The 132970-nt window shown below is 53.9% G+C and overlaps 38 protein-coding genes across 38 annotated transcripts in view; 24 read left to right on the forward strand and 14 right to left on the reverse strand.

The window, feature by feature from the left end:
- Positions 1-770: 770 nt before the first annotated feature.
- NECHADRAFT_64091 (uncharacterized protein) lies at positions 771-3669 on the forward strand (the record flags this gene model as incomplete). The annotated part of the gene is made up of 7 exons (XM_003047488.1): positions 771-863; positions 913-1043; positions 1101-1395; positions 1447-1923; positions 1981-3075; positions 3126-3325; positions 3385-3669. 7 exons carry the CDS (start codon positions 771-773, stop codon positions 3407-3409), a joined length of 2316 nt encoding a protein of 771 aa, XP_003047534.1. The 3' UTR covers positions 3410-3669.
- Positions 3670-4008: 339 nt separating this feature from the next.
- Positions 4009-4685, forward strand: NECHADRAFT_96808 (60S ribosomal protein L12; the record flags this gene model as incomplete). Its single annotated transcript, XM_003047489.1, has 5 exons — positions 4009-4012; positions 4069-4102; positions 4162-4282; positions 4336-4636; positions 4666-4685. 5 exons carry the CDS (start codon positions 4009-4011, stop codon positions 4683-4685), a joined length of 480 nt encoding a protein of 159 aa, XP_003047535.1.
- Positions 4686-6240: 1555 nt separating this feature from the next.
- Positions 6241-11443, forward strand: NECHADRAFT_105493 (uncharacterized protein; the record flags this gene model as incomplete). The annotated part of the gene is made up of 6 exons (XM_003047490.1): positions 6241-6280; positions 6311-7796; positions 7858-8056; positions 8171-9816; positions 9879-10488; positions 10539-11443. 6 exons carry the CDS (start codon positions 6241-6243, stop codon positions 11172-11174), a joined length of 4617 nt encoding a protein of 1538 aa, XP_003047536.1. The 3' UTR covers positions 11175-11443.
- Positions 11444-15926: 4483 nt separating this feature from the next.
- On the forward strand, positions 15927-16751 carry NECHADRAFT_50578 (uncharacterized protein; the record flags this gene model as incomplete). Its single annotated transcript, XM_003047491.1, has 1 exon — positions 15927-16751. One exon carries the CDS (start codon positions 15927-15929, stop codon positions 16749-16751), a length of 825 nt encoding a protein of 274 aa, XP_003047537.1.
- Positions 16752-24653: 7902 nt separating this feature from the next.
- Positions 24654-26146, reverse strand: NECHADRAFT_85810 (uncharacterized protein; the record flags this gene model as incomplete). The annotated part of the gene is made up of 3 exons (XM_003047675.1): positions 24654-25246; positions 25309-25383; positions 25444-26146. The coding sequence occupies 3 exons, from the start codon at positions 26144-26146 to the stop codon at positions 24654-24656; spliced, it is 1371 nt and encodes a 456-aa protein (XP_003047721.1).
- A 467-nt stretch (positions 26147-26613) lies between these two features.
- NECHADRAFT_51108 (uncharacterized protein) lies at positions 26614-28185 on the reverse strand (the record flags this gene model as incomplete). The annotated part of the gene is made up of 3 exons (XM_003047676.1): positions 26614-27493; positions 27545-28025; positions 28092-28185. 3 exons carry the CDS (start codon positions 28183-28185, stop codon positions 26614-26616), a joined length of 1455 nt encoding a protein of 484 aa, XP_003047722.1.
- A 649-nt stretch (positions 28186-28834) lies between these two features.
- Positions 28835-29399, reverse strand: NECHADRAFT_72370 (uncharacterized protein; the record flags this gene model as incomplete). Its single annotated transcript, XM_003047677.1, has 3 exons — positions 28835-29089; positions 29159-29298; positions 29372-29399. 3 exons carry the CDS (start codon positions 29397-29399, stop codon positions 28943-28945), a joined length of 315 nt encoding a protein of 104 aa, XP_003047723.1. The 3' UTR covers positions 28835-28942.
- A 525-nt stretch (positions 29400-29924) lies between these two features.
- Positions 29925-32798, forward strand: NECHADRAFT_50879 (uncharacterized protein; the record flags this gene model as incomplete). The annotated part of the gene is made up of 3 exons (XM_003047492.1): positions 29925-31437; positions 31491-31647; positions 31691-32798. The coding sequence occupies 3 exons, from the start codon at positions 29925-29927 to the stop codon at positions 32796-32798; spliced, it is 2778 nt and encodes a 925-aa protein (XP_003047538.1).
- Positions 32799-34632: 1834 nt separating this feature from the next.
- On the reverse strand, positions 34633-36012 carry NECHADRAFT_72372 (uncharacterized protein; the record flags this gene model as incomplete). Its single annotated transcript, XM_003047678.1, has 4 exons — positions 35868-36012; positions 35591-35699; positions 35180-35526; positions 34633-35126 (listed from the first exon to the last, which is right to left on the reverse strand). The coding sequence occupies exons 1-4, from the start codon at positions 35917-35919 to the stop codon at positions 34633-34635; spliced, it is 1002 nt and encodes a 333-aa protein (XP_003047724.1). The 5' UTR covers positions 35920-36012.
- A 1403-nt stretch (positions 36013-37415) lies between these two features.
- On the forward strand, positions 37416-38224 carry NECHADRAFT_50752 (uncharacterized protein; the record flags this gene model as incomplete). Its single annotated transcript, XM_003047493.1, has 2 exons — positions 37416-37848; positions 37914-38224. Coding segments are annotated over 2 exons (744 nt in total), but the record flags the coding sequence as incomplete, so codon positions are not given.
- Positions 38225-38355: 131 nt separating this feature from the next.
- NECHADRAFT_106426 (uncharacterized protein) lies at positions 38356-38985 on the reverse strand (the record flags this gene model as incomplete). Its single annotated transcript, XM_003047679.1, has 2 exons — positions 38356-38759; positions 38817-38985. The coding sequence occupies 2 exons, from the start codon at positions 38983-38985 to the stop codon at positions 38356-38358; spliced, it is 573 nt and encodes a 190-aa protein (XP_003047725.1).
- Positions 38986-39909: 924 nt separating this feature from the next.
- NECHADRAFT_51031 (uncharacterized protein) lies at positions 39910-41101 on the forward strand (the record flags this gene model as incomplete). Its single annotated transcript, XM_003047494.1, has 2 exons — positions 39910-40538; positions 40597-41101. 2 exons carry the CDS (start codon positions 39910-39912, stop codon positions 41099-41101), a joined length of 1134 nt encoding a protein of 377 aa, XP_003047540.1.
- A 3010-nt stretch (positions 41102-44111) lies between these two features.
- On the forward strand, positions 44112-45988 carry NECHADRAFT_50794 (uncharacterized protein; the record flags this gene model as incomplete). Its single annotated transcript, XM_003047495.1, has 3 exons — positions 44112-44383; positions 44436-44563; positions 44619-45988. 3 exons carry the CDS (start codon positions 44112-44114, stop codon positions 45986-45988), a joined length of 1770 nt encoding a protein of 589 aa, XP_003047541.1.
- Positions 45989-46755: 767 nt separating this feature from the next.
- Positions 46756-49126, reverse strand: NECHADRAFT_64104 (uncharacterized protein). Its single transcript, XM_003047680.1, has 2 exons — positions 48877-49126; positions 46756-48794 (listed from the first exon to the last, which is right to left on the reverse strand). The coding sequence occupies exon 2, from the start codon at positions 48717-48719 to the stop codon at positions 47004-47006; it is 1716 nt and encodes a 571-aa protein (XP_003047726.1). The 5' UTR covers positions 48720-48794; positions 48877-49126; the 3' UTR covers positions 46756-47003.
- Positions 49127-50607: 1481 nt separating this feature from the next.
- Positions 50608-54578, forward strand: CPC2101 (condensin complex component SMC1; the record flags this gene model as incomplete). Its single annotated transcript, XM_003047496.2, has 5 exons — positions 50608-50638; positions 50709-50802; positions 50854-53791; positions 53842-54489; positions 54525-54578. The coding sequence occupies 5 exons, from the start codon at positions 50608-50610 to the stop codon at positions 54576-54578; spliced, it is 3765 nt and encodes a 1254-aa protein (XP_003047542.1).
- A 790-nt stretch (positions 54579-55368) lies between these two features.
- NECHADRAFT_72382 (uncharacterized protein) lies at positions 55369-57027 on the forward strand (the record flags this gene model as incomplete). Its single annotated transcript, XM_003047497.1, has 4 exons — positions 55369-55463; positions 55520-55615; positions 55668-56529; positions 56623-57027. 4 exons carry the CDS (start codon positions 55369-55371, stop codon positions 56722-56724), a joined length of 1155 nt encoding a protein of 384 aa, XP_003047543.1. The 3' UTR covers positions 56725-57027.
- Positions 57028-61199: 4172 nt separating this feature from the next.
- NECHADRAFT_50658 (uncharacterized protein) lies at positions 61200-63067 on the forward strand (the record flags this gene model as incomplete). Its single annotated transcript, XM_003047498.1, has 3 exons — positions 61200-62037; positions 62086-62265; positions 62322-63067. 3 exons carry the CDS (start codon positions 61200-61202, stop codon positions 63065-63067), a joined length of 1764 nt encoding a protein of 587 aa, XP_003047544.1.
- A 971-nt stretch (positions 63068-64038) lies between these two features.
- Positions 64039-64603, forward strand: NECHADRAFT_50561 (uncharacterized protein; the record flags this gene model as incomplete). The annotated part of the gene is made up of 3 exons (XM_003047499.1): positions 64039-64073; positions 64131-64288; positions 64347-64603. 3 exons carry the CDS (start codon positions 64039-64041, stop codon positions 64601-64603), a joined length of 450 nt encoding a protein of 149 aa, XP_003047545.1.
- Positions 64604-64617: 14 nt separating this feature from the next.
- NECHADRAFT_105500 (uncharacterized protein) lies at positions 64618-66523 on the reverse strand (the record flags this gene model as incomplete). The annotated part of the gene is made up of 1 exon (XM_003047681.1): positions 64618-66523. One exon carries the CDS (start codon positions 66521-66523, stop codon positions 64868-64870), a length of 1656 nt encoding a protein of 551 aa, XP_003047727.1. The 3' UTR covers positions 64618-64867.
- A 1218-nt stretch (positions 66524-67741) lies between these two features.
- NECHADRAFT_180 (uncharacterized protein) lies at positions 67742-71842 on the forward strand (the record flags this gene model as incomplete). The annotated part of the gene is made up of 3 exons (XM_003047500.1): positions 67742-68096; positions 68154-68367; positions 68497-71842. Coding segments are annotated over 3 exons (3915 nt in total), but the record flags the coding sequence as incomplete, so codon positions are not given.
- A 630-nt stretch (positions 71843-72472) lies between these two features.
- On the reverse strand, positions 72473-74494 carry NECHADRAFT_64117 (uncharacterized protein; the record flags this gene model as incomplete). The annotated part of the gene is made up of 2 exons (XM_003047682.1): positions 72473-73698; positions 73755-74494. 2 exons carry the CDS (start codon positions 74492-74494, stop codon positions 72513-72515), a joined length of 1926 nt encoding a protein of 641 aa, XP_003047728.1. The 3' UTR covers positions 72473-72512.
- A 3843-nt stretch (positions 74495-78337) lies between these two features.
- On the forward strand, positions 78338-80028 carry NECHADRAFT_72392 (uncharacterized protein; the record flags this gene model as incomplete). Its single annotated transcript, XM_003047501.1, has 1 exon — positions 78338-80028. One exon carries the CDS (start codon positions 78338-78340, stop codon positions 79640-79642), a length of 1305 nt encoding a protein of 434 aa, XP_003047547.1. The 3' UTR covers positions 79643-80028.
- Positions 80029-81412: 1384 nt separating this feature from the next.
- On the forward strand, positions 81413-83031 carry NECHADRAFT_101878 (uncharacterized protein). Its single transcript, XM_003047502.1, has 2 exons — positions 81413-81649; positions 81707-83031. The coding sequence occupies exons 1-2, from the start codon at positions 81566-81568 to the stop codon at positions 82853-82855; spliced, it is 1233 nt and encodes a 410-aa protein (XP_003047548.1). The 5' UTR covers positions 81413-81565; the 3' UTR covers positions 82856-83031.
- Positions 83032-83135: 104 nt separating this feature from the next.
- On the reverse strand, positions 83136-84062 carry NECHADRAFT_96827 (uncharacterized protein; the record flags this gene model as incomplete). Its single annotated transcript, XM_003047683.1, has 3 exons — positions 83136-83816; positions 83871-83957; positions 84006-84062. 3 exons carry the CDS (start codon positions 84060-84062, stop codon positions 83136-83138), a joined length of 825 nt encoding a protein of 274 aa, XP_003047729.1.
- Positions 84063-84338: 276 nt separating this feature from the next.
- NECHADRAFT_123234 (uncharacterized protein) lies at positions 84339-90003 on the reverse strand. Its single transcript, XM_003047684.1, has 6 exons — positions 89124-90003; positions 87936-89072; positions 87072-87332; positions 86805-86993; positions 84666-86748; positions 84339-84610 (listed from the first exon to the last, which is right to left on the reverse strand). Exons 1-6 carry the CDS (start codon positions 89813-89815, stop codon positions 84524-84526), a joined length of 4449 nt encoding a protein of 1482 aa, XP_003047730.1. The 5' UTR covers positions 89816-90003; the 3' UTR covers positions 84339-84523.
- Positions 90004-91093: 1090 nt separating this feature from the next.
- Positions 91094-92554, reverse strand: NECHADRAFT_72399 (uncharacterized protein). Its single transcript, XM_003047685.1, has 7 exons — positions 92428-92554; positions 92184-92240; positions 92093-92108; positions 91815-91940; positions 91688-91758; positions 91495-91636; positions 91094-91426 (listed from the first exon to the last, which is right to left on the reverse strand). Exons 1-7 carry the CDS (start codon positions 92428-92430, stop codon positions 91392-91394), a joined length of 450 nt encoding a protein of 149 aa, XP_003047731.1. The 5' UTR covers positions 92431-92554; the 3' UTR covers positions 91094-91391.
- Positions 92555-93091: 537 nt separating this feature from the next.
- NECHADRAFT_64130 (uncharacterized protein) lies at positions 93092-94577 on the forward strand. The gene is made up of 3 exons (XM_003047503.1): positions 93092-93233; positions 93305-93852; positions 93903-94577. The coding sequence occupies exons 1-3, from the start codon at positions 93211-93213 to the stop codon at positions 94367-94369; spliced, it is 1038 nt and encodes a 345-aa protein (XP_003047549.1). The 5' UTR covers positions 93092-93210; the 3' UTR covers positions 94370-94577.
- A 40-nt stretch (positions 94578-94617) lies between these two features.
- NECHADRAFT_51040 (uncharacterized protein) lies at positions 94618-97209 on the reverse strand (the record flags this gene model as incomplete). Its single annotated transcript, XM_003047686.1, has 1 exon — positions 94618-97209. One exon carries the CDS (start codon positions 97207-97209, stop codon positions 94618-94620), a length of 2592 nt encoding a protein of 863 aa, XP_003047732.1.
- A 328-nt stretch (positions 97210-97537) lies between these two features.
- NECHADRAFT_73914 (uncharacterized protein) lies at positions 97538-98158 on the forward strand. Its single transcript, XM_003047504.1, has 4 exons — positions 97538-97594; positions 97727-97811; positions 97871-97931; positions 98000-98158. The coding sequence occupies exons 1-4, from the start codon at positions 97590-97592 to the stop codon at positions 98050-98052; spliced, it is 204 nt and encodes a 67-aa protein (XP_003047550.1). The 5' UTR covers positions 97538-97589; the 3' UTR covers positions 98053-98158.
- Positions 98159-98373: 215 nt separating this feature from the next.
- On the reverse strand, positions 98374-99202 carry NECHADRAFT_85832 (uncharacterized protein; the record flags this gene model as incomplete). Its single annotated transcript, XM_003047687.1, has 3 exons — positions 98374-98832; positions 98892-99103; positions 99160-99202. 3 exons carry the CDS (start codon positions 99200-99202, stop codon positions 98374-98376), a joined length of 714 nt encoding a protein of 237 aa, XP_003047733.1.
- A 667-nt stretch (positions 99203-99869) lies between these two features.
- NECHADRAFT_50865 (uncharacterized protein) lies at positions 99870-101215 on the forward strand (the record flags this gene model as incomplete). Its single annotated transcript, XM_003047505.1, has 4 exons — positions 99870-99967; positions 100026-100117; positions 100176-100376; positions 100428-101215. The coding sequence occupies 4 exons, from the start codon at positions 99870-99872 to the stop codon at positions 101213-101215; spliced, it is 1179 nt and encodes a 392-aa protein (XP_003047551.1).
- A 747-nt stretch (positions 101216-101962) lies between these two features.
- NECHADRAFT_72407 (uncharacterized protein) lies at positions 101963-104529 on the forward strand (the record flags this gene model as incomplete). Its single annotated transcript, XM_003047506.1, has 1 exon — positions 101963-104529. One exon carries the CDS (start codon positions 101963-101965, stop codon positions 104378-104380), a length of 2418 nt encoding a protein of 805 aa, XP_003047552.1. The 3' UTR covers positions 104381-104529.
- A 634-nt stretch (positions 104530-105163) lies between these two features.
- Positions 105164-106121, forward strand: NECHADRAFT_50788 (uncharacterized protein; the record flags this gene model as incomplete). Its single annotated transcript, XM_003047507.1, has 2 exons — positions 105164-105229; positions 105291-106121. 2 exons carry the CDS (start codon positions 105164-105166, stop codon positions 106119-106121), a joined length of 897 nt encoding a protein of 298 aa, XP_003047553.1.
- A 1452-nt stretch (positions 106122-107573) lies between these two features.
- NECHADRAFT_50754 (uncharacterized protein) lies at positions 107574-108938 on the forward strand (the record flags this gene model as incomplete). Its single annotated transcript, XM_003047508.1, has 1 exon — positions 107574-108938. The coding sequence occupies one exon, from the start codon at positions 107574-107576 to the stop codon at positions 108936-108938; it is 1365 nt and encodes a 454-aa protein (XP_003047554.1).
- A 1944-nt stretch (positions 108939-110882) lies between these two features.
- On the forward strand, positions 110883-114543 carry NECHADRAFT_123235 (uncharacterized protein; the record flags this gene model as incomplete). Its single annotated transcript, XM_003047509.1, has 10 exons — positions 110883-110924; positions 111004-111031; positions 111094-111200; positions 111261-111845; positions 111940-112042; positions 112169-112325; positions 112381-112627; positions 112671-112806; positions 112863-113335; positions 113411-114543. 10 exons carry the CDS (start codon positions 110883-110885, stop codon positions 113819-113821), a joined length of 2289 nt encoding a protein of 762 aa, XP_003047555.1. The 3' UTR covers positions 113822-114543.
- Positions 114544-114993: 450 nt separating this feature from the next.
- Positions 114994-117782, reverse strand: NECHADRAFT_21215 (uncharacterized protein; the record flags this gene model as incomplete). Its single annotated transcript, XM_003047688.1, has 4 exons — positions 114994-116738; positions 116786-117479; positions 117560-117664; positions 117759-117782. Coding segments are annotated over 4 exons (2568 nt in total), but the record flags the coding sequence as incomplete, so codon positions are not given.
- A 568-nt stretch (positions 117783-118350) lies between these two features.
- Positions 118351-119234, forward strand: NECHADRAFT_96839 (uncharacterized protein; the record flags this gene model as incomplete). The annotated part of the gene is made up of 3 exons (XM_003047510.1): positions 118351-118614; positions 118670-118987; positions 119058-119234. The coding sequence occupies 3 exons, from the start codon at positions 118351-118353 to the stop codon at positions 119232-119234; spliced, it is 759 nt and encodes a 252-aa protein (XP_003047556.1).
- Positions 119235-132901: 13667 nt separating this feature from the next.
- NECHADRAFT_96840 (uncharacterized protein) overlaps positions 132902-132970 on the forward strand; it is a gene marked incomplete at both ends in the record, with an annotated part of 2616 nt that continues 2547 nt past the window's right edge. Inside the window, one exon of the mRNA XM_003047511.1 lies at positions 132902-132970. This exon is cut by the window's right edge and continues 433 nt beyond it. Within this exon, the coding sequence (XP_003047557.1) occupies positions 132902-132970 (69 nt within the window).

The raw sequence follows: 132970 nt of genomic DNA on the forward strand, positions 1-132970 counted from the left end.
TTTAGGTAATATAAATTTAGTATATAATATTAATTATATAATTATAATACTATGCCTAATATATAGATAGAAAGCTAATATGCTATATATAGGTTTTCTTCCCTAAAGGGTTTTTTTTATATAAAGTAAGTAATAAAAGTACTATAGGTTTAGATTAAATAGATAAGAATAATAGAATAATAATATAATATAATATAAATAATTTATAGTATTTTTATTATAATTTTTATTTTAAGAATTAGGATTTTTAAAATACTTATTTATTTAAGATACTTACTTATTAAATATATTATATAAATAAATAATAATAATAGTCTTAATAATAGTTTTAATAATAACTAATTAAATATATAAATAATAATAATTTTAATAATAATTTTAATAATAATTTTAATAAAAATTAAATATCTTTTTCTTTTCCCTATTTTATAAGGTTCTTAGAGCGAGGATAAAATCTTTATTAATCGCCTTTATCTGCGTAGGGAGTGGGGCTTAAGCGTCGGTTGTGGCGTTGGAAAAGATACGTATGTAATGCGCATGCTTCCATATCTCTATAACGGGGCGGCCACCTTGTCAACAAACACCTACCCACTATCAACTGCGCCGAAGATCGCCCAGCTGGATTGGCAGCTCAGACAGCTCCAAGAGCTATCATACTCTAACTTTCCCTTGTTCTCCCCTCACGAATCTCTTCCGGTCCGCAACACAAGCCATCGTATACCCGTCTTTTCTACAAATCTTTTGTCTCCTCATCGTGTACAGCCGTCGCGATGGACTACGAGACGGCAAAGGAGCAATGGGGCGAGGTGGAAGATCGCGATGGTGTCCGTTTGAGTTGGAACACCTTTCCCAGCTCTCGAATGGTAGCGTTCAATGAGTTCCTCATCTTTTATCAACTAACTCTCTTCGCAGGAAGCCTCAAGGCTAGTTGTTCCGATCGGCGCACTCTACACCCCCTTGAAGGAGAAGCCCGATACTCCTCTCCTCCACTTTGAGCCTGTCACCTGCAAACAGCCTTGTCGCTCGGTGTTGAACCCCTTCTGGTGAGTCTTGTGAAGTACCATACTCTCTTCCTTCCTCTCGCTGACAGCCTCTCACAGCCAAGTCGATGTTCGCGCCAGAGTTTGGATCTGTCCTTTTTGTCTATCGCGAAACCAACTTCCTCCCCACTACAAAGACATCACCGCCAACGCTATCCCTCCCGAACTACACCCCGCGAACACCACCATCGAATACCGCCTCTCGCGGCCTGCCCCAGCGCCTCCAATCTTCCTTTATGTGGTGGACATGTGCCAGGAGGCAGACAGCCTCGCCTCCCTGAAAGAGTCTCTAGTCATGAGCTTGAGCTTGTTGCCTGAGAACTCGCTAGTCGGCCTTATCACGTACGGCACCATGGTACGTAATGCTCTTTCCCATCTTTGAGCCAGAACTTTAACAGTGGTGTAGGCTCATGTGCACGAAATTGGCTATGAAGAATGCGCCAAGTCTTACGTGTTTCGAGGCAGCAAGGAATACACCGCAAAGCAGGTGCAAGAGATGCTTGGACTCTCAACGTCTGGTCTCCGGCCCGGCATGCAGCCCCAACCTGGCCGGCCATTCCCTGCTGGGCCGGCATCTCGATTCCTCTTGCCTGTCCAACAGGCGGAATTTCAACTTACCAAGGCGCTGGAGTCTCTCCAGAAAGACCCCTGGCCTGTTGCCAACGATCGACGCAGCCTTCGATGCACCGGTGTTGCCCTCAGTGTCGCTGTGGGCCTCATGGAGTCGTCATTCCAAAATGCTGGTGGTCGCATCATGCTTTTTGCCGGCGGACCTGCGACTGAAGGTCCTGGTATGGTTGTCGGACCCGAACTAAGAGAGCCCATCCGATCGCACCACGATATTGACCGAGACAACGTCAAGTACTACAAGAAAGCCTTGAAGGTAAGGCCAAAGGACCCAGTTGCCTTTTTTAGTCCATAACTCACCACAATGCGATAGTTCTATGACAACTTGGCCAAACGAACGGCTCACAACGGGCATATCATTGACATTTTTGCGGGTTGCCTTGATCAGGTCGGCCTGCTGGAAATGAAGGGGCTGTGCAACTCAACAGGTGGCCATATGATTCTTACTGACAGCTTCACTTCTTCCATGTTCAAGCAATCCTTCGTGAGGATCTTTGAAAAGGATGGCGATGACAACCTGTTGATGGGATTCAACGCTGTGCTGGAAGTTCTGACCACCAAGGAACTGAAGGTCACTGGCCTGATCGGACATGCTGTTTCGCTCAACAAGAAGTCCATATCCGTCGGCGAAACAGAATGCGGAATCGGCAACACCTGCTCCTGGAAGATGTGTGGCATTGACCCAAAGTCGAGTTACGGAATCTACTTTGAAATCGCTGGCCAAGGTCCTACAACACACCAACAAGCACCACAGAACGGCATGATGCAATTCCTAACGTACTACCAACACTCCTCTGGCCAGTTCCACCTTCGTGTCACGACGATTTCAAGGCCCCTGAGCAGTCCCGCCGGCGATCCCGCCATTGCTCAGTCATTCGACCAAGAAGCTGCCGCAGTCCTCATGTCGCGGATCGCTGTCTTCAAAGCTGAAGTTGATGATGGCCCAGACGTACTGCGCTGGGTTGACAGAATGTTGATTCGGCTCTGCTCGAGGTTCGCCGACTACCGCAAAGATGACCCATCCTCCTTCCGACTGGAGAAGAACTTCACTCTGTACCCACAGTTCATGTTCCACCTCCGTCGAAGCCAGTTCCTCCAGGTGTTCAACAACTCGCCAGACGAAACAGCCTTCTACCGTCATGTACTGAACCATGAGGATGTTAGCAACTCTCTCGTCATGATTCAGCCTACTCTGGACTCGTACACATTTGATCAGGATGGTGGCCAACCTGTGCTGCTGGACTCAGCCTCTATTCAGCCAACCCACATCCTTCTTCTTGACACCTTCTTCCACATTCTGATCTTCCATGGAGAGACAATTGCAGAGTGGAGGAAAGCCGGATACCAGGAGCAGGAAGGCTACGAGAACTTTGCTGGTCTCCTCGAACAGCCCAAGGAAGACGCTCGTGTAAGCCAAACCCTCACATGAACAGTGAACATGCTGCTTACTCCTTGAAGGATCTCATCACAGACCGATTTCCCCTCCCTCGATTCATCGTCTGCGATGCTGGGGGATCTCAGGCTCGTTTCCTCCTATCCAAGCTCAACCCATCCACTACCCACACAACCGGTCCCTACGGCGGTGTCGGGGCTACAACTGCACAAACCATCTTCACAGATGACGTATCTTTGCAGACCTTTATGGACCACCTAATGAAGTACGTCGTTCAACTGGCTACCGTCTCAATTATTCACTTTTTGCTGACAATACATTTAGGCTTGCTGTTAGCGGAACCAACTAAGATGGTCCAAATACTCAAATATGAGAATTATACATCCGTGCATGAGCATGACGGCTCACATTGTACCATCGGGAGAACTTAATAAATACCATCACTGGCGCTGAGAACAAAGATGATCCGCCCTATAGACTGGCGCGGTGATAGTGGTGGACGCGATAGTTGAGAAAGAGTGTATCCACCCGTGAGACGCGGGCTTTAGATTAGTATGAACGGAGTACAAGTCTCAGAACCAAAAGCAGCAAGTCAATGCAAGAAGTCGCAAAAGCGGGGAGAATGTGAATGCCTTTTAATACCTATCCCGACGGTCTCTAGATCCCCTCAACCCAACAAATTCAGTCATGATAAATCCCTTGATGGGTGGTAGGGGTGGTAATTATCCCGAGAGGTTGGGTGGGGTGAGGTCCTTCGATGACTAAGCCACCTCGTCGGCTCCTGTTCAGTTAGGGCACGCTTGTGGGGCACACAGCTTCGCTTCCTTTTTTTTTTTTTCCTCTTCCCATTTTTCAGTTCAACAACTTCTTCAACCACTTCCCAACCTTCTTTCACTCTCCTTCCCGGCACGCAAACCACGAGCCTCTGCCGACCTTAACGACGCCGCAATGCGTTGGTTCTCCCTCCTTTCTGGTCAAGATGTCCAGGCCTGCTAACACTGAGAAAAGCTCCCAAGTTCGATCCCAACGAGGTCAAGGTCATGTACGTTTGGCACCATTGTCCAAATATCTCGAAGATTTATTTTTACTAACGTACCTCAGCCACCTCCGCGCCACTGGCGGTGAGGTCGGTGCCTCCTCTGCTCTTGCTCCCAAGATTGGTCCTCTGGGTCTCTCTCCCAAGAAGGTCGGAGAAGACATTGCCAAGGCCACCGGTGACTGGGTACGTTCCTCGATTGCCTGCCAAAAAAGACCTGGACTAACATTTCACCCCAGAAAGGCTTGCGCGTGACTGTCAAGCTCACCATCCAGAACCGTCAGGCTGCGGTGTCCGTCGTTCCCACTGCTTCTTCCCTCATCATCAAGGCTCTGAAGGAGCCTCCCCGTGATCGCAAGAAGGAGAAGAACATCAAGCACAACAAGTCCGTCAGCCTCGACGAGATCGTCGAGATTGCCCGTACGATGCGCTACAAATCCTTCGCCAAGGAGCTCAAGGGCACTGTCAAGGAGATCCTGGGTACTGCCTACTCTGTTGGCTGCCAGGTTGACGGCAAGCCTCCTCAGACTATCATTGAGGGTATCGACAGTGGTGACATTGAGAGTAAGTCAACAAGGCATCATGCTAGTGCACACGCTAACAAATACACAGTCCCTGAGGAGTAAATGTTGGTCATTTGACCAAAAAAAAGAATCGAATGCCTCCCCCCAAAAAAGAATTGAAGACAATCACGATACCCAGCCACGCTCCCGTGAAGTGACCATGCGACCGATACGAACCAGATCCTTGACTCACTCTGAAATCTACCAATATGCACTATGGTTTATTTCTATTTTTGTGCAAGGAAGAACAAGCGATGTAATCGACAGCCCCTTACTCACCGCGACATCCAGATCCATGGATGCAGCGGTCCATCATCAAGGCCACACTCCCGTATCCCATGTAAACTGCTTTGGATAGTTGTCCCCTGAGCCAAGCGAATGTTTTGCACCATCATGGTGCAGGTCTGCCACTCCGTGCCGGAGACTGCCCTTGCGCCGACCTGTTGTCAGGTTTCTCCTGCTTCTCAATAAGCAAGACCCAAGATAGGATCAATTCACCATAGTTCACGAAACACGCTACAGATATCGAACGCCGTGCACGTTCCGTTTTATGCCTTGACAGTGTTTCAGCCGTGCGTTGCCGACAAACCTGCCATCGATCAGAGCATGCCTCTCTCACGTGTACATGGTGCTGGCGGGATTGTACCTATGCATTTCGTGATCGCCCCAACGTCCCAGTTGCTCATGTCCAATGACTTGAGCATGCTGTACCTCTGAACGACGGATAGTGCGGGTTGCCAATCAAAGAGGTGCTTTGCCGACCTGCATCATCTTTAAGGTGCCAAGGATCGATACGCACATACTGTTCAAAGAAAGAAGACCCTCAGTGAAGCCAATCCAGGAAAACTGCCATCAGCGGCCGAACCCTTTGCCCGCATATCATGTAATCTGGCGTCGTCAGTTGGTGGCCACAAGCTGGGATTTCTGGCTGGCACGGGGTAAGCAGAGACCTGGCCGTTCCTTGTTGGCATCACCCTAGCCCACTCCAGCTCAGCACCCCATTGGGGGAGGGCCGTGGGCGGTGCACTCTTGTGTGGCATTAAGGCCGGGTATGTGCTCCTCAAGCTAAGTACCTCTGGTAGGCACTTTAGCCCAGCCGCCCTCCCGCCCCATTGTGGAGCGTCTGGGCCGTTCCAAAGGTTCCTCCTACCTTCAACCTCCGCCGGCCACCTAACGACTGTCTCAATACCTACCTATATACCCCAACCAACGATTACCTTGTATCTACTGACTTCGTGCCTCCTTCTCTTTTCCTTGATCGCCCAACTCGCCTCTGACCGACCACGCGGCACACCGGAACACGCATACGACCCTGTCACCCAACCCCCACGAATCGATACCCATCATTGAGGCCATGGAAGCGAGCGCCCGATTCAACTGTGCGACCTGATTTCCCTCCGCTCGCGATCGCGGTACTGCCTGTCATAGTCGCTGGCCCAAACACCTGACGCCGTCCCTGTTCCGCTGCAGGCGGAGGCCCTGGGGGCGCGCTGCTCGGCTCAAAGCACGACAGTCTTCGCGACATCATCTGGAGCTGGTGGTCCGGCGCTGGCGTCGTCCTCGCCCTTCAAGCCCGCCCAGATGCCCATCAGCAACCGGCTCAACGCTTCGATACCCAGCGGTTCAGCTAGCCATGCTCTTTGACCTGCAGGCCATGAATCAGCGCCGTCTACCAGTGTCTTTCGTACTGCTTTTCCAGCCCGTTTTGCTTGTTCGCCAATATACCCCGTTGTCATGTTGCCTCTTCTTCAAATGCCCCCTCATGCGGTGACGCCGCCGCCGTCGAATCTCGATGCCTTCGCCGCGTTTTCGAACAACAATGCCGCCTCGCTCAGCGACCACTACCCTCGAAACGTTACCTCCCCATACCAGCGAACATTCCCGATTCGCACATCCCAATCGCAGCGGCGTGCAACGGCATCTGCCGCTCCCCTCTACCCGTTACGGCCAGAGCACCACCTTCGCCGAAAGACTCCAAACGGTACCATCGATGCCGGCTATGACGGGTCGCCCTCCTTGTTCTCGCATGGCCCACCTCCCTCGAAACATTTGGTCCTACCCCGATCTGCGACTGCCACGGCATTCCCGCCGACAGGGCCTCTCATACATCAGCCCCATTATGCCGCCAGCATTGACCACCATCATCCCTCCTCCGGTGGACATATGGGGCTCGGCGATGATATCCGACAAACTCGCTTGGGCTCTTCGCCCTGGCCCTTTCCAAACGATACATCAGTGCATGATGGGCCCTTTCTTGGAGGTCACCAAGTATTCCCCTCGGCCGAGGGACACTATATACCACATGGCCAGGCTGACGCGCTTGGGATGTTTCCCAACGCATATCAACCCTTAATGAGGGCTCATGAATACAACGTCCGGGCTTTTTGTCCGCCCCCAGTGGTGATGAACGATTCATTACCATTTGGCCAAGTGCCCATACACACTCCATGGAGTTATCAAAACCACGCGCGAGCTGGCGTCCTTCCGCCAAGGCATGTCCAGCAGCATGACTTTGGAGCTGTTCCACAGCACCCCATGTCTTTGGCTCATCCACCTTCTTTCACTCCAACCGCCGGCCTTGACCCCCAGTACAATCCCGCTTTCAACCCAAGCCTAGCGATGCAGGCCTATCCTCGGCCTGCAAGCTTCAACAGCCCGCAAGGTTTCCGCGAGAAGGTGCTTTCACAGGCTCACAAGGCTTATGTTGATCTCTTGTCTTACCTCCAAACTATCCGGAGACCTCATCCCACCAAGGGAACCTCGGGTCACAACACATCACCGAAACTTCTTGTATACCCGAAGCCCCCAAAGCCCTCCTTGAAATTCTCTGATATCCCGGATGGAAAGGAAATCACGGGGATGAGGCTTGCGCCGGAAGGTGATCGCAGACAGGATTACCACCCTGGGAGGAACTCGGCGCCACAGCTTCAGGGGACATTCGGCAACTATCCGTCCATGGGCAAAACGACGCCCTTCGCAGGAGCAAAATCTTCGTTGGATATGCTGAGCAGTCTTTGTGAACAAAGTAGTTGGAACTGGATTGATGGGATCATGCTCGGAGGATGCCTGCACTATGGGCTCGAGCAATACGAGGAGGCATTAGAATGGTTCTCGAGGATTACGACCCTTGACTCGAGGTAAAACACTTCCCCGGGTGAACTGTCAAGTGGCTGTTCCTGGTGTCTGACGCATTCGCAGTCACGTCGAGGCAATTACAAACAAAGCCGCTACTCTATACTGCCTCAATCGACAAGATGAGGCTGAACAGCATTGGATCCGAGCTGTCAAGGTGCAACCCAGTTATCTGGAAGCCGTCGAGCACTTAGTCGGGCTTCTTTACAAGAAGCGCAGCAAGGAAGCTGTGGACATTATCGACTATGTCCAGCATGCTTTAAGAGTACCGTCATCTTCACATTTACCGCACGCCAACGGCAGTGGGCTAGCAGCTACTCGTGACGGCTATCCTCGAACTGCCACGACTCGAGATTTCCAGATTACTGACTTGGAGCAGGCGCAACATCAGAAAGTTGGGCCTCACAGTGAAGTGATGAAGACCCACGGGTTTGGATCAAGCGGTTACGCCATACCAGGCAAGGAAAATGGCCGGATCCTGGCTCTGATCCATGCCAAAGGAACCATGCTGTACAGTCTCAAAGAAGTCAACAGGGCATCAGCTGCCTTTGAGGAGGCAGTTTTGATCAGCCTCGGTCGCCGGATGAGCGGCATTCAAGACCTTGTCCGTCAAATCCAGACAGTTTTGTCACCGGCAGATATCCGTTTGCTTCCAAATGGACAACCTCGCCACGCTTCACGGCCTCTGCTATTGCCCCCGGAACGAGCTCGGCATACCGCTCATCTTGTATTCGGTGGTACTGGCGAACTGCCAGGACTGCGATATGTTGCTGAGGGCTCAACAAAGAGAGCAGCTGTGCAAACCACCAGCAACTCGCTCCTGTCCCTAGCCAAGATCTTCCAAGATGCCCTTTCCAGCGGACACGCTGCCCCGGACATCCTGCGGCGTCCTTCTGGCGTCGAGGACATTTTGGCCCTCTACTATCTTTCGCTGTCGCTTCAAGAAAGCCCCTCTACTGCGAACAATGTCGGTATTCTCCTAGCAGGTGTGCAGCAGGTCACATCTCATCCTCCCGACGCAAGCATCGAAATGTTCCCCCAGCCAAACATTCCCGGCATCGTCCCAGGCAGTGGTCTGTCTCTAGCTCTGGCGTATTACCACTACGGCCTGCGTCTGGACCCAAAGCACGTTCATCTTCACACCAACCTCGGAAGCTTGTTGAAAGATATTGGTCAACTGGATCTGGCCATTCAAATGTACGAGCAGGCAGTCTCATGCGATGGGACCTTTGATATCGCTCTGACAAATTTGGCCAACGCCGTCAAGGACAGGGGACGTATTAATGATGCAATCGCATACTACAAGCGCGCTGTGAGCTCCAACCCAGACTTTGCTGAAGCTGTCTGTGGTCTGTCCACTGCCTTGAACTCTGTTTGCGATTGGAGAGGCCGGGGCGGAGTTATGCTTCAGTCTGGAAAATATGATCGATGGCATGTCGACGACAAAGGTCTCCTCATTGATGCACGTTCTGCGGGACATGAGAGTGGCCTTACGGACCGCGTCGTCCGCATCATCGGTCGCCAACTCAGCGAGGCATCATATTGGGGGCGCGGTGTTCTCGGCGATAATATCATCACCACCATTGCAAAACAATTACGGGATCTTGGCCTGACAGGGTCATTCCCACTCGAAGAAGCATTGAGAGAATGGAGCAAGAAACCATGGGAGGGTTCGCACATCGTTCGCCTTGTGGAGCGCGCGACTCGAGCAACGCAATGGAAATGGTACCGAGACCGCTATATATCTGGCGCCGAAACAGCTTCCCGATACACACGGTTACGTCTGCCTAACAGCCTCACAGTACCGTCGGCACCGACCGTTCTACCATTCCACACTTTTACTTGCCCTCTCTCAGCGAAGGACATTCGAGCTATATCCCAGCGAAATGGAATTCGAATATCCTGCTCGACGCTGCGGTTGCCATGGCTACCATCGACAGTTTATCCCCCTCCTCCTCCACCCAGCCCTTACTTGAATGTGGGTTATGTGTCGTCTGACTTCAACAATCATCCTTTGGCTCACCTGTAAGTAACTCATCCTGAGGAAGCCAAAACGGTACAAGCTGCTAACAGAATCAAACTAACAGAATGCAATCTGTATTCGGGTTCCACAATCCTCGACGCGCGCGTGCGTTCTGTTATGCCACAACAGCGAGTGATCGGTCTGTCCATCGGCAGCAGATTGAGCGTGAGGCCCCTGTTTTCCGCGATGTCAGCAGCTGGCCAGCGGACAAGCTGGTAGAACAAATCATCCGAGATGAGATTCACATTCTTGTCAACCTCAACGGCTATACCAGGGGGGCGCGCAACGAGATATTCGCTGCTCGACCTGCCCCTGTGCAGATGTCCTTCATGGGCTTCGCCGGTACACTAGGAGCGGAATGGTGCGACTACATTCTAGCAGACAGCACCGCCATCCCACCCGAGACGCTACGCCCCTGGCGCAACAACGTTGGAGTTGAGGACGTGTTCCACGATGAGACAGAGGGTGACAGGGAAGGCTGGATGTACTCGGAGAACATCATCTTCTGTCGTGACACGTTTTTCTGCTGTGACCATGCTCAGTCCTGTGATGCGGGCGAACGCGAAGTCACATGGGAACAAGAACAGAGACGTCGTTGGAAGATGCGGAGAGAGCTTTTTCCCACCCTAGCTGATGATGCCATTATCATGGGGAATTTCAATCAGCTATACAAGGTACGTGGAGAGTTGGCATTAGGAGGTTCCCGTCGACTAACCCTCATCAGATTGAACCCACAACCTTCAGGTCATGGCTACGAATCTTGGCACAAGTGCCAAAGGCGGTCCTATGGCTACTCCGATTTCCCGAACTTGGGGAGGCAAACCTACGACGTACGGCCAAGGCTTGGGCTGGCACAGAGGTCGCCAGTCGACTAATTTTCACTGATGTTGCACCCAAGAGCCAACACATATCACGAGCGCGTGTTTGCGACCTATTCCTTGACACGCCAGAATGCAATGCCCATACGACAGCCGCAGACGTTCTCTGGTCAAGCACACCTCTCCTCACACTCCCAAGGTATCCGTACAAGATGTGCTCTCGGATGGCGGCATCTATTCTGAAAGGGGCTCTACCTAAATCAGAGGATGGGCGAAAGGCTGCAGCAGAGTTGATTGCTAGCAGCGAAGAGGAGTATGAACAGCGGGCGGTACAGCTTGCTGGCGGTCTCAGCTACACCATGTCGAGGAGCGGATATGGCCATGGCCATGGACGTTTAGCTGATATGCGCAAGTTGCTCTGGGATAGCAAGTGGCACTGCGGGCTCTTCGATACGCGGCGATGGGTTGATGATGTTGAGACCGCGTATGAGCAGGCATGGCAACGATGGGTCGCTGGCGAAGGCGGTGACATTCATCTGTGAGCGAGGAGCAAACAGAGTGGATCATGTCAACCCGCCAAAGCGAGAAACAGAACCGGTTTGGGATTCAATGATTGAATGACGAGACAGGACGTCCAACGTGTAGACGAGATGGATCGGTAAGCCACCATCGGTGGAGAAGGCTGGTTTGGACTGGAGTCTGGCGTGTGTCTATTCACTATTTTTAAGATTTATTGGTGATCTTGAGAGAGGGGCAAGTTCCTGATCGGATCAGGAGTGGTTTCTTTTTCTTTTCTTCTAGAGGTGGACGGGAAGCATGAGAGATGTGTTGACATGTCAATGGATGAGCCATGCGCTTGCTTGGCTTCACTGCCATCTAATCCGGTGCTATACAGGATTATCATGGTCGAATCTGGACAATTGAGAGACAGAGGTCTTGGTGGATAACAGCACACTCGCCTTTTCAACCTATCTATTTCTTGTTCCCAAAGCGTCAATCGGCCACTTCCATCCCGTTGTTCCTTACGCATACAAACAGGCATGGATACTGAGCGGACGGCGCAGAGCAGGTATGTATGGGGGGAGAAAGGCATCAATCAGTTATGATTTCATGGCACCGGTAAAGCGACTTGGTTGGCGGGCTTCGAATACCTTGGACGCCAAGGCCTCCCTCCCTCAGCCATGCATCAAACGGCGCCTGCAGTCAGTAGGTCATAAGCGAACAGTCAAAGGGTCGTCAGCCGGCCCGTCAGTCTGGTCATGGTTGGTTTGACAAGTACAGACGATCAGCTGGGTCCAGCTGTCAAAACCTGACATTCACTCATCCATCTCCAGGGGGGGGAGGGGCGTCTATCCGACACGTCAAGGAGTGAGTGTGAGTGGCCTCTGCTGATGATGTATTCGGCAGACGCGTTGCACTAATGTACGAGAAGGTCGGCACAGGCGCTCATGGTTCCGAAAAGCAACCCGTCATGTCTTGGACAGATGCCAGAGGCGGCCAGGCCGCAGCTGAAAGAAGGGCATGGAGCAAGGAAGCGCGGAACAAACAGGGAAGAAGGCGACATGATTGGTCAAGGTGAGCACAACCAGAAGCAGAAGCCAGCTGAGCTGAGCTGAAAAACCGTTGCTCGGCTCGCTTGGCGTGGCCCGGAAGGGTTTAGAACAGCGAGGGAGGCCTGACGCCACAACGGTTTTTGCTTTTAGTGGCCGAGGGCGACTAAGAAGGACTAGGGGCTCCATTACCGTCGGGGCGGAGATGCAGACTATTGGCAGCAGCGTCATCTGGTCGCCCGGGCCTCTCTGCTGCTTTGGTCCTAGTCGGTGTTCCCTGGGGGTCGTTCGCTGTCGCTGGCCGAGGTGCTGGGTGCTGGGCGCATACTGACTGGGAGCATCGACACCACCGGCTATTCCTGCTAGCCAGCTGACAGACCACATGCTCCAGGTACCAATGGCCTATCTCGTCAAGCACACACTGATACAGGGCAGCGAGCTGGAGGCTGCCGCTCAAAGCGTTATCCATCCAGGGACCAAGTCCACGTTTGGCGGAGGTTGCGCCGGTCACCGCCTACCGTGCCAATGCCAATGTCACCTAGCGAGGGCAAGCGAGTCAGATGTCATTAACCCTTGACTGCTCCCAGGCCGGTGAAAGGTCACCGAGAAGATGGGCAGCCGGCTGTAAAAATATGACTTGTTGATTATTCTGTGCCTGTGCGTTATGCGTTGTTACCAAGAAAGCGTGGGCTGATGTCCGAGCGAGACAGGCTCCCTGGTCAATCTTTGCCCTTAAACGAGAGCGTTTTTGTTTCGTTTCGTTTCTACCGTCCATCGTCATTTCTCAACGGGCCCGGCCCTGTCACCATCCCAGACGAGGCCAGGCCAGGCCCAAGACGGCCCTCTCCGCAAACCTGGGCGAACAGGCAGTGACGTAGCAGAGACAGAGATGCGACAATGGTGCAGCGCTGCGCAGCACTGCTCTGCGCGGGGCCAGGGTCCGTCCCAGCTGTGCGTGCATCAATGAATGCTCCGGCGTACAGAACAGGACGGGGCAGTACGCAATGCGCTGGGTCCGAGGATTGATTGTCTGCTGGCTGCACCTTGGCAATCTCGAGTCCATCCTGTTTCGTCCGTCGGGCGTAGCATCGTGTCCTCCTGGCTGATCCAAAGCGTGCCTCGCTGATAGGCTTGTTGGTGTAACAACAGGTGAGCAGGCGAGTCAGGTCGAAATGGTCGCTGTTGGCCTGAGGCCTGCAGAAAAAAAGAGGGCAAGAGAGGGTCCGCCAGATGTCGGCTGACGGTGGAAGCTACAGCAGGGGCCCGGCAATTCTGCCCATCAATATTATCCGTCAATCATTCCAGCCAACTCCCACGGATGGATGCCATCGTCGCAAAACTCAATCAAGAGCGCCATGGGAAAGACGAGGCAGCCGAACGAATTCGGAGAGCCCTACACAGCAGCGGACTTGCCTTGCGCAGCTCCTGCCGTTGCCCATGCCCATGCACGCGGGCGCAATGCCAGAAGGACCGACGTGGAAGCGGAAGCACCTCCACCGATCAGCCGGCATCTCCTCCTTGCTGACTACGCATCCGTCGTTCACTCCGACGATCCCAACCAGATGGCTCAGGCCAGCAGCCACCCGTTGACGATGATCGCCCTGCCTCAGACCCTGGTCCCGGCCACAACCCCCCGCTCGCCGTCCCTGCACAGGCCCACGGCGCTGACGCTGACAGCGCTGGTGACGGTGAAAGTGACGAGCTGCCCTGCAACCCAAGGGCGTTGCTGGCTGCCCAGAGCTACTCTACAGTGCCTGCTGTAACTCCAAGGGCGGCACCATCAATCGCCTGTTTGTGATATCGTGGGTGTAGCACCCACCTAGAGCTACAGCTTGTCTTTCAATCTCTCTCCCTCTCTAAGCTTAACACTCGAGAACTGATGTACGGCCGAGCAATGCCCGCCACCTCGTCTACTGGACCAATTCGATTGACAGGGGTTAGATGACAATTACTCAGTGGGGGGACGGGCTCACGGGCAGATGGATGGACGGATCGAGAGCCAGCGGCGTCGTTGACGATATCGTATCAAACCTTACTTTGCGAGCTCGTTACCCAATGCAACTCGGGGTCGTCGAGAGCAGCCAGAGGCTGGAATTGGGGGCAGACTCTGGTGGCTTGTGTTGGCGGCAAGGTCCGGCCACGATGGACCGATGATGCATCTGTTTTCCTTTGATGGAGATGGGTAGTGTAGAGGCCGGATTTAGACGACGCGCGAGGCTCGTTGACAAGCCTGGAGGCACAAGGCTCGGGGACCAAAAGACCCACCGCCGTCTGCAGCTCGACATCAGTTCAAGACAGGCAAACAAAGAGAGCGAGCGGCAAGAGTCCAAGGGTGATGTCGCGAGGGAGGCGTCTGCAAGAGGGCAACGCAACTTCACTACCTGAGACATCTGACAGGTGGGAGGACCTCCGGCTTCTGGGTTTCTGGGAACACCCGCGTTGCTGTTTCGCTTCTCGGATGAGCATCCTCCTAGAAAGTCAGGCACCTTGTCACACCGAAGAGCTTGCCAGTGCTGCGGCTACGAATACCGTGAAAAGACAGACAGTGTGCATGTCAAGTCAATCGTCTACCTGCGTGGCTCCTCGTGTCCTCGTGTATGTGACCAGCAGTGTAGATGTCGCAAAGCGGCTCCAGATCGCCCAAGTGCTATTGTGAAGTTCCCACCCCGTTCCGTCTTCTTCAGGGGCCCGCACCGCAGGCAGGCTGAGGGCATGTTCCTCGTCTGCGACAGCAACGACGGCCCGCGTTCATCAGGGCAAGGGACTCTGTCAGTTCCTGGAGGCGTCGACTACCAGTAGGTGGCTCCAAAAAGGTGACCCCGACGGATTGGATCCTGGGATTCGGACGATGCACTGGTCGATGGTTGAGGCGAGCTGGGTCCTGGACGATGCCACTACGATAGCTGTCGGAGCTCATCGCATCCGGTCAAGGTGCCTGCTGAGAAGCTTGGTACAGTAGAACTAAGGTAGCTGGAGGAAGAGCCAACCACCCAAGCTGGGCTCCAGAATCAACACGCCCATCCCCCTCTCGAGAGTCCCGTCAAGTCAGTGAGTGTTGCTTTGACGGCGGCGGGTCGAGACGCCCATCCAATCCTGTTGCCCTGTGACCCCTGTCCCTGTGGTTCTGTCCTGGGCTTCTTGACACCCCTACCCCACCCCCCTGCCAATAGCCTTTGACACCCCCGGGTTAGGGTTAGCCTCCACCTGCACGCCCCCTCCCAAGGCGCTACCTGCCCCAAACATCCATGGGCTGCACATCTATCTCGACAGCGGCATCCCGGTGGCAGATCGAGAAAGTTTGTTATTGGGGGGTGCAGGTAATTGGCCTCCCCATCGCACCCCCTCCCGGTGTCACGACTTTTTTGCTTTCCCCATACTACTTTGTACTTCATGCCATAGTTACGTTGGGCCCAGCCGCGCCCCATCCAGGTCTCCCACGGATATTTCATCACCTCACAACCCTCCTTCTGAGTCAAGATCTCTTTTCCAGAGCCTCAAATACTCCCCCCTCACCCACCCATCATCTACATCTATAATCTCAGATCAAAGCACACTTCTTCAACGCTTGATCAAACATTCTCAACTGTCTTCAACACACTTTTACTACACTTTTTAATCTTCCGACACCTCTCCTCGCTTACGACTTCACATCCTTCCACTTGCCCACTGGGTCGCTGTTCAACTGGGCATCCCAACTCGTAATCTTTCCATCTACTACAGCCTACCAGTCTCGCAATCATGTCGATGGGTCACCGGAGAGGTCCTTGGTCGAACGCCGAGGATGCGTACTTGATGGAACTTGTCAACACTCATGGCCCTCTCAACTGGGTACGCATTGCCCAGACCCTTGGATCCAGGACACCCAAGCAGTGCCGCGAGCGCTACCACCAAAACCTGAAGCCGAGTCTTAACCACGAGCCCATCACCCCTCAGGAGGGCGCCCAGATCGATCAGCTGGTGCGGGAGATTGGAAAGCGTTGGGCCGAGATCGCTCGCCGCCTTAATGGTCGAAGTGACAATGCTGTCAAGAACTGGTGGAATGGCAGCCAGAACCGCCGCAAGAGGATGGATCGTCGACGTAACCCTCAGCCTTACGATGAGCAGTACGCCCATTCCCGGCACTCGCTCTCCATCTCGACACCAAGCCTGTCCATGCCATCACACCTATCGCCTCTGACTGCCACCAACCACCGTCACCCCGTGCCTTGGGTCGAGGCACCTCTTCCCTCGCCCTGCACTTCCGAGTCCGCCGAGTCGGATGCAGGCTCTAACTATACCACCTCGCCCGGACGTCACCACATCCCCCTCCACATGCCACTCGAGTTGCCGCCGATCAGGGACGCTCACCACCTCCACGCCCCAGCTGGTTCTAAGCTTCCCAGCCTGAGCGAGTTCACCGCTCCCTCTTATGCAGACCGAATGGATTGCCAGCCTCGACAGCATCAATTTGTTCCTCAAGGGCAGTTGCCTACCGCACCCAACTCGCCTGTGCAGCAGCAAGCACAGACCCGACAGCAGCCATCGGATCAGGACTCCCGCATGAAGCTGACTTCTCTCCTGCTAAACTAAATCAGTCGGTGCACACGCAGCACATGGCTCTGGTGTAACTACGGCACACAAACCATCACAATCACCGATCTGGGGGAGTGCACGCAACGGAGCACAGAAAATCGGTTTTCCTACGGACAGCTATATATTGGGTGGCCTCATTTATTTCGGCGTTGGGTTTCCTCCACGGCGGTTCGCCAAACTGGCGGTATGACCTGGAGCACAAGGAAGAAGCACTTGGGAATGGCATAAGGGAGATACCAGGCGTTCAGGCAAGGAGCTGGTGACTTGAAGGGCTAGGCCAAGTCTCCATGGTGGAGCAATTGTACAACCGGGGCGAATATGGCGTTTTAGGAGTGTTTATTTTATGCTAGATGAGTGTTCAAGACGAGTTAAACGAGTTGAATCAATACCCCCACATGGAGATGTTTCCCCAACCTTCAAGACTCAATGAATCCGTTGCCGGCCGTGAAGCAAAAACCACTGTGCATTCACCCAGATGAGACTTTTTCCAGCCGTTGAGAGCGGCATGTGGCTCCACGAGGACTTGAGCCAACCAGGCGGCCTTGGCGGCTCCAGTTTGGCGTCTGTCGGTTCCAACCGTACAGGGAAGAATTTGTGATTTGTCGTTGTTTGTCATGACTTGTCTCGCGGGCAATCCGATCGATTAACTGAGTAACTAGCTGGGATAAGTGAGACTGGAATGTGGCAGCCGATAGGTAGCAAGGACACCAGCTGCGTAAGTGGGGAGGATGGCGCTCGATGGGGACGCGGGAGCGAGGAGCATGCCCGGATGCCTGGGATTATGCCCGGTGGAAGAAATCCACAGGACTGGATTACGAGACTAACTAGCTAGCTAATAACTGCATCTTTCTTTGTGTAGGAGGAGGTACGGCAGTTGAGACCAACGAGAGTTGTGCTCGTCATGTTGTTTGCGTGCCAATCTCTGCAGGCAAGGCCTTCATCACATCTGGACAGATCTCTGGCGTCCACCTACCACCAACCAATGCATCGTCGGAAGCGGGGGACAGGGGAAGAGCAGCAGCAACCTAATACGGGTAGAGACAGGATGGAAACATTTGGTGGTGAATGGCTGTTGAGACGCATGCACCGTCAGTTGCAGACGCGGACGAGACGCAGACGTAGACTCGGGCTCAGACAGAGAAACCGAGACACGCACGCACACAGGATCGACGTCGATCTGCAGAGGGTCGAGGACTGCATTGTCATGAGCCAGATCCAGATGTAAAATCTCGATTTCGCACCCCTGGTCCGCCATCAAAAAGATGGCTGAATCTGGGATCCAATCCATGCGATGCGTCCACAGCCAAGGCCCCCAGCAGCCCAGGCCAGCCCAGCTCCATCAATCCATCGCGCGCCAACGCCAGCTGCGACCGACCCGACGGTGGAGGAGGGGCGTCAGCTACGTCCGGGCTTGGGCCTCCAAGCAGCGTCGACGACGATGTTTTTTTTTTCCTTTGCTTTGCTTTTCAGCAGGGTCTGGCTTCCCAGACAGCGGCCCTAGCGGTAAGGAGAACGGCGGACTGGCGCCCGGAGCGGCTCGGACCCAATAGGGACCCCTTCCACCGGGGATGGCGCTTTGATTTGCTGCTTAGGGTGCTGGTGTGGCATATTTACGCTTTGCTGCTAGCGGGAGGGATTCCTGATTCCCGGGCCAGGCTTGTTTGTCTCGGTGATGTTGGGTGGATGGGTCCCCATGCGTGCGTCTCGTCTGCTTGCTGTCTATTGCATGTCAGGCTTACTCGACTGGCTAAAGAGTGTGAGGGGATGATTTAGTGATGACTGATCGATGATTGATGGATGCATCTACCGGCTCGACAGCGTCCCGAACGAGGGGCTCTATTGCTCTAGGCGCTGATGCTAGTCCAGAGTTGGCAGACGACAAGGCCCAACAGGGAAGTGCAAGCAAAACGAGGTGACATCGCGGGCTTCTGACGATGATCCCATCCGTCAACGCAAACCGTTCTTGGGTGCCCAAGGGCGCGGATATGGAGGGGAGGGGGCATTCGCTGTCTCGTGGTGGAGAGATCGGGGAACCGTTACCAGCCCCGATGTCTACTCTGTATTGGATCTCTTGTGTCTCCCTTCTATTGGGGGCAATAGAGGTCTTCCCTTGTTTATTGTTCTCCTCTTGTCTCTTCAGTCCGCCCTGTTGCACCCGCCCCCTGTGCCTGCTCAGTTACTTGCTTTTCTTTTTTTTCTTTCCAGCTCGGTTTATTTGATTAGATTGGCTATTCTTGATCATCATTGCTTTTTCATGCTGAAAAACACCCCGACCCAGGTCTAAGGGTCTCCCAGCCTGGCCCCGGTGAGATGCAGCGCGGAACCGTCGACCGCCACCGATGCGAGCTGCAGGTGCGCATCATGACCGTTCAGAGACAGTAAAAAAAGCAGCCCAAGGCCGGCCAGCAAATGAGGTCTCTGACTAGTGGTGTTTCCTTTGTTTGGTTACAGTCGATGAGTAGGGCGATTAATCTCACGATTCGGCACTCAACACACCTGGCGGGCGCGGCGCGGGAGTCAACGGGCCCTTGGGTTGGGGTCTTGGTCTTGCTTTGACCTGCCTCACCCGCAACGTTGCGGCCTCCTTGGCCCGATCCGACAGATGGACCAGGGTAATCTGGATGTCGAATCTTCCGAGAGCTCAGGATCCAATCACGCTGCGGAATTTCGGTCCCGGCGACCGCACGATCCATGTCTTGTCAAAAATGGCGGATCTGGTTTGATGGGGGATCTACATGTTCTCCTCCCTTCTTGTCGATGGCACCTTTGTAGCTGTAGAACGGCCCTTTGTTATGACGTCCCCGTGCGAGAATGAGAATGACTGTCCGAACAACTTCGGAAAGCCTTTGTCGATGAGCTTGACGCAGGTCAGCGCGCATGGTGGTTTCGAGGTCTTGGCTAGGCGTTGCACCATGCAAACACATGCGCACGGCGTGTGAAACTCGTCGCTGTGCTGTGCTGCTGTGTTCCCCTCCCACCGAGTCAGGCTGCACACAGCTACTATTTTCTGCGTCCTCAGTTACGTACGTATTGCGACGGCGATTCCGCCGTGGGTTCGATGCCTGTTCGGGCGGTGCATGCATGTAACGCTCGAGATCCAATGCCAGCCAACGCCGACGTAGCCTCGCACATCCTCAACGGCTGCCAGGGAGGGAGGGAGGGGCTGCGGGAGATGGAACCCTGACGACCTGAACGACGGGGATGTCCTGCACTCAGGGAGGCGTGGATGGGCAGCTGCTTGGGTATTTCACAGAGGACCCTTGCCAGGATACGAAGTCGCATTGATTGGACAATAGGTCCGGTTTGGGGTGCCAGAGGCAAATGAGCGACATGAGTTAACTGGGGCTAGCAATGAAATAAGATGATACAGCAGCGAAGAGCGCAACCAAAAGGAAAGATGGATAGGCATTGCAATCAAAGAAGACGCCAGCCTCAAATGAAGACCTGCTGCTAATCACATCACGAGGACTCCCTCGGCCGGCAAAAGATGGGCGAAACCAAGGGGACCTGGAAATTTGGTGCGCATACAGGGTAGTATCACCGATGAGGCTGGCTTGCGAACTGAAGCTGAACAGGCCTAGACAGGGATGTTGGTGTGCAGTCGATGACATTCGGGGGGGTCTCACATGAAACCAAGACGTTTGCCGATGACGACCACGAAACACGGGAGGGCGAAACACCAAGAAGAACCGAGCCAGTGTTTCTACGCACCAGATCGACATAGGGGAGAAAAAAAAAGGTGGTGAGCAGAACAAAAAAATGGTGTCGCAAACGTGCAACCACAAGGATAAATCTGCAGATACGTTTTGTTTCTCGTAACATGTTGGCAGAGCATTTCCATCAAATTGTCATCCAGTCAGGCCAGGACCCAGTGGGAGAGATGCTGGTGTTGCTGTCGTCGCAGCATCATCACCAACAGAGGCAATTGCAGCCTCGATGACGACAATCCCTGACAGCATCTGTAAATCGCATGCACAAGCGACATGCGATTTTTGGGAAACATCGGCCCCTTTCGCACTTTCCCTTGTTCAATTGCGATCTTCAACTAAACGAGTTTATTCTCTGTCACCCAAGCTCTGCAAGCAAGCAGCTTCTGTTTTCGTTCATGCCCTTGCCCTTGCCCTGCACACCCCCATCCTCCTCCTGGTCGGTCTGTCGTCGGTCGCTCCCAAGATCGATCCCCATGACGATGGCGCGCCGACGAACATCGCTGAGAGTGCGTGCCCGAAATTCCACGACAGGGGATATGACAAGGGGGCTGCTGGCACTTGCATGGGGAGAAGAAGGAGGCCAGTCTCAACGGTTTCTTTATTTTCACGATTACTGATCGCCAGGGGCCTTCCTGGTTGCAAGTGTCACGTCACGATGGCAGCCCGTGTCTGGGGCTGTTGCCAGTGCCCGAAGAATTTCGGGCGCCCGTTGCGTTTCGGCCTCGGGGGCTGCCCCTTGTCTCCTTGAGTCCTTGTCGCCTTGTGTCGCCCTTGGCCTCCCGCCCGTTGGAACCTCTGATTTGCCGACGGGCCAGGGCAATGGTGCCCTGTTCCCTGTCGGGCTGGTCGTTCCTTGTCTCTGATTGCTCGCTGTCGCACCCTGGACCCTGTCGTCCCCTGTCAAACCTGCGCTTCCCTGGTTCTTCCACCGTTCTGGCGCCTGTGCTGGAGACGCACGCTCTGGCTTGGGTTTGCTGTCGATGGGCGATGGCCGTTGTTGATCGGATCCATTCTGATGGATGGATCGGTCCTGTCGTGGGTATGCAGGTGGTGTATTGGACGTTTTGAGAGAAGGCTCGCCTTCCTGCCGGGCTCATTGACTGGCTGGCCGACGGGCTAGTCCCTCGCTACTGGAAACCTTGAAGCTGTGCGCGACTCAGAGACCCTTGATCAGTCATTAAACCAACGTCGCCGTCCCCTCGAGGCCCTGGGCTGAAGGCGAACGGTTGAAACTATTTGAAAAACTGCCTACAACTGCTCGACTGCTTGCGGCTTAGAACATGCCGCTATTTGCTCCATCGGGGCCAGCCACACACGGGTTATTTTGTCTCTGGGCGGATGGGATGTCCATCCATGCCAATGTCTTGGATCAAGAGCATGGATCATGGATCCGGCTACGAGGTCTAGGAGGTCCACTGCCGCTCCCGCTCACGCTCACGCACCTCTCACCGTTGGCTAAAATCACTCCCCTCCAGCATCGTGCTCTAGTTGGACGACGGCCCCTGCTTCAATCTTGAACCCCTCCGAGACTGCATCGTGCTACCCCGTTTTTGTCCAATTTTCCTCACGGGCAGGCTAGCTGGGAGGGTCGCTCTGGCAAGGCCCGTTGCGAGGGTCTCAGACCGAATCTTGGGTATCCAGGGAGTCTTTCTGTTGCACCTCATCTCATCTCAATCGTGCGACCCCAAGAATGCATGTGGCATAGTACGTACCCGTATTATATCCCGATGTCACATCCGTCCCTGGTGCACAGTCGGTACCAAGCCATGGCTGTCCTTTTGCGTCACGACGACGTCGCAAGCCGCTGCGATCTGGTTGCCGCTCATCATTTCCCTCTGATCGTGCGTGCCAGGAGAGGGGATTAGGTTGGTTGGGACCGGTGGTACCTTGACGGCTGCTTGCGTGCTGGATCCTCACTCCTGACGATGCCATCGCCATACCTTAATTTTTTTTTACTTTGTGCTGCGTTTTCGCGGGTGGTGGTGTTGATGAAACGGTCATGGATCGACGAGGCGAAACCACCGGCGAAGCAAAAGGAAGGAAACAAAAACTCAGTTGGCGAATGTGATGCCATGCAATGCACATCCAATCCATCCATCCATCCATCCTGAGATGGGGACAAACATCGAGACACGGCAACTCTTCCCTGTCTTGCTCATTTCAGCAGGGAACCACCTGCCTCGAGAACGCGCACGGCTGGGTGCATTGTGTTGCTCACCCTCACTGCGCAAAACCTTGTGCCACCCATTGCGTGCAACCAACACCCATCTCCATGCCTCACCTCAAAATCAATCAATGACAAATCTTTGTATGCTTCCGGGTCCTGAGGCGTCTGTCTAGACCCGCGACAAGAGGCAACACGCGCGGCGCACGCATTCCGCCTCTCTTTGGTCCCCCATTCTCATTCTCATGCCCATTCCCGTTGTCGCGTCCGTCCGCCGTCGTTCCCACAAAACCGTCTGCACCTGCTGCCGGGACTGTCTGATCCCCAGCAACGTGGATCGCATCCAGCCCCAACAGCCAAACCCGACAACCTTGCCGAGCCAGGCGCCTCAATTAATGGTTGCCGACATAAAGAAAGGACGGAAAAAGTCAGATCATGGTGAACCTACACAGGTTGCCTCGACGGTTGAAGCGATGGCTCCTCCATTTCGATTGCCCTAACCAAAGGCAGGAAGGGGTGCGATGGGGGGAAGCAAAACACAGAGGGACGGGAGCGAGCCTCTCACGACGAATATGGATGGCTCCCGTCGGATAGGAGGTGCAAGACCCGGGGATCTGGGTTCAGCGCTCTCGCTTATCGTCGTTCGGGGGGTCGGGGAAGGGAAGGGGAGGGGCGCCGCGCGATCCGCTGCCAGCTCCAGGCGCTAGTTAGTCATCACCCCGTTCGAGGTGCCTGGCCTGGGGCTGTCAAGGCACCCGACACCTTGATTGGGCAAAACTAGCTCACACCCCCCTCCGAGCTGAACCTCCACTCGACAGACGTTGGGGCTCGATCGCTGCTAGTGAAGCCATCCCCATCCGTGTTCTCACACGCTTGCATATTGGCTCATTGAGCAACGCATCAACCGCCAACCGTCTCCGGTGTTGAGCATTCAAACTGCTGCCTCCATCAACATGCGGGCTCGGCAAATTCGGGCTCAAAACGCCGACAAGGTTCCTCCAAAAGTTCAACAGGAGAAACCCCGAAAGCAAGGGAATGTTACTTTCTTTGACTGATCAGATGAGGGGTAGGCACAGGTGAGGGAAAACAGAATGTACACGAATCATGGATTCCACTTACCTCTCCACGATCCGTCTCGCCCACGACTCCAGACCCTATCAGCCTGCCAAGCTCTGCCAGCAGACGAGCTGCCCTAGCCTAGCTTTTCCCGCCATCCTTCAGCCAAGGGGACAAGCTCGCTCAATCTTCCCGTCCTACCGGTGGGTTCCTTGAATAGTGGCTGTCACATTCCTCCCTTCCCGCTGCCGATTCACCAACGCTCGATTCAGCACATGGAAAACCAACGCCAACAGCATTCCTGTCCTCGAGTCTACTGTGCGCCACCCTAGAGCCGCTCCAAGTTTAACCTTAATTCTGACGGTTGTCAGTACAATGAGCCTCATCTAAGGTTCGGCACCGGCGTCTTGTGCTTCATGACAGGCAGGTCCGGGCTTGTCTAGCCTATCTCCTCCGCGTTTTGCTCAACGAACAACCTGTCTTTGTCTTGCACGGCTAGATCCCGTCTCGCCCGCTGTGCCTGTGTCACGTCCGCCATCACACGCCTTGCTTCTTCCGTCGAGCTCGTCAACCCGACGCCCCTCGGTCTTGCCAAACCTGCCTGCCCCGGACTCCCCATTGCGGATACCCGTGCCGTCAGCTGTCAGGAACATCAGGATTCACGCTGCCATCGTCCATCGCCGCAACACCTCTCGGGCACCCCTCCTGTGAGATGGGTCCTCCTCGGCCTCACCCCTCGAACAAACTTTCACCGTTGACCACCGTGAGAAACTCTGTTCTCGCTCGGCAAGGCCGCATATCCATCACTCACTGGGCGCCAAGAATGCTCGTCCCAGCCTCGTTGTCCGGATTTCTCGACTGATGGTCAACTATTCCGCTCTACGGAGTCGTTTTGCTCCAGGTCCGGTTTGAGAACGGCACGAGACCTGCTCGCTGGGTCCTCCAAACTCCGTGGCTCCGGTGGTATCATCAGTAACCGGCCGTAGGACTCCTCCTGCCCTTATCCACTCGGCCGATCTCGACCTCCGGTTTTGTCGAGAGGGGTGGCCTCGGTTGATCACCCAACGCTGCTGTCTGTTCGGGGGTTTCCTGAGCCACTGCGGTATTTCGTGACGCCATTGTGCCTGCCAGCCTCACTGCCGCCCCATCGTCTCCAGGTACAAACGAGAACTGGCGACGATGACCACGCGCCCGCTGGTCATCGTTCCTAGGCTCATGTACTGCAGCCTTGTCGTTCTGCGACGTCTGCGTTGCGGCCTTGTCAATACCGGCACCATGTGATGCTCTTCTTTCGGCGGAATCCCGCTTCTTCTTGGCTTTGCCTTCCTGTGGCGGTTCATCACCAACACCAGACGAGCTTGTACCCGATGGGGAGCCGGTCTCTCTCCGGAAAGGCTGTTCGGCTCGGCCTTGCTCATCGTAGGTCTCTCCGTGATTGGCACTCTCTTCGTCTACTCGGCAAGTTCCTTCAGCACGCTTCTTCAGGGCAATTTTATCCAGTCGTCGGAAACGCCTGCTCAGCCTGACCTCGTTGCTGATGTCTATGGTTTGCTTTCGTGTTACTGTTTGTGACACATCAGCATTGACTTGTACAACCAACTGAGTGCCGATAATAGATACTTACGGATCGTGCCAGGCCGGCTTCGTAATTCGCCGTGTGATACTTCGTCTGAACTTTTGTGCTGCAAGCCCCCATGGGCTGATATTGTAAGTGGTTTGCACATGAAATTTTTCATGGGAATACTTCGTGAACACTTACTGCTACCTGGAGAATAGTCATCGGCTGCATCTCCTCCTGGCGCTACCCCCTCCTGAGATAGAGCTCTTGGCTTGTTTCTAATCAGGCTGCCGGCTCTGGCCAGTGCTACAGCTTGCAGGCCTTTGCCTGACACTTCGTGAATGACCAGCTCAAGACGCTTGACTTCAGCCTTGTATCTCGCCTCTTGAACCATCCAATGCTCCTCAATGGTGTCGTGTCGCTGAGCTTGTTGCTCAAGTACATCCTTCGTATTCTCCAAGTCTCTCTCGAGTTTGGCAATCTTGTGGTGGATGTTACTGTACCCCTCTAGTAGGTACAAGATGTGAGGGCGGTACTCAGCAGAGAGTGACTGGTTTGAAGGATTCGTCATCAATGCAGCACGTAAAGCCCCTGCTATCTGATCCATCGACGGATTGTGCCAGACCTGCTGGCTTGCGTTGATGAACAGCTTGTCCACATCGTCTGCCTCGATGACTGGGGGCTCAGGGACCGAAGCACTCGGTGTTGCTTGCTCGGTGCTGGCCAAACCCTGCCAGCTCGCCATGCGTGTCATGCTTGGCCTCTCGGGAGGGGCTTGCACGTCGGTGTCTCTTTGACTCATATTGGCAAGATCTTTGAGAGCAGGTTCGGACCGAGGTGAGGATAGCCCATGGGCACGAGATTTGTTGGCCCCAAGGAACCGCAGCAAGCCAGAGTCGGCCATTTCGATGGTGTCGTGATGTCGGCATTCACTACTTGCTAGGCCCCGACAGGTGATTGAAGGTCTGTGCAAACCAAGGGAAGGGAGGGCGTCACCCCAAGAAGGTACGAAGCAGGAAGAAGGAAGCAGGAGCTGTCAGTTGCTGCCAGCTGTTGCCAGCTGCTGGGCTGCCACTGGCAATCAGCAAATCAGATAAACATCGGGGAAGTGACAACTGCTCTGAAAGTTAGGTGAGGTGAATCGTGTCAGTTTATTATCATTAGGGGGTTGTTTTTATTTGAGCGCTTGATTGAGATTAAAGCACTGCATCTAAACCTCAAGATCATTATACATCCTTTGCTCATACAAATGTGCATCGTGGCCGTAACCCTTACCAAGGAAGCCCATGAACTGCCCGCTGTTCGCCTCTTAAGAGTTCGTTTGGCTCACGGAACGAAGCGCAACACCCCCTACATATCTCTGCCATGTCATCAACGACCCCTTTTCATCCATTCGCCCTCACTCAAAGTCCACTCGGTTTTGAAAGATTGCTCTGTCTCTGTGACGATGGATACAATCTCGGATCCTAGTTCACTTTGAGCTTGACACCCCTGATTGCTTCTGCCGTTCGTGGACTCTCGTTGGGTGTGGTCGTGATCTAAGCCGGGGGTCTTGATTGGAAATCCCGACGGCTTGCGAAGGGTTGGCTGCATTCTTTCTTTAGGTAACGACAGCGGCTCTGGACGGCTTCCAAGACCAGCGAGCTTGAGTGGTCGGGGTTTGTTGCCGCGAAGAGACTCGGATCGTACGGGTATCGACTTTGCTAAGCCAATCTCGACCTCCTCTTCGACCTCGCTAGGCTCTTCCTCAATATATGGCAGAAGAGATGGCGTAATAGAAGGTGTACATGATTCAAAAGATTTCTTCAGTGTTGGCTTTTTGGTCGGGATTTCTGGAAGAGGGCGAACAGAACCCCCTGGTGGTGCCATCTTGGGAATCTCTTCGCCTGAGAGGGGTCGACCTGGTGGTTTGGGTGGTAGCGCTAGCCTTGACAGGACATCGAGAAGATCGTCATCGCTATCAGTGCCCGCATGTTTGTCACACGTATCTTCGAATCTGATCGACTCCTGGCCTTTTGTTTCATGGTCACCGGTCGAAAGACCTGATGTGACTCCGCGCGGGTTCTCCTGGATCAAGAGAGGGAACTCGCCCAGTTCCGTGAATGCTGGTGCCAGATTCAGCTGGCAGAGATTGGACCAGGAGCGGTAGTGAAAGTGAAATGAGACAAATGGAAACTCCTTGGGGTCGATTAGAATCCAGTCGTAGTAGCAGGTAGTTTCAGGGGACTCTACAAGCCCCCCTGATGGTGTTCTGTCATGACGTTAGTCCGCAAACTCGGAGACCAGCCATATGAAGACAAACGCTATGCCATAGGTATCCTGATCGCGGTGTTTTCCCAGTATAGGCGACCTTCTTTTGCGGCCCTTGGCTCGAAAGACCTGAATTTCAATGAGACCGCCGTCATCTGCCACGGAGGTCCTGCTCGAAGTCGGAAGGAAGTAGAAGCAGCGTGCCTCGATACCCTCTCTTTTATGCAGGACCCCGTTCTCTTTGTAGTGCCATCGGTCACTGGGTTCACACAGAGAGCGTGTGATGGAGCCCGAGGCCTGGGCAGCAGGATTTACTCCACAGTTGGTGGCGTTTCGGCCGTTCATGAAAATCTTGAAATACAGGTAGCATGGCGGTTCGGGTATCTTGCTGAGCGAGTAATGAATTCCGAATTGAGCGCCTAAAACTGGTGTTAGAGGGTCCCTGCCAAGGAAGAGCTCAAGGAGCGACCTGCCTGGGACGGATGGGACATAAACAGAGACCCGAGGGCTGGCTTTCTGGATATGCGGCGAGCCTGCGCCAGGGGAGGCCGAGCCAGCGCTGGTCGGATTGGGAGAGCGATCAACCGGCGGCAAGATACGAACTGAAGAAGCGTCCGAGTGAGGAAACTCCGGGAGCTTTTTGGAACCGGGTTGGGCGACGATGGAGATGTCGACACCTCGAAAGCAGGGCATTGCGACAGGCCTGGCTAATCGAACCAACCTGTAAGGGGGAGCAAGGGAAAATCGAGGCTATACAAATTGACCAAGGATGACTTGAGGAACTCGCCAGCATGCGAAGTTGATTGAGAAAAGGAGGATGTGATGGCTAGAAAACGTGGTAGGGCTTCGAGGTAGAAAGTCGACCAGTTTTGGAGGAGGAACTGACGACCAGCTGCCACCAGCCGTACATACACCACTTTCTGCCCACGCATTGCCCGCCAACAGGACTCGAATAGGATAGGTATGGAATTTATGTTACACTCTCCCGAGTAACGCCTCGAATCAATTCCCATACTACTGCGGGCCAGTTAATCATTTATACGGCTTTGTAGACGGCATTTGCCCGCCTACGACGGCTTTCATGTGTATCAGCATACCACTTCCTGAATCATAGGATAACGATGACCCGAGAACCTTAGATGGCCCCATCTCGAAGATCCTTGCCGTCCAAGAAAGGTACCCATTGAGGTTTCGACCGGACAACAACGTTTGGGCTGAAAAGCACCATTGGGTATTTAGCGAAACAGCGTGATGCCTCATTTTCCAGCAAGCATTGCTCTCGGCACTCGTGATGATTTCAAGTCGTCGGTCGTCGGTTAAAGACAAATCGGGCTGGACCAGGTGAATTGAACCAAGATTTATTCCATCATCATATACAGGTGATGCGGGTCGCACACTGAAAACATCAGTGGCTCCATCATGCGTTTATCAGATCTGCCTCATTCCACCCCTAACTCTGCCCCAACACCTTCTTCGTGTCTTCTTCCTTATCGATGAGTCCCAGGTTCCGTATTTGCTTAACGCTCGGCGCGTCGTCTCGGGCAGTCGAAGACTCGGTTCTGGCGTAGGCAGCCTGGATTGCCAGGGCTCGGGCGTGCTGTGCACCATCGTCAATATCCTGTCCCACGATGCCGAATGCACCGGCTTCTCTCGGTCCCGAACTCACCTCCTTCTTGTGGTGAAGGCACTCGTAGTAATCCTCGAGAGCAAAACCGCACTTCTTCTTGCCCGAGTCGTCAGTGGCCGAGGTGTTGACGACGTAGCAGCCCATAACCTCCTGCCAGAAGGGAAAGCAGCGGCCGACGCCTAAAGACCGAGGTGCAATTGTCAGCTCAAGCCCGCTCGAAATTGGATACCGGTGTCGCCATGTCGAACTCACCGCCGTTCAGACCATATCCCGACGCCATCTTGAGCCAATTGAGTATGTATCGAGGCTTGTTACGGGTCGGGCGATGTGTTGTCGTTAATTCGCGTCTGTCCGACGTTGAAGTGTCAGTCGTCAAGTGTTCCGGCACATGAGTTCACCCGACGAGTGTAGCAAATCGCTGCGCGGCGATTGGATGAGTGGGTGGGCTGGGGAGATAACTGGAGATACTTCTTGCTGCATGATATGGGCCTTGAAATCTCGGTCATTACTGTTAGTACTGCCACCCCGGAAATACCTCAGCCATCCGTGGCGCATTGAGACACAAAACCAGGGACAGCTTGAACCTAAGTAGCGTGTGGCTGGAGCTACCTGTCCCACCATGTCTCTATCTTATCATTACACCTGCCACTTTGTTAGTTGTCGCCAACCATATGACGACGTCGGACTCAATGCGAAGGAGTTCTTCTTCTTCTACCAGCACGCCGAAACCCCTTGCCAATCTAACGAATCCGACACCATTGGGGACTTATCAGGCTTGACCGAGCGGCACATTTCGATTCTCGCTATGGCTGGTCTCCCTCTCTCTCCTGCAAAGGTGGTCCTTCTGGCGGTGCATTTCGCGACCATCTCCGACCTTGAAAGCCTATCCTCCCTCACCAGCCAACATGGCACTATTCTGCGCCAGGAACTCATACTTCGAATTCTTCTCACATACCTTCCCGAAACCGTCAGTCCCTCGATTTATGCGCCTTTTGTGCATGCCATAACCTCGGGCGAACCTCTGTCGCAAACAACACCCGAGAACCAACTTGACACTTCTCCTGTCGATACCCTCTCGGACGAGCAAGCTTCAAGAAAGATCAAGAAACTTCATCTCCTGCTGCTAAAAGGCCCCGATGTACCCCATGATACCGATTTCGACCCCTTGGTCTCCTTCCTGTTCTCAAGGGGCTATAGGATGGACGAAGAGGCGGGCATGGTCTCTCTGGTCCCAGATCTACTCGTACCGTTCCTCGACCATGACTCGTCGATACGCACTTGGATGGTATCGACGGTTCTGCCGCTGCTGAGGAGGAATCATCTATACTACCCCCAAAAGCAGGCAAGATTTTCGCTTCTCGAGTTTGAGAATCTTCCAGATAGGACCGCTGTGGAGTACCTACTTGCTGAGACTGGCGCCGCGGATGATGAGTATGGCCTTATTGGTCGCGATTTGAGGGGCTTGATCGGACCATGGCTTTACAACGATACGAGGTGGAAGCGGGATCTCTTTAACGAGGACACATCCAGCGAGTCTGGTGCAGCATTAGAATTGTCCTGCCCCGGCTGGGAGCAAACTCTCGAGTGGCTCATATCGCAGGCTTCCGGCTCGTGGAAGAGAGCGCTGAGAGCGATCGAGTCGTGGGATGGCCCGTCAGATACCGACCTGGGAGAAGAAACCAGTGCCTGGCTTCAGGAGAATCAGCAGCAGTACCTTGACCGCACATACGCCAAAGCTGTGTTAGCTTCAGCATACCTTGTTCCCGACTCTGAGATTGATGCCCTAGAGGGGGCATACAAAATGTGCAGCAAGATTAAAACTCTCCTGGACGAGGAGCCCGAAGGCAACCTCCAGTCGACGGTAGCAGCTCTTGCGCCTGTTCAGCCTTTTAATGCCAGCGACTTCGATGGAGCAAAGGCTTCGGCACACTTACGGAACGATCTATTGCAACCGTCAAACCCGCTGACAACACCCAAGGAAGAGTCAATTGACCTCCTTACTGTCCTGATCCAAAGTGCCTTCCTTCTAACACGGTCCGGTGTGCCCTGCACGGTCCGAAAGGCCGGAGATCTTGCATTTATCCAGGACGTTCAGGACCAAAAGTCCGAACTTGGGCGATTGATACGAACACTCTCTGCCCGTGCGCCCAAGAATGACGATGAGTTTTGGATTAGAGCACGACAGGAAGTCCTCTGGCTACACAGTTGGGGAAATGAGCCTGGCCCTGTAGCAAATGGTTCTATACGGGGCATCTTTGGACATGTCCCTGTCGAGTTTATCGAGACGGAGTTTCTAAAAGCCTTGCTATCGAGTGGGCGTAAGTCGCATAAATGCATCCAATTGATACCTTCGTTTTCTAACGCTTCCTAGGGTACTCACTTGCAAACTCCCTCTACGAAGCAACGCCAAACCCCCCTCTATTGGCGTCAGTACTACTCAACACCGTGCAGAACTCTGCTCTTGGAGCTTTTGACAATGCGTCCAATCCCAATCGGACGAGAGGGGGGTTAAAGAAGTGCAATGAGATGTAAGTCGTGCGGCACGGTAGATCAGAACGGTGCTAACAGCAGGAACAGTATCAGCGCGTTTCCCAAGACGATAGACAAGACTCATCCAGCGAGACAACGGATCGAAGCACTGCTCAGGGCCACACATGCCCTCAGTGATTACCGGCTTGTGCTCAAGCAAGGTGAACCCTTCAGTCCAGTTGTGCTCAGGGTGCACTCTGATCCAGTTTCCATCATTGGAAAGGTTCTGGAGCAGAACCCCAAAGCATATACCAGGCTACAAGAGTTTGTCGAGCTTGGCAACAATATGGCCAATGCCGGCTTACCTACATATACTATTCGGGGGAAGCAGTCACCAACGCCCGATGACCAGGATCTCATCCGATCAATGGTCGAAAAGCGCATTGTCGCCATGTGTATAGAAGCTGCTCTACACGAGGACGACTTCGAAACGGCATACTCGTATGTGGTCAGTCGTCTTGGAGTCACACATGGTAGCGAAAGCGAATCCCGCTCTTCCATTTTCAGTGACGAATGGTCATGGAAGGCAGCACTAGACGCTGGAAAATACGTTCGCACCGAAAGGTCACAGAAACCAACCCATCTTGGAACGGCGAGCGGTAACCCTGAGATCCGCCATCTTGAGCAGCGCATTGAATGCCTGGCCACTGCTCTGCGTATTGCACCTCCCCCTCAGCTTCAAGAAGTACTGAAAACCTTCCGCCGCTGTGAAGAGCAGCTAGACGCGGCCATCAAAGAAGAGGCTGCCAAGGAGGACGCGTGGAATGCTGCCGGTGATCTATCCGGCCTCCCAGGAACATTTCAAACCCCAGACCCAGACAAGGCATATCCGCCCCGCAACATCACCGCCAGTGCGAGCGCTCGTCAGGCTGAAGAAGCACCAATGTCCCTCTTTGATCTCTCAAGGGCTACAGCTCGGGTTGCGCAGAGAAACTTTACGTCGTTGTCCAGCTTGCAGGGTTCCCTACAGAGTTCCTTTACTTCAGACAAGACAGCCCCGGAGCATGAGACATCGGATACGGAAAGCCACGATCATAACCGTGTGAGAAAGAGGGACCAGTTGAGGGAGGCCGCGACGGGTACCCTTGTTTCTGGTGTTGGATGGCTTCTTGGAGCCAATCCAACTCGATCTGGAAGTAGCCAGCAATAACCAGATAGAGTGCCATATATGCTCTTCTGGCGATGATCACGATACGGGGCGATTAGAGTGGGCGGGACTTGAAGACGGTGGAAACTGATGGTAGACCAAGCTCTCGAAGCTTCAAGGGGACGCTACCTATGAAAGAAAAGGATTTGCCTTCAGGGCAGATGTAATGATCTATGAGTACGAACGTAATTAAATGTACTAAACGGTGGCTTAACGCCGAGTGCACTTTGTCGCTGCATGTTTGACTTGCTTTTGACATTAATATGTAGTGCAGTCCTCCCAAGGTGAGGCCTTGTGCTGCAGTCAGCTCTACTTAACATGGTGGCAGTTGGGCAAGTCGATGAAATCTAGCCATACCTGAAGACGTGCGGGCAAAACAATGCACGTCTCCATGGTAGTAGCTCAAATAAACAATATGTCGGCGTTGTGGGTGAGTCGAAAGCATGTCGAGTCTGCTTCCTCGATCAACAAGAGGTACAAGTATGAAAGGTCAAGTCTAACTTCCCACAAGACTCAGGCGGTTCAATGACATTGGATTAAGATTATCTTGATTTGGAACTACTATAGGCAAAGGATCTTAGCGTCTGATTGCATCACTTGATGCAGCAATTCACCGTGCAGATACACAGCTACTACAACCAAACACTCGAGACAACAGGCAGGTGGAAGTACATGACGCCGCCTAATTCAGGAAGCAAAGCCTACCACGACTTCCTCTGAGCGATGAAGGGTGAAGAAATGCCCAACAAACCAGCCAAGTAATCGCCATGTCCAAGTCCACCATGTGCGGTGAATCGTAGAAGGGTCGCACTGTTTCGGCTTCGCTGTCAAGGGATTCTCCCTGCCACTAAAGTCAGTAAAGTCCCCAGCCTGCAGACCTTACCAATTGACGTGTTTCCAGCTACATCTCGATGGGATGTTTCAAGGGAGGTCCGGTGTTTGTCAAGATCCAGCCCAGGAATGCTTCAGCGGGCCTCGGTGACGTAGAGTTGTTGAGAAACCCACGGGCATAACAATAACGAACTCGCTCCTATCGCATTTTACCCTCACCGACGAATGACTCCAGCTATGGCGTTGTTCAAAAGTATTTTAAGGTTGCATGGCGTCAAGTTGATTACAGCGATAGGTGATTGATTGGCGATGGGCGACATATTTACGGGTATGTCTGAGACAAAAAGAGGATGTCAGTCAAGGCGAGCAGGGCATCATCCAGAGCCAGAACCCGCTCAGGGTTGCGCCGCCGCGACGACTCGCACAGAGCCCATTTTTGTGTGTTTTGAAGACGGCACAGGGGGTTGCGAGTAACGGAAACCGCATTCGATGTATGTTGTGTTTATAGATCCACGGGATTCACCGATGAGGCCGACGTCGACATCTGGTTGATGCTGTGCTGCCAATGCTATCAAGTAGTCGTCGATAGACGCGATGGATGACTGATGAAGTGTTTGATTTTGCAATGATCCGGAAGCTGCCAAATGTGGTCCTTCTGTGACCTCGTCGCCGCAAGACTGACCAGCAACAAGAAACTCAAGTGACGCAGGCCGAGTACCCATTTTTTGATTCCAATCCCTTAACTGTCGCAATCACACGAAACTCCTGTGTAAGCAGAGCTTGATTTTAGATCTGCTGTCGTCCATGGAAGGAAAAGAAAAACGAAAAACAGTGAAACAGAAGAAAGCGCACGAGCAAAACACTGAGGTTAGGAGAGGTAAGGAGAGGAGTCGTGACTCCGACGACTGATCGATCAGTCAGGCAATAGTAAAGGCCGGTGATGCGATCACTGGATGTTGCGGTCGGGGGCGCCTGGCAGGATTAGCGGAGACATACAAGGCAGCACTCAGTAGTAGCCCGAACCTCCATAGGCGTCGCGCGTCTCGGAACGAGAGGCAGACTCGCTGTAGCCGGCAGCTCCAGCGCTGGCAGCTGGGTCTCGAGTTCGGGGGGCGTCGCGGTCGCCTTGGCGGTCGTATCGCTCACGTTCGTAGCCACCTGAGGAGCCGCCGGCAGGAGCACCACCACGGGGGCCGTAGCGATCCCGATCCTCGCGGCCGGCATAGCGGTCCCGGCCATAGCCCTCATCGCGCTCGCGGCGCTCATAGCCGCGGTCGTAGTCACGGCCGCCATAACCACCGGCACGGTCTTCGTAGCGTCGCTCTTCACGGTAGCCACGGTCGTAGTCACGACCGCCGTAGTTGCCGCCGCCGCTACGCTCTTCGTATCGTCGCTCGTAGTTGCGCTCGTAACCACGGTAGCGGTACTGGTCGTCGCGGCCGTAGCCGCCGCCGCCACCGTAGCCACCACGTCGGCGGTCGTCGTATCGAGGACGAGGCTCTGGTGTCAAGTCAACAGAATGCAACGAAAGGTAGATAGGCAATGTTACGAACCTCGCTTAGGGGGGCCAAAGTACTTGCCGGGAGTCGGGGTGCGAGGACGAGCTCGACGGGCCTTCTCAATGCTCAATGTTCGGCCCTCGATCTGCTCGCCCTGGAGGCCTTCCTTGGCAGCCTCGGCCTGCTCGGAGGTGACCATCTTGACAAATCCGAAACCACGGGATTCCTTGGTGTGAGGGTCGCGCATGATCTGGCACTTCTCGACATCGCCATACTTCTCAAACATCTTGGAGACCTCGGCCTCGGTGAGCTTGGGGTGGATGCCGGTAACGAAGAGGTTAGAGCCAGGGTTTACAGCACCATCATCATCGTCTCGGGGAGCGGAAACATCCTTCATGTTGCTGTGAGAAAAAAGTACTGTCAGCAGGCGTCGATGTGTTGGCCGAGAGGAGCGCGGGAACTAACCTGTCGCCATGGCCGCCGGGCGATGCAGAGCGACGGCGGCTTCCCTCGTTGTCGTCACGGGGACGGGGCGAAGCGCTTCGGTTGTCGCGCTCGTAGCGAGGTGCCTCATCTGAATTTTGGGTCAGTTATTTGTGAGTCATGGCGAAGCTAGTTGATCGATGAGATGTGTGGAGGGATCGAAATGATGGGCGATGGGTGGCGGTGATGCAAGATGGGCAAGCGACGGTTGTGTGGTGCGGACGCGTCGCCGCAACGCGCCGCAGGGACGGCAACGAACCTTCGTATCGATCGCCATTAGCAGCCTCGTAGTCCATAGCGGTGGTAGCCATCTCGACAGATGTTCTTGAAGATGAACCAGGTAGAAGATCGAGCCGAATATGGGTTAGGTGCGGTGGCTGACGATAGCTCAATCGCAAGCTGTGTGGTGGGAGTGAGGTTGAAAGAAGAAGGGAGAAAAAAAAAGTCGGCGCTGGGGAGAAGGGGAAAAGGAACGGCTCGGGAAGGTGCAGCAAGCCTAATATTAAAGTGTGTGAGCGCGCGGTAACAAAGAAGCTCGCCGATTGCTTTCTAAATGAGCGGGCGCGCTGTGAGAACAAAGAAAACCTGAAAGGCACACAGTTAAGGGCCAGGTGATGATGGATGGCGAAGAGAAAGCTCGAAATGGGGCATGGGGGAAGAGGATGAAGCGTTGGATGATGACGGCCGCCTGGGGAAACAGGCAGACAACTGGCGAATTATTTCGTTGGTGCCGTCAGCGAGGCGACTCTGTAATGGTACCTGAGGATAGGTGGGGGCTGCACTGCACTGTAGGTACCAGCTACGCAGGAGATGCTCAGGCCTGACCCGCATGGTGTCTCCAGTCAACACAGGTGCTAGGGCCAGCCAATCGTCAGTACTGTGGCTAGTGCCAAGGTGGCTGTGCCACTTTGTAACCCGGCTACGAGCTTCCATGCTATGGGTTGACTGGCAGACTGGTTGATGACTGCCTCGAATTCTACATCACTCAGCTTTGGTCTAAAGCCTATCATTGACCCATTCCTGATGGATTCCCTCTTTGTTTCGCATACTAATCTGCGTATGGGTGTGCTTGTCTCTGGTTCCTTCACACCGTTGTTAGCTTGTTAACTCACAGATCGCTCATGGTGTTGGACGTTTTGAACCAGAACATAACATCCTACTAATCTTCGCCTTCACATCCGAACCCGCAATCTCGGTAAAGCGAAAGAAGTTAAGAGTGACCACACGGACGTCACAGCGTACACACCAGGAGAGAGGACAACGTGAATTCAACCAGGTCGTCTTTGTGTCGGCTTCCATAGAACTCGTTATGCCTACCCTAGAGAGACACAGTTATTAGCCTAATATCAACTACCTAGACCATAAGGGAAACGGGACAGTGATAACAAGTTGCGAATCACCTCACAAATATATATGATCTACCTACCAAATAGCCAAATATTGTCGTCAAGTACTGCAGCATATGGGTTTAGGTACCTCCTGCCTAGACCAGGAACCGTCATCCAGCTAGCCACGAGCTAGGGGCAGACCAACCGTTTCCTTCAATATCGCCGATGAGAACAACCATGTGCAGTATGCGACGGAGACCGGTAATGCGTCCATATTATCCATCGTCTATCCCCCAATCAACCTTCATTTATTCCTGCGGGGGTGGCAGCTCGGGTACCAAGGGCCCGACCCACGAATCCCCGGCCGCATATAAGACCGAATAGAGCGAAGCCATCCCGCACATCTCGCCTCCTACTTTGACTACCAACGAGCGTATTTTACAAGCACACCGCAACTCTCAACGGTACCGTACTCCACGTCACTCTTAGGGAAGGTCTATGCAATCACTGGCGGAGCCAGTGGAATTGGTCTTGCAACGGCTAAGATCCTCGCACAACGAGGTGCTACTGTGAGCATCGCTGACATCGACCCCGATGCCCGAGAGAGCGCAGCTTCGTACTTTAAAAAGCAAGGGACCCCTTTCTCAACCACTCGGGTTGATATATCTCAGCGAGCCGAGGTCGAAGACTGGCTAGATGACACTATCAAAAAGTACGGAAGACTTGACGGCGCAGCCAACGTGGCTGGTGTCATTGGCAAGCATCACGGCGTTCGACCTGTATCCGACCTTGAGGACGACGAGTGGCACAAGATCATCAACATAAACCTGACTGGAACAATGTATTGCCTGCGAGCGCAGCTGCGCAGGATAGTGGACAGAGGATCAATTGTCAATGTCTCATCTATCCACGGTACCAAGGGTACGCCATACCAGTTGCTACACAACACCTGTCCCCTCCTGACTTAGAGTGAACAGGATTCGCCAAGCATGGCGCCTACGATGCCAGCAAGCACGGCGTAATTGGGTTGACAAGGGCCGCTGCAAAGGAGAATGGTCACAGGGAAGTGCGCGTCAACGCTGTCGCCCCAGGTGCTATCTATACACCATTGATGAAGAAGGCCTGGGACATCCACAGTCGACCAGATGACGCTGCGTTCGACGAGCCGAGCGCTTTCCAGCGCCAAGGAACCCCGGAGGAATGCGCTAATGTCATAGCCTTCCTCCTTGGCCCGGAGAGCACATTTGTGAGCGGGAGTGTGTATGAAGTAGACGGAGCCTGGCTCTGAACGGCCTTGATGGAAGCCACGTCCTGACACCTTCACGATAGTCCTGGGAAAAGCTGGCGTCGTGGGCAGGAGAATGACGTATCGAGCCTGATTGGAATATCGGCAACGGAATATCGAGTATCGGGTTGCGCTTACCACACATCCTCAGGATCAACCACATGGTTCTCTCCGTCATCCCGAATGTGTTGATGGTCCTTGTCTCGCTTCATCGGCTTGCGCATGTCGAAGGCATCCTCGCTCGACTGGGTAGGGTCAGTCGCATGGTCACCATAATAGTCCCTGACCACGCGGAAAACACTATAGCCCAGACTTTTGTAAAGCTTGATGGCGCGCTCATTGCTTCTCCGGACGAATAGATCCACGAACCAGGCGTTTTCTGCGTCAGCCGCAACTTCCAACTGGTCGGTCAAAATCTTGGCAATGCCAGATCTTCGCGCCTCTGGGGCAACAGTGAGGGCCGTTATGTGGGCGTGCCACGGTAGGTAATGCTCGGAGAATTTGTAGGCGTCTGGCGAGGATTCAACCTTTCCCATGACTGGAAATCAAGATTAGCATCAAGCTAGCGATCTAAGACGCCCAAGAGCAATCCCACTGTATCCGACGATATTCCCATCAATGTCCTCGCAAACCTGGAAGAGTGACGGCCATTTTGCATGATATTGAAGATAGAAGTTGAGCTCGTATGTTTCGGTAAGCGGATCGAGGTTGCACTTTGAGAACTTGTTCACGTCGTCGGGTCGAAATCGGCGAAATGTAGCCATTTTGACAGGGGAGGAGTTGCCGTTTGTGACCAACCCTGCAGGCTCCCAAGCAACTTAGTGGGTGTAGGTAGGAACAGTATGCGCTTCGGCAATGTATAGGCTGTTGGAAAGCTGAGCCTCGTGCCTTCGTGTTGCTGTAAGATGGGAGTGGAAAGAAAAGCTGCCCCGCGAAAGTGCTAGGGAGCTATTTTGTGTCATGTGGCGGTGCGGCTAGAGCTCGCATTAAAGCCACAATGAACAGGGGCATTCAGGGAACAGGCTCATGGCAACCTAGCCAAAGCCGATACCTGGGTTTCAAGTCCCTGCACTTCTAGTTCACACAGTTAATGTACCTTTTCGTCATGTATGTTGACGCTAAAAGGGGCCCACCACCCGTTTTCGCTTGCCAGCATCACGCCGCCACGACAACGTTGAGCGCCTCAGTCATTGTGTCAATGGCATGAAGGGGCATATCATATCACCCTTCTTATGATCTTTCCACGTGTCGACACATACAAGTTCTTCTGACTTAACTCCTAGGCTGGGGAGATCGGGTACTTTTTAATCTCCCGGAAGCCCGGTCTTTTCGCTCCCCCGTCCTTTGTGTACTGTTGGCCGCCATTTTGGTGCCATCAATAGTTAGTACCTAATAAAGGGTCCCTGGTCGCCCAAGCCAATATCATTTCGAGCAACGCCGACTCTCCCTCCCTCGACACCCCCATTTCGAAAGGAGACCATCCACCCCGCGGCATAGATACACGAACGAACGCTGCGAACGAACCTCATCGAGTCGATCCCGAACAGCCATTGCAGCAATACCGTCCGCCTCTATCCGCCTTCCAGACCGCATCTATCGTATTCAGCAGGACAGTCACAAGCTTGCGAGGTTAGACCATCCAGGTCCAGGGAAGCAACATCCGCATTTCCTGGCTCCGACATACGAAAATGCCATCCTCACCGCATACGCCGAGGCACTCTCGGAACTCGTCCGCTTTCGATAGCTTCTCGGGCTCCCCACAAGCTCGGCGGCTCTCCAGATCGTCAGCACAGGACCCCTCAACTTCATTCCGGAACAGCTTCAATCAGCAGGATGCTCTGGAGCTGAACGGGAATGGCATGGGTAACCTGGCGGACGAACTGGCGGACGCCTTTTCGGACTCAGGAGACGAAGGTGACTACATCGATGGAGATGGTGATAGTGAGATGCTTGGCCTGGAGGGAGATGAGGTCCAGCATGGGCATTCGATTGAGGAGGAAGAGGAGAAGGCGGGCGCTAGTAGTCCAACAAAGCAGAACGGCGACAGATTAAAAGCTGCGAACCTGACGATTCTCTCTCCACGCCGGAAACACCAACGACAGTCGAGCAATTACGATGGCAGTGAGTACGGATCCGAGTCTGATTTGGACTCTCCTGGCATGCCGCCAGGACTGGTTGCCAAGATGGACGCTGTAGAGTCGCTGGCCCGGCGGGGGACAGAGAATTATGGTGGCCCAACAGACGACGTATTCAAGCGAGTCACAAATGCGTTGCGGGATCTCGGGTCCCAGTCCAGTGTGGAGGCCAGCGCTTCAAGGTTTGAAACACCATCTGATTGATCATGAGGAATCTGGCCAAGCTAACAGAGACGGCAGATTGATAACGGCTCATTCTGCGCTGACCACTCACCTGAACCATCAAACCCGTCAAATCCACAACCTCACATTTCCTCTATTATCGCCTCTTGTCGCACCCCCGGATCCCGAGACCATCGACGACTTGATCCCGCTGCTCTTATCGCTCTCCGACACGATGCCACGACCTTCGACATCGGCATTCAACTCGCTGACAGGCCTCCATTCAATCACCTCTGACCTGGTACAAACCTTGAATTATCTCTCCGACACACTGCACATGTCCCGGCAGACAACAACAACAGCAACAAGAAGGTTGAGGAGTGCAAAGGAGATCGTTGCTGAGATGAGGAGAGAAGAAGAGCTCAGGGAAGAAGGCGAGCGTTGGCTTACGAGGGGTAACTGGGGGGAGCGACTGGAGAAGAGAGAGTGCGCAGGCGTATGCGGAGAAGTGATCGGCGGATTCGAAGAGGTCTGCAACGGATGGCGGGAGAGATTGCTGGCGCAAGCAGAAGCACAGGCCTAGGTGACGGAATGAGTTGAGGGACTCGTATTAGGCGGTGCAGGACATCACCCGTGGCCAATAGTGCCCCATCATTATCTGGTTTTCTTTGTCTATGGGGAGATACCTGATATCATCCTTTTCGTTTCTTTTTGCTTTTCTTGCACACAACCCCTTGCGATTTCTTTTGTCTATTTCTGGGGCGGCTTGATCACATGCTGGAGAGAACAAAGCCACAGCGAGGCATGGATGTATGTTGGGAGGATGACCCTACAACTATAGATAGATAGAAGTAGCTCTTGTTTAGAGACATCGTCAAAGAACGAGCACAAGAACGAATTATGACTGGATAATCCTGTGTGTCTGATACGCATAAGTGAGCGAGCGAACGAGCCGAAAGGCAGACTCACGTCCGGACTCGACAATGCAGGGCAACACGGCCTGCAGGTGGTCGAGTTCATTGGACACGTGTGTGAGGCCATCGTATCGCGACCTGCTGCTCCTCTGTTATTGCAGCCGTGTTCTCCCCGGGCCACAGTCTGGTAGGTAGATTCGAGGCCACTTGTAAGCGGCCGCAGGCCAGGTTCCTTGTCCTGCGGCCCAAAACCTGGCCAAAACATGCACTGGAATTCAGGTGGGGGAGACAAAAAGGGGGCAGTGAGGGGGAAGACGCGCGCGACTGAGACGCGTTGAGTGGCGTTTCGTCGCCCGTTAACGCGACCCTCACAATTCCCGTCTCCAGGACCTCGTGTTTGGGACAGTGCCATTTCCAGTGTCACTGTGCAGGCTGAGCACGGCTGGTGTGGCTGGGGAGGCAGATTACAACAGACACTGTGCGCGATGGCCGGCTCGTCCCGATTGGCTGCTGACACGCTGGGTTGAGTCTCCACGCCAGGGAGTTTGAGTTGACAGGCCAGCGAGAAGGGACACCAAAACAAGCGACTGGATGACTGGCAGCTGGATAACCAATCGAGTCTGACGGCCTGGCTTGGGTGGGAGGGGTGAGGCTTTGTTTCTGCCGCACCACGTACCGCGCATCACGTTTACCCTTACGCGCGTGTCCTTGCCCGCAGCGCAGACCAACATCTTATCCACTGGCGAATGCATCATCACACCAGACTCGCAGCAGTCCAAATACGCAGGACGGCTGCCCTTGGGCACGCTCAGGCACGCACCGACGTCCGCACATTGGCGCTCACATATTGACGATTTCACATCGCGTTGACGACAGGGCAGGGCTGCGGCTGCGGGTTGAGAATCTGAGCTAGCTGCGGAACGTCCCGCTACTGTTTGATAAGGCGTTGCTGGCCAGTCTTGTCAGGAAAGGGATTGGAGGCATCCTTGGCCCGAGACTGGTTCTCACGCTGGTACAGAGGTAGGAGATGAGAAGGAAGAATAGCAACGAGACGAAAGTCTTGGGGAACGTAGATGACGCTGGCCATGTCTGGACTGAATCACTTCAGATAAATAGGATTGAAAGGGCGAATCGCTGATTTGTTAGGGTCATGTACATCGGACTGCCAAAAAAACACACACAAACGCGCACTTACACGACCACATACCAGGTTTGCATGGATGGATGCACAACTCACATCAAAAACAACAAATATGCACGCGGGCAATGCCACAAAATGGCGCGCAAGACACAACAAGCGGTGGACGGGACACTTGGCAGAACACTAAACCAACTGAGACTTGCTAAAATGCTATGGCCGGTGCCCGTATTTATTTGTTATGGGAATAATAAATAGACGTCCACACCATCTATCTATCTGAAGCCATGCTTTCTTGGGAGCCGTCATTGACCATGACGCCGCTCCAGTAAGCAGACAGTGTGCCCTGTTCCATGTGCGTGCTCACGTCGGCAGCTACCGAGCTCTTGGACGCGGGAACTACCTCTAAATGGAAGTCGGCAGTAGAAAGGCAGAGACCGCGACCAAGCAGGTAGGGGTCTAACGGGAGCTGAAGTGCGGGAAAAACCGAGAACCCGTCAATCGGTCCATGTTTGCAACGGGTTTGGGAGAAGCATTGGATGGGAGGCAGAGAGGGAGGATAGGATAGGTGCATGCATCAGGTACAACCAGAATGAGCAAAACAATGAAAGGTTTGACACACAATGCTGGATGCAAACCAAATTATCCAGCCCCTCGATTCCCCTTCAATGCCATTCTCAGGCTCGATTCATGGAACAACAGGGGATCACGGTCCTCTATTATTGTGGTGGTTGTTGTTATTGACCCGCGCGTTTCCTGGCCGTCCGCGGTCTTCCTTGTCAGAGCCCGCCCGGGCGCAGGGGGGTCCCATCCTGGCGTTTCGGACTGCTGATTGGCCACGCGCCTGTTAGCGCGCCCTTCTGAGTCCTAGGTCAACCTCCCTCCAGCAGCAACATCCCTCACGAACCTGAGCCCGCGACCCTCTTTCCCGCCACCCCCAGCGCTCCTCTCAGCGTAAACCCGGCAAAGCCCAGTACCGCACCCGCCCACCTCGACCTCTATCCTGCTACTTGGATCTCGCACATCACGTCTCGCATCGCCAGCTGCCGCGTCTTGCATCGCCACGAGCTTCCCCTCTCTAGGTTATTCTTCTTCTCATCGCGGCTTCGGATTCTCTGCTGCGTATTTCATCTCTTGTCGACTACAACCACTTGGCCAAACGAGCGCCCTCAGCCGAGCACCGTGCCCGACAACCCCCCCAGTTGCTGGGTCCTCGCGAGATCGAGACGATGCGATAGACGCCTTCCGAAAAACAAAGCCGAGATCTGCTGGACGGTGCTTGGGATTGCGCCCTCACCGTCTCGCCTGGACTCTCTCTCCGCCCTTGCCGCCTGTTGACCTCATCAATCAAGCGTCGCTTCGCTTGCCTGGCAATCCTCCGCTATCCTCTTGCGCCGTCACGACCCGTTCTCCCCACCGCTTCCCCCACGATCTCTTTAATTACCTACTAGGAGTCGCAACCCGACCGCGTCTCAATCATGGCGGCACTTCCTGGAGCTGCCGGCATCACTGCCTCGAGTCATCATCGCTCTAAGCGAGCCATGGACGAATCTAAAAGCCATGCCGCCGCTCCTCGCGCATCTACTCCTCCTCCCCGCTCAGATCGCGGTCGCTTGGAGCCCAGACAGACCCTCGACAATGGATCCAATCGTTCTCTTCGCAGCAACGCAAGGAAAAGCGACGCTACCCGTGCGAGCCCGTTTGATGTCGACGCCGTCGACAACGCTTTGTTACGCGAGTTCCAACGACCACAGCGAGAGAGCACACCGGGGGCTAGTCCTCATCGTAAGCGGCAGCGGATAAACGGTGATCGGTTGGTCAACCATGCAATGCATCAACGTCGTCCCTTGCTTACCCTTCTGTAGATTCATCCCGACTCGTTCCGGCCAAGACCTGCAAGCTAGCTTCAGTCTACTTCATGAGGATGGATCACCTGCTACCCCTTCGAAACAAAAGAAGCGTACTCCTCACGGTGAACTTCACTTCCAAAAGAGTATGAACCCCTCCTATAGCTTCGTAAGTGCTTGATATACTGACAACTATTATAGCTGAGGAGGCAAACCGTACCTTCTCACACCTGCTTCGTGCCGAGCTCTTTGAGAACTCCGTACCCCAAGCAGCAACCCCAACTCTCTCCCCGAACCAAGCTCTCCCCACAACCTCTCACATCCCCGCCAACGATGGCACTCGGGCTCACACACCTCCCACTAATGCCACCGCGCCTTCATTGCCATCTTCATTAACGCCGTCAACACCTCATAAGAATCTCTTCTCATACATGTCACCACGCCAGCACAGCAACGTTGCTGGACATCCGACTCCCTCGAAGACACCACAAAGCCGCCACGGCCCCAATTTGGATACTCGAGCTGAGATATACAGCCTATCGCCAGTACGATTTGGTAGCCAACAGATGCTGCTCAGCCCCAGGCGCCAGCCAAGGGCTGTTAGCAAAGTGCCCTATAAGGTCCTTGACGCCCCCGAACTGGCCGATGATTTCTATTTGAACTTGGTGGATTGGGGGAGTGCAAACATTCTTGGTGTCGGCCTGGGTTCCAGTGTTTACATGTGGAACGCGCAAACCAGTAAGGTAAACAAACTTTGCACGTTGGAGGACGACACCGTGACAAGCGTGTCATGGATACAAAAGGGCACACACCTTGCTATAGGAACTGGCAAGGGTCTAGTGCAGATCTGGGATGCGGAAAAGGCACGAAGACTACGAACAATGACTGGCCACACAGCGCGTGTGGGATCCTTGGCTTGGAACACCCACATTCTTACCTCTGGATCGCGCGATCGACTCATCTATCACCGCGACGTGCGAGCTCCCGACCAGTGGCTGAGGAAACTTGTTGGTCATAAGCAAGAAGTTTGTGGCCTCAAGTGGAATTGTGAGGACGGGCAGCTGGCGAGTGGCGGTAACGACAACAAGCTCATGGTCTGGGATAAGCTCTCAGAAACACCGCTTTGGAAGTTTTCGGACCATACCGCAGCCGTCAAGGCTATCTCATGGTCTCCTCACCAGCGCGGCTTGCTCGCGTCTGGAGGTGGTACTGCTGATCGCCGCATCATCTTTCACGACACCGTCAAGGGATCTGTCATCAACGAGATTGACACAGGCAGCCAGGTCTGCAATATTGCTTGGTCAAAGAACTCCAACGAAATTGTCTCGACTCACGGCTACAGCCAGAACCAGATCGTTGTCTGGAAGTATCCTTCCATGACCCAGGTGGCCAGTCTGACAGGACACACCTATCGAGTGCTGTACCTGGCTATGAGCCCGGATGGCCGAACGATTGTGACTGGAGCTGGAGACGAGACTTTGAGATTCTGGTCGACATTTGGTCGGCGGCCAGGAACTCGAGAGGATGGTGACAACGGAGGTCGACTTGCTGACTGGGCTGTTATTCGATGAGCTTCTGTATTTGGAGGCAGTACATGTTTTCACTTGGTTGCCACACCATCGGATTTTCTGGCAGCTTGGATCCTTCATGTTGATGACGTGTCACCTGTACACTTGAACGGCCGATTTATTACATGCCGTCCATCTACAAAAAGTTTGGGCGTGAGAGCAAGTGGTTCTCAAAAGTCGCATCTCACGCATTATGGAAGAATACCCTGAGGGATATCGCATCATCTGCATTAAACGGCGTCGCATCTGGACTTTGGCTCTCCTCTGGCTTAACGGAGGGCTTCACGGTGGTGGTGTTGGTCGGGTTGCTTTGCTTGGGAACATTTTGGGACATTGGAAGGGGCAGGCAGGCGGATATGCCCCCTTGAATGAATGGACGGGTTTGATGAGGGATGATGATCTTGGGCGCATTGCTGGTCTGGCTGGCAAAGGCAGAGCAAAGCAAGCAAGCGAAACAAGCTCTGAAGTTACAGCAATTGCTTTTATCTGCACTTTTGTTGTTTGTCATTTGGCCTGCATAGCGCAAGGGGGCTGTTTAGCTAGGGCACAAAGATGCCACATGAATATAATGGACGGGTTGATACCCTTCCTTGAAGTTAAAGCGTCATCTTTGTCTATACATGCCGTGATGTACAAACAGATTCGACATATGAGTCTTGAAGAGGAGTTAGCTAATCAAAGGTCTTGGGGCAGAGCGTGATGGTCATAACACGACGTAGTTCTAGATCACATCACAACTTGTAAACTACCCGTGTCTGATCTCTGAGGTGTCTGCAAAACAAGGGGTATTCTCCGTGCATATTGGTTGTAATGAACGGTAGGTTCTCATCAACTAAATAACCAGCAAGACTTGAAACGCTCCATACACCTCCAGCCAAATAAAGTAACAAATAGCCAATCAATCATAATAAGCGCCCAAACATCATGCCAAGGGTGAGATTGCAGGAATCATCATAATAACAAGAACGTAACAAAGCCCAGAACATCGACCGCGTAGTCGTCTAGCAAAAGTTCAACATCAAGCGGCGGGTGTCTCACCCGACTTCCTCTCCCGAGTCGTGTCGTTACGCTCCCCATCAACTCCAGTACTGGTAGAGCCCCTTGTCTCATCGAGAAGAGGGATTTTATCCACGCTCACTGGCCGAGCGGCTTCATCTGTGGGTAGGGAGGTGTCGCCCAACATGTCCTTCTCACGAGCTACTTCGTTCGTCAATGGGATCTGGATGGTAGACGCGGAACCAGTCGCTCCTTTGTGAATCTGGCCAGGAGCAGAGGATCCTTCCGGCCGAGGCCCCAAAGGAGGTGACTGTGGCAGGTGTTCTGGCGAGTTCTGCCATTGAATCACCTCCGCCTTCATAGCCTCCAGTTCCTTCTGGAAACGAACACCAAATACGTCAATGTAGTATGTGGCACCGTTGTAGATACTCCATGTAAAGACAGCGAGGAGGAAGGCGGTGGAGGCCCAGCGGCTCAAGAACCAAAGAGGGCAAGGAAGCATGGTGAGAACGGCGTAAGAGTACTGAATCATCATGAAACAAGCTTCCTGCATGCGCTCAGGTCGTCCCAAAACCAACTTCCCGATCCATGTCTTGGAGTACGACTTTCGCAACCAAGTGAACGAAGTGGGTCGGCCAGCAGCAATCTTCTCCTTCCGACGGACCGTAATGAAGAAGTAGTACGAAAGCTGCCAGATAGTATACGGAATCGTGCTCCAAGCCAGCATGGAGACCACGTTGGCATATGCCGTGGGTGATCCTGGAGGCGAGGTTTTGACGGTCCAGATCGCCGGAAATCGTTCCCTCTGCATTTCCGGAGACAGCAGGTGGACGATGCAATGTAAAGTTGCACAAGGCATGATGTGGATGAAGAGCGAGGTGACCTTGTCGAAGCTGTGAAAGACGAGTGAGTTGCGCCACATGATGATAGCAACCGCATTGTTTCCAAACGCGAGGCAGTAAGAGGCAAGGAATAGTCGCTTCGAACCAGGGAAGACCCAAATGGAGAGGAAGAGCAGAAAGTTGACGAAGTAGCATAGATCGGCTAGGAAGTAGTGGTAGCCGCGGCGATGATAGGTGAAGTAGCGGATAGGCATAAAGTACAATAGTTGCACCGTGTACCACAGGTGGAAGTACTCTGGGAATCCGCCGATGAGGTATCCACTGACGAATATGTTCATGACGCCAAAGATGAAGGACACCTTTTCCCGAGCGCTGATAACCTTTGTGTCGTTCCAACGCTTTCCTAGCTTGTCGACACGGCGTTGCATCTGCTTGCGGTATCGATCGAGCTGCTCATCAGCCGAAGGAACGCGGCGCCGCCATTCCTCAACCATGCGATCACGAGCGAGCGCTGTCTTGGACTTGATGGCCTCTCTCGATCGCCTAACTTTGTCCGTCTGAGCAGAGATGCCCTTTTGCAGCTTCTCAAGCTGCTGGGGCAGCGCGAAGTTGTCGAGTAGATCGAGGACTGTCAATCGATCGAGAGGTGGCAGAGCATCCCAGTCTTCATGGTTAGAGCTGCTGCCAGAGAAGGATGGATTTCTCGAGTGAAGCGAGCTTCTGGGTGTCGTGGCACCTAGCATTGGTGTATCAAGTAGGGAAGAGTCGGCGGGTAAGGAGTTGGGAGAGGCAGGAGCTTCGGGTCCGGGGGTAAGGACGGGATCGCTATCAGTAGAGATGTTGTCGGATTTGAGGCCGTGGGAGGCACCCGAAGGTGCCTTGGTATCGTCATCCATGATGGCGTTCTTGGTTGACGTCGTGCTTGATCCGCGCGTCGAGGGTTGCCGTGTAGGTGGTAGCTAAGCTCCTAGCTATTGGAACGAACGTTAGCAATCATAAGTAACCAGCAGAAAGGCAGAATCAACGTTGCCAGGAACGAGGAGAAATACTCACAAGGCGAAGGATGCAGGGGCTGCTCTAGCACGGACGGGGAAGGACGGTGTAAGGGAGCGCAGCGCGAGTCCAAGTATTTATACAAGGCCAGCTGCACGACCTCCAAAGACAAGGGAGGGAGGGACCTGGCGGCTAGAAAGTCATTTGTGCTCTGCGCTCTGCGAGACCCTGAAGAAGCGGTGACTAGGAATGGAGAGGATGAATAAGACAGACGAAAAAGATAAAAGTGAGAAAAAAAAGAAAGGAAAGAACAAAGGGACAGAAAGTGAAGGGGAGCACCAGCGGTGACGGAACATCCACGTGGGATTGCCTGGATGTTCAAGTCCCCAACACCTCTCACCTCGAAGCTGGACCCCAGACCCGGGCTGCCTATGATGAAAGCGACGGGCTGAAAGCTTGCTGGGGTCAGTGTGGCACACACTGCCGGAAGAGCTGGGTACCTAGGTAGGTATGGAGTACTTGGTTGATCCGCAGTTCATTCTGGTCCAGATTTTTGCACGAAACACTTGTCTGGTATTAATATTTGTAGAACAGTATATCTTATATTAACTAGTCTACTTCTTGACGAATATTTCTTGTGCTGAAACTCCGAATTAAAGTCACTTCGTGGCTCCAGCTTCAGACGCCTCTGACTTCGTCAGTGCACTGGCACATGCATTTGCGCCACAACCTGGATATCAGCTTGGATCTTTCCATCGACTGGCGATCAAGGACCGTTTCAGGGCACAACTTTGCTGTCATCGTCCAGGCTGGAATCGCTTGCATCATACCTACTTGAGGCCACCAAGCAAAGCTTCGGGCTTTGAATCCAGGTTCTGCTTCGTCACCTCGCCTGCAACTGCATGTCACTCATGCCTTGGAGTCAGATGCACTCTAGTTCCATATGTGTTTCAAAACCAAATCCACTGTGAGTATCACGATACCCAAACCCATCATGTGAACCCTTGACTAGGCCAGACCCGTTCTATTATTGGTCGATTTACCAAGTTGGGATGTACGTGTACAGTCGTTGACTTCTGACTGGTTGCTTGGGTTTGAACTTCGCTCTAGCTCCCTTGTAGACAACTGGTGATTGATCTGTTTATTGAAAGGCACAGTACGCACGCAATCGTTCTCCTTATTCTGCCCTTTGGTAGGTTCCGTCTTGCTTTCTTGCCAGACTGCGGAATGATGCAAGCCACCGTTGCTCGCCCAAACTGAGGTGGACCTGGGCTGTCATGCTTGAGCGGTACGTACTGCTTATCGGTAGTGCCTTATCCGTCGGTTTTTACTGGATGGAATTGGCGGCACCCAGGCACGGGCCATGCCCCAAGCTCGTCGCACTGAGAGAAGCCCCAAAGAGGCTCCCGCCTCAGGTACCAACCAGCCAGCCTTGGTCGTCGCGCGACGCGTTATCCATCATTTTCAAGCGTCGCAATACGGCAAACGACATTCATCTTTACCCACCCATTCTCGCCGTCGACTATGCGTGCTCGTCACACTGAATTGGAAGACTTTGCGGCATAGCATTATTCGGTCTCCGAGAGTAGTCTTAACGCGCTTCCTTCCTGCTCTTTCTTTGCGCGACTCGCCGGCGCACTGGGTCCCCGGCCACTTGACGCGCTCTCTTCCTCCGTCGCATTCGCTTCGCGACCCGTGATACCCCTCTAAACCAACCTCACTCTCTTCTCACACTTCCGCAAACCTCCCCTCGACCACCGATACCCGGGCTTGCTGCCCACCTACGCAACCATGGGCAAGCTCATTCGTCTCGAGTTGTTCAGTGCGTTATTCCCTCTTGCTGCAGGTTGATCAAGCGACGAAGGACCCCAGAGCTGACTTGCGCACGACAGACTTCAAGTCCTACAAGGGCCACCATACCCTTCTATTTGGCGATTCATACTTCACTTCTATCATCGGGCCCAATGGATCTGGAAAATCTAACTCGTAAGTCGCAAGCTTCGTCCTCGCGCCGACCGCTTTGCTGAATCTCGCTAGTATGGACGCCATCTCCTTCGTCCTGGGTATCAAATCTTCCCACCTGCGCTCCGCCCACCTTAAAGATCTCGTCTACCGAGGGCGGGTCCTGAAAACCGCCAAGATCAACGACGATGGTTCTGCTCAGACCAATGGTGACGCAAACGGTCATGCCGACGGAGACGACAAGGCTTCCCGAGGTGATCCCAAGACCGCTTGGGTCATGGCCGTGTACGAGGACGATGCTGGCGAGGAGCAAAGGTGGAAGCGCTCAATCACCAGTCAGGGCGCCAGCGAATACCGCATCAACGACCGCGTCGTCACCGCTCAGCAGTACAACGAAGCTCTCGAGTCCGAAAACATCCTCATCAAAGCCCGGAACTTCCTCGTCTTCCAAGGAGATGTTGAGGCGATTGCTTCACAGTCTCCCCAGGACCTCACGCGTCTGATTGAGCAGATCTCGGGCAGTCTGGAGTACAAGACAGACTACGAGAAGACACAAGCTGAGGCGGAGCAGGCTGCTGAGAACCAAAACTACCAACTTCACAAGCGACGTGGCATTAATTCCGAAATCAAACAATTCCGCGAGCAGAAAAAAGAAGCCGACAACTTCCAGAAGAAAACCGACGATCGTGATGCGGCCATCGTCACGCACAGCCTATGGAAGCTGTATCATTTCCAGAAGGCTATTGACGATTCATTTAGCGCCATACAAGACCATCAACAAGAACTCAAGGAGCTACGCCGCAACGTCGAATCTTTTGAGAAGCGCCTGGAAGCTGCCCGGAAGGAGCAGGCCTCGGCGAGTCGTCATGTTGCTCGCATCGACAAGGATATCCGGGCCAAGCAGAGAAGTATTGAGGACAAGGAGAGCAGCCTCGTCCCGATCGAGGAAAAGATTCATGAATCAACACAACAAGTTGAGGGCCTACAGGCCCAAATTGCCAAGGTCACAAAAGAGCGCGACCAGCAGGCAGAGATCGTGCTTAAGATCCAGAAGGATATTGAGAATGTGGAGAAAGCCCGAGAAGTCTTCGAGAACGACTATAAGGAGCAGATGAAGAAGCAAGGGCGAGAGGTCAGCGACGAGGACCGAAGGGAGTACAACACTCTTCGCGCCCAGGTCATGTCTCGCTCCGGTCCAAATCAAGCCAAGCTTGAGAATCTCGAGCGGCAGCGAAAGGCAGACGAGGTCACTGTCAACAACCTCAAGGGAAAAGTCGACAGTATTGCAGCAAGCATCGAGAAGATCGAAGCGGAGCTCACAAACATCGACGAGAGGAGAACTGCAGCACAGACTGCCTCCAAGGAACTCTCACAGGAAATTGATACTAAGAAGAAGGAGTTCAACCAACTTCAGTCAGAGCGTGTCAGAACCAGCCAAAAACGAACCGAGCTCGAGGAGAAGCTTGAGGACGTGGCCCGGAAGCTCAGGGAGGCTGATGATGGCAGGCGGCAGAGCGCCAAAGACACCCGGATGAAGGAGATGGTGTCTGCTCTGAAGCGCATGTTCCCTGGTGTCCATGGCCGCATCGGTCAACTCGTCAAGCCGAAGCAGAAGAAGTTTGACGAAGCTATTTCTGTGGCCCTTGGAAGAGACTTTGATTCGGTTGTGGTCGACACAGAGAAGATCGGTGTCGAGTGTGTTCAGTACCTCAAGGAGCAGAGGTTCCCGCCAATGACCTTTATTCCCCTGGACAACATCAAGGTCAATGCCGTGAACACTGCAGTCAAGGGATTCTCTGGAGCCCGGTTGACTATTGACACTGTCGAATTCGATTCAGTTGTTGAGCGAGCCGTGTCCTATGCTTGCGGCAGCTCTATCGTGTGCGATACCCTCGACATCGCCAAGCACATCTGCTACGACAAGAAGATTCCTGTCAAGGCTGTTACGCTCGAGGGTTACATCATCCACAAAGCAGGTCTTATGACAGGTGGTCGTGGGCCTGAGTCAAAGAACAAGAGGCGCTTTGAGGAAGCTGATGTTCAGAACCTTCAACGGATGGCCTCCAAGCTCAAAGATGAGATTGAGCGGTTGCCAAAGGCTGACAGACGTGGGTCACAAGAAGAATCGCTGCAAATCGATCTGGCTGGATTGGAGAGGCGCCTAGCAGCTGTCAAGGACGAGCTGGCTGCTTTCAACAAGAACCATGCAAGCAAGAAGCGTGAGTTGGACAACCAGAAGAGGCAGCTTAGGGAGCTGGAGCCCAAATACCAGGAGCAGGCGGCACAGCTGGAGAATACCCAGAGGACATGCCAGGAGTTCCGAGATGCTATCGCACAGGTTGAGGACCAGGTGTTCGCGGACTTTTGTGCGCGACTCGGCTATAGTGATATCCGGGCTTACGACGCTTCCCAAGGCAAGCTCGAGCAGGAGGTTTCGGAAAAGCGCAACCAATTCGAGGTCCAGAAGCAGAAACTGTCGAGGCTATTGACTTGGGAACAGTCCCGCAACAACGACACAATTGCCCGGATCAACAGACTGCAAGGGGTCATTCGACGCGTCCGTAACGATGCCAAAACATATGTCAAGGAGAAGGACGAGATTCAGAACGCGATGCAAGATGAACAGGAAGAGTTGGAAGCTCTCCAGGAGACACTTGAGGAGAACAAGGCCGAGCTTGCTGAGAAGAACCAGAAGGTGTCTGAGGCCAAGGTTGAGGTACAAAAACGCAGCAAGGACATTGATGAAAACCTGAAGGAAATCAGTGCACTCGAAACGACCCTGCAAAAGAACAGTGCCAGCAAGTCAGCACTGCTCAGAAAATGTCGCCTGGAACAAATTCGCATACCCCTCGAGGAAGGTACCTTGGATGATCTGCCGACCGAAGACGATCTCCTTCGTCAAGATCCAGATGCGATGGATCTGGATGAGGATGACGAGGACATGATGGACATGGCAATGGCGACATACGGAATTGCAATCGATTTTGACAGCCTCGACGAAGAGCTTAAAGCCGTGAGTGACCCTCTGGGTTTCGTTTGGACGATTTTACTAATCCCACGCAGTCGGACGATGCCAGCGTTGAGGAGAACCTGTCGGACAAGATTGCCAACCTGACCTCTGAGCTGGAGAAGCTGAATCCCAACATGCGAGCAATGCAGAGATTGGAGGACGTGGAAACCAGACTCAAACTCACAGAACAAGAGTATGAGGACTCCAAAACGGCAGCACACGAGGCCAAGGAGGCCTTCAACGAAGTCAAGCAAAAGAGGTTTGAACTCTTCAACAAGGCCTTTACCCACATCCAGGAGCAAATATCGCACGTCTACAAGGATCTTACCCGATCCGAGGCATACCCCCTTGGTGGTCAGGCGTACCTGGACATTGAAGAGGATACGGATATGCCATACCTGTCGGGCATCAAGTATCATGCGATGCCACCGCTGAAGCGCTTCCGAGACATGGAGCACTTGTCGGGAGGTGAGAAGACGATGGCTGCACTCGCGCTTCTCTTCGCTATCCACAGCTACCAGCCAAGTCCGTTCTTCGTACTTGACGAGGTGGATGCCGCCTTGGATAACGCCAATGTTGACAAGATCAAGAAGTACATTCAGGATCATTCAGGACCTGGAATGCAGTTCATTGTCATTAGTCTCAAGGCTGGTCTCTTCCAAGACAGTGACAGTCTTGTGGGTGTCTACCGTGATCAGGAGGTGAATAGTTCACGCACCCTTACTCTAGATGTAAGTTACTCCCAACCCACTTGGTTCCATGCTCGCTTGCTGACTTTGTATACAGTTGAGAAATTACGCATGATGAGAACTAAAATTCTGAATCTTTTCTTTCATGGAGCATGGGTGGACTCGAGAGTTTTTGCTGCAACTTTGAGTATTGAGCCTTGCGAGCTCTGCACGCGCTGTGTCACATATGAGTTTATGAGTTGTTACTGCGCTGGGAATTCATGTAAAATTACACCGAATACGTAAATCATGCAGCGCTTGGTGGATTGAACACTGATTAGGCGCCATTTGTTCGCTACCTACCTACTTAATCACACTTCATACCATCGATGCTGGTGAAGCTGCATAAGGCTGAGAGTTGGGGCTGAGATGAGGCTAGGCTCATGCAGGATGGGTGGGTCTCATGCAAACCAAGCCACACCAGACCCCAGGCAGCTGGCAGCCTGTCTCGAGACAAAAGAAACTCCTCCAACCCGACATTCGATACTCAAACTCTCCTCCAACAAGAATTCAAAGGCGTACTAGGATCTCTTTGCGCCCCCGCGAGAAGCTTGGAAAGTCTTTCAATCGGCTGCATATTCTAGGCCTCCTCCCCCGCCATGTTCGATCGCTCATAAAATGGTTGTTGGGCCACGCTTTGTTCGAGACGGCAACCTCTATCGCATTCCCATGCTCTTGTCGCGACGAGCTGCAACAACCTGATCGGGACCCGCGCAATCCCCTTCTGCTATCTCATCCTCTCGAAAAGCTGCCATCGCACTATCGATTCGATTGAAATCCCCGATACCATCCTATTCTTCGTCTGCGCAAATCCTTCCAGTGGCGACCATCCTGCGATTCGCGACCGACATCATGGATCTCGCAGTCACTCTTATCAAGTCCGTGATGCGGGCTTTCTACCAAACTCGCGACATACTTGTCATCGATGCGCTTATCCTTCATGAGGCGTATGTCTCTCGATCTGGAAAAGTGTGAGGCTCCTGCTAATGTGGTGTGGTGGCAGGCTAAGAGATGATGACCTGGCCTACCTGATGGCCATCAATACAAAGGACCTCCACAAGATCTGCGGCAAGCTGCGTGAAGATAGATTCTTGACTGTGTATGCGCTCCCCAGTCTTGAAGGGAAACAAAGCCGCTGACTCTTGGTGCAGGCACACGCGATCAGAACTACGAGAAGGAAACCCGAGACCGAGCAATCGAACTTGGTACTACATCAATTATCGAAATACCATTGACGCGATCAAATGGCGCGTCTACACAATCGACAAGGAGGTGCAGGGCACCACGCAAGTGGCCAGCGAGAAGAAGGAATTCTTTTGCTCATTCTGCAAAGCGGAGTGGACAATGATGGAGGTCTTGGACAACAGTGGTCCGGATGGTTTCCTGTGCCATCGCTGCCACCATACGCTCACGTTTGAAGCAGACCGAACTTCGACCGGTCACGAGCAGTCGACTCGCCTCAACAGCCAGTTCAAGTTCATCAGCGAGCTCCTGCCCAAGATCGACGCTGTCCACATCCCCGAATGCGACTTTGATCGTGCCTTTGCCAACGCTCGCCCCGTGAAGCGAGATGCGACACATCAGCGTGCCCAAACCGTAGCGGCGGACGCAGGCGCAAACCGACCCATGGCGGTCAAGGGCTTGACAAATACTGGGCCTCAGTCTATCGCAGTTAATATCTCGACTTCTGATGGGCCAACAGATGCTGAAAAGGCGGAGGAGCAAGCGCGCAAAGAAAAGATTGCCAAACAAAACGCGCTGCCATCTTGGATGTCCAACAGTACAGTCACCGGAGAGTCATTCTCGGCAACTGGTACACCAGGCACTACCACAACTATCAAGAAGGAAGCCGCTGCAAACTCATCACTTGCTACTGCGCCTAACACCAAGGCCACCACTCAAATTGATGATATCTTTGAGAAGCTCAAGGCAGAACAGGCTGCGGAGCGGGCTCGGGAAGAGGACGAATTCGGATCTGAGGAAGAAGACGAGGACGAAGATGAGTTTGAAGATGTGCCCCCAACAGGCAATGTGTCCAGCCGGGACACTCCCGTCACACCAGCAATTAAGCGGGAGGCTACCACAGACGGTGACAACTCGGATGAGCGACAAGCGAAACGAGTCAAGGTCGAACCGGAGCCAGTGATCAAGAAGGAAGAAGAGGAAGATGAGGACAGTGAAGAAGAGATTGAGTTCGAGGATGTATAAAAGGCGCAGATTTGCATACGTCAATGAGTTTTCCTCCTTTCCAGAGGCTACAAATGCTCACCGTGGGCAGGCTGGCTTGATGTTTTAATAATGATTTGTTCAGGGGGTATGGATGGACCTGAAGGACTGGCAAGAAGAGATCCATCGAAAGGGGAGAGAACCAACCAGATTGGTATTAAAAAGGCCCGCGAGGGTAGGGACATGGTACTGTGTTGATATGATTGCACAGGGACACGGCAGAAGGCGCAAGGACTACTATAGACAATATGAATCAAGGAGTGACAACTCCTCCTTCCACCTTGACAAGACGAGACTACTGACCCGTACGACCGGGGTTTCAGAGCATTCTGTTCACAGTATATCGTAAAGTCTGCCTATTCACGATAACGTGCTTTCAAAGAGGGATAGCCAATGGCTCTTTACAACCCTAACATCAATGGCTCTTCGCGGTTTATCGTTATATTATGGTAGTTCTCTTACAATTTAGAGTAAGATGGATGTTGTGTTGTGTTCCTATCCAACCGCCAGAACGTCATCTTAACATGTCGAATCCTCCGGTGCCCTCGATCATTCCCTACAACATCTTCAAGTGCTCTCTCACATTGGTTCCTTGCAATTCCTCCCAGTTCATCCTCCCCAAGGCAGCACCATACGCCTGTTCAAGGTAGCCTGTCTCTCCTCACTTATCCCCTAACGCAAACCCTTGGTGAGTGAGTGAGAGAAACATCTCCCGAGGACTGACGTGCATCCTTCAGAGTGAGTAATTCACTGGTGTGCAGAAAACATTCCTTGTGGTCTTCAATATATATATATATGCCTTGGTGTACAGATGCCGTCATGAAAAGTTGTCTCTCGCTGCTCTTCCTGGGTATATATAACAAGTGCCTTTCGTCCACTCACTGTAGTAGAAGACTCTATCCTCGACGTTCATCGTAAGCCGAGACTTGCGGTATAGCACTCCCTCCTTGTAGTGCAGGGAGGTTAACATCTCGTGTGATTCAGTTGTTTCACGATGAATCCTGTCTCAGGAGCTGTATTGGCAAAACTGTATGGCTTTAGATCGCAGAACCAAGGGTAATAGTTCTCCAACGACAACAACAACAACCAGCTCCTCTCTATCCAGATTAGCAATGATGATTTGAGTTGAAAATTGTGATACATGCTGATAAACCTGTGTCACCTGGAGTTCCAGAGTGCTCCAGTGTTGCTGCCCTCTGGGTTGAATAGGTGGGCAAGCTCAAGAGGGCCCTTTTGCTGCTGGCTGCTGTGTCGCCCTCAAGGGCGCATATCACCAGCCTGCGCCGTCTACCTTCTGTGCTAGTACTAAGAGGAGTTACACAACAAGGAAATATAGAGGAAGTATAATAAGAGGAAATGTAGCGAAGTTATACTTGGGGAAGATATGCCAGGAGAAGGAGGGAGTGTGTAGATTATATAGGTATAGAAGCGTTATTTGCTTTTCCCTTCTTCTCTCACTGCTTCTTGATAATATTAAGCAAACTTAGCATAGTTTCATTGCCAAGAACTTGACAATCACTGCTGTTGTCTGTCAGTTGGCGACGGTTGCCAAACTCACTTTCTGCCTACATCTTGCAATTCTTCTATTCTTTTCTTCTCACAATACTCTTCTCGTAGGCTTCTTATTACCTTATCGCAGAATCTCATCTTCTAACTCGTTTATTTACCCGATGCCTCGTGACTTAGGGGGGTGGGGGGTATGTGAAGGGACTAGGACAAGAGACCAGCCGGAATGAGAAGGAAAGCCACTATCACCCTCAAAGAATCGTCAAGACCAGGGGGAATAAGCGGCCTCTCAACTCACAGTCAGATTACCCAGAGCCAACAGTATCTCAGGGACAGTTTCGGAAAACAGCGTGCAAGGACGCCCAACAAGGACACCAAACTACGCCTCCTGCCAACTACGATCCACCATCAATCTCCTATGGCAATTAAGATTCCCTTGATGGCATGTCTAAGGCCCTTTCCGTTGACGGTTCGCCCGCCGGCGATGTCGAGTCCTCAAGTAGCGACGAATCTGATTCTGCAGTACCAGAAGTCCCTCGCCCAGCTGGCGCTGGTGACACACCGTCGTTGGATGACTCCGGCACCGCCCATCAGGAAGCCACTCCTGAGAGAGACGTTGATGTTGACATGAACGAGCGAAAGATGGCTACCTATGGCGACCCGGATCGTTTGACAGCCTAAGGTGCTTCCCTCCAGGTTTGCTCCATGTGTGCCAGAGTAGGTAGAACAAACATACCGCAATTGCATCTTCCTTTGGAGAATCCTTCTTCTATTGCGATGCCTATTCCCGTAGCTTACTACTGTCGATGTCTTCAGCCCTAAGTTAGTTCACTTCTTCCTCCTCACTCCGGAGGGAGGGCACTCCTAGACATCCATCAGAGCCCCCACGTCTTCTCGCATTGTCTTCTCCTCCTTCGTCTCCCCACCCCCTTAGTTGATGTTTTGAGCGGAGTCTAGAGTCCAGTTCCGAAGTCTTGGCACGGCCAGTGCCTCTAATACGCGACATCCGCACACAATTCATGGTGCGATAGATTCTGACTTCAACTCATCTGACCTTGTGCCTGGTGAGCCTGCGCCAGGCCCCTTCACCACCAGTGACCAGTGTACTCCGCTCTACCATAAACCACTGCGTCTTCACGTACCCTTCGTTCCGTCTCTATTCTCATGACCAGTCTAGACTTGTTATGTCCCCTTTCCAGGCCCGACTCGCCTGCTGTACAATGACATCAAGATCAAAATGGTGAAGGACGGTCCCGACGTACCGACTGACTTCAGGCTATGCTGATCAGTTTTTCATTTGTCAGACTCGACCCTCTCGATGGTTTTGGCTATCTCTATCGATGTAGTTTCTCGTTCGAATTGGGAAGATCACACCGACACCCCCCTCTGGACCCGCACGTCTTTCAAGTTTTCTGTGTAATAGAGGAGGGGGGTAGTAGACAGTTCAGATAGTTACACTACAGAAAACATGCTACTGTTCAGATGGACCAACGGATTCTATCTCGTAGTACTTAACTTGTGGGACTTGGTTGGTCGCCCAGGTAGGTATTCGCCAACCACGCAGGTTTAGAATAGCTTAACGAACTCTTAAATATACCGAGTAAATTCGCACTGACTGTGATGAAAGATGACTAAAATACTGCCATTCGTGGTGATATCTCTTTGAAGATTTCATCCATTTGACTGTACTTTATTGATTCCGTTTAGGGGGTGATAAAGTGACATATGTGCACTGCCTGGTGTCTTGTTTTCCATAACCCAAGCCAACCATGACCGGGGCCAATATCGAAAATTCTCTACCTGCTCAATCACTCTACTCATGCTAAGGACCGTGGTGTCACACAGCAATATATTAACCACGTCGGTACAGTCTGGGTGGCGCGACTTGAAACGTCACCAAGTACATTGCTTGGCTAGGGTAGAGATGGTGAATGGCAGAAGGCGCAAAAACTACTATAGATGATATGAATGAGGGAGCGACAATTATGTTCTGTGTAGGTCATTATAATATTCTTTTCAAATTATCACGATAATTTTCCAAATGCTTCTATTCAATTATAAGAAACACATCTACGGGAGGGGGGAAAAACTCTACAGCGGCAGCTTCCCTTGCTGCGGGTGATTGGAAATGGATGTGACAACCAACAAAGGACAAGGCTCCCATGGGCCAACCAAGCATTTGCACTTTCTGTTTGCTACCCGTGAGAGGCCGTCCCCAGGCGTATGACGTTTGTTTGCTTTTGCTCAGACACCTGTTGGTTCGTCTGCTTCTTATTTCAACGATCGCCACGGTTCTTTAGCATCTGCACAGCCCAACAAGTTTCTCATTTCGGTGTGTGAGCATGACATGCTCCCAATTCTTGATTACACTGTTGGAAGCACGCTACACGCCCATTTCGTCTCCGTTTCCATTCCTTGGATTAATGTCGGAAACCAGTTCTTATTTATTATGCGAGATACCTTTTGGCGACCAAGTCGCGCGCCATGACCATGACCATGAAAGGATATGTGAATGGATACACACCATCACTGGAGAGGGGGATCTCCAATCACACCAAGGGAGGGGCACCTTCTCACAAGAGAGCGACAACTCCTCCTCCCGCCTTGACCCGACGAGTAGTCGGGACCACAAAGCTAGCCACAGCAAAGAATCCAACGACACTTCTACCGCCCAAACAACCATCCCAGGCGAACAGCAGCAGACTGGTCTGCAATCGTCGCCGAGCGAGCGCCCAAGCACACGCCATAGAAAGCCGCAGTCGAAACTAGATCTTAGATTGTACCGTGAAAGCCTTGATGAACGAGCAAAACGTCTGGACAAACGGCAGGCCGTCAAGCATACCCCTCCGCAAAGTGTTCCTAACCATTCTGAAGCAAGCGCCATCAATCACCCAGAGCTCTCATTTACATCGCCCGTCAAGCTCGACCAGAGCGACACTAGCAGCTTTGTCATGGCCCCCGACTTTCCACGCATCTTTTTGCTTTCGACGCATCTCAGCGTCAACGAGTTACATGAGCTCGAGAACCAGACCCCAACGTTGACCTATGACATCAACGAGGCTGAGGTTGTGGTAGGCAATATCTCGCGAGCGGAGCGCGCCAAGTTCGAACTGAGGAAGGCCAAATTCGAGACTGTACCTATCGAAAGCCCGCAGATACGTGACAACAAGTCTCAGCAAACGTACACAACCACCGACACACAGGAGAGGGACACCGAATATGCTCCTAGCTCAAAGCGGAGAAGAGTTGCTGAACCATCGACACCAAATGATGGTGATATCATCAAGGTTGTCAAGCTGGCATGGCTGAAGGACTCCTTTGAACAAGGAACTGTTTTACCCTTTGAAAATTATCTCCTGTACCAAGGCAAGAAGGTCTCCCCAAAAGATGCGACGCCAACATCAGCTACGGTCCAGCATTCTTCAACAGCAAGCATACTAGAGCGAGCCAGACAAGACCAACAAGCGCAACCAGCGAGCAATTCACCTCGTGGTCGACCCAAACATCGTTCTCATACTTCAGCAACCTCAGCTGATCACGTACCCAGTTTGCTTCATCAGACAACTTCGGAGCATGATATCACATTACCCCCAGTCCCCGATTTCCTTGAAACGCCCTATTCTTGTCAGCGGCCTACGCCGATGAAGCCGCCTAATGAGGCCTTCGTTGAGGCCTTGATCGAGGTCAGGACTATTCGTAAACTTCAGGGCGACGAGGTTGGTGTCAGGGCCTACTCTACTTCTATTGCTACTGTGTCGGCGTATCCACACAAGTTGCAGAACACACACGGTGAGTCTCACCCTGCCAAGGAATATTGCATAGCTAAACACCCTATAGAAGTGGAGCGATTGCCGGGCTGCGGTGCTAAGATTGCCGAGCTTTGGCGTGAGTGGAATGAGACAGGGGAGTTGACGGAGGTTCGTAAAGCTGATGCAGATCCTATGGTGTCTGTACTCAGGCTCTTCTACAACATCTGGGGAGTTGGAGATACGACGGCACGCGAGTTTTACCGTAAGGGTCAGTGTCCATGGCATAGTTCTTGAGGATTAGAGTCGAAGGCTGACCAACTATAGGATGGCGAGATCTAAACGACCTTGTCGATTTTACTTGGGACTCGCTCAGCCGCTCCCAGCAGGTTGGGGTCAAGTTCTATGACGAATTTCTACTCAAGATCCCACGAGACGAAGTTGAATCTATTGGAGCCGTCATACTGAAGCACGCACGCGAGATTGACGCTGGCTTCGAGATGATCATTGCGGGAGGATATCGACGAGGCAAGTCGCAATGTGGTGACATCGATGTCATTTTGAGCCACCGGGACGAAAACAAGACACTGAGAGTTGTGAATACGTTGATTCAGAGCCTTGAGCAAGCTCGGTTTATCACGCACAACCTCGTAATGTCGCTCCACAATAGTGAGCGAGGACAGCGGCCAGTATCATGGAAGGGCGAGGGCGCAAGCGGGTCTGGCTTTGATACCCTGGATAAGGCGATGGTTGTATGGCAAGACCCCAGCCAAGAGGACGCACCACATCGAAGAGTCGACATCATAATTAGTCCATGGAAAACGGTAGGATGCGCGCTTTTAGGCTGGAGCGGCGGAACAACGTTCCAACGAGACCTCCGACGATACTGTAAGAAGGTCAAGGGGCTCAAATTTGATAGCAGCGGCGTCCGGCGTAGGTCTGACGGGATGTGGGTGGATCTGGAGAAGGGCCCCGCTGGAGATGGAGCTCCGGATATGGAGACTGCGGAACGGAGAGTGTTTGAAGGACTCGGGCTGACGTGGCGACCGCCCGAGGAGAGATGCACCGGGTGAGACGGGGCCGATGTGTGGGGCACCGGCGCCGAGAGCTCGGCCGGAGTCAGCAAGTGACACACAAGAGATTTAGGCGGCTATTTGAACTCGTATGTTTGCCCTACACTCTTGGATTTCCGGTTACACTGTCTCACTCTTATTAGATCATGTTATCCGTCTCGTGCCCTGTTCCTACATGACTCGTGAAATTGGGTATGAATAGTGCGGAGTTTGAGACGGAGTTGCGGACTTTGACTCGAACCCGCTGCATAACAGAAAACAAGCGCCACAGAATGAATCGGAAACTTGGCCGGAATTCAGTTAGGCCGTCGGCACAACCTTGCCGCATCCATCAGGGGGCCATTTGGAAGCAACCGTGTGGGATATGGCGCTTGGCGCTTGAAACCCCCCCGCCGTCTGGAGCCAGAGACTGGAGTTGGCGATTATCTAACGTCCGAATTCCTTTTGGGGCCAATCGCCGCTTACATGATAGCTGAGTAACAAGCCTTTCTTCGGGTTTTTTTTTTTTTTTTTTTTTTCCCCAGGCTCAGGTCATGGTCATGATCGGGGCATCGGGCGGAGCGGGTCTCGGGCGTCGGCATCTCGCCCTTAACCCCCTTTTTTCCATAGGCGACGATCCGACGACGTATCATCTAATGCGGCACGGAGCAGGCTCTGATACGACGCGTAGAGCGAAAAAACGAGTGTTTCGTGCATGTAAATTACGAGCCAAGCATTGGCCGAATCCTGTAGCATTTTCTGTGGCTTTTCCTTCGGTGGAGCTTCCCGGGGCTGGCCCGCTCCGGGAAGATCTTGGTCCACGCGGACCCAAGTTTTACAAGCCTGCTGGCGAATATTTAAGGCTGGGAGACCACGTAACTATCTCGAGTCTGTTTAACCTGTACACACAACTTTCCTGGAACAACAATCCCATCTCTTGACGCTGTAGAACCTTCTTCTCCTTCAACTAACAACAACTATCAATCGTCATCATGCCTCTCACCATCTCACTTCCTGAGGAGTACGGGTAAGGATAGCTTCACCTCAAACAGTCAAACAAAAACTCAACTAACACGGCCTCGAGCTACGTCCTCGTCGCCGCCACCTCCACCTTCTTCATCAACTCTCTCCATGTGGTGCTCACAAGCAAGGCCCGCAAGGCCAGCGGCCTCAAGTACCCCGTTCCCTACGCCAGCAATGACTTGGCCGAGAAGAATGACCTCGCCTACAAGTTCAACTGTGGTACGTTGTGGCAAACTCTTACCTTTTCACTTGAAGCCCTCTTACTGACTTTCTTTAGCCCAACGATCTCACGCCAACTTCACTGAGAACCAAATCTCCTTCCTTGGTGCTCTCCTCATCTCTGGCCTACGCTTCCCCGTAGCTTCTGCTGCCATCGGCGCCGGTTGGGCTCTCTCCCGTGTCATCTATGCCATTGGCTACTCTGCTGGCGGTCCCCAAGGAAGAATGCGAGGATCCATTGGAAGCTTCCTCTGCGATACTATCCTCAAGTTCATGGCCGCCTACACCTCCATCAGCTACGCTCTGGGCCAATAAGCAAGGGAGGACTGTTGCAAAAAGAGACCATGGTGTTGTTGTTTCAATATTACTTGATTCCGTGTAAGAATAGGCCACCCACAATATTCCTGCGCCATTTTCCCCAAGTCCTGCCTTGTGTAGTGACCAATGGACGCCCCAATCTTTGTACCTTGTAGCATGATATAAACAAAACCGAGAGTTCATGACCTATAACCAACCGCCCGTGTTCCGACCCATGCGTTGCATATCCGTTCCCCATGAACCAAGAGTTCAGTCTTACCATTATCTCCGCATCCTTCTCCTCCTGAGCTCCTGACTAAATTGAACATCTTCCTCACTGGCGGGCACAGCCTCTTTCTCATTCGCCTTTGCCCTGTGGTTCTTCTCGGCCTCTGGGAACCACTCGATTCCATTGTTTCCAAGCAGATAGTCACCGTAGTACTTCATCGCGTTGAAAATCTCCTCTCCCGTTGGAATAATGTGTTCCTTGGGCAACAGAAAGCCGTAGCTACCTGTATCCCGAAGCTTGAGTTGGTAGCTGTAATGAGCTCTCATCTCGTGGTAGAACCAGTCGACCGCGGATCCGCCACCAGACTCGATGCGAGACCAGAACCGACCTCCGCTGGATTCTCGTGCTGATACGGCACCCTCGCATGCTGAGGTCACTGTATATGACTCTCCATTCGATAGCCGGATCGACTTGGCAATGCCTGCTGCGAGCTCCTCGAGGTTCTCCAGGTTTGGTGGATCGACCGAGCAGGTATAAGAATAGGGGTACAGAATCTGCTGCGAGTAAGAATGCAGATCAATCAGGCCGACGAATCGAACGTTGTTGTTCCACGACGCATTACGCGCCCAGTCGGCAATCTGGACAGCCTCAGTAGCCTGGAAAGGCTTCTCTCCTCCGTAGCTCTCAGAGCATGGGTCGCGCTGGACCCGTGAGCCATCCCATTCATATCCATAAGCGCGGTCCAAATCCAGTCCGCGGCAAAATTGAAGGTTCGTCTGTTGTCTCGTCTTGCGCCAGAGCCGGTCAATGTGCCATGTATACTCGAAGCCATCCGGGTTCGCGATTGGCAAAAACACAATGTCAAACTCGTCGAGTAGCTTGGTGATCATCCGCTCCTTGCCGTAGCCTGTGATGAAAGACCAAGCCAGATAGTTGACAGTACTGGTCGAGATCCACTCGCGAGCATGGGAGCCACCCATCACCATAATGGTCTTCCTCCTAGGCGCATCTGGTTCAAGTACTGGAACACCGACACGAAGGGCAGGAATGTCGCGTCCCTCGTAGGACTTGCCAATGTTCATATATTCCACATATGACGGGAACATGGCCTCAAGCAGACGCATCCAGCGGACCACCACCGCCAGCGGCTGGTAATCCTGGAAAAAGAGGTTGTCACCAGGCAACAAATTAGTATTGATCTTGGGGGCAACGGTCTGAGGGTCGGAGCGCGTAGGGTTGCCATCGGTTGGGAGTGAGTTGTAGACCGCGGCGGCCAAGTCGGGGATCAGAGTAGAATGCGAAGTGTGAAGCGACTTGGGGAGTAGGCTGAGCAGAGCGCCGACCTCGTCGGTGTGCATGCGGATATCGACGTAGTCTTCAGTAAACGCCCATACATCAAGGAATAGTCGAGCAGCGGCATCGGCGAGGGCGCCTTCCTCGTGGGACGTAGTGACATTGAAACGAAGGACGAGCTGGTTGGCATACTGGGCGCGAAATTGGTTGAGGATAGGCGGCTGGTTGCTATCCTTGGTGGGGTGTCGCCCGAATATGAACTCGATCGCATTATCGCGAAGCTTCGTGAGGAAAGGAAACAGTCGAGTGTTTGTCTTATCGGCGTGGGAATTAAGGCTGGCCCGTTGAGTATCGATGCCGGCGGCGTCGGAGGCCTGCAACAGCAACAATGTTGCCGCGAGGAGCTTCAACTTCATCTTTGACACGGAGAGCGCAGTCGGCGCAGCCGATTGATATTTCTTAATAAAAGTACCCGATGCTGAGGATTACCGAGCCCTCGGCAAGGGGAGTGATAAGTTGGATATGAGAGGCGATGGATGATCAAGTATGATGTCGTAGTGGAATTGGAGATGGATCGTGGTCGCTGAATGCACAGCCTCAAGAGCATGTGCCTCTGCACAAGGGTGGAATAGGCACAGTGCGAGATTGACCAGAGCCACGGCTGACCTGCCCCTCTGTAAGCGCTTAGGTCCGTCGTTGGTCCTCTCCCATTGTCTCCCTCCTGCGAGTTTCCCACTCAGGAGCAGGAGGAGAGCCAACTGGCATGATGCTGTCGTCCGGAGAGCGGGGGCTTCTCGCTTGGGCTCAGCTTCCTGTTCCGCTTAGGTACCCAGGTGGTGGTGGTTGTGGTGAAAAGAAATGGACGTCTGGATGATCACCGAGACTTAAGATTGCTCTGATCTCTGACGACAAGCTAAGTCCTAAGCGAATAGTTTCAACAGCCTCATTAAAATGGCGAACAGCACCGTTAATGTCAACACATGCGGCAGCTGATAGGCACTGAAATTGTCAGATTCCTGGGACGTGGACAGGAATTCTGCTTGGAACACCAGCCAAGCATTCTTTGCTTACTGTTGTTAACCGCTAAGATTGCACGGAGACGCGCCATCATCAGGCCCCCAAAAACGCTCGCCCTGGGACACGACGACACGCATGCACTGTGCACCAGCCACATCAACAACCTGAGGGACTAGCGCGCAAAAGCCTTTTACGGTGGGCCTTTCAGGTACCTCCCAGCCACATGGGATCCAGTGGGCTGGCACTGTACATGGGAGTCTAGCAGGCGTTGGGCCAATTGAGGCTGTAAAGTGGCCCAGCCCCTGGGCCTTGGTGGGAAGGCGCTGCATCAGGGTACCAGAGTGATCAAAGACAACTCGGAGCATCTACGACCACGAGCCTCGCGATCCCGCCCGCACTCGTCATCTCTCCCCTTGCTATCCGCACTTTCCCATCAGATCATCGCCATCAACGCGCTGGAGCTGCCTCAATGATACCCGCCGCGCCTGGGTCAAGACTCTAGCTCGGTAGGTCGTCAGACGCCTGCCGCCCTGCCACGCTCCCATCTCTTGCCAAACGCCGCCTGGATCGATCTCGACAACGCCCGGGCTGGCCGCGTACCATGAGCAGTCGCCGCCATGCCTTTCCTACGCCGCCGCGGCAACATGGCCAGTGAGACCGATATACGCCGCCATACCTACTTTGCGTCCAGCACTTCCGGCGACCTCCCTCCTCCGCTGCCCTCCCAACCCGAACAGACCGGTGATGATGATGACGGTCCCAACGAGCAGCATCTTCACCCCCAGCCTGCCGACGAATCAACCAACAACCGCCCAGAAAGCCGCTCCGAGAGCCGTCCAGATACCCCCCCGATCCAGGAAGAGAATAGCAAGCATCGTCGCTTCTCTGTCCTTCGCTTCCGCAATGCTTCCGACTCCCAGCTGTCTCTCCGAGCGAAGCAGCAGGCTGAGAAGCCCCCTCCACTACCGCGACGTAACCATCCCTCCTTCCTCTGGTAGATATAGATATAGTTGGCTGACGTTGACCTAGCACCCGAGATCATCACCACTGCTCCTACCAACGACTTCAATGGACCTAAGAAGAAACCGTCCCGCATGAGTCTGGCCGCCAGGTTTCGCCGTTCGACAGACATACCTCGTGATGATGACAGTTCCGATCGTTCTTTAGGGCGTCAGAGGACACTTCGCAAATCCTTTACAGACGAGAGGCGCCGTCCTACGCTCGAAACACTGGAGGAACCAGAGTCTCCCCGACCCTCCACAACGGCGACGCATAGCAGTCCTAACGGGACTGTGCTGACACCTCCGCCAAACCGACCATCCGAGTCGTCACGATCGGATGCCAGTTCCAACGATCGCCTGTCCCACCAGAGTTCCTCGTACCAAAGTCCCGAGACGACGCCCAAAAAATCCACTGGACGCTTCAAATTGCGGAGGGCGAAGAAGCCACCGGAGCCACTCTTCCCCTTTGCGCATCTCCAACAGAGAGGAAGGCCCCCCCCTGGGATATCCTCCGTGTCCTCCCTTGGTATCTCCACCACTCCGCGCCCGGCGTCCGCACAGAGCGGCGGAACGGCTGGGGGAAGTACCGCCAAGGGCGAGCAGAGCCATCGACCAACCCAGTCGCCTGGGGGGAACTTGTTTGCGCCCGGTGCAGATCAGTCAGGACATTCCTCTCCAACTAGGGGTAATCTTTTGCGAGGCAGGTCCTCGACCATGAGTTCCATGGGCCGCGACTCAACCGATGATCATCTTTTACCTCCGACAACTCGCACATCGTCTTCTACTGGTCGAAAAAGCTTCGGCGACTTGTTTGGGTTAAGCCGCTTGCGCCAGAATTCTGAGCTCAGTCGCCAGGGCACTCTTACACCGACAACTCCCGGGTCCATTGGATCCAAAAACAATTCATTGCAACTCGCAAGAGAGTCATTCGTCCTCCCAGAGCGTCGAGAAGATGAGTCAGCAGCCAAGTATCTCGTCCGCGTCGAAGATGTTGCAAGCCGAGGCATCATTGCCGCTACCCTTTCGAAAAGCGCAGACACATTCATGACATCTGTCCTGAGGAGTTACATGCGCAGCTTTAGCTTCTTCGGCGACCCTATGGACATGGCGATTCGCAAGCTTCTCATGGAGGCCGAGTTGCCCAAAGAGACGCAGCAGATTGACCGGTGTCTACAAGCCTTTGCGAATCGCTACCACGAGTGCAACCCGGGGATTTACTCATCTCCTGACCAGGCCTATTTCATTGCATTTTCCTTACTCATCCTTCATACTGACGTTTTCAACAAGAACAACAAGCACAAGATGCAAAAGGCGGATTACTTGAAGAACACGCACGGGGAGGGCATTTTTGACGACATTTTGGAATGCTTTTATGACAACATCACTTATACCCCCTTTATCCATGTCGAAGACGAGTTGGACGTAAATGGCGACCGCTTTGCTTCACACAAATCGAGGCGAAACCCTCTGATCTCATCGACGAGCAACGACCCTACTAAACGGGCAATCAAGGAGCCCATAGATCCATATACCGTGATTCTAGAAGGAGCCATGGATGCTCTGAGGCCAAACCTGAAAGAAGCGATGGACCTTGAGGACCACTACAACTACCTAGGCACTGCAACCAGCCTGAACCTCAAGGACCTCCAAAAGACCTTCTTCAGGACTGGTGTGCTACAGATCGTGTCAGCTCGATCCCGTCCGGATGCTTTCATGACCGAACAGACAGCGACGAACCCTGCAGAAGCTCACCCTGGCATCGTTGATATCAAGGTGACCAAGGTCGGCCTCCTATGGCGCAAGGATGCGAAGAAGCGCAAAGCACGCTCTCCTTGGCAAGAATGGGGTGCCATTCTCACAGGGGCGCAGCTCTACTTCTTCCGCAACACAGGCTGGGTCAAATCTCTCATGCACCAATACGAAAATCACATCAAGGCCGGCCATGATGGCATCCCGCTGATATTCCAACCGCCGCTGGAGGAGTTCAAACCGGACGCACTGATGTCGACTCACGGTGCCGTTGCTCTGCAGGACGGTACATACAAGAAACACAAGAACGCGTTTGTCTATGTGCGACAGGGGGGCTTGGAAGAGGTGCTCCTGGCGGACAATGAGGAGGAGATGAACGATTGGCTCGCCAAGCTCAACTACGCTGCGGCTTTCCGCACAACGGGAGTCAAAATGCGGGGAGTCATCGGTGGGAATTATGACGGACAGGGCCGAAGAGGCATGCGACGGCTTGACAGCTCTGACGCTGCTACGCTCATTCAAACACCGACAGGACCTGTCTCGATTGCTCGGAGCCGGATAGACCATAAGATGGCGGAAGATATCTCGGTTGCTAGGCGAGATGTCATGCGACAGAAGATTGCCGAGGCGAATGAGAGCCTGCAAGAGGCCCAGAAACAACTGGACGATCAGCTCAGAAATGCGCGCCATCTGCAGATCCTTGCGCCTATCCAACCGAGGACGAGAGAGCAGCTCCTGTCGGCTGCAGCTCGCATGTCTGCACAGTTGAAGTGGACTCGCCAAGAGATCTGGAAATGCAAGTGTCATCGTGACATTCTGATCCAGGATCTTGAAGAGGAGCACCCGACCCCGGAGTATACTCCAACCCAACAACAGCCTAACCGGCCTCCTCATAGGACTGGTTCGCCCACTCCACGCTCTAATACTACACGCAGGGGATCACGGGGAACGCATCATTCCACAAGCGATGCCGGCCCCCGAACACCAACAGAGCCCCAGGCCGTCCATGTTCCACTCCCAGCTGAAGCCACGGAGGATGTGGACTCGCCCCTGGATCAGGTGTTCCAGACGCCCCCTCAAAGCGCCACTCGCCGTCGCCACAGCTCGCGGGATCTCACATTTACTCGACCGGAAGCTGGCAACACAAGGCACGGCTCTATCTCGAGTATTGCGCAGTCCCCTGTGAAATCACTCCCCTCAACTCCACAAGCGAAGCCGCCGTCATCGCATGATGAACGACCTAGCAAGCCTTCGCGGTCGTCTGAGCACGGCAGCCAGCACGACCCTGACGCTGATGAGCGAGATTTCTTGGAGCAGGCTGGCCTTCTTGAATCGCGACCCAGTCGTGACCCTTCGGATAAGGCAACCATATCGACGGGTGCAGACGGAACCGTCGAGCGTGGGACTTCTATTGACAAGGGTGACAGGAGCAAGATCCGCCGAAGTCTTCAGCGAACCCTTAGAGAGGGCGCTGGGCATCTCTCACACCATCGCAACAGCAGGCGAGGTAGAGAGGTCACAGGATCAGCAGAGGAGTCGGGACAGGACCAACAGCTATCCAGAGGCACAGGAAGCTTTGTGGTCCACGGCAAGAAGGCATCCGTCATCAATTTCAGTGATGGACTGCAAAATATGTCCCAAGACGAGAAGATCCGCGCTCGAAAGCAATCACAGCAGCAGGAACCGCCATTGTCGCCTATGCCTAGTGGCCCCGAGGATGATGATTTTTACTCAGCTGTTGGTGTGCCAATGGAATCACATGAACGGAGGGAGTCAGTGGCGAGTGCAAGCACGGCTACCGCCAGAAGCTTCCGAGAGCTTCACAGGAAATACTCAACGGCACAAGCTGCTAGAAGCACTTCGGCCGGCGGGAGACTGACGATCCCCTCGGACACTGAAAGCGAGGTTGCAGTCAGTTTCTCTGATGGGCGACGAAGCCCCCTGCCCCCCATTGAAACAGAAACAGATGAGGAAGGTGATGATACCAGTGAGGAAAGGGGCCGGAGCATCAAACGAGACGATCTGGAGAGTCGCGGCTCGGACGCGGAATCTCTGCAAGGCTTAGAGCAGCGATCTAGCCAGCCCCTTCAGCCCGTCAACGCATGATATTAGAAAAAGGAGATAGCGGGAGGCTCTTGTGTGACATGTACTTTGTGTGTATTTAGCGTTCTTTCTTTCTGGGAATGGGCTGTCAGGGGTATTTTGGCTTGGAGCTTTTCCTTCGTTTACCAAGGGCTCAAACAAAGATGGGTGAAAAAAGAGTTATTACCAGGGGAGAGACGGCCTTGGTCAGGGGCTCGGCGGTTTCAACGAGATGGTGGACGCCGAGCCGACATGATGAGGATTCATGTGTATTTAGATATTGCGGTGTCCCTTGAGCCCGTGTTGTTTTGCTTTGTCGACTGTTGAGCGGGCTTCATGATCTATCTTGGCGGAGCACATATAAAAAAAGTAAGCGTTAGAATTCCATCACTATCCCCCTTGCTACATTTACATATACTTGGGCATCGAGAGATGTCGTTGAAATAAGGTGATGTTCAAGAGTCAAAAGAGTGTTCATTGATGTCTTGCTATTTCCCTTGACATTGTGACAATGTTGTGGATCAACATAAATCATTAGTCATTGAAACGAGATATTCTACTTTCTACCCTTCTTCTTCTTCTTGGAGCTTTGAGGAGGCGCCTTTTCCACCTTGACGCCTCCTCCGCCTACGAGTTCCAGTGTCTCTTCCTCCTTGACAATACCTCCCTGTGTCTCGCCGGCCTTCTTCTTGCCCTTCTTGCCCTTGGGTCGGTATGAGCTACGATCGCGCAGCGGCAGCCATCGCTCAGGGTCAGGCTTGGTGCCCTCAACGTAGTTCTTGGGCAGACGGATCTTTCTGCGGCGCTTGCGCGTCTTCTCGGCCGACTCGGGAGCTGATCGCTTGAGGGACTGCGAAGCCTTGCTGCTCGCGGTAGCGACACCGGCACCGAGAAGGGCCGTAACGTCGATGCCTTCGATGAGAGAGTCAACTGCGGGGAGGTTTCCAAGATATTGCTCAACATGAGAAGGGTTGGAGGGAGCAAGGGATGCCACTAGGCCGGCAGCAGCAATATCTGAGGCCTGTTGCTCGTTGATGAGTCTCTGGAATGAAGAACCAGCGAGCTGCAGGTCTTGAGCGTTGGACGACTTCATCAGCTCGATACCGGCCTCCTCAAGTAGCGAAGTGGCAGTGCTGTGACGAGACTGCCAGTGTGTCGCCGCCTTGACGAGCTCAGCCTTGGCGGATGACTCTCGGCTCTGGGCTCGCAGGAGTGTGACGAACAATGCGACAAGGCCAGGGCTGAACCGGGTATCCAGAGCCTCGGGAGTCTCGATCTTCTCGAGGCGTTGCAGGAATGACTCCAGGATCGACAGTGCCGAGCCGGTGTGACCGTTGTCGAGTTGTATTTGAACAAGAGTCAAAGCGAGACCGACATCGAATGGTCGCTTCTTCGCTAGGTTATGAATATTCCGTAGAAGTTCCTTTCCGGTGGTTCCTTGAGAGCTTGCAGCAGCATTGAAGACAGAGAGGACCCCTGCGTCGGCAGAAGTCGTGGGGTGCACCACGTCCTCAAGGAGAGCCTCGGTGCGGCTTTTGACACCAGGGGCCTTGAATGCTTGAAGATCGACGGCCAGCTTGTTGCGCCGGAGGATGTTGGACTGTTGCTTGAAGAGCTTGGCATGCTCTTCTTTTGCTGCCACTGATGAGAACTTGCGTTTAAGCAAGTGGGGGTTCTCGACGTTGGGTTCCAGAGCTACCAGGTTGTTGTCGGTGATCAACGAGAGATCAATGTCATCGTCGCTTGGGGCATGATTAGTTCTGGATTCACGGCGTGTGCTTAAGTTTAGAAAACCCACCTTGAGCCCGGTAGTGAGTTGTAGAGATCGAGGGCCTCCTTAAGCTTGCCCAGTTTCGCATAAACAAATGCCTGTTGAGAGAGAATGGGACGCATCTCAGCCATCTTATCCTCCTGGGTAAGATCATCAGAAGCATCGCAGAGCCTGGCAGCACGTTGCAAAAGCTCGGCGGCAGTCTCAAGAGAGCCCCGAGCAATATGCGCACAAGCAGCATTGTAGCAAAGTTCAAAACCATCAGAGTCTTGAACCGTGAGTGTATCCACTGACGAGTAGCCTAGCCAGTCAGACTGCGCAAAGGTAGCTCGAATGTTAATTCCGAGATCGTTCTCCTCATCAGAAGCATCAGTGTCGAGAAGGCGGCTGTACAAGGAGCGTGCCTCGTCGAATCGTTCAGCTCGATAGGCAACTTGCGCAGCAACGTGCTTGAAGCTCCGGCTGCTCTCGATACCGGCAGATTGCAAAACCTCGGTGGCCTCCTCGAGCTTTCCTGTCTTATAGAGCGCGTATGCATGTTCGAGGACACATCGAGAGAGTAGAGCGGTGCTGCCTTCTGCGATGGCGCGCAGGGCGTCGTCGAAGCGATCGAGCTTCAGTAGGGCAACAATGCGAGTGTGCAGGCTGACGACGTCGTTCTTCTTGGCCTTGATGGCAGCGTTGGCGGCCTTGAGCATTTCATCGTGGTCTTCGATGGAGGCCTGACGAAGCAAGGCACTCAGAGCGGCGGCAGGATCTGGAGACATGATGGCGGCGCTATGGAGTCGAATGCATGTCCGGGTGAAGCGAGGTTGATGACGATGTCAGCGACGAGGTGGTCGGGACGACTCGAGTAAGTGATCCTTCTACAGATCGTGTCGTCTTCGTCACCGCCTACCGCCGTCTTCGAGTGGGTGGTGCGCAAAGGTAGGTCGTGGATAGCTTCAATATGGTGTCGTACGTCCTGTCGTGAGGTTCTGTCCGTGGCGGGGCACTTTCATTGCTTGGTGGCATTTTTGGACTGCGGGGCTCGCCAATTCGAGCTGTTCTGTGGCAGCCTTGACAGTGTGGTTTATACCGTGTGAAATTCTATTCGTACTGCCACGCAGATATCCTTGAGTTGGGTTATCCGGCCTCAATCTTTGTTTGGTGGTGTTTTCTCAAGGACGAAATGACAGGTCTTTTACAAGTCGTGAACCGAAATTTCTTCTTAAAATGAGCCTCTAAACGGGTTCCACCACTTCTTCCGGCCTTGCACCTCTTCAGCATGGGGTGAACGAGGCAGATATGCCGTCCTCCACACATCTTGATCGCCGTGCCCCTGTCTTGACCTGCGCCGTCTGACTTCCCCCAGCTTGGTGGAAACCGACGACCTGGTTACGATAGAAATGCGGTTCCGGTCTCCGGGAGCCTCCGGGGTGCGTTCGGCTCCGGGAGTTTGTTGGCGATGCCGATCTGCGGACCGCATTCCCCGCTGGCTTGCGGTTGCGGATTTCCTGCTCCTTGTCTTGTCTCGCTTGGACCGCCCTCCTGAGCCTTTCTGAGATCTGATTTCTCTCTGCTGGTCATTTCGGCGAGACTTTTGCCTCCCCCTACTAACCACGCTGCCCCGGGATCTGGAGCTTACCGTTGAGCCGACTCTGCTCGACAGGCCGTTCATGGCACGAATGGCATCCAGGCTCGAACCATTCGACAACGCCATGAGGGATTCGTAGTCGACCGGCTGATGCTCATGTCCTCCCAGGGCATGTACGACATTGGCCAGGGCGGTGGTGAGCTTCTTTACGATGCGTCTCAGAGCAGATCGCGCAGGAGCTGGGGCATGCTTCAGATCCACGGCTCATGTGGTTTCACAAATATACACAGGCATGACTCACCATCGCCCTTTTCAAACCGAGCACCATTCTGCGAGAGGCGCGACGAGTATGCTCGGCGAATTCGGGCTCTATCAGAACGAAGCGAGCTGCTCAGCTCGGAGCGGGTCTCGCTGGCACTGGCAGCTGCTTCATGACGATTGCTGCGGAAACGCTTGAGGAGAGACAGGCAGTCTGTATAAGTGTCGAGCAAGGAGGCAACAGTGGCCCCAAAATTGCCCATGATATGGTGTAATAACAACTCGGCTCGGCGGCGTGGCGTATACTGTACAGTAACAGCGACAACAAAACAAGACCCGAAACTGCTCCGCCAGATTGCATAAGAATCGCGAGACGACGTCAAAGGGGGCCCGCCACAGGGGACTGCACGTGGGCGCAAACAAGTTCTTTTGCAGAGGCGCGCTGTGGGTGTGTCAAGGGACGAGGCAGTCAGCGGCCCACAGTCTCCCACTCCCAGTGGCACTCCCGCCCACAGTCATCACCCACGACCACCCACCCTGATGTCCGTTACGTACTGCGCTTCCGCTCGGAGCTTTCACGGATGGGGATCATGATCGATGGCGGGTTGGGTTGCCTTGGTCCAAGCTCTCGTGTCCACGAATCCGCACACAAGAGAGATTGGGGATTTCACACCGTACCGAGTCCAGCCGGTTCCAGAGAGAGATCCATGGCCATGGATCCATGGAGGATGGAGACATCAAGACTACGACGTACGCATTGCAATACCGACTTCGGAATGCATCCCAAAGAGACCCGCTGGTGCGAACCTTGGCGGACGTGAGCCCAAACGAGCAAGTTTGTTTGATAACCCTGCATCAACCATGGCAGCGTCGATAACGGCGGCATTTGAGAAGCCAAGGAGCCAAGAGTGCAGACGGAAGGGCAGAAGGGAGACTTTAAAAAGGAAGCAGAGCCAAGAAATAACGCCCTTAGGGCCGACTCTACGAGCGACCTGAGTAAGGTACAGCGCAGTAAAGTTGGGCGGGCGTTGGGGGGAAGTGTGACACACCGATGACGGCTTCGCCCTCCCGTCAATCAGGTCCCGCGATACTACGGAACGGGGACCGCGAGAACCAGAGAGATCAACAGGCGCAAGCGGGTGCGGGAAGAGCCACAAGAGGTCAACATCAACACCAGGAGCAGGAGGCCAGGCCAATCTTGGCATCCAAAAGGGTGTGGGGGTGGACCATCCAGAGAGCGTCTGCTAATCAGCTCAAGGCGGCCCGCCCTTGTCGTCTCTTGTCTCGACCCAAGCGTCCCATCAATCACCAGCGCAATCCCGACCATGGATCGCAACTCATGGTGCAAGAGCCCTGGCTCGAAGAATTCAACCCCTTGCGCCCGTCACGACCACCACCGCGTGGCCGCCCCCAACTTGCACGCAACCACCCATCCATCCATTGTCCTTTTCTTTGTGGTCCCCCAAACATGACGGGAATACACATGGGATAAGACACACAGGCACCCAGGGACCGAGAACCAAGGACCGGCAAGGGGCCAAAGGGTCATGGGAGCCCGGGGGGGGGGGCGTCGGGGGTCCGGGGGGGTCCAGCCAAGCAAGCGTGGACGGGTTATCAATCAGTGCAAGGTGTGGGTGGGCGTCCATCCGAGGGAAGAAAGAAAATTTTATCGCCCTTCTGCCCATCAATACAGAGCGTACACGCGCGCCCAGGGTCTGAGGGTCCTGCGGGCTGGGACAGTTTTGGACCAGAGCTGGCGCGTCGCAGCAAATCAAGACGTCTGCGCTATCTGGGTCTTCTGGGTCTTTGCTGGGGCTCTACTGCATCCCCTGAGTTCTCCGTGCCCCTAGCTCTGCCCTTAGATCCTTTCTTCTGCCTCTGGTGGGTGTTCTCTCGGCGTTCCGTGGGCCCTTCCCGGCCCCTCCAAAGCCCTCAAGGTCCTACCAGCACGTCCCCGTGGTGAACTTGACCGTGGGTCCCTTTGCGTGGGCCTGTCGTTTGTCCCTCGTTGCCCATCGCGGGCCTTTCTTTGCCTTGCCTTGCCTGGGCCGGGCTGGGGCTGCGCTGCTCCGCTGGGCTACGTACTGTACTGGGCTCTCCGTGTCCTGGCCGCGTCCCCCCACCCTCGTCGTCGCCTGTGGTGCCATGGCCCTGCGGGTCTCGACGTGGGAGTTGTGATGCCATCAGCCAGCCAGCGGGCGCAACCGGTCTGGGATTCGTGGGTTGCCCGTCGACGTTGATGGCGAGAGCGGATGATAACGTCGCAGCAGTGGATCCCATTCAGCAGCACCCTTTCGGGTCCGCTAGCGAGATACCTCTCGCCGCATTTCGCAATCGCTCGCAATCGCCCTTCCCGTCGTCCTCTGCCCGCCTCGACTCGACATTCAGTCGCCTCGAATCGCTTGACCCGCAGACCTGGTCTGCGTACTCTGCTAACACGGTTGGCCGGAATCGCTCAACCCAGCATCCCTGGGGCTCGAATCTCGACATCGCCCTGCTTTATGATTAGAGCCGCCCGCCTGCTGCCCTGTGGGTTTTCCCTTCCGCGCTCCATCTCATATCTGGCTCCCACTGCCGCCGAACTTTCCATGGACGACGTATCTCGCCCTCGATCCCTCTCATCGACGCCTAGGTTCGACGAACCCCAATGTCACCGTCTCCCTCTCGCTCTCCCCCACCGGCCTCGACGCCGCAGCTCGACGAGTCTCAGCTACCAAAGGGACAATGTCGCTACATCCTCATGATCCCCGAGCTCAAGGGCCAGCGGTGCGGCTGCATGGGGTTTGACCACAACAAATCGCTTCCTGGTGCCACATGCCACTGCGGCCATCTATCCTGCTTCCATGTCCCTTCGGCGGACGCGCCTTCGCCTATCAAGAACAAGGCCGAAATTGAACTCATCAAGCAACGCGTCCGGGAGATCGAAGAGAGCCTGGACAGGAACGACCATGATCGCCTCTCAGGCCTGATCTCTCGCATCAGCGAGTTGGAGGAGACTGTTGAGAAGAACAAGGAGGAAGCTTCAGCTGAACTCAAGGGCTCCTATCGCAATGCCTCGGCCGCATGGCAGCTCGTCTCCCAGTTGGAGCAGACAGTCAAGAAGCTGCAGGAAACCGTCCAATCGCATGACGAGCAGATGACCAAGACGGGAATACAGGTGGACGACTTGGTCAACCGTCAGCTGGAATTACTGGATAGCGACGAAATGATGGAGGAGAGAATCGAGAAGCTGGAAAGTGCCGAGCCCTTACTATCACCGCCTCAAGATATCGACTCTGCCGACACACCTTTTGAACCCTTACACCTATCGCCCACAACTATCAACACTCAACAACAAACTATCAACCCCCCACAACCTAACCAGACCTTTCGTTCCCCAGCTATTGGACCCTTGAGACCGTGGACCATCCATGTCTCCCTGATGCCCTCCAGAGAACAACCATTTCCATTTGAAAAGGACACCACCTCATACAAGAGATGTCTATCCCGTGGCTTACACCGAATGATCGCAGTGGAAGGTGATGATGCCCACGCCTTCACAACCGCCGTTTCGCGGGCCTTTCAATCCCTACTCAAAGGCCGGCCGTGGATGCCTCTGCAAGCAAAGCTATGCGATGCCGAGCGTCTTCAAGGCTTGCCCATGCTTCGTCAACTGGAACCCTCTTTCATGCACGGTCAATACGATAGGGCCTTCCTTCGACAGCACTGTGCCGTCCTCGACGTAAGTGGCAAGATGGACTCGTTGTACATTGCCATGGAGCACGACACGCTGTCGTGGAACTTCCTGAAGCGATCGCCCATCTACCTTGAGGGGCTCGAATCTGCATGGGAGCACGACGTCGTGCTCGACCAGAAAGACGACCAAGACCCATCATCCAGAGATCACTATGGTGACGAGGGCGGTGATGAGTCACCCCCTGCCGGCAACATCGTTGGAGCCTTTAAAGGGCTGAAGCGCAGCATGTCTGAAGTATCATGCTCATCAAGCCTGGACGACCCAGAAGGACCCCTCACGAAACTGCCACGGACGTGCAAGTCGTCCCGACTAGAGATGCGACGCGGAGTCGAGACTGCGCGATAGGATGAGGAGGGATCAGGACGAGAGCACGGCACCACCGACAACTAAACACCATTTTGCGATTTCACTCACGGGCATTAGAAAAGGGACACCAAGGGATTATGAAAGCGACTGGTTTTCTCTGCACTGGGCATATAATTGGGGCGTTCAGACACTTTTGGGAAACTACTATTGAGATACCTCGGGCACTGCACTGGCCCGTCTTTGACAGAAAAGAAAGGCTCGCTCTTTTTCGGGATGGTATGGCTTGGGATAAAGGGATTTGGTTTTTGGGTTTGGATTTGATTAGAAGCATAGACGAAAAGAGGTTGGAACATCCATCCCGAAACTTGTACATGTACACATAGGAAGAAGAGGATTCCTCATGTTTGAGCCTTTGCTTGCTACCTACGCTACGCTACGAAACGATACCGATTTTGCCACGAGGGGCCTCATGTTTCACAAACAGAGCCTCACGAGTGATGATACGAGAGATGACGGTGTATCCGCCCTGGTCCAAGACATGTGTTGGAATGATATTGGTCTCCTTTGTTTCCTCTCACCACGGCGACAACAACACAGCTTGGCTGAGATGCTTTGACAATAGATAACGCCATACCGCCCTCGGGTGGTATCGCTTCCACTCAGCCACCAGTGTCAGATAGAACCCCTGCACCGCAGGAATGAGGCCTCATTGGGCCGATTAGATCTTTTTTTCTTCCTGAGGCGGCATGAGGGCCAAGGTGAGATTCTCCCATGCCGCCCGCCCGCCGTCAAACGGGCCCTATCACGGATGGTGGGGGTCGGTGAGCCTCAAACAGAGGCGGTCATGGCTTTTTTTCTTTTCAGTCGCGTATAGTTACAAGGGTCGGTCCCTTTGTACCCAAAGAACTCTAATCAAACTGCCGTGTTGCTTATCTCGGTTCCGGAGAGCCGGATGGGCATCCCGTCTTTGTTCATGTTCCCAGACCGCCTTATGACCGTTTGTATTGGATCTGCCGGCATAAAGTTGCTCTCGGCCATGACGTCGGGCGTAAACATTACCTGCGTGCACTATGTTTGTTTGTTTGCATTAGGGCTATGCTGATATATCTAGACACCTCGGTGTGTCTGTCATAGATGTCAGAAAGGCCCTGGACATCTGAGGCCGACATCTGAGGCGCCTAGATAATCTTTGTCGTCACGTGTGGCTGCAGATATGTATCCAATCCTCATCATCAAGGGGGTGATATCTGGCCGTGAAGAGACATGACAGCACTTCACACTTCTTGCTTGCTGGCTCAGGATCAAGCCTAGTTTGTTTGCCGACGAGTCATCGTATGCTATCACCCACCATGCCAAAGTGTAATTCAACCGTTCGAAATCCCTACAGCCTTGTAAGATGGGGAGGGAGCCTTGTCGTTGTTTCATGCAGCCAGAGACGATGAGGCTGAGATCAACGTGGCATCCCTGTGAGGGCATCGTCACAAGGCAGTCTGCACTCTCCAAACTTTAACCAGGGTGTTGAGGCGATCTTTGAAAAGCCAAGAACCAGTTCTTTCATCCCAACTTTTGATCGTCAACGGCATAGCATTGGATCCAATGGGAAGTGTTTGTTTGTGATGCTAGAGTATCAACGGTTTGGACGTCCCAAGTTGTAGCGGCTCAGCGGGTACCTACAGCGCGGAGGGCACCTGGAAGCTTAGCGGCGGAGAAGCCGGGCTCTTGCTCCGATCGGCCCATTTGGGACAACCTCCAAACGGGACATCAGCCTCAACCTTGGCCTTTTCACATCCTTCTTTCATCTTGAATCACGGCCTGTATAATAGATTTGCTCTCGACAGTTAATCGCACACTGCAGAGCGAATTAGTCAATGCTCCTTTAGCTTGTTCATCTCTTCTCTCTTCAGCTACACCTCACAACTCGCTCCTCCTCCACGCTTAACATCCACACGCAGCCTCACCACCATGGATCTCGATATCGAGATGGACGACGCCGTCGACACGGCCCCCGACGCGCCCGTTGCCGATCTCGGTCGCGATGACATCCTAGTAAGACTGAACCGCTCTGCCTCGCTCCGCGACAAACGGAATTGACCCCCATCACAGCAGCCCGACGAACCTGAGGAACCGGGCGAGGTCGCCGACGACGAGCCCACGACCACCGACGACTCCAAGACTCTGATCCCCAACAAGATTCACCTCCAGGGTGTCGACAGCTTGCACACCTCGGACATCAAAGCCTACGTCAAGGCCCATTTCGGCGACGTGGATAGAGTCGAATGGATCGACGACTCGTCCGCCAACCTCCTCTTCCCCTCCGAGCCCACGGCGCGCGACGCCATTGTCGCGCTGAGCTCTGTCCCCGTGGCCGACGCCACCGCCCTAGCCATTGGCGAATCCCTCCCCGCGAAGCCCCTCGAGGGCAAGCCAGAGATTTCTCTCCAAATCCGCTTCGCCGTCGCGAGCGACAGGAAGCAGGCCGGCGCCGCCCTCCGAAGTCGATACTACCTCCTCCATCCGGAACACGACCCCGAAGAGCGGCGCAGACGCAACCAGGAGAACCGCTCCAGGTATCGAGACCGCGAGGGTGATTACCACAGGAACAGTGGCGGCAGACGGAGACGCAACTCGGACGACGAGGTTGAAACTTATGAAGCCAGCATGTACGACGACGCGCCCCGACCGGAACGGAGAAGGCGCGATTCGGATTTGATAGATGAACGACCGCGCTCATACGCTCGCGAGAACCGAGGAAAAGAACTCTTTACTGGCCGGAGGTCACAGCGAGATCGGTCTGCGTCGCCGGCTCGCGACGGTGACGGTGACGGTGACGACCTCATGGGCGAGCGAGCGAGTTCTTCCGGCAACAGAAACAGGGCACGCGCTCTCAAGGATCGCAGATCAGCAGACAACGGCGCCAAGGAGCTATTCCCGGTCAAATCGTCTATTAAACAGTTTGGCGGAGGAAACCTGGACCATCTCGAGGCAGCCATAGGATCGGCGGGCCTGAGGGAAGAGGACCGCCCCAAGATCGTTTCAGTGCCGACCACAAAGCCCAGCGGCAGCAGCGCGTTTAACATACGCGGCATGGCGAACCAGCAAGGCAGCGGCGAAGGCTTCTCCATCAAGGGAGCTGCGGGAGCCAATGCTCGAGAACTGTTCCCTTCTAAGCTGGGCGGGAGCAATGCGGGCAAGGAGCTGTTTGGCGGTGGAAGGTCTAAGCAGCGGCAGAAGGCTGAGGATCTCTTTTCCTAGGAGGACGGGGGGCGAGGAAATGGGGGCTTTGGGTCAACTATACGGATGCATTGAGTTGGGCTGGGCTGGACTTGGACTTGGGGTTGTGCATGCATGCATATTGGTGAATAGATTGGTTTTGATACGATACCACGGCGCAATAAAATCAGCAGCCATAGTCTGGGCAGATTGTCTCGTCTCGTCTTTGTCTCCAATGTTGCCTTTTACGATTAGCTTCCATCTTGATATTTCGAGTTACCCTTTACTCGACTATTGGCTATTGTAACCTCATATAACGAGTCTACCACCATTTCTCTACAAGGACGCGTCTCTTGTCAAGGCCTCCCTCTCCTGTAAGGCCTTCAACAAGCTCATCCGTCATTCCTTGAGGCCCACACACATACACAAGTCCCTCATCCGGCTTCTCACCCACAGCCTTTCTAATATCTTCAACACCAAACCGTCTAGTCAGCACCTGGAACCCAGCGTTCCCCACCTCCTTGTTTGCTCCTCCCGTTGCAAAGACCTTTAGCTCACCCTTGAGCTTCCCTTGAGCAAACCAACCAGCAATCCTCTCCAAGAAGAGAACCTCCTTGAGTCCTCCCTTGGGCACCTTACTAGCATATAGAACTCTTACATCAACGTCATGTTCTCCATCAGTGATGTGTCCCATCATGCTAACAAGCGGATTAATGCCAACACCCCCAGCAACAAACACCACACGACGTATCCCATCCATAGACACATCCTGCGGTGGAAAGACAAAGCTCCCCCCTACTCTAACCTGGAGCGTCGAGCCCAGGATTTCAGATGGCGGCTGCCATAGCCATGCGGCGGGCGGGTTCTCGGGAGACGCCTGCACGGCGAGATCAACGTACGGCTCGTTTGCGGAGGAGGCATCTGATGGTCGAGACGTGATGGTGAAGCCGCCTGGCTTGTCGGCGCCGGGGACGTATGTGTCGAGCCATTGGCCGGCAGAGAACTGCATACAATCAGTGAGGTTCTTATGGGTATCTCATGCTTGACTTCAACGTACCTTGACGGGTCGAGGGAGCAGCAGATGGAATGACCGGATTCCCTCATTGACCTGCTCTATCTTGCTGAGCTTTACAGGTAGGAGACTCTACGAGCTATGTGAGCATTCAGTCTCCATTGTAACAGGCATACCAACCTCATCGCGAGGCTCTTGAGCCGTTCGCTCGATATGAGTAGTCCGGTTGGTCGACATGGCTACCACGAAGGACTTGACAGGACGAATAGTTGAACTCTGATACAAGGAAAGCACTCGTCTATACGATAGCGGTATCTTGAAAGGCATGAATAGAGGTTGTTACAAGTGAGAGTTGTTCAAACAACAATAATTGGCTTGCATGCAGTCTTGTGTCACTGACTGTGGGGGTTCACAAGTCATAGACTCCAAAGCCAATCGATCGATCGTCAAGCTGAGTAAGGCAAGAAACACACAATGCACCAGTATGGAACATCAACAGTGCTCGACATTTCAAACGAGTTTAATTATTGAAATTTTGTTGCAATGAACAAGAATTGATGCTTTACCGTCCGTTTTAGGATTCCATCTCCCCCCCAAAAAGCTCCAGCTCCTATAAGTCATGGCCCCCCGAGCCACATTACCTTGTCGACATCCAGTGCCCGTCAACTCATATACACAGACAGTTCCATGCTTAGATTCTAAGCAGGCTCTGTCCAGTTAACCTGCTCAATGACCTGTCCAGCAGCAGGGTGTGTATATCCGATCCTCAGACGGAGTCGCAGAGGCTACAAAGACTATTAGCATATTGACAGTATGACATAGGAAATGTATAGAACTTACCCCCTTGCTTCCAGACACCCTCATCATCTGGGTGGCTTCAGCTCCAGGTCCAATATCCGAGGAAGAGATGCTCAGAAGCTGAAGTTTCTGGGACTTGGGAACGGCAGCCTGCAGCGACACGTTGGACAGGCCAGCCGCGCCCGATGTGTTGCGGAACTTGGCAGTAGCCTGGATAAGGCCTTCAGCGTTGCGCTGGATCTGGAACGTCACGTTGAGATCGTTGTTGTCGTAGCAGGGGATGCCAGCAGGCGCTGCCGGTGCCTGGGGCTGAGGGGTCGAGGAGGAAGCAGCAGACATGAGGTCGAAGCTTGATGATGCAGGGGGAGCGGGAGACGCGGTAGCAGATCCAGGAGCAGAACCGAATAGATCCATGATAGATGAAACATTGGATTGCTGAGGAGGCGGTGAGGTTGAGCTTGGAGGAGGAGAGGTGGTGCCGCCAAGAATGTCAGCCAGAAGATCAGTGTTGGTCGTCGAGGGGGCGTTAGACGGCGTGGCAGCTGGCGCGTCCATGATATCAAGGAGATCCTGTTCCGTCGGCTTAATGACTCGTGATTTCCGGTTGGCAGCCTTCTTCTTTGTGGGCGCAGGTCCAAGGACTCGCGACTCCTCCTTGATCTGGGGGATGGGCATCTTCTCGAGAACACCCCGTCGGATCTGGTCAAAGCTGAAGAGGTTGTTGTACTCAACCACTCGCTGCTGGATCTCAACATCAAGACTTGTCTGGTGATATTGCAGAAGTCGTCGAATCTTCTCGATCTGAGCGGCATTGGTGAATCGGGTTGTCAACTTCATGAGTGCCGTCACAATGTACTCGGTAGAGACCTGCGTGGCATAGGCGCTGTTGAGGATAAGGGAGAACAGTTCAACAACCTCGTGCTCCTTGACCTCCTGAACAAGCTCCTCCTCCTCATACTGCCCACCCTTGAGGAGAACATCCGCGTACTCGCCGATGCACCAGGCGCCAGCCTGTGTCAGACTCTCCTGGGTAATGTCCTTCTTGAGGTTGATGTACAGTTTTTGCACCGCATAAGTCTGGAGCTCAGGGGTAGTGGCGACCAGACGGACAAACGACGAGAGGATCTGCTCCTTGACGTAGTTGCCGGCCAGCGACAAGACACGAAGCATAGTGTCAAAGTGCCATCGCTTGTTGGGCGCAAACTTGTCGGCAGCAATGCCAATCTGGCTGGTCATGGTCGGCTTAAACTCATTGTCGGCAACCTCAAGGAAGGCCAATAGCTCCCGGATTAGGACTCGGACATTGGTCTCGTTGATCAAGGTGAAGCTCAGATCCAAAGCTCGGCGTCGAATGCTGATATCGGGGTCTCTCAAACATTCCAGAATCGTATTTCGGTGCCTCTGCACGGCATTGGGCTCGATGGCGACCACCTTGATCAGGGTGTTGAGGGCCACGTATCGGATGTTGTTGTCGCGGTTGGTAAGGAACTTGCCCAGGATGTTGACACCCAGTACCCTCAGACCAGAGTCGGCTTCGATGTCGAGGATGGTTCGGACGGCTTCGTAGAGAATCGAGTTACCGACGTTCTTGGACGATTCCGTGTTAGTGGCAACCTGTGCTAGGATATCGTTGATCTGCTCGCTGGTCTCGGCGTCGCCCACAGCCAGGACCCTCAGGAGGTGTAGAATCTTGACCTGCAGGAAGGGATCCGTAATGCCAGTAACATCATGCTCGGGTGCGTAGCCTGAAGTCGCGAGGCCCTTGAGAGTCCTGACGAGTCCAGGGACAAAGGACCTAAACTTCTCAACGATTCCCTCCTCTCCGCCCTCCTCCTCATCCGCCTCGCAAAGGCTGGTCACCAGGGTCAGTCCGCAGAGCAGGACACCGTGGTTCCTATCCGCTAGAAGCTGCGTCGCCTTCTCGAGGAAGTGCTCCTGCAGATCCGGCACCTTGCGACATATCCTCATGGCGCAGAGGGCAGCCTTTCTTCGAATGTATGGGTTGGAGGTGGAAATGAGGTTTTCGATTTCGGGGAAGAGATCTCTCGACATCTCGATCGACGCAATGTTTCCCAGCGTGCAGAGCGCGAGGCCGACGACATATTGATTGGAGTGTCCGAGGTCACTGGGCCAGAGGTTAGCAGCCAGTTGGCTACATCAGGGGTTATGGCATGGGCCTACTTCTTGAGTGAGTTGGTGACAAGCGTCAGAACCTCCTGGTTCTCATCCAACAGCAAACTGGTAGCAAGGTGTCCTAGGCGCTTATCGGCGAATCGAGGCGAGGCCAGGAGCTTCAGACATTCGATCTGTCCAAAGTGGGTTCGCTCTCCGAGGGTGAAGAGGTAGAGCAGCTTTGCGACATTGTTCCGACTATCCCAGAGTCAGCACTACAACGCCCCAGGATAGCATTGCTAGCCAGCAGTCCTCCAGGCTGCACATAGCACCCACCGAATGTTATGATCATGGCTCTCCTCTCTGAAGCTGGCGCGGATTGCAGCGCTCTCCTTCTGGATGACAGCTCGCTCGTCGGCAATCGTCTTGGCCGCACGCACGTTTCGAATGAACTGTTTCACTGCGCCAGGTAGAAACACAAAGTAAGTCCTTGTCCGATCAAGTCGCGGGGGGATGGCTCGTAGAGCAGGGACGTCGGCGCCGTACGGGAACTCATCTTGAGGAGAACGACCCAGCGGTTGGGCCGTCTTGTCGATGCTTATCCAGGGGTCGTCGAGAGAGCGGTTCAAGGTGGCTAGAAGCTCAATCAGGTCCAGCAGGGAGCAAATATCCAGATGAAGCCTTGAGAAGGACGACAAGAGGATGGTGGTCGAGGTGGTGATTTGCAGCCTTGCTGTTGGCTCAAGGCAGCTGTTTAAAGAGAGGGTAGGTTGCGCCGTCACGGGTTAGTGACGGTGTGTGCTGCTGTGCTGTGCTTCTGCTTGCGTTGCGGCGGCGGACACCTTTCAACGTGGGGCACGGGCACGGGCACGGGCTCCACTGCCCCCGAGCCTGAACCCCTTGGCGACCTACCTCTGTTAGTCATCCGCCATGAGCTGAATGAAGTTATCAAGACGGATTGATGAATTAAATGTTCATCTCTAATGGGTCATATGGTCGAATAGAAAAGCGCAGATATAGAATCAATGCCATGGCTTATGACTGCATAATTTCAACATGAACAAAAAAGACTAAATTACACGCCAAGCCCACTGTTATAGGATCTCGGCCGTTTCCATCTTCCTCTCAAACCCAATGCCTCTCATTATCCATCTCCATGCATGTTCCTCCTCCTGATATTCATGTCTCCTCACTGCCTACTGTACATCTGGGCGGCTCAGTGGGTGCGCTTCCGTGTTCAGCACCCACTTGTCCAGGCTGATTACGTCGAACTCGCTAAAGATGAGGTAGAAATACTTGAGCGTCTCGGCCAGCCAGAAACTCTCCATGCTGTCCATCTTGACCGGTTCCGTCTTGGTCACATCGTCCACCGCCGACGCCGCAATATCTGTTCGCGTGACCTTTTCAATCGTCTCAAACATGGTCCACGCCTTGTCCATCCAGCTCGAGTCACCGGTAATTCGGTACATGATGAAGATGGACTCGATCGCCTCCGGTCTGAGAATGTATCGTCCGTCAGTCACCCCCGTCATTCCCTTGGGGATATTGTGCTTCTTGACGATATCCTGGACAGTAGGTTTCTTCCACTCTGATGCTCTCATCGGTGGGGGGTTGAATTCAGAGGCATGTTGCTCCTCGACGGCCTTGAGCCACCTCTCCTCACTCCAGACACAGTCGTTGGTCGCTGGTGTATCGGCATTCCCGCATGGGATAAAGTGGAAGATTTCTGGGCCAAGTCCGGTCTGTGTAGCATGGTAAGACCAGACGCAGCCTTCTGTGAGCTGTGTAGCAATCTCGAGATCGGCTGGGCGGTTAAAGATGCGACTAGCCATTGCCACCATGCCGCCGGCAAAGCAGGTCAGGTGCTGGCCTCGGGGGACTGAGCTATACTTGGGCTGTTCACCAGGTAAATCTGTAACCTGGTAGTCACCCGAGATAATGATGGGCTTCTCCCAAGGCGTCAGTGCCCTCCTGAACAGATGCTTCATGGCGACAGGGATGAAGTTCTCATATAGTTGCCGCGGCTGGTCAACTTGGCCGTTAAGAAGGAGATACTGCTTGGGCAGATACTCGTACAATGAGTCTGACATGCCTCCCAGGGTGAAGTCGGTGCCCGCATGGAAGGTAGGCGTGTAAGCGTCAATGACGACGGGCCACATGCCGGGAAGACGGGTGTTGAGCTGCGTAGACTCAAACTGGTCACCAATTCGCTTCACCGCATCGTAATATCTCATGTCGTTGGTGAGTTGAGATAGTTTGGTGAGTTCCAGGCTCAGAGAGCCAAGCTCCGAAACGAGAGCTTCCCTCGATGCTGACTGCTGCTGTCCATATGCAGCCCTAAATCAAGTGTGAGAAGATGAACAAACTCCATAAGCAGGGATAACTTACTTCTTCCACTCCCATCGAGTGACGGGCATGTGATTGGGAGTATCAAAGGCGCACATAATCAGGTTGCCAACCTCGATGGCCTTCTTCAGGAGAGTGGCATGAGTCCTGCCGCTGAGTTCATAAGCTGAGAGAAAACCTCCCAGGTAACGTATGGTAGTCTCAAAGATGTTGATGGAATTCATCGAGCTCTTTGTAAAGTCAATTCCGTCTGCTGCGGCGACAGCCTTTGTGAACTCATCCTTCATGTCCATGATCCATAGCGTGTCGAGAGAGTCGACCAGGGTGGCAGCCCATCCACCAAAAGGATCCTTTGACTTGCCGGTCAGAGGGGTCACTTCATCGTGCATCCACGCGTAGTTTGAGTAGCCACTCCAGCTGTGCTCAAAGCTCTTCTTGACAGCGGTCAGACGGGTCAGTCGAAGCTCCTTGGCGACGGCGTTTTCGGTGGGCGGGACAGCTTGGATCTGGGGGATCTTGACATTGGCGCCGCCCTTGGGTAATGTGGCCAACTTATCGGTCGCGATGGGATACTTTGCAGGCCGTCGCGTCCAGGCATTGGGACCCTTGCCCTCGAGGGGATCTTCCTCGCTGAATAGAGTAAAGGAGCCCGAGTTTGACAGATACCAAAAGCACAGGATCCAGACGCACGCGACACCAAGCCAGAGGCGCCCACGACGAAGAGGGCCGACCATTTTGTAGTACACGGGCAAAACCCCCGAGAGGCGACGCAGGGTCAACAAGAGAGAGGGAGGCGCAATTCAGGACCTCACATGGCAGGCCCAAGACGGGGAAAGGCTGAGGAAGATGAGGCGCGGGGACTGGTACGGGGACGTTGCAGTTGCAGCTGTCAGAAAAGTTTGGGCTTTTCGCGATGTGATGTGTCTGTCTCAACTAGGAGCAAAGGGACGGGAATCAGAATCAGCCTCATCTAACTCGAACCGAGCCTAGGCAGCTTAAGTTGGTAGCGGCTGAACCTCGCGGCTTTTCCTGCCGGAGCTCGTATAAAGGGAAGGGAAGGGAAGGGCAGCCAAGGCATCCTTCTTCTCGCAGACCGGGCCTGTTCTCGCCCAACGCCAGCCATGCCATGCCATGTCTGATGTGCCAGTGCCAGTGTCTGTGGCTGGTGGCTATTGAACACAAATTGCGACGAGCTGTCTAACACGTGCAATGGAATGCACAGCCTTTGAAATACGACAGGGCCATTCATCAATGCTCGCTCATGCTGCCCTTGCTTGGCGTCCATCCTAATATTGACACCCATGCCGAGGTGTAGGACAGACTTGGAGGACAGGTTGTCGGCTAGAATAAGCTACTGCTGCTGTATGCCTCTTCTCTTCCATCTCAGCTCGTGCTGTCAACCTCCAACAGCTGGAGCGGCAATCACTTCAACTTCCACCGACACCATCATATACCTTGTAATTACAGCGTGCTTCACGAGATCAACTCGTACTTGTGGGGTCGATCCCAGCTCCTCCCTTGCACCATGGACTCGCATCCATGGAGCATGTGTGGGCATAGCGTCCCTCGTAAGCTGACCCGGCTACCTGCTCCGAGCCTAGCCAAATCCCTTTAGCAAGGAGCGCTGCGAGCTGCCATCCACTAGACGCCCCAGATTCCTCTCAACAAAGGGCTCATCTGGCCCCCTGAACAGGAGCATCAGCACGGCGCCCTGCGACTGGCCATTCAATGCCACGTAGGATGTTGTCGAGACGTATTGCACATCAAGATAAGCACTCAAGTCTAGGCCCCGACGATACGGCCAATTTGCCGAGCCCCTTATCGGAGAAGGCCTAGGTGGGCTGGGCTGTAGGGCTGAGAGACATCCTCCTCAGTGCATGCTGAAAATGGCCTTTCTGACCGCTCGCCGCCCCTCATCAGAGTGCCTCAACAGTCTTGCAACATGAGGCTGGCTGTACATGTCAGCCGTCAGCGTGTCACAATTTGAACCTGGCGACACGCACATAATCACACTGTAAAGCCCAGATCAAAGATTATGTGGAAAAATTGCTCTGTTGTCATGATTCATGAGCCATGTAGATAAAAAACCATGGGACAACAACAGCCGTGGAGACATGAGTAAACACGGAAAGCTAGTCACTCCTCACAACTTTGGCCCAACTATCGAAGATGTCCTCCGAATCGCTTGCAGTTTTGCTATTAAATAAAGAAGAGTACCCGTGCTCCCTAGGACCATGCGCACTCGCTGCCAGCGTTGGTATGCAAATGGCATGCCTAGGGATTCGGTTGTTCAGGTATCAAGCAGGTCGTTTATTTTTGCATCATGAGCTGGACAAACTCGTTGTCTATAGTCGTGGTCAGTATTGGAAGCTTCGCTGGCAACTTGTCGTCAGCAGTGACGGAAGAGACTCACAGTCGATTCGGCCGTCACCGTCCTGGTCAGCCTCCCGGATCATCTCATCAACCTCGTCGTCGGTAAGCTTCTCGCCGATGGAGGTCATAACGTGTCGGAGCTCAGCAGCAGAAATGAAGCCGTTGTTGTCACGGTCGAAAACCTGGCGGTGAGTTAGCACATCAAGGCTTCAGCGAAGCATGATCCTGCCAACCTTGAAAGCCTCGCGGATCTCCTCCTCAGAGTCGGTGTCCTTCATCTTGCGCGCCATCATGGTAAGGAACTCTTGACACTATTGTCAGTCTTGTTTTGTCGGCCCAGGGTTGTCAAGTTCTACGCACCAGGGAAGTCGATGGTGCCGTTGTTGTCGGCGTCGACCTCGTTGATCATGTCCTGAAGCTCAGACTCGGAGGGGTTCTGGCCGAGGGAGCGCATGACGGTACCCAGCTCCTTGGTGGTGATCTGGCCTAGAGCGAAACGTTTAGTTTACCGTCTCGAAACGATTCGCATCGACTGAAGAGCAGTGTGCGCATAGAGGTTCGATGCATCATGTAATTCGGAAAAAGAATCGGGCTGAGACCGACGAGGGGCTTTGCGAGCAGGAGGGAGAATCACTCACCATCGCCATCCTTGTCCTACGCAAGAGGTTAGCGACAGCCTTGCCAGAAGATCGCCACTCAGAGCAGCGACAGAGAGTGAGAACAACTTACGAACAGGGAGAAAGCCTCCTTGAACTCAGAGACCTGCTCTTCGGTGAGGGAGTCGGCCTACAACGACAACTTGCGTCAGTCTATGGTCTTGAAAACATGGCAACAAAACCATCAGCGTGAGCCCCTCTCATCAAGTCGCCGCGGGGTCAATGCCCATCGGCACTAAGGGGAGAGGGGACAAGGCGGTAAACAACAATGGATGGCGACCACGTCGCGCAGCCAGGCGGAATGGGTAGCAACTCACCATGTTGGTCGTAGGTGATAACAAAAGACGTGATAGTAAAAGTGTGGGTGTCGATCGCACGAGAAAGGAGGAGGATGACTTGGACAAGTTCTGAGGTCGCGGGGTTGTCGAGCCAAGAGAGTCGGACCTTTTCGCTTCACGGGTTTGGAGCTTTCGTGGGGAGTGTCCAAGGTCAGGGGGAAATAATAGGTACCTAAGGCAAAAAGTACAGGACGGCTGGAGAGGGGAAAGAGAATGCACTGTATTTTGCACGGCCCGGGGGCGATGATGGAGGTGCTCCAGGGCTTCCAAGGAGCTTGTTCAGTGGCCGGAGCTCTGCGAAAGGGGCACATGAGGCGCCATAGCGGCGGGGACTGCCGAAGGGGATGGCGTGTGCGGAGCCTCCCCATTGCTAACACTGTGCGGCTCCCTCTCGTTTCCGTTTCAGCAGTTCCCTCAGCTGTCACTGCATGGCAGGAAGCTCCCGTCTGAGGTGAGCCGCGACACTGGGTACGTACCCTCATCTCCCAGAAGGGAAAGGGACACTCCTCGGAAACCCCTGTCGAATGGGACTCCATCCTGTGTCGTAATGCTCCAGTCCAGCTGCTCCCAGCCAAAGCCAGCTACAGATACTGTACCACCAGCCTCAACCCGCATTCGACTCGGTTCGCGATCCTCGCTCATGACGACAACGACACCTTCATTGACCGTCCCATGACGCTCTCCTGGCAACTCGCGCTGCTCGATCCAATTTCGCATTCTTGCTCGCTCTGACGGTCGTTCCTATCCCCGTCTGCGTCCGCCATGTGGCGAGACCGCACTAACCTGTACGAGGGCTCCCATTGTCAACTCATCATTGTTCGCTGTGAGAGCGGAAGCTAATTCTCCTGGGCATCAGATACATCTCCTACCGGCAGTCTTACGCGCACCATCCCACCCCGCGGAGACCATATGGACCCGGCGCTTCTGCCGGCAGCGCCCTTGCCGACTCCTACACTCCCAGTTATGCGAACGACGACCGTCGCGGCCTTCTATCGGCCGGCGCATTCGAAGACGATGGCGACGCCGTGATTGAGATGGACCTGCTTCCCCCTCGCTGGGCCGATGTTTCCGATGAGATCACAGACTTGCTCGCCAACATCGCTACCAAGGGCCAAAGCCTCGAGAAGCTACATCAGAAGCATGTGCTACCCGGCTTCAACGATGAGGACGCCAAGAGGGCGGAGGAGGCTCAGATAGAGAGGCTCACGCAGGATATCACCAAAGGTTTCCATGATTGCCATCGCTGCATCCAACGAATTGAGCAGATGGTGCGTGAGTCTCAACACTCCAATACCATTACAAGGGCCGAGGAAACGATGGCCAAGAATATCCAAATCTCGCTCGCCTCAAGAGTTCAAGAAGCAAGTGCCAACTTCAGAAAGAAGCAAAGCGCATATTTAAAGAGTTTGTTACACCCGAATTTTGGCTCGTCTTGATCTAACCCTGTATCACAGAGCTTCGCGGCATGGGTGGCCTCGGTGCTCTCAGCCCTGTCGGCGAAAGATCCAGCACTCCCCAACCGGGTTCATATTTCGATCCATCACTCCAAGAATCCGATGCCGACCGCTCATTCTCGCAAACTACTCTTCAACAAGCTACTCAACAACGGGTGCTACACTCTAATGATGCCGCCATCGCCCAGCGTGAGCGAGAGATCGAGGACATCGCTCAGGGTATCATTGAGCTCTCGGACCTGTTCCGTGATCTCCAGACCATGGTCATCGACCAGGGCACAATGCTCGACCGCATCGACTACAACGTCGAGCGTATGAACACCGATGTCAAGGCTGCCGAGACAGAACTCAAGGTCGCGTCGGGCTACCAACGGAGGACGACCAAGCGAAAGATCATCCTTCTCCTAATTCTTATCATCTTTGGCATGTTCATTCTGCTGCTGATCAAGCCCAAGAAGCACGGCTAGAAGGCGTCTGGTGATTGACAATGTCAGGATACCCGCTGCCATCCGACGCTCTACGGTCATATAGCGATCCGGGGTGCTCAAGGAGGCAGCTTTTACTACACGGATGTACCACTACAATGTAAAGCAGGTCATGAGGGTCATGTCGCCGATGTACTTGGAGTCACGGTTTTTTGTCTAATAATATTACACTGGCTAGATTTAGCTCTCATTATGCGTTTCATGGTCAACAATGTGGGCTATTTGGCCTTTCATATCTCCTCCTCATCATCACCTCCGTCCTTATCATAGGTCTTCTTGAAGAGCCTAGGATAGTTCTTCCACATCTTGGGCTTCTGGTTCTCGATCTCTTTCGACAACTGAGCAACTCCAGGGAGAATCTCAGAGCCCCATGCCTCATCCACAAGACGCTTCATGTTCTCGGGTGAGAGCTCCCGATTGTCCCTCGCCCTGGCTCTCGCTCGTCCAGGTAAATGTGCCACAGCAATGCGCTTGATGGTTGCACTCCGCACAATCTGCTTATCAATAAAGACGCCCCGGTCGCGCAGGAGGGCCAGGAGGCGAACTCCATACGCCAAGTCAAAGTCCTGAGCCCCCGCTTCCTTGACCTTCATGAGGGACAGCGTCGTCGGCGCCTGAGCCAACGTCTTGTCAAAACCCCATCTCAGGATTGCGCGCTGGAGGCTGTTGTCAAAGATCTTTTGCACTGGGTGCTGCCTGTGTGTAAAGGGTAGATCGGCTGGTATGCGAAACACTTTTTGGATCTTCTTGGTCCGTTTTTGCCAGCCGTCATAAGTATTCTCGTCCGACTCAGACTTGTCGTCTTTGAGCTCCTCCTCTGTGAATCCCATCTCAGCTTTCCAAAACTCTTCAGGGAAATGGCTTCGTTTGCCTTTCACTGGTTCTTCAACTGGGGGGTCTAGCAACAACTCCGTCCTCTCAGATTCCTTGTTTAGCACTACACCCGGTTTAGGGGGCAGGTCTCTCCAGTGAACCGGGATCAGACCCCCATACTCGGGGTTGTATAGTTCGCAGATCTCAAAGCTCAGCGCCTCGAGCTCACTGAAACGGCCGAGACGTCCCAGGTTGTAAAGGAGCATCTGCCAGTACCTGATAGGGATACAGACATCGTGGCGTGCTACCCGCAAGGCAAGGTTGATGGCCCTGTCAAGCTGAGGATCTCCCTGGAGCCCGTAAAACTGTTGTTTGCTGGTTTTTGGGTGGTACCAGATATCCTTGAAAACTCGACGTAGCAGCGCGGCCGAGTTATTCTGCCACAGACTAACTTGGGATGTGTCCATCTCATCAAGGACCAACCTCACGTTGTGAAGATCCTCCTTGGCCAGCATTGCGCGGAGATGATTGTTGAGTTGTTTGGCATGGGAATATCTTTGCTGGGACGTGAAAACCTCCAAAGCCTCCACCTCTTGAAGAAGCCGCTCTCGCCCCCAGTCCTGCTGTCGAGCGGCGGCCGCAAGAAGCAATTGCCGTGTTTCTGGGTCGTCGAACTCATCAGGGTGAATGTCACAATGTAACAGATCCCTGAGCAAGTCATCATTGCCTCCTTGAGCAAAGGACACAACGGCTTTGCAGTAAAGCTTGGGGGCAATGGCAATCCTCAACTTCTGAAGCTGGGCGAGGCGGTCCAATACGCCACGGGCGTCATCTTCTCGAAGGGCAACAGACTGCAGAGAGAGAGGCCCAATGGTCCGCAAGCCAAGCTTGTGCATGAGATTGATCGCAAACTCTGAAGAAGTCCAGGAGCTCGCAAACCATCGAGCTGTGAACTTGTCGCTGTATATGCCCTTGGGCTGGTCTGATTGGGAGTCCTTGGATGTCGAATCTGCCAAGGCACCTTGATCGCTACCAACTAACCCGAGAATTTTCAACTCCTCTTGAGTAAGACCAATTGTGGGAAAGTACCGTGAAGTAAAGTCGAGGAATGGTCTCGACTTTGACGACGTTGGATGGTCGTTGAAAAGAATGAACCTTTTCCTCCAGACGCGAGCCGGATGAGATTGACCCGAGCGAAAGAGAGCCGGCACAACGTAGTCATACAGCTCACGAAATGGACTGAACACATACATCCTCGTCAGGGTTCTCTGGATATCGGGAGAGAAGTCAATGACGAAGCTGGTCAGGAGAGCACCAAAGCTATCCAGGTCAGGACGAAAGCCCGGCATCAGCTTCAGGTGCCAGCGAGATGCAGCGTCATAGTCGCTTTGGCTGAGGTAGAAGTGCATCACTTTCATATACAGCTCAGGCCAACTGAAGTCGTATTCGTCGCGAAGTTGTTCTGCAAATGCGACAAGTTCCTCCATTCGATCTGCGTTTGTTAACGCTGCTTTCAAAATATTGTCACGCAGAAACTCTGCTCGACGTGCAGTTATAATGTGCACCTCTCCGGTCTTTCGGAGCTCCCTGAACATCTCCCATACGCCTTTGTCTCCATGACTGTGACGAGTTGTTACGATTCGACGCTCCCAGTCAGATACCTCGTCCAGCACAGGGTTCTGCGCAGACAGATTCAAGTTTCCGCTCCCACGAAGTCGTACACCCAAAGGCGTAGGTACTCTCGCCTCGCGTGACCCCAATGCTCCATCCTCATAGCGTATTCTCAGCGACCCAGACGTTGTGGACCTCCATTTCTTCTGCGTTGTTGCATTCTCAGCAGTCGAAGAGCATGTGGAGTGATTTGGCAAGCGTGGTGTCGCTAATGGAGGCACGAGAGCCGGGCACCGGGATCGGAGTCGAACGGCGATACTCAAAGACCGGGGGCTTGAGACGGACGAAATTCGTGCTGGTGTCGGTGCATTCGGGAAGCGTTGAATGCGCTTCAGCATTCGATACATAGCCGGTAGTCGAGATCACCAGCTCCAGTTGGATTCACATCACCGCATTGGGTCATGTAAAGGTCGTAGCAGCAAAAGTATAGGTTCGCAATTCGGCATGGATATCCAAATCTTCAATCCGGAGCTCCAAGACTTTTTTGATTCGCGCATCAGTGACCTCGCTCGCGGTAATGGATGCATGGGTCGCGCTAACACGTGCCCACCAACGGGAACGCTGAAAGCTATGCTGAGTCATGTTCTGATTCCGGCTCCAATCAGGTTATGGCCTCATTTCTTCTACCGAACATCGACATCCTCCGTTCACCACTCAACCACCCCACACGATACCAACCATCGGAATCTCCCACGCCTCTCAATCAACCTCTTTCAAAATGGGGTATGTGCAATTGATCCCTAGCCGACTCTCGCGATGGCCAGAACCGTCTCCTTCGATCCCAATGGCCATTGCCGAGCCCGGACAGCACCGATCATCACATCATACGAGAATCCGTCACTGACATTCTCGCAGCCTCGTCGACGCTAAGAACCAGGTGCCTCAGCACCAGCGATTCTACCAGAACGCCTACAAGAACCACACCCGTGTGTGGAAGATTGTACGACCCGAATTGATCAACTCGCTTCCCGCCGACCTTCCCGCTGACCGAACCGATAGAACCCCCGCAGCCGCGTCCTCCTCACTCCCTACCTCATCCTTCTCTGGGGTACCTTTGGCGGTGAGTTTCCTACATTGGATCCGAGAGATGTGTTGGAGTTTGGAACCCCAGTGCTGACCAACATGCAGCCAGCGTCTACGGTGCCGGCCGCAAGGTCCTTGGCTACAACTCCTACTTCTAAGCGATGGAGCTGGGCCGGCTTGTCCTATAGCTTGCGAGACGATGGGTGGCCAATGTGACTAGTAGAGTGTGTCAATAGATGGAGATGGACCCAATATGATATCCCCACGGAGCTGTCATCGTGTCACTGCGTTCTGCTGGTGCTCTGAACCATGTTCATCTATTCACACGTGATTGCCATTAAACCTGGACTCCTAAATTCTAGAATACAGCACGGGAAAAGCCGGAAAACGGCATGTATCAACGATGGTGTCTAGTGCTCTGCACCGACCAGCAACTGTCCGTTGAAAGATTAGGGGATTGACAAACAAGCGAGCTCACTCTAGTAGCCCGTGGCGCCAGGCGCCTTCTCGTCCTTGCGCAGGCTCACGAGCAGCTCACGGAAGCGCTCCTTGCCGGATCCAGAGGCACCACCCTTGGTGCCCTTGCCGCTGACATCCACCAGCTTGGCGATACGGTCCCAGCTGGTGCCGCCAGAAACGGTGTCCTCCTGGTTGGCCAGGAACTCCTCGGCCTCCTTTCGTGTCTGGGCGATTCCCTTCTCCTTCTTGTTGTTATAGTTGTCATAGAAGTCGTCGATGTTTTGCTGGGCCTCCTTGATTGTCTCCTCTCGTTGGGCGGCAAATTGTTCGACGCGCTTCGCAATCTGGGCATCCCGTCGTTCGCGCCACTCCTTGATAACCTCGGGCTCCTCCTCTTCCTCAGCGTAAGCCTGGTATCCCGAGTTGTAGCTGACAGAAGGTCCAGTGACAGCGGTTCCGCCGGGCGTAAGTCCAGTACCCTGTATCCGTACACGTATCAGCATCTGCATCCACGGCCCCTTCAAAAGAAGGAACTCACCGCATCAGGCTGAGTCAAGTCAGGGAACTGAGACTCAAATGTTGACTGCTCATTGCCGCCGGAACCGAGGAGATCGCCTTCGGCATCGACAAAGGCAGCAGCGTCATCGTTGGTCGCAAACTGGTCAGCATCGTCTCCGAGAAGAGCCTTCTCGCGGGCGAGGAAGTCATCAGTCGAGGGATCGGCGGATGGGTCCTTGATATCGGTTTGCGCTTAATCATTTCACATTAGCTCCCAGCTCTCTCATGCTCCATCGTCATGGACTCACCCCCCGAATCAAAGTCCTCGAGAGATGGGAATCGGTCGGCCATTTTATCGATGCGCGAGGGTTTTGTTTTGTCGAAGAAGATGTGCACAGTTGCAGAGAGGCGAAGGTAAGATGGTAATGAGCGAGGCGACGACGTCAGAGATTCACTGCTGTTGTTGTTGCGATCCTCCTATTCAGGTACCGCCTGCCAAATAGGCCATCCTAGCTGATGATGTGGAATCTGCCGGGCGGTGAGAGGCCCAATTCCAAAAGAAGCCTAGCGTGTGGGTCACTCATATCCGATAATAACATATGCTCACATGAAACCATGCATGTAGAAGCTATTTTCGCATTAGCGGGCGGATGTTTATTTGGATACTTGCCCAAGCTCCTGTTCTATAAACTCTCCTGGTTTTACCAGAGAAAACTTCATTTCATCGCACAACTCAGTCACGCATCACTTTCAGTCATACGGCAAACATTCTCAGGTCAGGCGCAGCGCAACCCGTTCCAACTAGTGCTGTTTTCGTGAGGGAGTCGGTTGGCGCGAGCTCTGAACAATCTCCCTGCAAGTAGCTGTCGTAGACGATTCAAGTGGTACCACAGCAACGACTCCAAGTTGGCTCTTAAATTGATACCCTACGCCACCTATTTTATTCGCTTAAGGCTGCGCTTCTCTCCATCCTCATCCATTTCTATTTCTCGCTACAAGGAGGACTAGCGCAGTCAACATGGCTTACAATGATGATTCTGTGCTGGCGCGGCTCTCATCGCTCACTGAGACCCACGACAGCATTGCCACTGCTGCCCAATGGATCATGTTTCATCGGTATGTCTGCTTGCTTGACGGCTTGGACGAGAAATAATGGACTAATGCAAGTCTGTAGGAGACATGCAGACCGTACAGTCCAGCTCTGGTTGCAACGCCTCAAGGACTCTTCCAGCACCAAGAGGTTAAGCTTGATCTACCTCGCGAACGGTATGTTTGCCATGGGTCATTATGAGGTTTTCAACGACAGCTAACAAACATTCAACAGAGGTGGCCCAGCAGTCCAAGATTCGACATAAGGATGACTTTATCATAGCCTTTGCTCCAATCATCGCGGAAGCTGTGTCTATCGCGTACAAGGGTGCTCCCGCTGAGCTCCAATCGAAACTCAAGCGCGTGGTGGACGTTTGGAAGGACCGGACAATTTTTGAAACGCCGATCCAGGCCGCTGTTGAGGCCCGTATCGAAGGTCAGTTATGCAAAAACAACCTAACAGAGTGAGCGCTAATCTATGGTATAGAGCTTGACAAGGCTCGCGGTACAGCCAAATCCAGTTTTAAGAGCTCTCCCTTTGGTGGTGGCGGCGGTGGTGGTGCAGCTCCCATTCCAGCCGAGTTTGCACCACTGGTGACTGCTCATCAGACTGCGACCAAGCTGAGCATCCCCTTGAAGGCCACGGTCGCTTCAGCAGACCAGGAGTATGAGAAGCAAACCAACTCTTCAACCCCGGTTCCTTCAGCCCCCGTCTACGCTGCTCGTCTCAACGGTCTTCTCAAGACGCTTGCGAATGCCGAGAGCGCGGTTGCTGAGTGTGTAAAGGCACGAGAGGACCTGATCTCTGGGTTAGAGAAGCTGCTTGGTGCCAATCGTGCTGCTTTGGAGCAAGACAAGGCTGCCGCGGCCCAGTTGACGTCCCGAAAGACGGAGATTGAGGAAAAGAAACACGCGGTGGAGGTGGGCATCATGCGAGCCTTGGGTCCGGCAGACAGCAACGGCACTCCAGGAGAGGGAGAGGGTTCTGGCACACCACCAGAGCCTGACAGGCCCGAGATGGAAGCACTTACTCCTCCTCCTATGGAACCCTTCGGTGCGCCTACCCCTGAGGCATTGACTCCGGAGGGTAACCCGCCTGCTACAATGACTGCAGCTGAGGATGAGGCACCATCTTACCAGTCGCTGCCAATCTCGACTAACGGATCCAACAAGCGGCGTCGGGTCGACGATGGTGACGAGTTTCCGGATTTGGGAGGAGATGACGGCATTGATGCTGATGTTGCTGAAATGCTCAAGGAGGAGTCCAAGTCATGATCCAGCATCAGTTCAGGGGAAGTCAGCATTATGACTCCAAGTTCCTTTTGAAGCTCGGTTGGAGGACACTAATGGACAATACACGGGTTTCTTGGCAAGATTTACTGTATTCTTAATATCCCGAAAAGGAGGATTTCCTATTTTCCAAGAAATGGAGGAAGATTGGATCCGTTGTGGTTCATGGAAGACATGTTATGGAGGTATGGCCGTTGTAAAGTAGTTTGGTGGGGTATCCTAGGTCGAAATTGAGTTGAAGCACAAAGTGCTCGCCTTGTAATGGACCAATTTCTATCTACGCATTGGCTGAGAGGCCCATTGACGAAAGCGGAACAATTGAAACATGTAATGTCCAGTCAATGCCGCCTTCAGTCGGAGTTATACCCTTCACGTTCGGGCAGAAACCGAGTTCATTCGGTCAGTCGGATCGGTCGGGAACAGTGAGCGCGTAGCTCCGACCGAGGGACGCCACAGGCGCGATGGAGGATAGAGGGGCCCACTCAAATTTTGAGCCTTGACAGACAGAGGTTTGCTTCGTCCGTCGCAACATCGGAAGCTGAGAAATGCCGCGGCGATGACGGCATCGCAACCTCCTCAACTTTGATTTTTCCACTCTTACGTCCTTCCAACATACGAATTCCTCACGGCTTAGCTCGGTCTTGCTCTGATCTGCCCCTTTGCCCTGGCAAACAGCGTGGCCTCTGAACATGCTCCGCTGAGTGGGCGTCTGAACAATCCCCCGCCGTCATCATGGTTTCGGGAGTAGCACGCCGGGTGCTGCTCCCACGCGTCGCCGAGACCTCCCCGCTGTCCTTACAAGTGTCTCTCGCTACATCGCGAAGCTCATGGTCAGCTTCTCCCTACAAGTCCGACGCTTCTCCGCTCCAGGCGAGGTTCTTCCACGCCTCTTCCACCCGCCAAACCGCACTGCCGCCCTTCTCTATCGCCGCCTTCCGATCATCGGCGCTCAACACCCAATTCCGTAATCCGCTCTCCCAGACGCAAGCGCAGACTCGGCCTCTTCAGAATGGCTCGGTGACTGATGCCTTGCGCCAATTCTCTACGGCACCTCGTCTGCTACGGGAGATCCAAACCAAGGCCGAGGAGGGCGTCAAGAAGTCCGTTGAGGTAGAAGCTCAGCAAGAATTGACGGAGGAGCACGAGAAGCATGAGTTTACCAAGAGCGAGAAGGCTGCTCGGGCTGCGCAGGTCAATCTGTCCGCCAAGTTGTCCAAGGAAGGCAAGGTGCATGCCAAAGCCGGCATGGACGAAATCTGGCGGCTGATCAAGATCGCGCGCCCAGAGCTTCGATGGCTCGGTATCGCCTTTGTCTTCCTCGTCATCTCTTCCAGTGTCACCATGTCTATTCCCTTTTCCGTCGGTCGAATCTTGGATCTTGCTACCAAAGGCGACGTGGAGGATATCCGCCTATTCGGGTTGACTATGAACCAGTTCTTCTTTGGTCTCGGTACGATTCTGACTCTGGGTGCCATGGCCAACTTTGGCCGAGTGGTTCTTCTCCGTATTGTCGGCGAACGTGTTGTCGCCAGACTACGATCCCAGCTTTACCGACGTACATACGTTCAAGATGCCGAATTCTTCGATGCGAACCGAGTGGGAGATCTCATCTCCCGTCTGAGCTCTGACACCGTCATTGTTGGCAAGTCGGTGACTCAGAATCTGAGCGACGGTCTTCGAGCCCTTTTCAGTGGAGGTGCCGGTTTTGCTATCATGGTCTGGACGAGCCCCAAACTCACAGGTCTCTTGCTACTCATGTTTCCCCCTATCGCCGTGGGAGCATTCATCTACGGTCGAGCCATTCGAAATGTCAGCAGGTCCATTCAGAAGAACCTGGGTACCTTGACCAAGATTGCCGAGGAGCGTCTTGGCAACGTCAAGACTAGCCAGGCTTTTGTTGGTGAGGTTCAAGAAATTGGCCGGTATAACCGACAAATCAGAAGGATCTTTGCCCTTGGCAAAAAGGAGTCTCTGATCGCCGCTACTTTCTTTGCTTCGACTGGCTGGGCCGGTAACATGACTATCTTGGCCATGCTGGTCGTGGGAGGCAGCTTCGTGCGAAATGGGTCCATGTCAATTGGAGATTTGACCTCATTCATGATGTATACGGCATTTGCAGGCTCCAGTCTATTTGGCCTCTCAGGTTTCTACTCCGAGCTCATGAAGGGAGTTGGCGCGGCCAGTCGACTATTCGAACTCCAGGATCGCAGGCCCGGAATCCACCAGACCGTTGGTGTTCGAGTCAAGTCGGCTCAGGGTCCCATCAAGTTTACGAATGTCTCCTTTGCTTATCCTACAAGACCGGCCGTCAAGATCTTCAACGGGATCAACTTTGAGATTCCATCTGGCAGCAATGTCTGCGTTGTTGGCCCATCAGGAGGAGGCAAGTCAACAGTAGCCTCTCTCCTCCTCCGGTTCTACAACCCTACTGATGGAATCATCACCATCAATGGCCAAGATATTTCCAAGATGAATATCAAGTCTCTGCGAAGACGGATTGGTATGGTCTCACAAGAGCCTGTGCTGTTTTCTGGTACCATTGCCGAGAACATTTCCTACGGAAAACCCCGGGCAAGCCGCCTCGAGATCATTTCCGCCGCTCGAAGAGCCAACTGCAACTTTATTAGCGATCTGCCCGATGGCTTGGAGACCCAGGTTGGTGCCCGTGGTTCCCAGCTCTCTGGAGGTCAGAAACAGCGCATTGCTATTGCGCGAGCCCTCCTCAAGGACCCCGATATCCTGATCCTGGATGAAGCTACATCTGCTCTAGATGCTGAGTCGGAGACTCTGGTCAACGAGGCTCTGGCTGGTCTCCTTCGTGGACACAACACCACCATCTCTATTGCTCACCGTCTCTCCACCATCAAGCGCTCTGACCAGATCATCGTTCTCAACAACGAAGGCAAGGTTGCTGAAATCGGCAGCTACCATCAGCTCGCGGCGGACAAGGAGAGCGCGTTCAGCAGGCTGATGGAGTGGCAGATGAGCGGTGGTGATGTTCCCGAGAAGGGCAATGCTGCCTCTCGGGCACACATCACCGAGGCAGAGGAGCTCGAGGATGACCTGGAGAGGCGAGAAGAGGAGGATGATATGGATATATTTGAAGAGGAGGAGAAGAAGGAGTCCAAGGACGAGGAGAAGCGCCCTTGAAGTGACGCGCATGGCATAGAGCAAGCACCCTTTCTCGTCGCAAGGATGTAATACCACAGGCTCAACTCTGGGCCACTTGGGGGGGGGAACAGGTTTTAGACGAATCATGTACATTATATATCCCGATATCTACGTCTGGGTTCTGTGGCAGATGAGATGATTCTGCTGCCAGCAGCTGCAGAGAGAACTCCACTCGACAGGTACCCTACTTTCGTTGGCGTCGTCGGTCCGGTCTGTTATTTAATCCCAAAAAATGGAGAAAATGGATCAAGGGGTTGGGGGCGGGCGGGCGTGAATAGAAGGCAGAGTTTCAATATGGTGTTTCTTGGCCAGGGGCCTCGCCTACTAACCGGCATAGGTGCACAGTAATGGATCTATAGTAGTTATTCATATATGAGCTGACCTGCATCAAATATCACTGCAAGGCATATTCCTTTCCATATTCCGTCCTCGAAATGATGACAATAAGCAGATTTGAGTGGTATTCTTCTAGCGCGACGCCTCTCAAGCCTCGTTCATGGCTGAAGCCAATAACTATATCGCAGGTTGAGTTTCTCGGCAACGGCTGTCACATGTGACCCCAAATGGATCAAAGACAAGCGGCATGACCCTTACCTAACAGCCAAGTTTAATCTCAAGGCAGCCTTGAGCTTCGGCGCAACACGATTTCCCACCTTGAACAGCTTCATTTGTTGTTAAAAACAATCTTAAGCATCGTCTGATACATCAGATACTGGTGTTTTTTCATCAGCTCCGTCACAACTACCCCAACAAGCAAGCTCCATGTCAACCGAAACCGAGGGTACGTTTGAGGTGGGGGATGCCAGCCTGTACACAAAGACATGGACAGTGAGTAGAACCATCTAAACGTGAGGTCGAGACAAGAGAGGAGATGCTGATGTTTGGGTAGCCCGAGGGACCCATCCGGGCCAAGGCCGTCTTGCTGCATGGCTTCAGTGACCACATCGGCTGGTACAACGACGTCTGCCGCGTTCTGGCATCCAACGGCATCCAAGTCTTTGGCTTCGACCAGCGCGGATGGGGTCGTAGTGTCAGGAAGCCCTCTGACAAGGGCAACACCGGTCCGACGTCCCAGGTCACTGCCGACATCGCCGCCTTCCTGCAGAGCAAGCTGCCCTCGGAAGTGCCGGTATTTGTCCTCGGCCACTCCATGGGCGGCGGCGAGGCCATCACGCTCGCGGCTGATCCGCAGTATGCCGAGCTGGTGAGCCAGGTGCGCGGCTGGATACTCGAGGCGCCGTTCATCGGGTTCGCACCTGAGGAGGTCCCCAGTTCGCTCAAGATCGCTGCCGGACGACTAATGGGCAGACTTCTCCCGCATTTCCAGTTGAAGCATGTCGTCACACCAGAGAACCTGACGCGAAGGCCTGAAATAGGCAAGGGGTTCCGGGACGATCCGCTGTGCCACGATACGGGCACGTTGGAGTGCTTGGCGGCGCTGCTGGACCGCACCGCATCTCTGCAGTCGGGATCCGTCAAGCTCGGGAGCGAGGTGAAGGCGCTATGGCTTGGCCATGGCGATGTTGACATGGCGTGCAGCTACGATGCCGCCATCAAGTACGTGGAGAACCAGGACATCGCAGACAAGGTCATCAAGACGTACAAGGGCGGGTATCATGCGCTGCACCTGGACCTGTGTCAGGATGAGTTTGCAAAGGATGTCGTCAACTGGGTCCTAGAGAGGAGCCCGGATAACAGCAAGATCGAGGCAAAGCTATAGTGTAGCTGCACTGACAACGGTTCTCGTGCTACCTTGATGGAAACCAAGGGTGGGGAACCTGTGATACAGAAGAGCCACTGGGCTCTGGGGTTTCGGGCACCTGTACGATGTGAGCGATGTAGTGAAGCATCACTTGATGTTGTCACACCTTTTTCGTGTATTTTCAGACAAGTTTCATTTATTTCAGAGAGCGATGAGGTGAGATTTTATATGGACGTCAGCACATCACCCTGTGGCTAGCTGAGTTATCTGACTATCGATGGCTAGACCAGCAACTACCCCAGATTTATTACCGTTTCTTGACAACGCAACAACCAACAGACCAATAGATTGAAACGCTGCAGCTGGGTCGTTCTCACGCTATCGATTTGTGATATGGAGTTTCCGCTGGTGAATAAACGTTTCCCGTTGCGTCAGGGGGCGGGGACCCGGGTGGCCCGTATCTTATTCCGAGGACGCCCGAGACCCAGGGCGTTTTCGAGACGCCCGAAACTACGGGACGCGGAGCTCAGCCCCGGCCGTTTTTCGAGGTATTCTCGGCGCCGTTGTGGACTATAATTGAACCTCATCCGCTCCCTAATTCAACGTCTTCTTTGCCCTTTTTTCTTCCACCGTAATATCAACCATTTCTCTCACCTTTCCTACGCCGCTCGGAGGCGACCCTCCGCCCCCAAGCGCTCAGGGCGGGGACTCGCTAACCCCCAGTTGACCCTCACTCAGGTACCCCGCGTCCTTAGCACTATCGCTCCTGCAAGTGCATCTGCGTGGTCCTCTGTTAAGACGCCCGTCGAAAGCGACCTCTGACACTTCGGGCGATCGTCTCCCGGCGTGGGATCTTTGAGGGCCTTGACGCTATTGACGTAAAGACCCAGGCCGTTTATCTTCGCTTCCTCTCCTTGCAATCATGCCCAACCCACGTGGGCGGACCAGAAGACATGGCTCGTTGGCCAGACCGGACCGGGTATGTTTGTTGTGGTGTTTATTAATCGCTTTGCTATCAACCTCGCCTCTCCTTTTGGGGTAGGGATGGTATGGAGGGCCAAGAAATCCATATGACTGATCTTGGCTATTGGTGACGATGGTTTTGGCTCATCGCAACGCTAGGAGAGACCTCTTTTGAGGAGGGGAGAGATACTACTCCGCTCTTTAGGACCTGTTCATCCTCCCACAATATCTTGGCTCTTGTGTTTCCATCTCTCTTCTTGTGTATTTGCATTTTCAGGAGCTTCGTCGTCTTACCCGGTCTTCCGGTCTCCTGCCACATCAAGAAGCCGCATTGTGTCGGTCTTCTCTTCTGGGACAGCTTCCCCTCAAGCTCGTCACCTCACTGACCGCCATCCTCGGCACTTGGATATCTCCCGTTCGCTCGCGTGACTCCTCACGAGCCCTCGCAGCTTCTCAAATTCCCCTCCTCGCAGCTCCCAAGTCGATTGAAAACTGCAATCGCCCATCATGTCTCCCGATAACTCCAGCACCGTCATCCACCACCCACACGCCATTCACCTCCAGTCCATCGATATAGCTCGCAGCAGCTCGCGGAGCTCCAACAACCACCATGCATCCAGTACCGCCTTTGAGCCCGTGACGGCGGACGACAACGAGACCATTGCCCGGAATCCCTCTCACATGACAGATGTCGAAAGCCAGGTCACCGCCACTGGTCGCCGACACCCCAGCTGCCTCGACCCTGACCCATATGGCCTCTCACGGGCGTACAAGACGGATTCGGACCTGGACGAGATCAAGGCCAACACGTCAAGGAAGCGCGGTGGCGCCGTTGGCCGCAAGTGCATCCCCGACAAGGTGGGCTCTAAAGTCACGGCGCGCAAGCTCCAGGGCTTCTACAAGAACCAGAACGCAGCCATTGAGCGGATGCTCAAGTCTGTCGAGGAGCATCGCGACGAGGCCCGCCAGGAGCATGGCGATGATCAGCTCAAGTTCCGCATTGCCGTCTGGGGCTCCTTCGCTGCCAATGTTGTCCTGTCAGCCGTCCAGCTCTACGCCGCCATCTCGTCGGGCTCCCTCTCGCTCTTCACCACCATGGCCGACTCCATCTTCGACCCTCTGAGCAACCTCACCCTCATTCTCTCTGCCCGAGCCATTCGCCGCGTAGATCCCCGCCGCTTCCCCGCGGGCAAGGCCCGTCTCGAGACTGTGGGCAACATTATCTTTTGCTTCCTCATGATTGCTGTCTCTCTCATTATTATTGCCTTTGCTTGTCAGGAGCTGGTTCAAGAGAAGGATGATAAGAAATTCTACCTACCCTCTGTTGTCGCCGTCTGCTGCGCCTTCGCTACCAAATTTGCCCTCTTCCTCTACTGCTGGGCTCTCAAGGACAAGTACAGCCAGATCAACATTCTCTGGCAAGATCACCGCAACGACCTTCTCATCAATGGCTTCGGTATCCTGACATCTGTCGGTGGTGCCAAGCTCCTCTGGTGGATTGACCCCATGGGCGCCATCCTCCTGTCGGTGCTCATCTCTGGTATCTGGCTGGGCACCGCCTTTGGAGAGTTCCTCCTCGTCGTCGGCGTTACAGGCTCTGTCGAGATGCAGCAGCTCATCACGTACGTGTGTGTCACTCACTCGGACGCCATCCAGGGCATCGACACGGTGCGGGTATATCACTCGGGCCCGCGTCTGATCGCCGAGGTCGACATTGTCATGGACCCAACCCAGACGCTGCAGGACAGCCACGATGTGGCCGAGGCGCTGCAGTTCAAGCTTGAGGATCTTCCTGACATTGAGCGAGCGTACGTCCACATTGACTACGAAACGACACACAAGCCAGAGCACAAGTTCAAGAAGGATCTGTAGTTCTAGCTGCGGAATGTGTTTTCAGGGGATGAGGGCGTCTTGAGAGTGGTTGAGGAGCTTAACAAGCTCGTATTGGGTGTTGAAATGTGGTTAAAGGGGTCATGGTGGCTTGAGACATGACCCAAGAGAGACAGGAGAGCTGAGACACCGCAGTTGAACACACTGGCAGATTCAGCTCTAGAACCTAAGTGTAAGATGGGGAGATGACATGCCGAGAGCAATAGACGTAGCTCTCGAACCAGTCAAAGCCAGCTCGAGAGCAGGCAAAGCGTGTAAATTATGGACCGACTTTTTAGAAAACAGGAAAGAGATACCATCATTGATGCAACTTTAGCTCACGTGGACCATGCAGGTAAGATCGTGTGATGCGCAAAGATCGACCTAATAGGTAGATGAAACAGGCATCGTCGAGATATCTTTGATGCGGGTATGTGGGCGCATTGCAGATCTCGGCATATTGGGGTCCGGGGTAGTTCTGAGAACGAGGCTTCCCTGTCTAAAGGAAGTGAGATGGACTGGCATTGGCATGGGCAAAAGACGCCTCCTCTCGGATGTACTTGGCCCGATTAAACATGGGATGTCTCGGAGAGGAGAATCTCACGCGTGGCGCAAGAGACCTCAGGGTAAGATGTCCATGTCTGCAAGAAAGAGACGTCACAGCATTTCGACTGGCATATGAGAGGAGATTGGATGTCTTTATAAGGGATGAAGAGAAAGAGGGGGCTCTGCAGCGCGCAGTGGTCGTATATGCGGTGTTAGCATCCAATCTGCAACATCGATCAAGGGAAAGATGACTAGGAATGGGTGAGATTGCGTATCCAGACCGGGCAAGCCTTGTTGCTTGATGCTAGGGCGCGTCGCATACTTGCAGCGGCTTACAAGGGGAACATGACCAGTTTGGGATGAATGCAGGAGACGGCTCAGGCCGAGGGCAAGGACTACGCCATGCTGTGTATGATGTGAATGCATCAAGAGGAATTGCGAATTTGCAAATGTACAAGTTCCGTCGTCTACTCCGTAATCCAGGATAATTAGCATGCACATCAGATGAAAGGAATTCCATCATCGTGCAGCCGTTGAAATTAGTGGCGATTTGCTAGAGCCGCTGCCACTGGTCAAAGCCCATTTCCATCTCGGCCGGGACTCGAGCCTGCCAGGGGGTACCAACATATCGTACACTGCCTGCTGCAACTCAACTCTGTATCCTACCTATTCACAGACGCACTGCTACCCTCAGACTTTGACCTCGTCGGCGCTTCTAGAACGTCCCTGTAAATAGTGGCTTGCAGCAGAGTTTCTGGTCCCTGAGGGAGGAAAAACTTCGCTGAAGCTTGTCCAAATTGCAGGGAGCGGTTTGGCGTTCATGCCTGCTTGTGGGGGCTTCCTGCTCCACTAGAAAACGGCAATCCCTGCGCCTCTGCCCCACAGGAGCTCGCTCGGGTAGCAGGCGCAAGGTTCCTAGCCAGGTTCCCCCTCCAGGGCCATGATCGGATCATCACATCACCATCCATTGCTACTGCTGCTGCTCCCGTTCTCTCTCTTTACCATCCTCTCTGTTATCACGTCACGTCTCGCTTCCAATCTTGTTCCTCTCTTTTCCGACAAGAGAGTCCACCCGTCGATACGAGGGCATTTTTACAATATTCTCAAACGCACTAGTTGTTAATTCGCTAGCTTTTTTTTCTTTCTTTTTTTTTTTTGAACCCAAGTCAAAGCTTCCGAGGGACGTCCTCTGCCTTGACTGACGACGACTCCTCGGCTTCTCGACGCGCTCCGTCCGTCAACCGCGACACCCCGTTAAACCTCGCTCCCTCCGACTCCCTCTCAGCATCTCCTCCTCTCGAGCTTCTATCCATGCGTTGCTGACCGGCATATTCAATCTGTAGCTGACCTGGGCGGATTGCTCCCGAGGTTTGTCTTACAGCCAAGGTCAACTCAGTCGCAATGGCCGCTTCAGGTGCAGGCGGGGAGCAGATCTATGCTACGGTTCGTCCCCTATCCGCGCCCTCCGAGCTATTCGGAGCTCTCATCCGACTTGGATATCGGCAAGCTGACTCTCAAATAGCTTCTTCTGAGCGATTCCTACCTTCCTGGTCCGTCAATTACTTTCAATTAGCTTCCGCGCCCTCTCGACATCTCGCTGACCCTCCTCCAGGTGCCCTGGTTCTCGCACACTCCCTCCGCGATGCTGGAACTCATCGCAAGCTGGCCGTTTTGGTCACGCTCGACTCTGTGTCTGCTGATTCCATTACCCAGCTAAAGGTGAGTTTCCAATGCCCTAGGTTTTCCGGATTCGCCGATGCCAACTAACCACCCCCCTAGGCGGTTTACGACTACATCTTTCCCGTCCCGCGCATTCGCAATGACAACCCAGCCAACTTGTACCTTATGAATCGCGGCGATCTGCATTCAGCCTTTACCAAGATCAATCTTTGGAAGCTCACGCAGTTCTCAAAGATCGTCTACATCGACGCCGACATTGTCGCATACAGAGCTCCCGATGAACTCTTCGATATCACCCACCCATTTTCTGCCGCCCCCGACATTGGATGGCCAGATCTCTTCAACACGGGTGTCATGGTTTTGACACCCAACATGGGTGATTTCTATGCCATGATTGCAATGGCTGAGAGGGGTATCTCGTTTGATGGTGCCGACCAAGGTCTCATCAACATGCATTTCGGTAACCAGTACAACCGCATCAGCTTCACTTACAACGTCACTCCATCTGCCCACTACCAATACGTCCCAGCGTATCGGCACTTCCAGTCCAGCATAAATATGGTGCATTTTATTGGCGCCAAAAAGCCATGGTTTACTGGTCGAGACGCTCCTCGCGGGGCCGATCCCTTCAATGACATGGTAGGACGATGGTGGGCAGTCTATGACAGGCACTATAGGCACCAAGTAGGTTGTTGACATTTTGCGAGCCGCGGGATCTGGGTTTGTTAACATGGTTATCTAGGAGTCTGCTCCAGAAAAGGTACCTCCTGCTCCCGAGTATGTGCAGTACTTTACCAAGGGCGAATGGCACCCTGAGCCGACACACGGGCAGCCAGCTGCTGGTGAGCACCATTCCCATGACCAACAGGGTTCTCCTTCTGGTGGGCACCATCCTGAGCATCAACCGCATCATGGTGGGGATGATCATGGACATCAACACCACCCACAAGATTCTGGGCATCATCATGAGCAACATCATGACCAGGGCTCTCACGGTGGAGCTCCAGCTCCTGGTCCCCAGGGCGAACAAGCTCAGCATCAGCACTACTCGGAGCACCACGGTACCGAGCATCACCACCATGAAGGGGCGCCGCATGTGCACCAACATACAGAGCCAAAGAATGAGCCTCCCCCTATTACGATGCACAGTTGGGATGCTCAAAGGTAGGCATAGTGTTTGCAGCCCTCCAGCCCCCGAGTGAATTGCTAACCTTGTTAGACAACCACCTCCCTCCGACTCGAAGCCTGAAGCGATGAACTTCCCATCAACGCATTACGAGATGTCCCAGGACACAACCCCGTTCGTCCCACCCGAACGATACCCGAGTCCACCAAAGAATATGTGGTACGAGGTCCCCAAGGAGCCTCCGGCCCCGCCCACCAAGGAACCTTCTGAGATTTTCCCCTGGGAGCGCAACCGACCACCCCCGACAAGAAGTTTTGCAGAGCCCCCTGCACCAGCGCCTGTACCAGAGCCTGTCGTCGAGCCCACGCCACAGCCCTGGGTAGAGCACACGGGAGGGCCTTCACACCAACCTGGAGGCGAACATTCATGGCAACCCTCCGGACAACCTTCAGGGCCACCCTTGGGCCAGCATTCGGTGCAACATACGGTACAACAGCCAAGACACCAGCCAGGACAACAGTCAGGACAGCCATCTGGAGAACACTCCAGAGAACCTCTGGTGGAATCTTCGGCAGAATCTTCCACAGGACCATCTGCAACAACGGAGGTCCTTACTGAATCCGCTGGCGTAGCTTCGTCCACAACCGAAGCAAAGAGTGAGCCATCCACGCCAGTCACGCCAACCGTTCAGATCATTCCATCCGATCCCTGGACGTCATTCACGCGTGTCAATGCCTGGGATGAGGTCCCAGAGATTGAACGTTATGTTGACGGTCTGCGCGGCCACCGACGTGGCAAGAGTTCGGGCTCTCTTGGGCGTATCAAGAGCCCATCGACTGCCCCATGGAGAGATGACCGGGGTGGTGTGAGGCTTCGTGGTATGAAGCTCACTGATTTCCCCAGCGCAGCGGAGCGTCCGAGTCTGCCAGTGACACCAGCGCCGATCCACCGGCAGTCGTTCTGGTCAGGAGATGATGGGGAGCATGGGGGCTACGGAGGAGCAAGGCAGCTTCCGGAAGCTGAGGGGGTGCCGTCGCAGTCTGACTGGGTATGTGTGCATGGGAGACGATGGGGGCCTGCAGACTGCCTGTGTGAGTTGACTGACTTGGTGCTGCATCACCAGGATCCATTGGCACAGCTTCAGAAACTGGCCAAGCAGCACGATGTGTTGCTGAAGAAGCTCGGTGGTGGGGATGAAGGCGAGGAGCGAGAGAGCGGTGAGGGAGGTGTGAGTCGCGAGATCCCATCACGCCCATTGCCCTTTGGTTCCGAGGATATAAGGTCACCTACTTATGTTGCGCAGTCGGCCACAGGAGTGCTCAGCCCCCAGCCGGTAAAAGGCGAGAGGTCGGCGAGCATCCTGCGGGAGATGAGTAGTAGCAGCGGCCTTGAAGCCACGACTTCGAACCCGTTATCGATTCCCGAGCCGAGCTATTCAGGACCCGGGGCAGCATGGGAGAGGGGAGAGGACTTCTTGGAGCGCGAGACCCCATTGCCACCGAGGGATGAGGACTTGGATGTGCTCGAGACATAGGAGGAGGTGATTTTGGGGTCGACTAACACTCTTGGACTGGAAGACATGGACGCCTCTGGAGATGAGATGGAATGATTAATGCGCACCGTTTCAATGGACAAACATGGGAGCAGGTATAGGTACAGGTATGGCGGAATTCTTGGGTAACCGTACCGCGGATACGGGTGTTTTCTTTGTCAATTGCCCTCTTGGCTTACCTTGGTCACCTTTCTTTTTCTTTCTTCTGCTTTGTTTCGATGCTCATGGTCAACGGGGGAGGAATAGCAAGGAGGAGGAGGAGGGTATATTTTGTCTCGGAATGTCGACACTATGGAAACGTCTCTTTAGGAGTCATCAAGAGCAGGAAGCATATTTCTCTTTGAGCCATTGCCGTTTTGATTCACTCGACTTGCCTGTTTTCCTCCTTCATTGCATCCTGCATCTCTCTGCTGTGTGTTTTTTGTTTTTCACTTTGGTATGTATGTTTCGATGCATTGTTTGTCTTTGCCCCCTGACTTTCCACATTTGCATCATCTCCTCTTTTTTTTTTTTTTACTCATCAATCAGCATCCCGTCAACTGCGACGACCAATGGCATCATCATCATCGTCATAGGAGTTTCTGGGTCATGTCGAGATTTGATGTATAGTACGGATTACTTTCGCATGTCCAGCGTTGGAAGATGTACAATATTCGATTCGGCAGTCACAAAACTTGTATTCTTGAGTATTGCATTAAGTTATACTATCAGTTCAACCAAATGATGTCAAGTGTGGATATGTGTTACGCGGTGTATAATACCATCAGGTATAAAGAGTGAATGACCTGATCACGCTTCTCATTCTGCTATGTCTTGTCTCTGATACAACCAATATCCATGATTCTACAACCCCATCCATCCATCATCTTGACTACTGTTTAGTCATGTGTGTACACAACAAGCCCCCATACAATCAAGCAAAGAAAATCAATATGAAAAAAAAATGACGAAAAAACTCCCCCGAAACGCCGAGTTCATGTCGCTACTTGGAGTAAAAGATGTGGGTTTTGAGCTCATTAATGAGCCAACTGAGTATGTATGTATGCATGTAGTGGGTATGCTGTTGTAGAGAGAGAGGTAAGGAGGGAAGCGCATCTAACTTTTTCAGTTCAATCAATCACCATCTAATCCTCCCTTCGCTCGCTGCTGGTGCCCTCTTCACTTCTAGCCATGCCCTCCTCGTCATCTACATCCTCAACAGTCACAGCTCGGGCCTTTCCCTTGGCGGGCTTCGTCTCTGGCAAGTCGTCCGAGTCACTTGACTGCGCCGACGAATCATCTTGCTGCGTCTGCTGGTGAGACTCTGCCTCCGGGTGGGCTAGCTGAGAGGATGGATCAACAGGAGCAGCTTGGCCTGCAGTCACCTGCGGCTCGTTTCGAGATACCGAATCAGCCTGGTCCAGACGAGCGCCGTTTCCAAACAGTTGAGCCGACCCCCCCCAGTTAGGCATGCGAGGGCTGGGTGCAACTACAGTCGGAGGGTCCACGGCGCGCATAAACTGAGAACTGAACTGAGGGGGTTGGGAAGAACGAGGGATGGTAGTCTCGGGGGCAGACACCGACGAGCTGGGTTCAGTCGATGCCTGGGCGTCGTTGCTTCCACTTCCACTGGGGGACGGCTGTCTGGCAGTAGGCGTAGGTTGAGGTACATTGTTACCATCGGCCACTGTCGCCTGAGGCCCAGCCTGAGGCGAGGGCTGAGTCGAGCTCTGGCCCCCATCTAGCCTATGCAGGGGCAACAGAGACCAACCAGGCGGGATGACAACACCCTCTGGGAGGTCGGTGCTTCCAGCGGGAATAGGCACGGCATTGGCAGGTGCGCCGTGCCGGGCCATGAGAGGGCTCGAGTTTCGTGGAGGGATGGTGGGGAATGAGGGGAAACCAGGTGGTTGGGTCACGGCCACTTGAGGTGGCATCTGATAGTGGTGATGATGATGGGGGACCAGGGGAGGTTGCGTCGTGGGAAGAGCAGAGGAGGGCGCCGACTGGGGCTGGCCACCCTGCAGTTGCTCTTGAGGCTGCTGATGTCTTTGACGGAGGCGTTGAAGCTCAGCCTGGAGCAGATGGACGGTTTGCAATTCTTGCTGAGCAACCTGAAGGGACTGCAGCTCGCGTTGAATCATCATATCCGCTTGATACAGCAGAGTCCCAATATTCTGAATGTTGTCTCCAGTGAGCGGCTGAGGAGTGGCCGGGCCAGTCTGGACAGCAGGGTTGGGAGTAGCAGCGGCTGGTGTAGGAGGGGCCAGGCCTTGGTTAAAGGCAGCTTGAGGCATACCGAACTGCTGAGCAAGCTCTCGCACTTGCTGGCCGTTTGCTCCAAATCCTATCCGTATGGGGCCGAAGTTGAATATTCTCGGCCCTTGGCGCTGTTCAGGTGCGGCTCCATCCCCGTTCTGCTGCCCCTGAGCTGCGGCATTTCCAGCATCTGCTGGGGCTTGCTGGTTTGCAGGACCCCTACCTCCAAGCTCAATCCGAAGTCCGGCTGCTCTGTTCTCGGCTGCTCGGGCATTTTCGTTGAGGCTAACGGGGCGACGGCAGATGGGACAGGCTTGTTGGCGTTCAAGCCAGCTCTTGAGGCAACCAAGGTGCAGAATATGCCCACAAGGAAGCTTCTTGGGTCGGACTCGGTCAATCGTGTCTGGGTTATTTTGGGGATCCCAGAGTTGCATGTCCTCACGACAAATGATGCACGTGTTCTCTCTTGCCAGATCCTCCTCGGTAGCGTCGGGATATCGATTCATCTCTTGAACGGCCTTTCGGTATCGCAGCAGAGCTCCAAGCCTCTTGATAAAGTCCCTTGAGGTCATAAACAAGTCCCTCATAATGTGGATGGGGAGACCATAGAAAGCAAGGAGCATAAAGAAGAAAGCCACGTAAATGCCCAGCTTCATCATATCTAGTTTCGTCAGTATTGCACTTGGATTATAAATCGATAATTCTTACCGCTGATGAGGTCCAGCCAGAGCACGAATTCTCCCTTGGCTGACCATCCTGGCACCTCGATATCCATCTCTTCAATATCGTCTGGGTTGGGCAGAGGTTCATCAGACACCTCCTCGCCTGCTGCCGCCGCCGCCTGCCGTTGCTGAACAATAGTATCCCGTTCCCTTTGAACCTCGGCCCTCCGCGCAGCCAGACGCCTGTGCTTCTGTGTCTCTTCAATGCGCTGCTCCACCAGGGAGAGTGCATAGCGGGCCGACGTCCGCCATGAGCAGGTCGCCAGGATGGCAAATTCAAATAGAAACATAAACATCATGTTGGGCTTCGCCTGCTGAATAACCGTGTTGACCGTGTAGCGGAGGATGAACATGTCGTAGGCGAAGCTCAGCAGCAGGGACGCGCTGAGTCGCAAGTGGAAGAGGCGGGGATTCGGAGGTGGTGCCTGCTCGAGCAGCTCGACCCGCGCGTCACCGATCCATCCCCAGATCTTGCCCGTAACCAGGGCGGTAAACATGACGAGGAACCAGGCCCCAATCTCGTCCCGGAAGATGGTCATGGCCAGGCATGTCTCTGTTATCGCAAACCAGGCTCGTTCGGTAAGTTGCTCGACCTCGACGGCGCGGAGGGGGCCAAAGAAGAGGCGGATGAGTCCATAGACGATGCTGCTGTACAGCAGTAGCGAAAAGTTGACCAATACCTGGTGGTTGTGAGGTCAGCATGGGATTACGTCCACGATGAGGGGAGGTCCGGTTTCCGGGACCGCGGGGGGACACATACCAGCAGACAAGAGTTGCTCTGGGCCAAATAGACCATGGCCGAGTAGAAATTGGCGCGCTGGTAAAAGGCCGAGAGCACGATGGTGCCCGCGAGGGCCGTCGAGGCCTGGATGCACAATTGTCAGCGCGGGTTCTAGGTGATCTACCATAGCTCCAGATAGCTTCCCCAAGCTTCCATCAATCAATGGATGGATACTCACCCCAGCATACCAGCCCAGCCGCATCTTGTTGGGCATGGAATCTCCAGCGATAGTGGGATAGCTCTAAAATTGGAAATGGTAACAGATCATTCCCGCATCCCCATTGTCGAAAACCGCGTGTCGCTTGGTGAGTGTTTCGACAAGAGTAACAAAGGCGCCTCTACTGTACTGTACTGTAATGTGCTTCTTGATGCCACGTTAAGCAGAGCCAGAGCCAGAGCCACACGAGCGATGACGCAGGGGTGGCGGGCCGAGGCACGTGATGCTTATCGCACCTTCTGAGTTCGCAGTGAGGGCTGCCGGTATTTACCCGCTTGGTCATCAAAATCCGCAGGGACCTGGTTGATTGTGAGGAGCTTACCCTAAAGCCGGGGACGAAGAATGAGTTTCTGACAGGTTGAGCAGAACACTTCAACTTTAACTTACATACCCCGACAATCCACTGTCTGGTATGAGTTAAGCTGAATCATACACTTGGATTTTCATGTGAGTCGAGTCCGGATTATCCGGCCTCGTTGTTCAATTGCTGATTTCAGTTTGCTGTGCTTCGTCTAAGTGAGTTCTGTTGCCAGAGCTTCATACAACATCCGCCATGGCAGCCCCGATACTCACACCAGCATTACTTGCGGCAATCAGAAAACAACCCAATCTACCTCAAAATACGTGGTACTTCATTGCTGCCACGACATTGTCTGCGCTCAATCGGCCAGATGAACTGCCCAATGTCTACAAGCATGCTGTTGAACCAAGTCCTGACATAGCCGAGGCTATACCAGGGCGGGACGAGCAGCTAAGCATATCAAGGCGCATTCGTGAGGCCCTCCTAAAAGCATCTGCAGTTGGAGGCATGCCAAGAGTACGCAAGACGGGAAGACAGAATGCCAAGCACCGAAAACTAACTTCACACATAGACCATCAATGCTCTGCTGACACTCAAGACCGTGACGCCAGAGTACCTCCTCGACGCAACTCCCGGGGACAAACCTTCCCCGAGGTTTAAGGATGTATATCAAACATCTCCATCGGAGGTGTTGGAGCGCGGCCAGACCTTCTTCAACCAGATATACGGCAAGATCTCCAGGCGTGTGATGGGACAGATGGACCGCTCAGGAGCAGAGGACCTAGGCCTGATGGCGAGACTGACGTATGGTTACGTCCTCAGCAACACGGATATCCTCACGCCAGCAGAAACTTCATTCGTGCTCATCGCCAGTCTTATACCACAAGACGTGAGTGAGAAACTTCTCATCAGACTTCTCTTGGCCCACCTTGGACACTATACTGACTGGTCTACCCTAGGTCAACCCTCAACTCAAGGGTCACTTGCGGGGAGCGCTCAACGGAGGAGCCAGTGTAGAGGAAGTAAGGGCAGTCAGAGATGTGGTGATAAAGATCTGTGAGGCGTCTGGTATGAAAAGGCTCAGTGAAGATGCCGTCGGGGGATGGGGCTGGAGAAGTGAAGTCGCAACTGTATAGAAGCACACACATGAGGCACCATTGGATATGACCACGGCTTGTTCGCATGTCTACGACATACCCTGAACCACCCATCATGGGTGTCATAAATCAACATGATGGACCAAACTGCCGGGCCAGTCACGTTGGGCGTACAACCCCAGATGCGTGTCATGATAATAACGGAAGTGTTATATGTCATGCATGCAACTTCCCGTCGATCATAATCGATCATGCCCCATCTCATTATCGCAAGCAATAACCACACGAATGTCCATTCCAGGAAATTCATTGCGCACGTAGCACATACTCACTCTGAAAGAATCTTCAGTAAGCATAGGGTTCCATTCTTCATACGGGCCCGTATGATGGATAGCGCTCCGTTTCATGTGCAAAACGACCGCAAAAAAACGTCTGTGTCTCTCTGCCCCTCTGTGGAGGAGCGATGGCAGTTGAGTTGCCTTGCTCCCCGGGCAGTTGGGGCTCTGCTCGCCAAAGTTTGCTGGAGGACGGAATGAGTTCCGCAGTTAGGCGAGCCTGCGCGTAGATCTAGGTGTTGGAGTTCCGAGGTCACGCGCCTAGCCCAGGGTATCGACCAAACGAGTTAACTGCAATGAGGAAAGGATGAGCTTGCGAACCGGGGGTCGGGGGGCCGGAGAGTTGGAGAGGGGCGGCGCCGGGGGTGGCAGCCGGGGCGCGAGCCAATGTCCAATGCCGCTTGCTACCCGCAGATTCGAGGCAATCGAGGCCAGCCATGGCCAAATTCGGGCGCACCATGGTCCTGGTCTGATGCTGCTCAATGCTGGTTCGCTGCAGGGGACCCTCGACATCTCATCGACAGGAGCTTCCCGTGGCCAAAGGCAAACTTTCAACCGTCGGGGGGTTGAGACACTGCTTGACGAGTCGAGACCAAGAAGACGCCTGGGGGAATTGACGCGGATCGCCACGTCAGACTCTCCTCAACGGCCTGCTGTACTGTATTGTATCTGCCGGATGTATCTCATCAGACTGAGAGGAACCCCCACAACACCTGGTAACGCCTAGGTCGGCTGTTGTCGAGATGGGTACCCCAGGCACTTGGTACAATCTCAACCAGAAAGTATCCATGTGTACTCCGTATGCCCCGACAATTGCTTTCGCAAGAAAATCTGGTACGCGGAAAGAATCCTTTGTCCTGTCGATCTCGTCGGATCAAAATCACTTGATCCCCGTCGTCGTCCATGTATCATTGTTTCCAAGTCCGTGGGTTGTTCCTCTGGCAGGCAGACAGCGGAACCACACCGATCGGCCGACCCCAGCACACCAGAGAGCTCCTGATACCGAAAAGGGAGCCTCCCCAGGTCCAGCAACCCAGGCTCCCCTTGCGTCATGCCGACTCTGGGCGGGCAGACTCAGACTCCAAAGACGAGAAAGCCTAGATGTGGGGAACCTCGGGCCCTTGAAGCCATGTCACAGCGCGGTCAAAGGAAAGGACTCAGTGGGACGTCCAACCACACCACAACCCTCTCAATTGCTTCAAGACGACCAGACAAACAACCCACCAGAGCACATGATGCAGGGATCGCTCTGGACCCCACGGCTCGCCGACCAGCCACACCCTCTTTGAGACTCTGGTTGAAGGTCGATAGTGTTGCTCGTAAGCGAAAGCGGCAACTGGGAACCTCCAATAGAGGCAACCATGGCGACTATTTGAGGATGAAGCGTAACATTCTGGTCGGGGAAGGGTCGCATTATTCTCTTGGGCTGCAGGAAGGCTAGGATAAACTGGTTGAACTGCAGCCAAACACCAGGCTTGGACCGACGTCGACTTGCAGCAATAATCTCGGATGCATGGCTGTCCGAGGCTGTCACACACATTCTCTTTGTTCGCTGGGAGTAGCGTATGGCCAGAATTGGCCGGCCATGACAATCGCCAGGGCCGGGGTTTAGAAGAGGACCTACACTCCTCCGAAGGCCTGGTAGTTGGATCCTCGTCCCCCAGCAGGCCCTGTTACGGCTTTCGCCTCCAGAGCGTCTGGGTTTGAAGCCGACAGGGTCCCCAAGGCGCCTCTCGCTGCCAAGGGGCCCATCATCCATTTCCTCGTCGATTGATTCTACACGTGGCCAAGGCCAACAAGAGGGGCGGGCACGTCAAGCCCCCCGATGCTCTATCTTTGACAGGGGGGGACCGGAAGCGGCAAGGCGCGCATCACCCACTGTGTCGGGTCACTCAGGACGAGGTTGCTGCCGACGAATCGACGTGAAACGAACCTCTACCGCCTAGTTCCGCACGCCTCTCCAAGCGCTGTGGACACGCGGGGCCTACCCAGGTCTACCCAGGACAGCGCCCATGGTCTTGCGCCGAGTCTGCCCTCAGGATACTGAGCATTCTGAAGGCTCGAGCTCGCATTGAGTTCAGATACAGCCCGCGCGCGATGGAGCATGGTAACATTCGGTCTTGGTACCCGTAGGATGAACCCGAGCCGCAGATTGTAGATCACTCGGTGTTAAATGCGGCCGCATCTATGTCGCCGATAACCAGCGGAAACAGCTTCTCAAAGAGAATCGAGGTGCTTCATTGAGCACACACCTTCCGAACGGGTTCACTGTGGCAAGAAGCCAACAATTGACAATTGTCGCCAGGCGTGTATCGTGTGCCTTTTCCCTGAGACATGCAGGTCATCAAAGACACGATTAGAGCCCAGTCACACCGTTGCTGCATTTGGAACCGTTAAACCGCGGCTGTCTCGCGGGGGGGATCTCGCTCCATCACTTTGCTTCTCAGGGCCTTGCCTCAATCATCCGACAATTTGGGTGTGGCTTTTATGGCGTTCGACCCGCCCCCTGCTCCTTCACACCATAAAGCATCGCTTGGCCAAGATGGCGTTGAGATATTGCGGTAACAAAGCAAGACTGACCTGAAGAGGACATCGTTCGAGAGCCTTGATGTGCGGAGACGATGCGACACTATGACCAGGTGACGATGTCGTGGTTGAATCTGGACCGAGTCCCAAGTTCCTGGAGTGGTACTGGCGGCCCGACAAGAGATGATTACGAATAGCCATTGTTCCTTTCCCATCTCTTCAACGTTCTAGGCCTCGATCATATTCCGACGCGATTGTGATTTCCCGTTAGCCTGACAGTTAGGCTGGTGGCGCTCGCGTAAGGCCAGTCCAGTCGATGATGTTGGTCGGCAACGGGTTTTCCATGTTGCAAGGCTGCCCCCTGAGTGACGAACGCCTAGACCGGCGCTAGAGACTAAAGTCGAAGCTTGAACAGAATCGTGCTTCAACCTCGATCTTTGGGCGTTTCGACAGACACCAAACTTGCACACGGGCCATGCATCACAAAGGGGGGCCTGGGCCTGGTGGAGTTTGCGGTGTTGTCATGATGGATGGGGTCGACGCCTTCCTGCGCCGAAAGGTTGAATCTCTTCTCGCCGAACACCGGGAAAATGATGGTAGTGGGTCTTCCATCTCTAGTCCATGCCTCATGCTCTTTATCAAGAAAGAGGCGGTGGGCTGCGGTTGAGCACCATCGAGAGAAGTTTGGAGAACGAGGCGTGTCCAATTCTCCGAGTTGGCTTTTTAGCGGAGGATTGCGGGAAATCAGTTGTCCCGCTGTCCAGACTCTCATTTATGATATGACGAACGAAATCAGGCTGGGGCAGTGGGGGTAAGGCGCAACACCATGATCGGTCTCTGGGCGGTCACTCACTCTCAAGGCTCTCCTGCCATGTATTATGTAACTTCATGAGAGTAATAAATGTTTACCACAAGGTCAAAGCCCATGATCGACAGAGCTTGACCGTGCTTGCAACCCCTCCTCGCTTGTGAATGTACCCCAGGAGGCGGCACAGTCAAGCAAGCCTATGGAAATCCAGACGAGTGGAGCCTCGGTGTGCATGGGAGAGGAAGCATGCTATCGGATGAGGAAGGATAGTGTCTCGAGGTATGAGTATCCGTACCGTAACCTGTGTCGTGCTGCTGCTTCGCATGACATCCTATGATGCTCAACGATAGACATGGGGGCGGTCTTTTCACATGCTTCAGAGTAAAGCCCGTGCCGGGTCCGTAAAATGTGCCGTGTCTCGTGGATGGCTGGTAAAGCGTGGTGATATAAGGTTAACTGACATGTATGGCAGTGACCTTTATTGAGCTTGTTTCTGCCGTTTCGGGAGGCGACTGCGAACCCATTAGGCTTGTGATCCAAGAAAGGTGTGTTGTTTGGGCCTGGGTGATCACGCCCGGGAAGTCGGCTTGCAGGCGGTCAACCGGTGCCAAGATTCAACACAGGATTTTGTCTTTGGCAGCGCAGCACGAGGGAAACGAATGGTGATTCTTGCCGAAGCAGGAGTCCGGAGACATTACGTCTCAGACAAGTGGTGATAAACACGGGCGATACTCAATGCAGCCTAGGAATACGGAGTATTACCTGGTGGAGCAGTTCCGACGTTTGATAGGACGCCCAGTGATTCCTTTGAGTTTCGGAGATGGGTTGTTGCAGTCTCGAGTCCATATCTGAGATTAGACGGGTCCTTGCATCTCTCAAAGCGCGTAGGGCAGACGCCCAAGTTCTGCCCCTAGCCGCTGTCATTAGGGATCTGCAAAACACCCGTCGTCCGTGATGAGACGGGTGGTGTCCTTGAGGGGTCTGAATTGCGGGACAGCAGTGGTCTGATTTCTCAACTGCTAAAAGAAACGGCGCAAGATCTCAAAGGCTGGCATAATTGATTTTTCCGCATCGTGTCGTATCGTTGGTGTCACATTGTCTCGGCTAGGGGTGGGGGCCATCTCGTTGTCTGTCTGAAATGCTGGACCGTCATTCTACCTGTCTGAATGAAATCAACCCTCGTCTTGCTCAAGAGGGACAGACTCGCGCCAGGGTGGACTGATGAACAGCCTCCTCCCATTGTGATGTGGTGATGATGTATGTCCCTCGGCTCCCTTCAGTCCCAATATGGAAGAACCCGTGATGAAGTCAGTTCTCAAAGAGGACGAGGCGGAGGGCGGGCCACGGAAATGGCGGCGCCGGACGGTGCGGGCAGTCAGATTGATGGCTGGTTAGTCGCATCGGCGAGGCCGAGAGGTCTTGGCAACTTTATCGATTTGCTAGGATGGCCGTGCCCAATGAGAGGGCGCTAAAGGACAGGGTAACGGCGCCCAGGGAGCTTGCTCGGGCGGCCGACTCTGGAATGTGTTTCCTGTGGGTGTGCATGTGGAGGGATGGATAGGAGCGCGGGTGCCGAGGCTCTGAAAGCTGTCCAACAGTGTTTGTCTGGCGCGCCGGTGACTGGGATGCCGGAGATGTTGCTTTTGCGTAGCTCCATATTTCCACTGCCCTCATCGACATGTTTTGCTTTTTCCCTTGCTTTGCTGGCGTCGCTTTTGCCTTTGACGGGGACATTGAAGGATGCATACCTTGGCTTGGTGTGAGGGTCCTCCAAGCGCCGAGTTTGGTAGAAACTCCGCGACAACTAGGAGCTGAGGAATGCGTCTTGACTGAAGATTCTGATGAGATTCAGGCATGTCAGACAAGCGACATCATCGCACCGCCAATGATGTAAACAATCTCGACAGTCAACTCACCGTCTCAGGTTCTCCGTACCCTGTGGTATCACCGCTTAGGCTGCAGGTCGCAAGGTGATGGTTGCTGCTCAGCCTGACATGGGCTTGGTCTATGTGGATTTTCATGATAGCGGCAGATGACAAGCGACGTCGATGAATGGCGGGCGGCTACGGTGATGGCGGTGATGCGACAGAGGCCCCGTGGCAGGCTGTCCTCACAGACGCGAGACAGACAGACAGGCAGAGACGGTTGGCAGATGCGCTGCACATTACCACTTCGAGGCGCATGCTTGCTGGATGGATGAATCGGACGGGGGACGACGCCGTGTGGGCTTGGCATCTAGGGTTGAATGAGGACGCTTGGGCTGGCCGCTGGTCTGAGGGCGGGAAGTCCTTGGGGAAAATGGCGGAGGTTACATGGGTCGCAGTCCATGAATGAATCGAATCGCTGGCAGGCACAGCCTGGGAGTTCAACTGCAGGGAGACAGATGGACGTGGGCAGGTGGGGAGGCAGGCAGGTACGTACCGAGCGGTACTGCCGGGCTTGCTCAGATCGCGGTACCGCAGAGGGCAGCCACATGTACCGTCCATACCTGCCTGCCCTGTCTGTGCTCAGCCCTACACACCGGCTCGCTCCCAGCAAAGTGAGGAGCCCGGTCACCAAATGCTACCCTTTATTATTAGCGTCATCAGCCACGCCTAGCGTTGCCGTTCCCGCCAGCCCACACCCACCCAGTGTGCGCCAGAACAAAGCCAGAGCAACACCATCGCGAAGAGACGGTGAAGGCTATGTCTCTGCAGCGGATGTCTTTTGTTAGCCATTGAGGCATATGCATTGCATCGCTCAATGACGGAGAACTCGTGGGAGCCCACGACACATAATCTCATGCAAGAGATAAGCAAATGCAGCGGTGCCTCCGCACTCACAAGACAAACATCGGCCTTGATGATGTTTTCGGCCTGTACTTTCCATATCGGGCAGGAAACCCATGATCCAGTAACTGCCGACATCATGATGGCGCCGTTATGTCGTCGAGCGATACATGCCCTGGTCCCGCGTGGTCTGGAACCTCTCTCTCGAATGTCGTGCCGTGTCTCGGACGAGGCATTGATTCCCCAGCTCAACAAACTCTCATCTGATGGGCCAGCATAGACGAGCCACCATGTGGCCATGACGACCTTGTCACGAAACGTGGACAATCTCGCTGGAAAAAGCATCGGGATAATGTGAAATGTGACTAGAAAACATTCTGATGACGCCAAGGCGGATCCTCGATGTCTTCTGTTGGTGATGCCCAGGGTCGTCCTCTCCTCCGCCCAAGCCTCCAAGCAGGGGTCAGGGGGAACAGCACGCCTTTACAGAATAGGACTAGTCGGCGGAGGGCGTGAGTTTGGGCATTGACTGTTTGGGAAACAAGCTCGGCCCATTACTGGACCGTGCCGCTCGCATTCGCCAAAAAGCGCTCTGGGCAAATGAACGCCGCGGAAAGCCACGAGCGGAATCGCGCCTAAGCAACGAGACGAGTGGTCGCCGAAGTTCTGAGCCGCCATCAGCGGCACGACTCAGACACGCGAGGCTCCCATGCTTTAAATGTTGAGGTAAAACGAGCGGCCGCCGGGAACAAGACGATGGATCAGACCCGGGGTCTTGTTGAACCTGTGGCTGTTTCTTCCCGATGCTACGATCAATGGGCATCGGACACTAGAGTCGGCTCGGACGGGACAGGGGCAGGCGACCGGACTGTTGGTGTCTCTCCGTCTTACTGCTTGCCTTGTCGATGCTTTGATAGCCATTCATGTCCCGTATCGATTATATCCGTCAGACAGGAAGGAGCCTCGGCCGTATTTGCTCATCCACCATAATACGGAGTGCGGGTAGCAAGCCAGGTATCGAGATTGATAGGGCTGAGTATTTCGTACCTCGGTGCCACGTCGTGATGGCGGTGCACCCGTGTGCAAGGTTGGTGCACAGTAACTGCGCATAGCCGATAAACGGCCAATGGGTATGCGTGGCTATTGGCTCAAGGTCGTGTTCGTGGTGTGCGTCGTCGGCTGGTGAGAGGGCACCGGCGCAGGGTCTCATTCGGGAGCCCCTCATCTGCATGCTTGGGTTGCCAAATCGCTGGAATAAGTTAATTCGGCCTTGACCGATGCACTTGACGCATGCTGACGACGGATCTTCCAGTCAGCCACAGAACCGGCCAGCAGGATTCGATTCGACCCCGAGCGATCGGGGGAAGAAGACATCGAACCCGGGGATGAGGATCAGACAGCGCAGGAGTAACAAGAGCAAAAGAAAAATGTGAGATGTGGGAGCCCAGGGCAAATTATGCCAGCCAGGCGATGTATGGGGTTAATTGTGGAATGCGAAAACAGAACTGCGTGTCTAGGTGGTGCATGTAAGGAAGGATCATTGCAGTAGCAAATGAGCGGCCAGGCCGCTGTGTTGGATCTCGAGGTTCGTTTCTCGTGACCCACTTGTTAGCCCCTGCAAGTGCCCTTCAATGTCTGCCCCTTCCGCTTCCCGTTCACCATGGGAGATTTCTCCGAGCGAGAAAACTCGTCGTTCATCATGATATTTTCGTTGGCGGAGCATTTCCTTGCATCGTTGCTTTTTCTCGCTTCTTGTTACCCAAGTTATGGCCCTGATATTACTTCTTTGCCTATATCATGATTTCTCTGTTCCAGGGTGTCGGATCATCGTGAACTAGGACATGGCACCCAGGAAGTGTCACTGCAAGCCGGGGGAGGCATGGCCGTTGGCAGCCTTGGCGTGCCGATATGGGTAAGCCACGTCAAGGATGGACAAAGTCTGGTTGTGCACAACGTATCAGGCTCAGGAGCTAATCTGAAACGATTGGATGCCAGTGCCCGAATGGTCGCCGAGGGTGACAAGGCGCCCACATCAGTCCCCGAAATCATCATCATCTCCCCGTTTATGAGCCTTCGCCACGGCGTCGAAGTGCCTGCATGTAATAGGGGACAGTCAATTCGAGTCGCGACCTCCTTGCCGTGTGAACCAAAGACTGACCACCTGGTTCTGGCCACCTTATTGGATACACCAACACCGCGGCAGAAGCCATACGCCATTGCCCATTCGATTTAATGACTCTCTGATCAGCAAGGCGTTACTCCCAACCTCTGACCGAGAGACTGTGCACTACTCAGCCCTGGGATCTCAATGGAACCATGCCCCGTACCCAGACAGCAATACCGATGTGACCTACCTGGGTAGGCAACCGAGTCTGCATCGGAGAGACGGCTGCCTCGCCCGACTGCAGCATTTGAATCGTCCAGAAAGGTTGCCCAGTTGGGTAGGTGAACTGCCTATCCCTTACTACGCCTTTCTCGTGCTCCATGTACCGAGCACTGGCCTGCGCACTACCTGTCGCCTATGACGTTGGAGTTTTCACAGGCGCTTGATATGACAAGCGCTAATGGAAATGCTTAAGCGGAAACGCGATGCGATGAGATGCGACGACAAGGCGACCGACCGCAAATGCTGCGAGTCCATGGATTTCATTCATTACATCCATACATCCGGTACCTCCTGACTCGCTGGGAGAGAGGAATGCATCCATGAATAGCTGGTAACAAGAACACTCTCGGCAGGATGTTACTGACGCCCATCATTCTTCCTACATGAACTTGCCTAATGCTGTCATGGTTGGAGTCCTCCCTTGGGTGCGCTGCATAGGTATTATCGAGGATTGATCGAGCGAGCAACCAGACATGCGTTGCACAGCCATCCCGCTTCTTTTTTTAAACCTCAACCAACTTGACTGACAGGCCCTCCGCCATTGGGTGGATGCCCAGTGGGTGAGGGGTGTTGGCGCACGGCATCCAACAAGAGGCACATGCCCGTCGACAATGGCTCAGCCCGCGCTAGACCGGTTGCGGCTCCGAGACTCGAACCATCACCGCCGCCGCCAAACGCAGGAACTCTGCACAACATGCGGTGGGAGGACCTGGTGGGGGATGAGGCTTGGGATTCAACCTTCTCAAGGCGTCTTTTACCGTTTCACCTCGAGCTCCAGCACGCAGTGCCGGACATGGCGCTGGGAGGCGGGGGCATCTCCAACCTCAAACGGTGTAAGCCCCGGCGCCACAAGGGTCTCCGGGCGAGAGGATTTGCATCATCTAATTGCTGTCTGAGAGCCAACAAGTCGATATCTCTGCATTGGCAACTCCTATTGCGTCCAGAGTTTGCTGCGAGGCATGGAATGTGGCTTCTACCTTCTACCCTCTGAGGCCTTCGTGCTAATATGGGCGGCCGCCTGTGAGAACAAGCTTGACTCAACCGCTAGCACTCACTCTTGTGCTCCGTGTCACATCACGGGGAGAGTTCCCTCGGATGACTCTGGTGAAACGATACGCCTTTGGTCAAACAGTCGCTGCTCTTTTTGCAATCGGGGCCGGAGGTCGATATGTGGACCACCACGGTGTAAGCCGCTCTTGTTGCACCAGAGGGCGAGTGCGCAGGCCAGTCATGCCGTGAAGAATCCTACTGGGCGGTCTTCCCACCGACAAGAGCACAGGAAGGCTCGGAAATGCAGACATTTGGAGCCCATTTCCCTGATTATTCCCATCATGGAGTCCTCAATGGCCCGTCTCCACCACCTCGGCCGTTGGGATTCCGATATTTTTTTCGTTGCGCGCCGAGTTGAGTCGGCGCCATGTGGAGAACGCATGTCGGCGTCATGCTAGGCGGCCGGACAATTTTGTTCGACAGAGCTTCTGGAGTGAGATGGTGAGATGGAGATTATGGGGACAATAGCTCAGGATGAAACACGCACCAACAGCAACAACCACAGAGCAAAGACGTTGGATGTTGATAGAGATCTGGGGGCGTTCGACTAGTTGGGCTAAGCGCAAGGAGATTGACAAGCATGTCGACCGTCATCAAAGTGCAAGAGATTCATATGGGGCAGTCATTGACATCAGTGATCTTCCGGGAGTGCAAGGCCCCAGACACGAGTGACCAAATTGGGCATAGCAGAAGGATGAGGACAACCCCATGAGATGCCCGAGACGCTTTCCCCGGGAGATTCGACTGAGGGCCAACGAGAAACGAGCAGCGACCAGGCGGCCACGAGCAACGGTGATCAGGAAACGTTTCGACAGGGGGAGATGGAGGCAAGAGGGAGCAACAGGACAGGGGCAAGACGGGCGAGGCCGGGCTGTGCCTCTGGAGCTCGGGGCCGATTTGGGCTCCCTGCAACCGAGGCATCGGATTGGTCCCAGCGATGGGAGACATCTTGCACAGCACCCGCGCTTGCATATCGGCAAGGACGAGAGGCACAGCACAGCACACCGCAGCAGCACAACGCACCCGTCGAGCCCTAGGACAGGGGGCTACATAACTTGGGATCCATGGATAAAAATATCCCCTCGAGCTGGGGCACCAGAGCCTCCACCACCTGGTGGGCAAAGCCTCCTTCACCACGTTCTGGGGAGAGGGCTTGCAGACGCGGGATGCGCGATACTTACCCTGAAGCCGATTAGAATTATTTATGTGTAAGTTGATTTCGGGAGAGTGAGGAATGCTGCGCATGTGACGTTGGAAGCAGCGCAGTCAGAGAATGGAAGAAAACGTCGTGCGTGGCTAACGTCAGGCCACAGGACCTGGGACTTCAGTACAGACTGGTCTCGTGGCGGCGACACACTTGCAACGCCAAACTTGAACGGTTGGCCGGTGCAGACGGCAATGAACGCAGCATCGCGGACATTGAAAAGTCAATTTCATCAATTCGAGACTCAATACCTGGCACTCACCGACGGGCTGGTCCATGTCAGATTAGACAGATAGTCCATGGACAACCGACGGGGGGCCAGTTAGAGGTTGCATCAGGATGGGGGGCAGCAGAAGGGAGGGCAGGGAGGGGAATGAAAGACTATGATGGTTGATGATGACGGTGAAGAGGATGAGGAGGGGTCAACAAAGGCAAACACCAGGCAAGGCAAGCAAGCAAGCAGCAAGCATCAGGCGGATCATGGCGGACCATGGAGGGCGGACGAGGGGATAATGTCCTTAAGGTTTGAGCTCCATCCCGTCCTCTCTTCATTCTTTTGATTTGGGTTAAGCTTCTATCCTAACTCGACTGGGCCAAATACTCGAATTTCCCTTGCTATGGCGGTTATTCTGGCCATTTACCAGCATTCAAACAGTGCCATGAATGAGCTTGAGAGACAACAACATCCCGCAATACGCACACCCACGGAAGGCGGAAGACCTGGGCCGGCAGGAGACGAGAGGTACCAGGCGCTCGACGGCCAGGTACCTGCTATACAGATTGGGCCGCCCGCGACGCGGGATTGACTTGGGGACCCCTGAAGATGGGAAAGGCGGCTGTGGGACCATCGACTGCGGATGGAGACAGTCCCACTGACAATCGATTTGGGCGAGGATTTGCTGTCCGTCCCCCTGGTCCGCCTCTGAGAAGTACTTGCTTCTTTGTACTGAAACTTTGGCAGAGCGCCCCCGGTCAGAGCCATTGCCTCTGTGAATCCCTGCGACTTGCCCTGCTAGAGAGCTAAGCTGCGACCCTAGCATGCCGGGAGGCCTGCTTGTCTTGTACCGGTACCTCAGAGGTAGGTCTGTCCACCCTCCATGGGCAGATCAATTGTGTCCGCGGCGCACGCCTCGGTCGTCAGGACACACACCCCGTCCCCGTATCCGTGGGTTTCTCTTCTCTTACCTCACGATGCTCTGTAACATCCGCCTTTTTCGAGATGCTCCCCTTTGGAATGGCCTCAGCCGGACGTCGAGTCACCAGAAGTAGGCCAGCGGCGCAGGGACTCGCTGTCCTGGCAGACGGGTTGCCATGTCTCGACAGAACGAGTTGATATCACGAGTCTCATCAGACAGACGACAGACAGACGGGAGGCGACACGCCTCAACCTCTGTCTCTTCCCCCTCCATGATTCTCCCGAAACCCATGTCAAGGACCCCCAGACACTGCTGCCATTCAATACCGAGTCTGGAACTGACTTGAAGGCACGGCATGGCATTCTCGTGAGTAACTTTTTTCTGCAACTAAATGTCTCTGTACGGATACCCTGGTTCCTATTTCGAGGCTGGCGCTGTCTGGCGCTGGGCCTCTGCCACCACTTTGACCTTAGTTTTTGGCCTTGTCTTCTCACTCAAGTCACCCACACAACTCTATTATTGACACGGCTGTGCCCCTGCAACCACACACACACATGCACGCATACACACCCTCGCCGCCTGGGCAGATGGGCTTTGGCTGTCTGGCGAATGGGGCGTGGGCTCACCCTCCCCCCTGGCCCCTACATTCACTAGGCCCTGCCCTACCAGTGTACCAATGTACCAGGCCTGTCCGTCTCTCCTCTGGGCTCGTCTACCCCAGCAGCCTCCTCTTGTCGTGGGCTCAAGCTCGTCTCCATCACTCCAACTGGAGAGAGCCGATCCGTTGCGGACGGGGCCCGGATGCAGGTTGCAGTGGTGCCTTGTCTATATCTACTTTGGCAGCCCCCAACCCGTTCCTTGGGTCCAGGAAGAGTTCGTTGCTCGATAACCTCTACCGATCCCATCATCACGACATTGTTCTCTACGAACAACACTGTCTCTTGACTCTTATACGTCTTGACGACAAGAAGAGATACAAGAGGTTCCCTCACCACCAGTGTTCCTCTCGTTTACCCACCATCACTACGCTTCGCCCTCACCAGCGCAGACATACACACTTTGGTTTGAGCAACAGGATTCCAAACCGCCAAGGTCGTCAACTGGATACAAGTCCCATCAGTCGACCATAACAGGTACATTGTCCGTTGTGTCCACGTCCACGTCCACATCCATCAGAAACATCTTGGACACCGCGAGACGTCGACTCACACCAAGCCTCACTCCGTCACTGGAATGCGAAGTGTAGGTGAGCTTCCCCGGGAATATGACATCTGATCCATACTCTGGACACCTGCAACATATCCTCTCCTGCTCTACCTGGAGCTCCGAATCTGACATTTGCCTGGTGCTGCGAATCTAGATAAAGGTGATCGCATCCCGAGCTTGAGCTTCCGTCGCTTCAAGCCCGTCTTCGCCTTCGCCTCGAACAAACCCACATTGGGTCTTTCGCCTATCCCCACGCTTCTCTATCTCGCTTCTTCGATCAACACACCATGACATCCTTGACAGAACAACCCTTCGCCATGTTTGCTCACCAGACCGACTCCTCGGACGAGTTCGTC

This window comes from Fusarium vanettenii, assembly GCF_000151355.1.
Source record: "Fusarium vanettenii 77-13-4 chromosome 10 genomic scaffold NECHAsca_14_chr10_3_0, whole genome shotgun sequence".
In the NCBI taxonomy this organism is placed as follows: domain Eukaryota; kingdom Fungi; phylum Ascomycota; class Sordariomycetes; order Hypocreales; family Nectriaceae; genus Fusarium; species Fusarium vanettenii.

Bases quoted from the DNA above. Each gene is read 5' to 3' on its own strand.
- NECHADRAFT_73914 (XM_003047504.1), top strand. The intron at 97,812-97,870 runs GTACGACCCGAA...CCGAACCGATAG, and splicing joins ACACCCGTGTGTGGAAGATT to AACCCCCGCAGCCGCGTCCT. The intron at 97,932-97,999 runs GTGAGTTTCCTA...ACCAACATGCAG, and splicing joins TCTCTGGGGTACCTTTGGCG to CCAGCGTCTACGGTGCCGGC.
- NECHADRAFT_64130 (XM_003047503.1), top strand. From the start codon at position 93,211: ATGTGGCGAGACCGCACTAACCT. The intron at 93,234-93,304 runs GTACGAGGGCTC...CCTGGGCATCAG, and splicing joins TGGCGAGACCGCACTAACCT to ATACATCTCCTACCGGCAGT. The intron at 93,853-93,902 runs GTTTGTTACACC...CCTGTATCACAG, and splicing joins GCAAAGCGCATATTTAAAGA to AGCTTCGCGGCATGGGTGGC.
- NECHADRAFT_123234 (XM_003047684.1), bottom strand. From the start codon at position 89,815: ATGGTCGGCCCTCTTCGTCGTGGGCGCCTCTGGCTTGGTGTCGCGTGC. The intron at 86,994-87,071 runs GTGGGTGCTATG...ACTCTGGGATAG, and splicing joins AGCCATGATCATAACATTCG to TCGGAACAATGTCGCAAAGC. The intron at 84,611-84,665 runs GTAAGTTCTATA...TAGTCTTTGTAG, and splicing joins GGGTGTCTGGAAGCAAGGGG to CCTCTGCGACTCCGTCTGAG.
- NECHADRAFT_64104 (XM_003047680.1), bottom strand. From the start codon at position 48,719: ATGGATGACGATACCAAGGCACCTTCGGGTGCCTCCCACGGCCTCAAA.
- NECHADRAFT_101878 (XM_003047502.1), top strand. From the start codon at position 81,566: ATGGATCTCGATATCGAGATGGACGACGCCGTCGACACGGCCCCCGAC. The intron at 81,650-81,706 runs GTAAGACTGAAC...CCCCCATCACAG, and splicing joins TCGGTCGCGATGACATCCTA to CAGCCCGACGAACCTGAGGA.
- NECHADRAFT_72399 (XM_003047685.1), bottom strand. The intron at 91,759-91,814 runs GTGCGTAGAACT...AATAGTGTCAAG, and splicing joins CGGCACCATCGACTTCCCTG to AGTTCCTTACCATGATGGCG. The intron at 91,637-91,687 runs GTTGGCAGGATC...ACTCACCGCCAG, and splicing joins AGATCCGCGAGGCTTTCAAG to GTTTTCGACCGTGACAACAA.